The sequence below is a fragment of the Saccopteryx bilineata genome, chromosome 1 (assembly GCF_036850765.1).
Source record: "Saccopteryx bilineata isolate mSacBil1 chromosome 1, mSacBil1_pri_phased_curated, whole genome shotgun sequence".
Lineage (NCBI taxonomy): Eukaryota > Metazoa > Chordata > Mammalia > Chiroptera > Emballonuridae > Saccopteryx > Saccopteryx bilineata.
In genome coordinates, this window is record NC_089490.1 from 379,984,283 (window position 1) to 380,128,461 (window position 144,179).

The following is a 144,179-nucleotide window of genomic DNA, read 5'->3' on the forward strand; positions in this document are numbered from 1 at the left end:
AAAAGAGAAAATAAATAAATAGAAGTTAAAAAATAAAATACCTCTCTGTTCACTTACCCCCTTCACCTCCCTTCCCAGAATCTGAGTCCAGACATCTTCTGCCATCCATGCCTTCCTCAGCCTCTCTCTCTCTCTCTCTCTCTCTCTCTCTCCTGTTGGTCTCATTAGATTAATCAGGTCTATAACTTATTCCCTTAAGACTCCCATAACCCCTCTAATTTTTCATTTTCTTTTTTAAATTTTAGTTATTAAATTAACACAAAAACCTGTATTAAATTTATTTAATCTGGTGCATCGACTTTAAAATAATAATTTGTGGATGAAAAGCTGCCTTTTTTAAAAAAAAATTTTTAGCAGAGACAGAGAGTTAGAAAGAGGAACAGATAGACAGGAAGGGAGAGAGATAAGAAGCATCAATTCTTCCTTGCAGCACCTTAGTTGTTCACTAATTGCTTTCTCATATAGGCCTTGGGGGTGGGAGGGCGGCTACAGCAGTGCTGGTGACCCCTTGCTCAAGCCACAGACCTTGGGCTTCAAGCCCGTGACCACGGCTCACGTGTATGAGCCCGTGCTCAAGCCGGTGACCTCGGGGTTTCGAACCTTGGTCCTCTGCGTCTGGGTCCGACGCTCTATCCACTGCGCCACCACCTGGTCAGATGAAAAACTACCTTCTTGCCCCTCGGTGTTAAGCTTGACACTGCCTTGTCTTTAATCCTACCAATGGGGGATGTATTATTTTGTATCTGAATTTGTCAGTTGCAAAATCTTTAAGTCTCACTCTCTATATACAGTTAGGGATTTGACCTCCCTCTCTGCTGAAGCGGCAGCTGGGGAACAAAGCCATGGGAATCTCTCTCAGGCAAAGATATTAATGATCCCAGCAGCCCCGCGGCAACCCCCTTGAAGGTGAGCATGAATGAACTCCCCATCATAACTCTTCAGTATCGATACCCAGATGTGCAGGCTGAGCAGCACCAATCAGTAGCGTTCTCTGCCAAGAGGGAGGCACCTGATGGCACAGAAACACGGGGTAAGAACAAGGAAAGAGAAAGGGGTTGGAGTTGTTTTGAAACCATCCAATTACAAAAAACTCTCAGGGCATTGTGCTAAGTGAGATCGGTCAGACAATGCATGATATAATTTAGATACAGAATCGAAATAACTGAACCTGTAAAAACAGAGTAGTATGATGGTTACCAGGGCAGGGGGTGGGGGAACTGGGAAGATGGCATTGAGGGGTATAAACTTGCAATCAGTAGATAAATAAGTCTTGGAGGTCTATGCACAGCCTAATGATTATAGACAACAACACTGTATTATAAACGTCGAAGCTGCTAAGAGACTAGGTATTAATTGCTCCCAACACAAAAAAGTAACGATAATTATGTGACATGATAAAGGGGTTAGCTAGAGCTATGATGGTAATCTTTTACGATATATAAGTGTATCAAATTAACACACTGTACAGCTCAAACTTACATAGTGTTATATGTCAATAAAATTATATCTCAATAAAAATTTTTTAAAAACCACTCAATTATGTTTCCAGTGTTCAGAACCTGAGAGAGTTCAAGTGGCTCATCAAGCATGGCCAGATCAGATGGGAGCTAGTGATGTAACTTTGTCCCTTTATCTGTAAGTGACCATGTTTGGGAACCTTTTCATCCCATGCTATTCTTGAGAGACATTTGCATTATTGGAAACAAGGCCTTGGAGACAAATCCTGTTAAATTTTGTGGAGTATGCTACAGATAATTCTGGATAATATTCATTAGTGGAAGGAACTGATTTTCTTCGCTCGCACCCGAGGGCCCCTGCCAAGATTGCCACCAATTCTTCATTTTTAAAGCACAGTTGAGCAGTGCTTTTCGACACTGGCTGCTCATTAGAATATACTGTGAGAGCTTTCTACAGAACAACAGTGCTCAGGCCACCTTCCAAAGGTGCTCGTTCTATCAACCTGGGGTGTGGCCCTGACTTCAGTAGTTTTAAAAAACGCCCCCAGGTGATTGATCCTGGTATGCAGGCAGCATCAGAAACCACTAGACTAGAAATAGTTCAACAGACAGAGACCCAGAAACAGGGCCCCAATAAGTAGCTAGAGAAAATCGGTTTGTTTAGCTTTTGGAAAGATAAGACTAAAGTGAACACGATACAAGGCTGACCCTCTTCTTTTCGAATACAAGTAATTAAAAGTTATATGATATATATACACTACGCTGCTCTATCTCAGTGCCAGGTCAGAACCCAGCTCTGGGTCAGGCAGACTGGCATTAAATCCTGCCCTGCCACGTGGTAGACTCTGTGTTACCTCAGGTTGGCTACTGTAGGTTCTCAGCTTCCTCGTCTGAAAACTAGAGAACATAATAATGGCCACCTCGGGGTTGCACGAGATCAATGGGATAATATGTAGGAAATGCTTAGCTCTGAGCCTGGCACATCATGTGAGCTTCATAAAGGGCCAGCCATCCCAGACACATGGAAGCAGCTACATGCACTCAACTTACTTTACCACGGGGTTAACTTGGAAACCTAGCCTCCCCTAAAACCACCTGACGTTTAACTCTATTAACTCCTTTTTCCTCACAACACACTAAGTCTCCTAGCCAGCATTAAGTTGGCTTACTGGCTAGTGGGAACAATTTGGGACTGTCTGGCATCCCTTAGTATCCCGTAGGGAGCCCATGGTTATGGCAGAAGCAGAAAGGGAAGGATACCCTGACAATTGCATATAGCTGTACCTTTCTTAAGTCTAGCTTATTGATTCTCAAACTTTGTGTGAGTAAAAACTACTGTGTAAGGCTGAATATAATAATAATAATAATAATAATAATAATAACTGTATTCCAATAGGTGACTTAGGGAACTTTTAAACTTAATTTTTACCACAGCAATTTCTCTTTTCTTTTTATCTGGTGACTTTTTCATTGTTGAATTAAAGCCTCTCACAGTTATGAGAAGTTGAATTAAAGTACTGTTTAGGCTGGGAGTTCATGGTAGTTGTAATATTACCCTAACATTTACTGAGTCCTTTCTTTGTGTTCAAAGTATCTTAATATGTAGAACCTTTTCTTTATTCTTTTTTTTTTTTTTTGTATTTTTCTGAAGCTGGAAATGGGGAGAGATAGACAGACTCCTGCATACGCCCGACCTGGATCCACCCGGCACGCCCACCAGGGGGCGATGCTCTGCCCCTCCGGGGCATCGCTCTGCTGCAACCAGAGCCATTCTAGCGCCTGGGGCAGAGGCCAAGGAGCCATCCCCAGCGCCCGGGCCATCTTTGCTCCAATGGAGCCTCGGCTGCAGGAGGGGAAGAGAGAGACAGAGAGGAAGCAGAGGGGGAGGGGTGGAGAAGCAGATGGGTGCTTCTCTTGTGTGCCCTGGCCGGGAATCGAACCCAGGACTTCTGCACGCCAGGCCGATGCTCTACCACTGAGCCAACCGGCCAGGGCCCCTTTTCTTTATTCTTAAGATGACTTTTTACAGGAAATATTAGTATTATTACCTTCATTTCACAGAAGAGAAAACTGAGACCGAGAGGTTATGGCATTGCCCAATGTTGCATAGATAATGAGTCAAGGTCCTAGCTAGAAAAAGATGGCATGTCAAATTAAGTACATTGTCCAAAGTTTAATAAAGGGACTATTTAGAAGGGTATGGGAAGGGTGTAGGGAAACTCTTGGGATAGTGCAGACACCCTGAGCTGGCAACCGTGGGGCACCATTGCCCACCCTAAGCTTAAAGGGAGGCAGGTTACTGGAATCTAGAGAGGAGTGTTGTATGGAAAAGACCACCTGACAGGAATGGAGACCTTTCCAACCTGCTGGAAGGAGGTCTGGGAATAAATAGTCCAACCTGTTCTTTTCCTTCTGGGCCTCCCTATTGGTCAAAGCTGGAAGTGGGAGGGCAGGGGAGCCCATGGATACAATTCATATGCAGTCCTTACTTACAGTTCAGTCTTTGGGCAGGAACACAGCAGGATGGAGAGGGGTGGGAAAGGGAGCTATGGAGCTCTACGTGGATGAACTGGGGTTTGAATTCAGGCAGTCTTCCTGCAGAAGCTTGCTTTTAACCTATTATTATGCAACTTATAGCATATAATGTCATCTTATAATTATATGGTTTCATCATATAATTTCATCTGCTCCCGTGACCTGTAGGACCCTCTCCACCTGAATCTTCTAGCAGAGAAGACTCAGCCAGAGCCTTTGCTGGAGATTAGGAGATGGTATATTTATACCATGGAAGAAGTCACCAGATGGTCTCAAATGTTCTATTCTGAATTTCTGTAATTCTCAGTGTTCTTCTCCAATCATTATAGGAGCAGAGTTGGACCAAAGAAAGGATAAAGACTTTCCTTTATTTCACTGTGCTCTTCCAAGAAATGTATTCCCTGTCTTGGTTCTCCTTTAGATGGCTTGAGATTGGTTATCGCATCTTCATGTAGGGGAGGTGGGGCGGGGTAGACTCCTAATACAGAAAAGGAAAAAAAGTCCTACACTTTTTTCCCATAAAAGGCTGTTATATAAGCCCGTTCCCCCTCATGATGACAACAGAGGAGAAACGTCTCGATGTTCAAAGTTTATCAGAAGAAAGTGACCTAGAGAGAGAAATAGCAGCCAAGTGACCCCACGGTTACCCCCTCCAAAAGGGACTGTCATTTAGTAATGTCTGAAAAATATGCATTCAACTCCCCTCCCTCCCCGATGCAATAACAATTTCATCTGCTTTGCTCTTAAAGATTAGTGATGCTCTCCAGAACTTTGGAATAAGACAGCCACCCACTATCAGCTTGTTAGGTGGGACATTCACACTTGTGTCTTTGCGAAGTTAGAACCACCCAGTGAACAGATTTATTCTTTCAGTTTCCATGTGGCTGTTCTTGTAAAGCACATTTGGGCTTTGGAGTCTACCAGGTCTATGTTCAAATCCCAGCTCCTCCACACATGGCATGGAGTGGGCTATTCAATCCCTTTGAGACTAAACTCTCTCATCTGTAACATAGAAACCATTCCGGTAGCTGCAAAATTATATCTGTAAAGCAGATATCACAAGGCCTGCCACATAGTGTGAACATATTAAATGTCTGTCCTATGCCCTCCTAAGTAACCAAGGAGTCATCAGCTACATGTATGTATCTGTCTTTTAAAAAGTTGGCCCAATAATTAAGACTACAACACTAGACATTTTAAAGATTTTTAAAGATAAATAAAACAGAAGGGATGTTCGGGCCCTTTCATCCAATTAATACGAGTATGCTAACTTTTCAAAAATGTGAGCTATTTTTAGGATGAATGAAAATTATTGCATAATGTTTCTATTATAGAAAGACACTATTCTCAGCAGCATTGTCCCTGAAGCCAGAAGCGTCTGACAGAGAGACTGAAACTAAATTGAAATGAAAAGGCTTTAGAAAGAAAAGAGGGCTTAGGGTGGTAACTGGTGGGAGAAGAATTTTCCTAGTGGAAGCCCCAGATCTTTGTATTAAAAATGCTAAGTGATCACAATCGATGGTTCAATGCTGTCTTCAGCATTAGACTGATCTGGACCACTCGTCTCAACCATATTTGGACCAGTGAGTTTCAAATTGAGTTCATTATTCCCTCTTTCCATTTTTAATGACCTTGGGTAAGTCACTTAACCTTCTGAGCATCGATGAGTACAGTAATGACTCCGTCCACTGGGCTCAGATGAAAATTGAATGAACAGTTAGGACACAGTTCCTGGCACATAGTAATAGCTGTTATCATCTTTATCACATCCACCTTTTGATGCTGCTGCTACTCTCATCATTCAAAAATGATCATAACGCTCGTGCTGTGTACCGAACAACACAGTACAGCTACAGAACAGCCCGTGGCTGTGGCTGTGTTTGTCGATTGTGGTCACCAAATCACAGTCAAGGGAATCATCCACTCTCGGGTGTTTGGAGCAGGAAGATCACAGATGGGATCCAGCCAGTTCAGCAGAACCGATACTTAATATTTTGTTGAGTTTGGCGAACCAGTTGTTATAATGGCACTTGTAATCAGCATTCTCTCTAAGATGGGCACCTGGGCAGCCACCCAATGTGGAAATCACAAATTTACATTCCTTACTCTTTTCTAACGTTCATCTGCGCAACAGTGCATTCATTCTAAGCACCTGTAGTAATGTTCATTCTGTCCATAGGTGAAAAAAATTGTAAGTGAGGATGCCAATCAAGAAACAATATGAAAATATCTTAAATAACAGTTTTATTGTTTTTGTCAGGTATTACTTAATATTTTTCATTAATATTTTAAAACTAATCTAGTTTTGTGTACTTCATTTATTGTTCTTATTTAAGTATTAAGTGTGTGAAATAATGAATTACCTTTCAGTATATTGTTTTTTTTGATACTTCAAACTGTCATTAGGGCAGAGAACCAGTTGTTAAATTATTTGAATCCCACCACTGAGGAAGATACACATTGAGTTCATTCATTCTTTTCTTGTTAACACACATGAGCAACAGAGAAGCAAGGGAAGTCTATTTTTACCTCCCTTGCTACATTGACGAGAAAAAGAGATGTCACTTCATCGAAATCTCAATTCAGACCGAGAAGTTGGTCTAAATATAACCCATTCTTCAGGCAGAAACCATCTTATTAAGCAGAGAACTTGGGAAGACTAGAACATTTGTTAGCTACACTCACTGCCTGATGAATTCTAATGGAAAGAGTGTGAATTTGTTCCATTTACTTAGTGCAGATAAAAGAGGAAAGGACACAATGGAAAAAAATGAACTGTGAGTCCTGGGTATATCATTCCTATATGTCAGCATCTTTCTATTATGAGATGACTTGAGGCAAAATGTCAGGGTTGGCGCAAATTCTTTATGCCCACCACAAAACCATACAATTTTAGAATTAGAGTGACTGTCTCTTTTTTAGTAGTTTGATCCTGTAGAAAGTGGAAATACTTTTTGAGAGCAATTGCTGGTATTTTAATCCCCACTTTCTTCTAACCAGGACAAAGAATGTCAGTCATGTATCTTTCCCTTGTTCAGCTGGGGCATTGTTCAGCAGTGACATCTTTACAATGGCCAGGAGGATAGAGAGGAAATAGATATTTTTTTATTTTCAGAGGGGATTTCTTTGTTTGACACCAGCTCCCTGTGGTTAAATACTAAATGATTTGGCTAAAGGACCAAATCCAGGACCAAGCTAGGCTGTCAAGACGTCAGAGAAAATACAGGGTTGTGATTCTTGTTCTATAATATTTTCTCTATTCACTTCTTTATCTAATTCTTTGGTAACTTTTGAGAGATGCTTTATATCAAATCCCAAAAATATTTTTGTTATAAAGTTATTTTATTTATTAAGAGGAAGAGAGAGATCTACCAGGGAAGTTAGATCTAAATTGAGATTCTAGATTCAGAGATTTTTGTTAATCAAAGGCTGAATTATGCCTTTGCATAATGACAGTGAATTAGAAGGATCTCAATTCACTTGGAGGTTTCATTGATCAGTTCCTGGATACTATTTTATATGTAACACCCTGTTCCCTTTTCCAAATAAGGATTAATAATATTCTTCCTTTCCCTTGTGTTTGGGATTACCTTTTTCTAGAAACCATAAGTTCAGGAATATAACACTGTTTTTTTATGTTGTTGTTTGTTTGGTTTTTGTTGGTTGTTTCTTTTGCCTCTGAAAATTTAATTTCTGCTATTATTCTTCACCTGAAGAAACTATCCCTTATTTTTATCTACTGACTTTTTCTCCTTGTTGTTGACAAAGCTCTCCATCAAACCTAGTCCACAAGCCACTCAGCGAATTGGAATACAAACATGAAGGGAGTCCTAACAAACTCAGCCATTGAAACGGTCTTCTTAAAATGCTGAGCCTCCACAGCACATCCGGGCAGAGCCTTGCCAGGGAAAGCAGGTCCTGTTGCCAAGAAAAGCAAAGGGAGCCCACAAGTTGCTACCAAACCACGCCGAAATGTTCTCATCTTTTCAACAGCTCTGAAACGCTAAACTTCCCCAAACCCTAGGGATCCAAAGTATTTCACTCAAAATTTTCACAGGATACCAAAGGAGAAAAAAAAGACAGGCGTGAAGATACAAGTGTCTCACTTCTTTGCCTCTTACCTTGGCTGTCAGTTTTCTTCTTCTAAGTCACCTTCACTTAAGATCATTCTCGGTTGGGAATACAGGCCGTTGTGTGAGCGCAGTGAGACTCAGGGTCTTCGGTTTTGTCTAGGTGAGAAACAACGAAGGCCCAAAGTCCAAGCCAAAGGCTATCCCTGCAGAGTGGGTGACCTCACCACTGATTCCTCATGCAAATGTCGGAATTCCTGGGGTTTGAGGTATACAGTGGGGTCCTGGCCGAGCCTTCTCACCTTGTTCTCCCAGCGTCTCCAGTGGCCGGGCCCCGGCGAGTCCACCTCCAGCCTCACACCACACCACTCTCTCACTCGTACTTTCCCTACAGTCTTCCTGGTTTCTAGAAGATTCTCAAACATGCCATGAGCCCTCCTTCTTAACATGCTCTTCTCTCTGTCTGGAATGACTACTCTCCACCTAGGAGTCATCTCCTCAACTCGGCCATCCCTTTCCCAGGGATGCGAACCTCTTACCTCACCCCTTCCAGATTAAATCGGTTACCTCGCCCCTTCCAGATTAAATCGGTTACCTCGCCCCTTCCAGATTAAATCGGTTACCTCGCCCCTTCCAGATTAAATCGGTTACCTCGCCCCTTCCAGATTAAATCGGTTATCCCTGTTGTACAGACTCATGGCACACTCTAAGTTCCTTCCCAGTGCTTACCTCGATTTCTAATTATTCATGTATTCCTGGGATTATACGACTGAAGGCATGCACCCAGGCTATTCTGTCCAACCTTTTATATTTCAGCCCTAGGCACACAGGACTCTGTACATTTTGTTGATGAGTAAATGACAGAGAAGCAGAAAATCAATAAAATCGCAATTTTTGATTGAATTCAAAATGGAAGAGTTTTGGCACTAATACTCTGAGATAGAAGGTAAATGTAGAATGTGCGTTAAGTTTTGAGTAGGTGATGCATTTGACAGCATGAGAATTTTTAAATTTGGATGAACTGGAAAGATTCATAGTCAAATCCCATACTGACAACTCTGGAGGACAATGCGTATTATGCCAGAAAAAAAAAAAAAAAGAAGAAGAGGTAAGATGACTGTAGCTCTCATATTTGTCCAGCTGAGCTTGGTTCCTTTATGTGAGTCCAGCCGGCATACAACCCCCAGTATACGTGCATACACACACGCATGCACACACACAGATGGGAAATGTATTTAAAAATCATGCTGGCACTTTTTCTCAGGAATTCATCAAAGATAACTTCCGCTTACACAATTTCATTGCTTCCTGCTCTCAGCTTTCTTGGTTCTTCTAAACCATGGACCCGTTTCTGTCTGCCCATATTGTCAACCCACTCCATGGAATGCCAGACTTACTCCCACATGCTTGGAATACAACTGCATTCTAAAACTTCCCTTCCTTTCTCCACGCCTCATCAGGTTTCACATAACTGGCTTCTCAATCTCCAATCTCATCCCGAAGAACGATAACAAAACAACCACCGCATAATAGAGACCAATATTTATAGAGTGCTGTGGGGCAGACACTGTTCTACATACTTAATTCATGTATGCATTATCTCCCTGAATCCTCAGATCATCTCACTCCCATTTACAGATGAGGCAACTGCGGGGGAAAGATTGTCATGCCCAAGGTCACAGCATGTAACAGAACTGGTATCTGAGCTCAGGTGTTGGCTCTTCTAACCACTGCCTCTGTCTAGCACATCCAACCTGATAGACCTTTCTAAAATTACACTTCTGTCCTTTCCCTCTCCTGGAGACTTCTAAATAACCTTGATTTTTGCAATAAGAAGCCAAATTATTAATCCTAACTTTTGAGATCCACCACCAATTTATCTCACCCTTGACTATCTTTGCTTTGAGTGGCCAACTTGACCTGTCATTATAATAAAGGGTTCATCTTGGGAAATAATGGGCCCTTCTCCAAACCATCTCCCTCTGTGCTTAATCTAATGTACTTTCCAAGGTCTCTCTGTACTTAGCAATATCCTACTTCCTTCCCATCCACCACTCCAAAGACTCAATTGAAGTTTTAACCACCCTGTGAATGACAAGTTGACTGAAAACGCTGGCCTACTTGGATTGTCCCTTCTTCCTGATTCCTGTGGGAGTTTATGTAAGAGAATACAGTGTGAGCTGACTACTCAGTTATTCTTGAAAGACTACTTAATGTGTAAACCTGGGCCATGGGGATGAGTAAACGGAGTACAATGTGACTTACAGAAAGCCCCAAGAAAGCCTGATGGAAAGAGAAAGTACCAGGAATTCCCTTCTGGCTCAGGGAATTATAGAGACACAGAGATGGAGAGGCAGATGGGGAGCTATGTGTCCTGACCTCCGGTCTTGGGGCTAACGTTTTTTAGGTCAAAGTTCTCTAATAGGTTGAGGAACAATAAAGTTACTATTTGGGGCTGTGGGAGGCGAATGTTCCCCTGGGTTCCCTGTACTGACCCAGGGCTCTAAGCCCTCGGGAGGTACAGAAAAAACCAAGAAGTTCCCATAGATTCTTGAGGGGGGAAGCGGAGGTCACTGAGTCTGGGTAGCTGCCAGGGAAGGTCACTGTGGCGATGAGGCTGAGTAACCCAAACGAGGGTCAAAGAGATGTCACCCCCATATCTTGCGAGTGCCATTGCCAGCCAGAGCTGAGGAGAAGCAGGGAGGAATGCTGGGCCCCAGGGAAGCAGAGAAAACACAGCACAAGTTAACAGTAGTTACAGACCCCAGCACCCAATGTCAATGTCAGCAAAACACAGGAATGGGAAAGGCTCCTCACACACAGCCAAGAACCAGCAGGAACCCAGGAGCCCTATGTCGCCCAGTGCTTAAGGCACAGAAGCCTCCATGGCACGATCTTGGAGAGGAAGAAACCAGTGAGGAAATCAGAGGAAAAAGGATAGAGTCTCCTCTGAAAGAACACCACTGAGAAAGTCCCTTCGGAGACTGGACTGGGTTGAGTTCCACTTTTTTTCTCCCCACTGTCCAGTGGGAGCCAGGGGTGGGGCTTGAAAGGAGAATCACATCAGTTGTAGAAAACAGGGAAGCTGCAGTATCTTCGCATATCTCCACCTAGTGCAAGTCACTGGGTGATTCCAGTTCAGGGGCTATGAGAGTTATGGAGCTTCAAAAGCAGGGCTTTGTGACCGACCTAGCCCACGAGAACCAGAGCAAACACGAGAAATCATCCAGTCCCTGGTATTTCCTCTGTTTGTGCCTCACCTGATGGCTCCCCCTCCCCCAGCCCACAACCCAGCGCACTCCCAGGGCTGGCGTGGAGAAGCTGGCACCCGCTTTTCCATAGGCATTTTGGGGAATTCTACCTTTAGGATCGATTTTAAAGGGCTGTCACCCAGCCACTGGCCCCGACATACGTCGCTCAGAGAGCGACATGCAGGAATCAGAGTCACAGCATGTTTGTTCTGTAGGTCAGAAGCCAACCCTTCTTTTATTAAAATGTGTGCAGGGGATGGGGAAGGAACAGGACCACACTGGCCTAGGCAGCGTGCACAAAAGCCAACATCAACATCACGCCACGCTCCACTGTCTTGGGTTGTCCCCTAGGCAGCTCTTTGTAACTTGGTCCGGCTGTAGCCTCGGAAGGGACCTCATGAAGCCCAGGCCACCTGGTCAACCCTCTCTTGACCAGAGCTGATCATGACATTAAAGGGCAGGTGAAGGAGACCACTGGGTCAGTTGAATGGCAATGTTTTCTTTGCTATTCATACGGTCTTTTTTTTTTCTTTCTTTCTTTTTTTTTCTTTTTAAGAAACTCAGTCCTTGCGAACAGGAGTCTTCCAAATGTTCCGAGCAGTCAGGGAGAAAGTGAGCTCTCTCACACTCCGCTAGTTACGTCCTTGAAATCGGAAGCCCTGGCTCAGCCAAGTCCAAGGGCGGAGTCACACCTCAGACCCACCCTGCCTCATGCAATAGACGCTGGGACGGGCACACAGACAAGTTTCTCAGCGGGCCTGAGGCTCATTTCATGTTTCTCTCGACCCAGTCCTTGAAAGGCAGCACGTTGGTGAAGGCCGTGTAGAGGCTGTGGCTGCACGTCTTGTCATAGCTCCAGCTGACCAGCCCCACCAGATGCCAGCGCAGCTCAGGGGACGCCCGTCCCGGGAAGGACACCGCGGCGATGCCGCCCGTCTCTGCCGTGCAGATGTCAGACGGGGCGGCGGGGTCCCGGCCGGCACAGAACATGTTGTCCGTGACGCTCACTGGGATGCCGTGGTCTTCGTGCTGCTCCTCGCAGGCCAGCGAGTCCGCCACCCTGACCACGCCCGAGCGCAGCGCGTCGTTCTTGAAGCCGGGGCTCCTCGCGTCTGCCAGGACGTTCCAGCCGGCCACGGTGATGTGGAACTCCTGGAAGGCGGTGCTGAGGTCCCGCACGGCGGCCAGGCAGATGGGCTGCACGCGGGTGCTGATGCGAGCCTTGTCCAGGAGCTTCAGGACGGCGATGTCCGCATCCAGCAGGATGGGGTCGTAGTTGGGGTGCAGAATGACTGCAGAAATCTATACATGCGAGGAACAGACAGCAATGGTGAGCAGCCGACTCGTGGTGGACCGAGTGGGCAAGCCCTGGGGCTGAATTATCAAGAGATGTCTCAGAGGCAGCTGCAATTATTTGGAGCTACTTTGCTCAAGGGAATCATAGAAAGCAATCGCTCTATTTCCAGGGTTGCAAACTGACATCCTGGCAGAGGATGTTAAATAAGTAGAGTGGACAGGGGAGGCCGCGGAGCACTGGAGCCTACACTGCGTTTAAAGTGGACAGTTCCCACTTCACTCCTGCTGACCACTGTCACGCAGTAATGGGGCCAACATTCTCACTTTGTCAGAGAATAGACTGTAGATCTTTCTCTGCAACGTGACTTTTAAATGTTGGCAAATAACTGATTTAAAAACTATATGTTAGCACGATCTACAGGCAAACCCCTGCAGGCTACCAGTTTGTAACCATCAATCCATTGGAAACATTTCATTTCTCTTCAACCCAGTAAGATAAAAAGTTCCACAGCACTTTTCCACAAAGTTTCCCCTGATTGTTCCAATCCTGGCTGACTACTCTCTTAGATGGGGGCCTCTCTAGGAGCTTATGTCTGGGGTACCTTGTTAACAGTTATATGTATGTTCTATCATTTCACCTCCATTTGGATGCATTTCCTCAGGATTTCTCTTAAATTGAACTAACCATTCTGACTCTCCCACTACTACCTATGGTTTGCTGCCCTGTGGTCTTATTCAGTTCTGAATCTGTTCCAGTGAATGGCATACTGCGGGAGCTCAGTGGATGGATGAATGAATGGACATATTGATGGGAAGAGAGATGGATTAGTGAATAAAGTAATGGGTGAACAAACGGACAGATAGGTGAGTGGGTGGATGGATGAATGAATGAACAAATGAATAAGTAGATAGGTAGATAGAAGAGAAGGAGGAAAAGAGAGAAGAATATTATAAACTGATTAAGAATATCTTAGATATTAACTTTTGATGACCACAATGATAGATATTATCAGATGCCCCTTTCTAGTCATTGTCAGTATGAAATATGGAGTACCTGCTAAAAGCCAGGCTCTGTGCTGGGTGCTAAAGTGCTATGGTGACAGAACTGACCCAGTCACTGCTCTCCTGACACTAGGAGTTTGCTGAGCCAGAGACCCAGTGGCTGCGTTGCAACCCTCTCTCACCCGCAAGCTCTGGATGGTCTTCTCATCCCGGTCGTCATCCCGGTAGAATTTCCCCAGGACGACTTTGAGGTCTGCTGTCTTGACCATGGTGACCTTCCCCAGGTCAGTTACGCAGTGGGCAGCCACCACCACGGTCCGCTCATTCACCAGGGCACCACTGCAGACCAGGAACCACTCGTCCTTGTGCAGGCTGCCGCTATGCACCCCGCTGGCCCGCCGGTAGATGGCCGCCTGCCACGGCCAGCGCAGCCCCTGGGTCTTCGGGGTGGTGGCGTTCTCGGCTTTCCCACAGACTGTGGAGGAAGCACAGGCTCAGTGAGATTCTGGGGTGGTGGCGTTCTCGGCTTTCCCACAGACTGTGGAGGAAGCACAGGCTCAGTGAGATCAACTCAGACCCTCCCCTCCAAAGAGGAATGTGTTGCCCCACCAAGAGAGCACAAACCCATGTCATGACCATTTAGGATCTAAATTGTTTTTCCTTTTCACTTTATTAAATATTAACCAATGCATCTAACCTGTTTTTCTTTCCCTTTATTAAATATTAATCAATCACCTTGCCATGGTTGAATATAAAATCTAAGGTTAAGATTGAAGACTTCTAATCCCAGGTATCTGTCAGACAAGTTGCCTAATCTCTTACAGCCTCAGTCTTCTTGCTTACAAAATAGATACAGTAATAGCATCTCATGGGTTGAGATAATGTATAAAAAGTTAGATTTCAAATATCTATCATTATAAGGATACCACCATGAACTAAGACACATTGTTTTCCTTCGACACAGAGGATGACGATAGCTTAGTATGTGATAGACCCTCTTCCAAATACTTCCAAGTATTATCTTGGTAATCATCATTATAACCTTTTGAGTAATTAATATCTATTATCTAATTAATAACAATAACCTAATTAATACCATTGGATAATGAGGATGAAAACTGGAGTTTGGACAGGGTAACCAAGAAGACATAACTAGAGGCTACCTGGTACCTTTAGCCCCGTCTCCGTTTGGTGTTTAATAACTGTTTTCTCCCTTTTCTCCAAGTATATATAATAGAATTATTCACAAGAAAGTATGCCTTCCTTCTTGCCTTAAATGATCTAAGATTTAATGAGTTAATTTCTCCTGGATAATAAGTTTAAGCCAAAGGAAGAAAGCTCTAACTGTTGAATTTCAGACATCACCAAACTAGGGAAAGTATTGAAGTACCATTCCTTTGGGCAAGGAACTTTTCCCCCCAAAAAGAGTTAACAGCTTCTCATAGACAGCTGTGTTAAATGTAAGCTGCTCCAGCCCAAGGAAGAGGCTTGACTCACTAGGGATGCAGGATGGGGCACGCCCACTCCACTTCCCCGTCCTCAGACATGTCCTCCGGCTGCTGCCCAGACGGCGGTAGAAAGGGGAGATGCACTCATACTGGAGCTGGGTGTGCAGATGTTGGTACCCAGTGGGTAGGTCTCCAAAGGGAAGGGCTGGCTTCTTGGTCGGGGCACCCTGCAGTTTCTGCTTGCTGAAGGCTGATGAGTACAGCTGGTGTAAAGGCGTCTCCCTGCATTGGGGCACATGGGCCCAGAGAGAGAGCAAAGCAAGACAGTCATTGTGGGCTTCTCAGTTCCATGCCAATGCCCATGTAGATATGTGGCCACAGAAGAAAAAGGCAATGAATATCTCATTCTCTGTTTCTCCTCCCTTCCCCTCCACCCTCATCTCCCTCTCTTCCTCTCTCTCTTTCTCACTTTCTTTCTCTCTCTGTCCCTATCGTGCGCACGCGTGCGCACACACACATACACACTTCCCCTCTACCATTGAGTAAATTATCTTGCACACTTCAACCTTCATTTCATTCTCCATTTCCATTTTTGGTATGTCTCTAGCTGCCTAGGATTTTAACCAAAAAAGATAATACCTGACATAATAGCTGCTATCAAAGGAGGTTAGGTGCCAGGGTACCACATGTCACAGGTAGATGAAAAAACAAGTCTAAAACTTGGCTTTAAGGGTCTTTCTGGAAGACCCGCTGCTGGAGCGGGGGCATGTCTGTCTCCGGCAGCCAGGCTTACCTGGGAACCCCCAAAGGCAGTGCAGTATAGACCTGCAGCAGATAGGCTGAAGGGTGAGCTTGTTTGCAAGTCCAGACGCTCCCCAAACTCAGACCTGGTTCTGCACATGAATGGACGATTTGTTCAATGGAATCAGTGTGGGTGGGATATCTGCTCTGAGCAAAGCCCCATGCACTAACACACATGCACAGAAAAAGTTATCATGAAACTAAACAGGAAAGGAAGTTAATTTGAATGAGAGAAACCCGGGCGTAATTTTTTTTTCTCTAACCATTATCATAATGGGGCAATATCAGAAATTGACTTGAACTAAACTGTGTTGATACAGTGGCTTGATTTAGCAATTAGCCGATGTAATTAGTACACCTCAGAGAATAGAACTTTCTCTCAAGGCACATTGATTGGGAAAAAATATGGAGTGTTGTGTGTAAATGTCAAAAGGTTTTTTAAATGAGCCCTGAAGTTGAAGCCCACTGGAGACCACTTGGGGGTTCTTGGGGGAGAATTACGCACATCATACAGCTTGTGTTCATTTTATGTCGGTGGATAACGACTGCTCACTGAACAGTTAGAATTCCTTTAGGAGTCAGTGTTCTCCTCCCTGTTTAATGAATGACGGAAGCCCAGAAAGGTAAGTGGGCGCGCCCGAGGGCACACAGGAAGCTACACCGGTACCCAAGGCAGCACTCAGCAGTCCCGACTCCCACCTTGGGGTCTCCCCGCCCCCATCTGATATCATCTTAAGCAATCCGTTTCATATGTCTCTCTATGGGGCTTTGCTCAGAGCAGATATCCCACCCACACTGATTCCATTGAACAAATCGTCCATTCATGTGCAGAACCAGGTCTGAGTTCGGGGAGTGTCTGGACTTGCAAACAAGCGCATCCTTCAGCCTATCTGCTGCAGGTCTATACTGCACTGCCTTTGGGGGTTCCCAGGTAAGCCTGGCTGCCGGAGACAGACATGCCCCCGCTCCAGCAGCGGGTCTTCCAGAAAGACCCTTAAAGCCAAGTTTTAGACTTGTTTTTTCATCTACCTGTGACATGTGGTACCCTGGCACCTAACCTCCCATTGCAATTATTTTAAAAATAAGAAACCAGAGGTCTTTTTTTCTTTTAACAGTTTCGGGCCTCCTCCTCTAAGATGTCTCCTTAGGAAGAACAAGTGTATCAGGCTTATCCCACTTAGTGAGAGTCCAGCCCAGGTGAATCACAAGGTCAGAAAAAAGGGGCTGAATTGGGATTCTACCACCCCAACCCCCCAAGGGAAGGCCTTTCTGGGAACGCGGCAGAAATGGAATGAGCTCGCTGGAGGGAGGGTGAGTCACTGATGAATATCCTGATGTCGGAACATTGCAGGTCACTGGGTTGGAGTCAATTCTAGTCACTAGGATTCATTGTTACTGTTTCCAGAAACAATAGCTATGGCTGACAGGTGTTCAGAAGGTGTTCTGCTAAGGCCTTCACAGAGTGGGGAAGGGAGTCCTGAAGACTTCAGACCTTGAAAACACCGGATCTGCCTCCTGGCTTGGCCATTGCTTCTAGCTGTGTGACCTTGGGCAAGTTATTTAATTTCTCTGAACCTCAATTTACCCATCTGTAAGAAACATGGTAATAAAATCTATAATAAAGTGATAATTATAATAAGACCTACCTCAGAGGTTGCAGGGAGGATTAAATGAGCTAATACAGATAAAGCACTAAGAAGAGCACTGGGCACACAGCAGACATTTGATCCAAGTTAGTGTTGCATTTAATCCTCACAACCAGCCCCAAACACAGATGTTATTATGATTACCTTTACTTTTCAGGGGGAGGGGGCAATGAAAGGCTCAGCAAGTTTAGGAATTTGCCCAAGAATACCCAGGACTAAAGAGAGACGGACCAGGTCCTGAACCCTTGTTTGTCTATCCAATTCAGTCAGCTAGTAAATATTGATCGGGTACCTACTATGTGGCAGGCGCCATTCCAGGCACTGAAACTTTAGTATGAACAAACAGATCATGTTCCTACACATGTGACTTTTACTTTTTTTGGTGGGGTGGAGGGGGATGCAAATGGAACAAATAAACCAAAAAAACAAACAAACCCCAAAACCAGTGTGTAAGCCAACAGGCAGAGGTAGATGCTAAGATGGAAAGTGAACTGCAGTCAAGGCCAGAGCACCAGGTAAAGAAGTCAGCTCGGAGGTCAGCGTGGAGGAGGTGGGGCTGTTATTTCTTAAAGAGCAGTCAGAGAAGATCTGTCTGCCAGGTCAAAACTGAGCAGAGAACTGAAGGCAGCGAGGTGTTAAGCCTCACTGAATTTCAGTGGAAGCAGGTTCCAGACAGAAGTGCAAAGGTTCTGAAGCAGAACTGTGCATGGTGAAAGTCCTGGGTTTGATTCCCTGTCAGGGCACACACCAGAAGCACCCATCTGCTCCTCCACCCCTCCCGCCATCTCTCTTACCCTCCTGCAGCCATGTTGACCCTGGGTGCTGAGTATAGCTCCATGGCCTCACCTCAGGTGCTAAAAGAGCTCGGTTGCTGAGCAACGGAGCATCGGCCCAGACGAGAAGAGCATCCCCTGGTAGGAGACTTGCCAGGTGGATCCCCATCACGGACATGTGGGGGTCTGTCTCTGCCTCCCCACCTCTCACTTAATTGAAGAAAGGAAAGAACTGTGCATGGAGGATCCAGGGAAACAAGGTGGCCCGTGTGGCTGGACTGGACAGAGAGAGGAGAGAAGGCCGGGAGATGAGAGGACAAGATCATTTCCTACAAAATGAGGGGAGGCGTAGAAGTAGGGCTGTTCCCTCCCCACCAGGTGGTCCCCCTCTGTCCTTCCAGGAATAAGGCTGGGCAGGTGAACCTGAGGGCTCACAGCCCTCCTCGGGCTGGGCACTTATCCCTGGTTCCTGGGCTCCACCAGCCTGCCTCCCCTGGTTGGTTACTACCAAGATCATCTTCCTGAACCACAGCCGGATGCATCTCCCCAGAAGCTGCCATAATAAATACACAGAAATTTCAAGAACAGTAAAGGATTGAAATCCAGTTCATCAAAGATCATCGAGTCCTGCTTCCCACCTGCTACTTACTCTGTCACGGTCCCGTGAAGTCTGAACATCTTCCAACAGTTGCTGCCTCCTGGCTACGGGCAGCTGGCTAACAGGCTGCCATCGAGCAAGCCCTATTCTCTCATGGGCAGTCAGCACACAGTGTCCCTAAGAAACCCCAGGCTGCCTGGCTGCACGCGAGTGGGAAAGGCGGGGCGAAGGGAACATGCACTCGCCTTCACCTTGAAGGCCGAGTTCAGGGGTTTCAGCCTCACCTTGACTGAACCTGCATTGGAAGAACTCGCCGTCGTACCAGGTCTGAGATCTTTGGTTCTCGGCAGGCTAGGAAGAAAGAGGCAACGCTGGGTAATCCTTTTCCAACGTAACTGTTCACATCACTCAGTACAGATTCGTACCTGACCATCTTCTCTGAAGAGCAGGTGCGCATTGCCCAGGCTCTCAGAGCGGGCACGTGTCAGCTGTGCTTGGACAGCTCCCTCAGCAGAAGGGCATGCTGCCTTCGCATGACACCCCTCTGAAGAACCCAGGTGTACACCCAGGTATGTACCTTCTGAAGAGCAGGTGCGCATTGCCCAGGCTCTCAGAGCGGGCACATGTCAGCTATGCTTGGACAGCTCCCTTAGCAGAAGGGCATGCTGCCTTTGCGTGACACCCCCTCTGAAGAACCCAGGTGTACACCCAGGCATATACCTTCTAAAGAGCAGGTGCGCATTGCCCAGGCTCTCAGAGCGGACACGTGTCAGCTATGCTTGGGCAGCTCCCTCAGCAGAAGGGCATGCTGCCTTCGCATGACACCCCTCTGAAGAACCCAGGTGTACACCCAGGTATGTACCTTCTGAAGAGCTGCCCCACCTGCGTGGTCCGGAACAATGGGGGCTAATAGACTAGGATTATCTGTTCACACAAATAGTATTAGCAAACTTGCTCAAAATGGAAAAAAATAAATAAAAGTGTGGGTTCTGAGAGCTAGCCCAACCACGGGAATGACATGGTTCTCACTTAAAAGCAGACAGCGGTGTCAACCAGTGAGTCTTGTTTCTCCACGTTCACTCTCTGCAACTAAGGCTCCTAAACAGTCATTTGAGGGCAGCTCAAATCCCAGTTTAATTTTGAAGTTTTTTTTTATTCTTCCCAAGTAAGAAGGAAATCCTACCCATCTCCCTTTCTCCACCAAGCAGCCAGGATTCATCTAATTAGCAACCTAGGGAACTGGGGTCGCATTAACTTGTTAGAGAAGAGTTGACAGAAACCTCCAAGGACACATGCAACACCGTTTCCATACTTAATGAAACCACGGCTCAGAGGCCGCGCCGGTGGGGATGAAAGTCGCTTCTGGCTGAAGTCTAAAGCGATTTATTCCTTTCACAAACCGCTCTCTTTCATTCCTTTTCCCATGATTAGGGTTGTTGACAAATACCCAGAAGGGAAAGTGGAGGATTGAGGCAATTATCTGGATAATCTAGGCCAAGGACATGCTTTTCTTCTCTGGAAACAGCCGGAGAATTGTGACCTGTCCCCCTAAGAGAGGGGCCATTGACCTGGAGCGAACAGTGAGGAATGACACATCCCTACTGACAAGGGGTAAGAGCCAAACTTCTCTATACAACATTCCGTTTTGTTCTGGTCCCAGATTGCCTCGCTTTGAGTTGACATGATCTGTCACTTCTGCCTACATCTCATTTCTTCCCCCTTTGTTTTCCGGCTGGAATATCGTCGTCCCAACTGCTCTTGACCTCTACAGATCCTCCCCAGCCTCCCAGTCTGGCTCCAACCTTACCGGCTTCATGCAATTGTCCCTGTTCTAGGCAACAGATCAGTCCTTTCTCTGAACGTATCTACTCACCTGTTCCTAGACTCTGCCTTGAATGTTCAAGGGTTTCCTGTCCTTTAAAGATGTTTTTAAACATGTCACCATCTCAAACCTCCCTGCACCTAAGCTGGCAGGAATGATGTACCCATTTTGTTTTTATTTCCTGCCCTAACTTAGTATGACAGAGGGAATAGACACACGTAGCTATAGAAATGCTCACTGATTGCTCCAATTCTGTCCCTGGGTTTGTCTATTACCACTCAGCCCTGTCACCTTTCCTGAACTGCTCTCATAACCACACCGCTTTTCTTGATCACATCAAGATGTTGTGATTAAGAAGAGTAGGTCCTTTGACAGTCCAAAAGCAAAGCAAGTGTTTTTAGGGATGGTTTAGTAAATACGTGGTTCCAGTGAGAACTTACGGGAGAAAGGCGTTTCCCAGGGGCTCCAAAAACATGGAGGGGAACCACTAAAAAGTCCAGTAACTCCACCTCTGTTTCCACGGCCTTCAGGAAGATTTACCAGTTACCTTTGATGCAGATGGGCCGCTTCCCTGACCACTCTCCATTCTGCTGGCACGTTCTGTTCTCATTGCCACTGAGAACATAGGAGCTGTTGCAAAAGAAGGAGACCACGGTGCCAACTTTTGCATGGCGCCCATTGATGAGTCCAGGGCCTCCTGTTACTTTCTTGTACCCGTTGACTGGGTCCCCAGGGTCTGAGCAGTTTTTCTCTTCAACAACTAAAGAGAGAACGGAAGAAAAAGAGAGCTATTCGAAGTCTGAAGCGTTCCAGTTTAGAATTTAATCTTTTCATGTTTCATCGAATGAAACAGGCAGTGACACAGAGCCTGCTAACCAATGGCATTTGGCGGAATTACCATGAGAGAACGCGCAATAGAAAATGCCCGTGTTAGTCACAGCTTCCCCTTTTTAAAATGATTTATTCTTAAATTAAAAAGTATTTCGGGGCCCTGGCCAGTTGGCTCAGTGGTAGAGCGTCGCCCTGGCGTGCAGAAGTCCCGGGTTCGATTCCCGGCCAGGGCACACAGGAGAAGCGCCCATCTGCTTCTCCACCCCTCCCCCCCTTCTTCCTCTCTGTCTCTCTCTTCCCCTCCCGCAGCTGAGGCTCCATTGGACCAAAGATGGCCCGAGCGCTGAAGATGGCTCTATGGCCTCTGCCTCAGGTGCTAGAATGGCTCTGGTTGCAACAGAGTGACATCCCAGATGGGCAGAGCATCACCCCCTGGTGGGCAGAGCGTCGCCCCCTGCTGGGCGTACCGGGTGGATCCCAGTCAGGCGCATGCGGGAGTCTGTCTGTCTCCCCGTTTCCAGCTTCAGAAAAATACAAAAAAAAAACAAAAAACAAACTTGAGTCCAAAAAGTATTTCATGCTTGAAGCAGAGAAAGTTGACACTACAACTGGCTCTCATGTGATCATGTTCATTTTTTTCCCAGAGTGTGGGAGCCAGGCAGGCCTGGGCAAAACAAAAATTTCACCTGGATTTTACGATCCGTGTACAAGGGTTATTATTTTTCAGTGTTCTTGTCTTATCTCCTTTGTTCCCTAAAGCTTAGGCAATTAGACTAGACTATTTCTTATTTGTGTTGTACCCAGAAAATAGAACCAATTAGAAACAAGAGTGCATATAGGAAGTGAAGTTAGATTTTTATATTTCATTTTCAGGAACATAAGTGTGTTGACAGTTATAGCTAAAAATACTAGAGCACAATACAAATTTAGAGGCACAACAAATTTCCCTTGATGTCCAGCTATAACTTTTCAGCTAGGCACTTACCGATATTCATTACAAAGGCATTTCTACTCTCTATTTCATGTTGGACAGCTACTTAAAGTGAAAATAGCATCACCATCTATTCTGAGCACCGAACAGGATATTAGATATAGCCTGGAAATATTCTATCAGATAGATAACATATTTTTCTCAAATGGATTGTGACAAAATACTGAATATTACTTGCCTAAGGACACAGAGCAAGTCCCATGAAGAATCCAACCTTTAATTACTGAGTTGGGTACCAATCACTCTCTTAACCTTCCTAGGCTCTTTTTAATCATTTCTTCCAAGACACAGGTTCATCCCTATAAAACAGCCTCTATGCAATGCAATTATGCATTTAACATGTTTGTCTTCCTGTAACTGTCCCCACGACCTTTCAAGTCACTTGCCTTTGGGCAAGAAAGGAATTTCCGTTCAGATAACACTTAAAAATATTTGAGAACTGCCTGACCAGACAGTGGTGCAGAGGATAGAGCGTCTGCCTGGTATGCTGAGGACCCAGGTTTGAAACCCCAAGGTTGCCAGCTTGAGCGTGGGCTCACTGGCTTTACCGTGGATCATAGACATGACCCCATGTCTATGGGGCTGGCTTGAGCACAAAGGTCACTGACTTGAAGCCCAAGGTTGCTGGTTTGAGCCCAAGGTTTCTGGCTTGAGCGAGAGGTCACTGGCTCAGCTGAAACCCCCTGGTCAAGGCATATATCAGAAAGCAATCAATGAACAACTAAGATGCCACAACTGTGAGTTGATACTTCTCATCTCTCTCCCTTCCTATCTGTCTGTCCCTCTCTCTGTCTCTCTGTCTCTCTCTCACACACACAAAAAAAATATTGAGAACAAAAAATTAATCATTTTTCTATATAAAATTTGGCAAGGTTGCTAATATTAGCTATATTACAAGTTGTTTATTCTAAGATTGCCAATAGACCAAGTGATAGATAATCTCAATAATACTCTGTGCTTCTAGGTTACATAATATGAGCAATTTCCCTGGTGGGTGAAGATCCTAGAATGGAGAACTATTATTTGGTTTTAAATTATTGTTCATGGCATGTCATCAGGACAGAGCTGAGTGATGCTCCCACATTAGTGTCCACTGGAAGGCAAGACTCCGGCTGAAATTTGAGAGAAATATAGACAATCCAAACAGACTTGTGAAGGATCCAGATAGCATAGTTGTTCAACACCACTTAAAAATAATTACAATGGTTATGTTCAGGGAAATAGGAAAACAATATTAGGAACTTCAGTAAAAAAACTGAAAATCTTGAAAAATAACCAACAATGGTATCTAGAACTGAAAAGTTACAATGACAGAAATTAAAAACTCAGTGGAGAAGTTGATTGGAAAACTGGATAGAACTTAAGAGTATCAATAAACTGGTCCTGGCCAGTTGGCTCAGTGGTAGAGTGTCCACTCAGTGTATGGACATTCTGGGTTCGATCCCCAGTCAGGGCACACAGGAGAAGTGACCATCTGCTTCTCTTCCCCTCCCTCTCCCACTTCTTTCTGTCTTTCTTCCCCTCTCACAGCCAGTGGCTCGGGTGGTCCAAGCATCAACCCCAGGTGTTGATTCAAGAATTGGTCCTAGATGGGGTTTCCCAGGTAGATCCTGGTCAGGGTACACGCAGAAGTTTGTCTCACTATCTCCCCTCCTCTTACTTAAAAAGAAAAAAAATAAAAATGTGACCATAAAAGTTTGCTGTTCGTAAGTTTCGTTGTTTCTGTTATTATTTTTCTAAGTATCAGGCAAGAAGGTTTCCTCCCTACTAAGTCAGTATTAAGGGTTCCGTACCTTTTTTGTTTGTTTTCATGCTCTCTCCACCCCTTGCAAATCTCTTCACCAGCTTGCATTATCAGAGAGTAATCCAGATATGCATGAACTCAAGTCTAAATGAGTTTCGTCACTAGACTCTGGTAGAAAAAGAATGGCCTCCAGGGTCAGCTAGATACAGGTTGAAATGATCATTTGGTTCCCCAGTGTCCAGAACAGGCCCACAGTCAGTGTTCAGGAAATACCTGTTGCTGGATAGAAGGTCTAAAGAGTGAAATGTGTTCATTCTTCCACTTTATGGACTAGGGTCTGGGAAAAACGACTCAATCTCTCTAAGCCTGCTGTCCTTCGTCTGTAAAACAGGATAATATCATAAAACTGTCTGGGTTGGTTTGTGGAGTAATTTAAATAACATGTAGTTTCTTCTTCCCTTGTCTGCCTTTATTTACAAAGCTCTCAACTGCCTTTCCCCAAATTCATACACCTTAAAGAAAAACCCTCAAAGAAATCTAAAGTCCCCTTATTGGCCCTATTTGAGTAATAGGCAATATTCCACTCTATTTTCTGACCTCTTGGTAATGGCTACCCGTGATGGGTTTCCAGACCTGGGTCCAGTGTGTTGGTTAGGGCTTCTGGGTGCCAACCATGGTTTCGGTACACTCATCTCTTTTAATCTTGCACAAGGATGCTTTACAATTATGTTCCTCTATCAAACATCCAACAGGCATTATTCTCTCTTCTCTCTCCTGTATTTCCAAAGCTGTACATTCTCCTGTAATGCTTTGAAAAGAATTCTAAGACTTCCTCCATCCATCCATCATTTTTCTCCCCTGGTTCAAACATCCACTTGTTGGGTACATAGACCATCAGCATCTCATCAGAGCATCTCCCAGGGTTAGATTTCAAAACAAACTCTCCACCCCTCCCTCATAAGTTCTCTTTGTAGAAACTTTTGTATCTCCCTATTGAACAGATTCATAATTCTTTTCTATTTGATGTTTCAAGGCTTTGTGTTTCATTTCTCCTCAGTAGGATGGATGTTTTCACACAAAGTCAAATGGGAATTTAAAACATCTGCATCTCTGGTCTGATGGAGCATCAGCCTCCTGCTTTGCTAAGTAAAGTAGTCCATGATTAATACATAGCCCATCGCCCCCATTACTTTTGTGATTCACCTTAGGGACCCAAACACATTACGTTTAGTGAGCCCTATGCTACTTTGCGAACATGAACTGGACTTGGGAGTGAATTTTTCTAGGATATTATTTCACATACACATTTAAAGAAAGACCTCCACCCGTGTCTTCAGTTTTTCTCAAGGCAACAGGACGCGGTGGTTCACCGCGATACCACTTTAAGGGTTATGCGATGGCCTTGTTCACTCCTTTTGTAGTGAGCGCTGTGGGGGCCCCATGCAGGTCCCTTTGCATCCTTTGACGAGCTCACTTCTACATGTGAGCTTCATTGCTGAGAGCTGGCACCTGCCACCTTCAGAGGCCTGCCCTCAGGCATGGGCACCATCTTGCTCATATGAAGAGCTGAAAAATGCCTCAATTTTCATCCCCCCCCCCATGCACACTTCAGGGTTGCCTGTAGCCAATGACTGATGGATGTGAAAGTTCAGAAGTTCAACTCCTGTTCCTCCAGGTGTCATTTAACCCTCCAGCCCCCCAGGGGACAGAGCTGAAGCTGGCAGTTCAGTCGAAATCACCCTCGCTCGGTTTCTTCTTTCCTTTCTCGCTTCCCCAATTTCCTTACTTGTTGATCCTGGGAGTCCTTCCTTTAATAAATTATTTGAACCCAAATTATTGGCTCAGAATCTGTTTGGGGAGAAACTAGCCTCAACTCAGGGCATCAGGCAGCTCCTGCCTTCCCATGGCAGCACTCCTGGGAGATGACAAGACTGCAGATAGCTGTCTCGGCGCTGGGCACAGAGTCCTGAGTGCCTTCCAGCACTCTGGGAGACCTTGGGGAGGGTGACTGCAGGGCAACTAGAGAGGCTGACCTCCTCAGAGGGTCCCCAGCCTCCACAGACACTCTCAGGCTCCAGGCCAGCCCCACACAAACAGAGCTGGTTTACCTGAAGGGATCAGGTGCTCCTAAACAACAGGCTTCCCCAAGCTATACAGTGAGGACCCAGAAGACCTGAGATCCACCATCAGAGGGTTCTCCCTAATTATGCGGTGCTGTCGAGTAAAGCCAGGGGCCTCTGTGCAACCCTGGGGCACAGAAGAGCCCCTGACAATGATTGAACCTGAATTTCTTACGATTCCGAATTATGGGCCTTAGAATTGGATTAAAGTTGATTTAAAGCAAATACAGTTATATCTTTTGCTCTCCTATATGATTGATACACTAAGATTTATACTTGATACAAAGTAGCTGAGATGATCCCTAACCTAGAAGGTAGATTCCCTCTCCCTCTAATGATCACACAACTCAGGGGGCAGATCCCAGCGGTAGCAAGAAAACAGACCTCTTTATTCTAACACTGCCCCCCAATATACCCTTGTCTACAAGATACCTTTTTTCTGAATAAACCTGGAATGTTAACATGACACACCAGACTCCCGTGAATATATGTCTTCTCCCTTTGCTTCAGTCTCAAGGCTGTAAGTTTAAATTTGGACACAAAGATTCATAAAATGCCCTCAGGAACAAAAAATCCAGTCACTGCTTTGCCTGTTGGAAGTCCAGCATGTGCTTCTATAAAGAAAGGCTATGAAGTGTTGAGAGCTATTGATTTCACTGATTTTCTGGCACCATATAGGTAATGAGTGAGTCCTCTGGGCCCAGCAGGATAAGGCACTGGCGGATGTTTTTCTGTAACTTTAACTCAGAAATTTTTAGTTTAAAACCAGAAATAGAAATGATGTCAGTTAAAGCTTGAGACATCTCAAGGTTCTCCCCAGCCACACTTAAGGACCTAGAAAATATGACTTGGAGCCTTCCTGTCTATTACTTAGTCCCCAGGTCTTCAGCTCAGGTCTTCTGGGTAACAGATTGTGTGTGTGTGTGTGTGTGTGTGTGTGTGCGCGCGCTTGTATTTTTTTCATTGACACTAATTTATCCAAAGTGATTAGTGCCTTTGGTTTTTTTTTCTTTTTCTTTCCCCCCCTTTTTTTGACAGAGACAGAGAGAGAGACACACAGAGAGAGAGAGAGAGATAGGGACAGACAGACAGACAGAAAGGGAGAGAGATGAGAATTATCAATTTTTTGTTGCAACATCTTAGTTGTGCATTGATTACTTTCTCATATGTGCCTTAACCGTGGGGCTACAGCTGACCGAGTAACCCCTTGCTCAAGCCAGCGACCTTGGGTCCAAGCTGGTGAGCTTTGCTCAAACCATATGAATCCGCGCTCAAGCTGGCAACCTCGGAGTCTCGAACCTGGGTCTTCCGCGTCCCAGTCCAATGCTCTATCCACTGCACCAACGCCTGGTCAGGCGATTAGTGCCTTTCTTAAATCTGCTTCTAAAATTACACCAGACCATAGGACCCTAAACAAGAAACAAAGCAAAGGTAACTGTGGAGGCTTTAAATGAATGTGAGTGGGTAAGAGAGTCTCAGGAAATATTAGCCAACTCCAGCAGTTAACTATAGTCTGAGTTGCAACCAAGATTCCCTCAGGTACAATCGATAGAGACAGGCTTTGATACCACTTAGCCTGCTTTGTTGTCTGAAAGAAAACCTCTTACTCTGCAGGCAGGCGCCTGGGTGAAATGGAACCAGGTCTAATATATGTAGATGTTCCCGCTAAGAAGAACCATTATCTGTCAGAATCCCAGCTCCCAGTTTTATCACGTTCGTGTTCTCCTTGCGGTACTAGCCAGGACTGTGGATGCAGAGATGACCATTTAACCAGGGCACATGTTGAAGTTAATGCAGTATGACCAGTCGATCAAGGGCACAGTTATGAAAGATGTGACAATGAGCAAAGGCCCAGTGATGCTTCCCTGTGACAGGAGCAGCCACATTCTAACCCCTGTCTGAAAAAATGGCAGCTTCCAGAGTTTGACCAAGTCTTTCAGAACACTCCAAGTCCTTCAGGAGACATCACAGGCTCTCTGCACAAACAGCCTGCCGCCTCTACACTTCCACCGCCTGACCCTACAAAGAGCTGGGCGGGCTGCTACGCACAGAGAAGAGAGCGTGCACGTGCACCTGAGTGTGCCTCTGTGTGTGTGTGTGTGTGTGTGTGTGTGTGAGAGAGAGAGAGAGATATCAATTCTTGGATCTAACACTGGACCTTTTTTTTAACCAATGATACAGACGATCATATTTTGACCATCCTTTAAATACTGCAACCCTAAAAATATATTCAGCACTGATCAAGGGCTTACCTAAATATTTTAAAGAAGCAACCAAATGGTGATCTAGCTGTTGTTTTCTTTTAATTACTATTTATACCTGCTTGCTTTCAAAATAGTTTGATGTCACTTGAAAAATTGCACATAAAAAAACCCCATACATTTCTTTTCTCAAATCTTATGTTAACAAAATAGTTACTGTAGCCAGATAGCCACCAGAGGCGGTAAAAATGAAATCCGAGTACTATTATGTCTCTTTAATAGGAGCTGCGTGTCAGAGCTGTAAGATTAGCTGAGAATTTCAGCAAAGAAAACACATCCAAAGTCAACAGAATTCACTTCCCATCATCTAGCCGGTTGGAAGCAGGGAGCCAGAGGCATGTGAATCTCAATTCTTCGCACGCTCTTGGTGCCCACCCCCTCTCACTCGTCACCCAAATCAAGGAAACAATTTGTCACAGAATCTCGGTGCTGCTAGGAAAAGGCATTAACTTTCTCACTGGGGCTTTGTTCATCGCGAGAGCACCGCCCTGGGTGGGCTCCCTCTCTTCCTCCTTTGCTCCTGCTCTGCTTATATTTGAATGTGGTGCCTCTGGATCCAATCCAGTATCTTTTACTCCCACAAGGGTCTTCCCCAACCAAGGATAATGGCACCAACCAGTGACGTCGTCCCCACTGGAAACCCTTTTCATCCGTTTCCAGCCGATGGCACTCTGCCCCCTGCCATTTCCCAGCCCTTGGTGGGTGTGAAGGAGACAGAATCCATGTGAAACTATACTTGGATTGCACACACTGCTAGTTATTCATCTCACAGCAATTGGGAGGCTGAGGCTTACAATTAGCTACTTGATCTTAATCAGCATTGCCCGTGGCCCCTGGTACACTGTGTCTTTCGGATCCCACTTTTCCGGTGTTTGGATGGCCTCGTTAATTAAACAGCTGGAACTGCTTGTGCCTCAGAGACAGGTCAACTTTGAAAAATCTCCAGAAATCCCTGGTCATTTTACTTTGGTTCAAAAACCCCTCCAACACATCCTCATCCAGGAGAGATGGTAACCTATGTAACTGGAAGAAATGTCACTGTTCTCTACCTAGTGGATCTGCCTGGTTACAGTGTTCTTGGGGTGCCTCACATTTCAGAAGGTTTCTGAGTCAGCTCTGGGAGAATGTGGTGGGGTAGGTAATAACATTAGAATACTGGGGAATATATCTCCCAATGGTATTCATAATCAACCTTTCAAATGATAAGAAATGCTCACAATGAAAATGGCCAAAACTAGGTGATTTTGCTGTTTAGCCTTGGGAATAAAGAGAATGGCCTTACAGAAGAGTCCTGAACTGCTGAGAACATTTAAGTCCTAGGAGACTGGTAATTCTCACTGCCCACGTGGGAATTCTCATCACCACCATCACCACAGGCCTGACTAGGAAGGCATTGCTGGGAATTATACATCATCTCCTCTGCACTTGAGGAAGGCAAAAATTGGTGCTGTTTTCTGGTTCCGCCAAATAGAAGGAAATAAATATACTGTATAGCCCTGCCTTATTTCCTCCAGTACCAATAGGTACTCAGAAGCTTGGGCTGATGAATCCGTAAAGTGGGCAGGCTGATAATCTCTAACCCATGGGGATGTTGGAACAATTAAATGAGACAGTGTCACATAAAGCAGTGGTTTTCAACCACCAGTCCACTGGGTCTATAATCTTCATACAACGTAAGGATGGTTAACTCTTTCACAGACTAGCACGACATTTCTGCTGGACCAGCACCAGTCCACAGAGCAGCAGTGGAAAATCACTGGCATAGAGCACCGAGCCTGGCCGATAGTGAGAATAGAGAGAATAAGAACTATGACTTGTTTATAATACTTGGATACCAACAAGAATGCCTTGTGTTTTACACAAGAAGATGCTTCCATCTCCTGACTGTGAGTGAGGGACAGGAAACAAATGCCCCACAGGGCAGAGGCCTTAAGGAAAAGTGGGGGCCCTATAGCCTTCGTCAAGGCCCTAGAGGCAGTTTTGGGGTCCCTGGTGGCAGGGGTGTTTGTTTCCATTAGAAGTTAATTTTGCTTTGCTCTCATGGTCTGTTCTTTGCACCCTCTTCCCTTGGTGTTTATACAGCCCATTCCTGAAATAATGGATTATCCTTAACCCAGGACCAAAGTGAAATCTGCCTCCTGCACGAAGTCCTGCTTCAGTGACTTCATCTACTGAAGCACAGCCAAGAGAGGCTTGACCAGGAGCAGACAAGTGGAAGCGCACTGCTAGTGAAGGAACGGTGGGTCTGGCCCCTTCCACACTGACTGGTGCTCCATCCTGCACTCTGGGAGACAGTCAGGATGGAGAGTGGATTATGTGGTCTCACCTGTCCTCTTATGATTTGGCTGGAATGCTGCCATAACTAAAATAATTGCTGACTAACAAAATGTACCCCTGTATGCTAACCCCCAAGCATCTCACTCTGAATGACAAGTAGCAATGCTTTGGTTAAGAGACCACAGGCCCCTATAACCCAGCAGAGTTAAAGCTACAATGTTGCTTGTCTATGTGGACTCAGTTTCAGCCAATAAGGAATGACCCAAAGGATAAAGAAATTGTTCCATGAATTATAAGAACAAACAAACAAACATCTTGAGAATCATACAAGGGCAGCTTCTACTGTGCTCAGGAACAACTTTTGCTATTCATATCTAAATCCAAATGGGATGGCATCCCTTTAAATATGCCAAGAAGGATGTCATGATTCATTCCCATGTGAGGGAGGGAGAGTCGATGGGAGGTCCAGGTGGAAGGCAGCGTGTAAGAAGGTAGCTGTCCGCTAGTTGATCTTCCTGGGCTCTTCCAGTCCCTGAGGGCCCTGACTTACCAATGCTCATGGGTAACAATTACAGATTCCCCAGGAAGTATCCCTGCCCCCATCATACCCTCTTAAGCTAGACTGCTCATTCTCTTTCTGCCCTGTCCCTCTAATGAAATACGTAAGTGATACTCTGGAGCCCCAGTCTCCTCTATGACCACCAGAGGATGACATACAGCCCATGACAGGCTAAATGAGTGACTACTGAAAAACCTCATGAGAAGGAAGGCAGGCTGACCAGATAACATGACGCTTGGGCAACGTGCTCTGGAGTTTCCAGTTCCTCCCGCCATTATTCCATTCCTCATTTCTAATGGCCTCCTTGCTGGGCTTTCCTGGCTAGAAAGGCTCCCATCCACCATGCCCAATGTGTGTGTCCTCTGCTGGGGTCCAGGATTCCTTTCTGACAATGACAATGAGATTGGTAATATCTACTTGCCCCTTTAAAACCAGATCTTTCCACCCTACAGGCAATGATTTGGGAAGAGTAGTTCACAGAGGAAACAGAAAGTTGTGGAAGAATTTCCTGAAACCCTGGGAGGAACATGAGGAATGTTTGTCATAATCGTCTAGTTTGTAGAAACTAGTGCTGTTGCCTTAACCCTTCACCTGAAACTCCTGCTTCCTGCCAAACTTGTAAATGGCTGGGACGGGGGGTCAGCGTGGTAAGAAGAAGAATGGCTTTTATCGCTCGATGCAGTGCCTCGTGTGGATCGCGTCATTCCATCCCGGCAGACATTCTCAGAAGAACTTGCCAATATTTTTATGAACATTATAAATAAATGGGGAAACTGAGGTTCTTGGGGTCACATGACTTGTTCAAGGGCAGCTGGCTGGTAAATTGTAGGCTCAGGGTCAAACCACAGTCTTTCTGACCACAGGTCCAACCTCTCTCCCCTGGAGTGTGCCATCTCACTCCAGGCAAAAGTGCACCTGTCTTCCATATATTAACGACAAGATAGGACTCTGGGACAAAAAAGCCAGCAAACAATTCTATTTTTGCAATGCTTCCACTGAGAGATCTTAGAATAATTTGCATGAAACCCACCAAGACCCCCAGCGTCTTGTTCCTGGGTGGGGAGAGATGACCGCGACCCCGCGGGGGTCTCAGCACATTCTCACCACACCAGAGTTAAGGTTTCCATGAAAACCCCAGGTTGCTAGCTGCTGATTCTGATGAGAAGCACGGGCTGCCTGCCCCTTTGAAGCCGGAGCATAAAGTGTGCCTCTCAACCCTGGCGCTTTTCTTCCCAGCCTTTGGGACAGACTAGTGGGAAACTTTCTGATGCTCCAAGACCCAAAGGAGCCCGGATTCACCATTTTCCTTTAATTGGTGGAAGCCGATTTGTTGTGTTCAAAGGGGCGTCCCAGCCCGGGGTGTGAGCATTGTGCCCCGGGCTTTAGCCCTGTTTCATCACACTTCATTAGGATGCAGGGGAACACCCGGCATCGTCAACTGGGCCAGGGGAACAAAAGCGACATGGAAATTGGAGCAGGGCAATGAATCCCCGCTCTCCACTTTTTCAAAACAAGATTCCAACCAGTTACTCAAGAACTTATTTTTGTCCTTGTGTTCCATACAAAGAAACAGGAAACTTCAGAGGGGAAAGGGGGCCCCAGTTTCTTACATGGTGGCCCAAGGAGGCTGGGGTCACCAAGGGTGCTGGAAGGAGGCTGAAGGGAAAGCTGCCCCCCCCCATGTTTTATTTTTCTTTGAGGAGGTCACCTGGGAGCAGGGGAAAGTTGTTCTTTCTTGGGAAACAACTTCAGGAGAAGCCTGTGCAAAGCAGCACTTGACATTGTATTTGACACTCTCACCAGCTGTCTGAACATCGATTGTTTCTCATTCTTTATCTACTCTGGGAGGTCCCAGAGAGAGACTTCCCCTCAGACCCACAGAATTCCTCTGAAAACCAATCCACCTCCGGCTTTACCCTAGCTTCTGAAATGCAAGGTCTAATTCTTATTTTGAGGACTGCTGTTTATAACGGCTCATTTTGAAAACTGGTAAAAACTTTTCGCTCATTTTGAAAATTGGTAAAAGCTTTTAGTGATCATTTTGGGAACAGTTCTCAAATGATGAAATATCAATACCCTTTGAACTAAGAGATCCACATCTATAAATCCATCTTACAAAAATACCTTTCCTTGTGAACCAAAAAAGATACGTTAAAAGCCCTGGCCGGTTGGCTCAGTGGTAGAGCGTCGGCCTGGCGTGCAGAAGTCCCGGGTTTGATTCCCGGCCAGGGCACACAGGAGAAGCGCCCATCTGCTTCTCCACCCCTCCCCCTTTCCTTCCTCTCTGTCTCTCTCTTCCCCTCCCGCAGCCGAGGCTCCATTGGAGCAAAGATGGCCCGGGCGCTGGGGATGGCTCCTTGGCCTCTGCCCCAGGCGCTAGAGTGGCTCTGGTCGCAACAGACCGACACCCCGGAGGGGAAAAGCATCGCCCCCTGGTGGGCAGAGCGTTGCCCCCTGGTGGGCGTGCCGGGTGGATTCCGGTTGGGCGCATGCGGGAGTCTGTCTGACTGTCTCTCCCCATTTCCAGCTTCAGAAAAATACAAAAAAAAAAAAAAAAAAAAAAGATACGTTAAGTCATTGCAGCTCTCTTCACAATAGTGAAAAATTAAACAGGAGAAGTCCATCTTAAGAAACTGAATGGATATATGATTGTATCTACATCCATACAATGAAATCTGCAGCTATGTTTTCAAACGAGGAGGACCAACATGGACTGACCTGGAAAAAAAATCTCCATGATATAGGAACTGAAAACAAGTTGAAAAATTGTATGTATGCTTGAATCCACTTATGTTCAAAACAGGAGTTCTACACTTAGCACGACTAACATTTGGGCTAGGTGACCGATGTGGGGGCTGCCCTGTGGGATGTAGGGTGTTTTGCAGCCCTCCTTGGCCTCTCTCCACAAAACGCCAGCAGCACCGTCCCCTTGCAGTTCCAACAACCAACAGTGTTTCTGCACATGGCCAAGAACCGCAGCGGATGCGGGTGTGGGGCAAAGTTTCCCCCAGTGGAGAACTGATAGTTTAAAATAGTGAACTATAGCCAAGTTAGGTTTGCACACCATAGAAAAAAAGTCTGCATTGATACTCAGAGTCGTTAACTTCTGAGAACCAGAACTGGTCAGGAAAAGTAAAGTTCTCTTTTTATTTGATAACTCTCTCGACTGTTTCATCATTGTTACAAGTATATACTTCTTCTATAATTAAGTAGAAAATCTATTCCTATTCCGCTCCCACTAACAGACATACACATACAGTATGGGTTCTCTTTGGGAGAAGAGCAACAGGTGGGCTTTACCTGGGAAGGAAAGTCCTTAAAGAACACTCGATAATGAGACACAAAGGTATAACCAGGCACATCAGTTAAGTCTCACCAGGCCCCATGTTGAGGATCGTGTCTGAGAGATTGTGAACAATGTGAGAAGTGGGAAGTTCTAGCCTCTAGTTTTGAGCTGTATGGGGACCAGTGCCTTGAACCTCTGCTCCAAGTCCTTCATCTGCTCACGGGAGCATCTACCTTTGCATAGAGTTGTGGAGGGCAGAGCATCAAAGTAGTAGCGATGAAGTAGACTCCCCTTACCAGATTTGGGACAACCTAAATAGAAGATGGCATTCTCACTAATATATACTTTTTTTTAAAAAAAAAAAAAAAGCTATTTTCAAAAAACATTTCAGAGTTTGGAGAATGCCAGGATGCTTGGGTTTCTCGTTAATCTTAAAAGCATTTCCTGCAGGGAGATATTTTCACTTCATTGATATACTCATGAGAAAAACAATAAAGATTTTCTTTCCCCCTTTTTCTGTTTTTCTAGATGATAGAAGTGCTCTGGTTAATGCCTGTTCAGAAATTACAGGGTAAGCTACTACAGACAATTTTTGTGATGCTCCCTTATTGAGTTAGTTGAATTTCCTAGAAGGAAAAAAAAATCTAAATATTATGAAAAATGATCAAACATTTGTTCCCCACACTGATGCCAGCAAATGACGTATCAGTTTTCCACCACCATTATCTTCACTCACAACTACAGGGGACCAAGGGAATTACGTGTTTTAAACAACATTTTGAAAAGTGGCTAGGAAATATTCTCTTGTCCATCTACGCTGGTGTTTTGAGATCAAAGTGATTTGAGACAACTTGTGAATCAAGTTATGAATCAGTTCATAATAACACACTTTGTATTCTTTTTCATTAAGTTTGTTTTTTCTGGAAAGAATAAGAATGCTGAGAAGTCAATTTTTGGGTCATAAACTATCCATATTTTTCTCACAACTTTTGGACCAATTTCTTTTTTCTCCCTGATTAGAGACCCAGCTCTATAAGACGTATTAGCTTATTTGGTGATGCTTTACTCTTTCATCCAATTTTACCTTTTCTTTATCAGTATCGTGTACTTACTTCATCAAAAATTGAGCCTTCTCCTTTTTTGTCCCCCCACCTTCAAATCTGAGGATTTGCCATTGTCAAGACTCCAGAATCATTCTACAAACAGACTCTTGCCACAAAGAGAGACAGCCTTTCCCTTCTCTGTCTGTACAGAGCACAGCGGGCTCGCAGGAGGTGGGGTGTGCCAAGGGGAACATCAGTGTCTAAGCATCTGGCACAATCCCACTCAGGTCAGCTGTGCCAAGCCAAAGCAAGGGCTGTTTTTAGCAGAGCAATACGGCACACTCAAGGCTGCACTATTGAAACCCATGGCTTCCATCTGCATTGTTTTCTATTGAAAAATATATGAACATTATAGAATGCTGTCAGATCAGGCCCCTTATAGGATGACCCCCAAATACCTGTGCATGCTAGTTAGGTGTGTCTGTAGCAGACACTGTCGGTGCTCGGCCCTCAGGCGTCTTACCACTCTTCCTCTGGGTCCCTTCCCACCTCCCCCAAGGCTATATTGTTTTACCTCCAGTGGACTGCACCTACCACCTCTTTGCTCGAAGGCTACTGGAGTAACCCACATGCGTAGAAAGTGAGGTGTGTTCTCCTACTTGCCCGGCCAGCCCTTAGCCAGTCACTGATTGCAGTAGGGACAGGAAAGCACAGCTCCCTCACTAAAGCCGGGACACACTCTGAGATGTGACTAGCATTCCAGTTCTCACTGCTGGTTAACACTGGGGCTGGCGTTTTGCCTGAATCAAGTCTTTGCTTGGCTTCCTTCTCTTCCCAGCCCACTTCCTCATCCCCTCACCAGCCTGGCCTGAAAGCACATCCTTACTGCGTCACCTGGCCACACACTCGCATCTCAGGGAGGCTTCAGGGAGCCCTGCCTAGGCCAGTCTCTGTCTTCCTTTGCTTTCCCCCACATTTTGATTCCTGTTCTTCTGCACATCTCATTCCATGCTGAGAGCTGTCATCCATGACACCTGCTTTAGGTCTTATACTTCTGTTAGGACACGTGTCATATACAGGGTCTTGGTTACCAGATTTGGTTAGCAGGTTTGGTAAATGAATTCTGATCATAGCTTTTACATTCCTCTCTGCCAACGGGCACCACAAACATGGGATGCACAGTCCTGGTGCTGTCATATGCAATGGTCAGCAGATACTCTTCTTCTTCGGAGAAAAGCAAGGTATGCTTTTTTCTTCATTTCCAAAACAACTCAATATACGATAGTCCCTCAATAAATGTTGGTTGGCTTGTCTGTGCCTCACTTAATCTTTGTCCCATATTTATAGGATGATTGTGTAATTTGGCATCCAATTCGAGACACTTTTGAATATTAAAGGCCATGCTATTAATAATTATGCCTAGACAAAATGCATAAACTGGAAGTGTCCCTGGAAACTGGGGTTCACGGTCACCCTACATAAGTCCCATCTTCAATGCTGGGCTTCAGACTGCACCACACTCCACTGGAGTCTGCCAGTAGTGTCCTGGGACATAACTGCAAATCAGACCCTGGGATGGACAAGGAGTTCAAGCTCTGAGCCCAGGAAGACTTTACGACACCTGCTTCTACTCTTGACCCTTGCACAACATTTCTGAGCTCTGAATTACTTGGGCCAATGAAGGCATATCTTTTTTAAAGATATGTGCAGCAAGTGAGGGCTGGAAATGTCCATAGGCAAAGCCGGGTGGTTCCATCCATCCTGATTCAGAGGTAGCCTAACCTTCTTGAGATCCATTCAATGGGAGCACCCACACTATGAGCCACCTCGCACAGACCATCCCAGACCCCAGGAAACAACACACCCGGCAAGCTCCCAAAGCCCTTTCCACACCAGCCCCATGTAACACTGTCATTCCCACTCCCGGGGCATACTCACGATTTTCACAGTGCTGCCCGGTGTAACCTGCCAGGCAGGCACACTTGTAAGACCCGGTTTGGTCAAGGAGGCAAGTGCCATCATGGAAACAAGGGGACGAGGAACATGCTGCAAGAGAAAAGGCAATCTCTCTCAGTGCCACTGTGTGAGATGTCCACATCTTCAAGCCTGGCCTCCTGACCAGAGCCTCTCACTTGTCTATTAAAGTCTTCTTGCAGTTTTTTCACTCCTTGTTATTGAATGCCTACTACCATGGTTTGAGAATGCCAAAAACAGGCACTCATTAATTGTCAAAAGACACTGATGCTACCTGGTGTTCTCCAAGGCCCCGGAAGTGTGCTCCAGATGTCGAGAGTCAGAAGAGCCCAAGCCCAACAGGGACAGGCACAGCCTGTGACTAGAGCAAAGCACCTTTCCCCTCGCAGAGGGACTCCAGGGAAGAAGCAGCCTTGGGTAGCTTTAGATCAGTGGTAGTCAACCTGGTCCCTACCGGCCACTAGGGGGCATTCCAGCTTTCATGGTGGGCGGTAGCGGAGCAACTAAAGTAGAAATAAAAAGATAGATTTAACTATAGGAAGTTGTTTTAGAAAGATTTATTCTGCCAAACTTAGCGAAAATCTGACATAAAGTACTTGGTAAGTAATTATTATTATATGCTTTAACTTGCTGTAACTCTGCTTTATAAATTTTAAAAAGTCAAGTTACTTCCCTACTTTATAAATCACCATTACTGTGGAACCGGTGGGTGGTTAGAAAATGTTACTACTAACAGAGATACAAAAGTGGGTGGTAGGTATAAAAGGGTTGACTACCCCTGCTGTAGATCATCTTTTCCCAGGAATCCCAGCATCCTGGGCACTGGGGGGGAGGACACTGTTGAACACACAGCCGAGAACTCCCAGACACACCCTGTAAACAGCAGTCCCTTGAGAAGGTGAGAGTTTGTCTGGGCTCATATATGATGGGGACACATTACTTGTGTTAAATGATATTAACCAGGTTTCCCTGCTGCAGAACTTCTCAGGAGGTCCCATGCCCTAACATGCATTGCAAATTTCAAAGAATGCACATCATGTGCCACCTTTTGTGAGCTGTGGACCTGAGAACCTGCACTTTACAGAGTGTCTTGGGGATCATTTTTCTATAAAGAACTTGTATGCTTGTTTATCTGGGACACACTCATCGGCCTGTTACCCTCTAGCCCTGTTTTCACTCCCGTGTGGAAATCTGTCACCTCGTGCGGTTCCACGAGCCTGCGTGAAGGCAGCTCTGTGTAAGGCACTGGAGAGGTGCGAAGACAGACAGAGAACCTATTCGCCAGACCACAGCTTTGTGAAGAAAAGTACACATCGACCGTGACCTGAGGCGTCATTCAGTTAGTGTCAGGAAAGAGAAGAAAGTATTATAAAATACTCAGAAAAGGGCAAAGCCACAGCCCATTGGAACAAGAGAAAAGTTTTAGCAGAGGAGGACAAATCTGACACAGCCCTGCTCAGAGGGACTAAGGTGAGGGCGGCGGGCAGATGGGGTGTTTGAGGAACAGAAGTGCTGCCGTCTGCTTGACAGTGCAGACCAGTGTGTCCCAATGCTCCCCAGCGGAGGCTGCCATCTACTTGACAGTGCAGACCAGTGTGTCCCAATGCTCCCCAGCGGAGGCTGCCGTCTACTTGACAGTGCAGACCAGTGTGTCCCAATGCTCCCCAGCGGAGGCTGCCGTCTACTTGACAGTGCAGACCAGTGTGTCCCAATGCTCCCCAGCGGAGGCTGCCGTCTACTTGACAGTGCAGACCAGTGTGTCCCAAGGCTCCCCAGCGGAGGCTGCCGTCTACTTGACAGTGCAGACCAGTGTGTCCCAATGCTCCCCAGCGGAGGCTGCCATCTACTTGACAGTGCAGACCAGTGTGTCCCAATGCTCCCCAGCGGAGGCTGCCGTCTACTTGACAGTGCAGACCAGGGTGTCCCAATGCTCCCCAGCGGAGGCTGCCATCTACTTGACAGTGCAGACCAGTGTGTCCCAAGGCTCCCCAGCGGAGGCTGCCGTCTACTTGACAGTGCAGACCAGTGTGTCCCAAGGCTCCCCAGCGGAGGCTGAGGTGACCACGGGAGAGGAATGAGAGACCCTCCTGACCCTCCTGTCAGTCACAGGGTCACCGGCTGCTGGGCCCCCACTGCTCCCAACTGGCTTCCCTGACAACAGCCCTTGCTCACTGATATAAGCCCCCTCAGATGCATCTGAGTGTGACCTGCTCAGCCTCAGCCCACAGGATACCACCATGGGGCAAGGACGCAGCCTCAGGCTGACTCCTCATAGCAGCCAAGCATCTGGAACTGGCCGTCATGCCCATGTCCCTCCTCAGGGGACATCCTTGGAAGGGGGCAGGTACGTGGATTATAAGAAACAGCTGCCGGGAGCTCACAGCTCATGTGGGAGCATTCTAAGGCAGGGGTGGGGGTCTGCTGGTCTTGCTGAAAGCTCATGGCTGAAGGCAGACAGACACCACGACACCCACCTCTTTTCCTGAGACTTTGGTATCACACCTTCCAGAAGGAACCTTTAACGATCAAGGTGCCATTTCAGTTCTTTAAAATTCAGTATTTAAAAATAGAGAACTTGAAGCCTGAGCTTATTTTGTGAAATCTGATGCAATCCAACCCCAGAACAATGAGAGGTGGGGTGATTCCTGAGGATCGAGCATTTGGTTCGCGTTGGTCAAATCCTACTTTTTTTTTTTTTTTTGTATTTTTCTGAAGCTGGAAACAGGGAGGCAGTCAGACAGACTCCCGCATGCGCCCAACTGGGATCCATCCGGCACGCCCACCAGGGGGCGATGCTCTGCCCATCTGGGGTGTCGCTCTGTCGCTACCAGAGCCACTCCAGTGCCTGGGGCAGAGGCCAAGGAGCCATCTCCAGCGCCGAGGCCATCTTTTGCTCCAATGGAGCCTTGGCTGAGGGAGGGGAAGAGAGAGACAGAGAGGAAGGAGAGGGGGAGGGGTGGAGAAGCAGATGGGCGTCTCTCCTGTGTGCCCTGGCCGGGAATCGAACCCAGGACTACCGCACGCCAGGCCGACGCTCTACCACTGAGCCAACCGGCCAGGGCCAAATCCTACTTTCTAACATGAACAGGCAAAGTCAGGCTTGGAGTTATTCACAAAGTAAGTAGCACTTATCACTGGGGCTTAAAACGTTTACAACCTATTTTGAAATGACAAAGGGAGGCTCAGAGCTGGCCTGGGGTAGGGCAGCTATTGAGTGCTGCCTCTGCAACAGACTTCATCTTCCTGTCTCCCAGGGCCTCCTTAAAGGGCAGGGTCTGTGGTTACTCCCTGAGTCACTGATTCGGAAACTGAGGCTCAGAGAAGTAGATGAACTTGCCCAAGGTCACCCAGCTCAATCTGCCAGAGATCCAAAGCTAATGCTCTTAACCATGTCGGGCTACCTAGTATGAGCTTGAGAGCCAGGCTGCCTGGGTATACATCTCTGGTTCCACCCTCATTGCTGTGTGACCTTGGACAAATGGCCCTGCCTCTCTGTGTTCCTGCATCTGCACAAGGAGATCGTAATTCCCAGTTCTGGTTCTCATGAACATGTCTGAAAGATGCCTTGCCATTTCTCCCCCTTCTCAACATGCAGGTTCGTCTGAGAACCCAGCACACTAGGTTTGAGTGAGGCAGAGCGAGGAGGTGGGGGGCGCACTGCACAGGAAGGAGATGTCCATATGGAGTGCAGTCGGAAAATGCTACATTTGTCTCTGCGGCCTTTACCTGTGATCTCCTCAAAAATGGCATGGAAGCCGTCAAAATTCTTGGAGCCATCGGAATGGAAGAGGACGTGGAGTGAGGAGCCCGTGCTTCTGATGGGAGCTGGCCGCTCGTTGCCACAGAAACGCTTGATGATCTGGCCGTTGCTGCTGTCCCCGTCACGGACCTCCACATAGTCATACTGGCACATGTAGTCAAACTCCAGGCTCAACATGACAAACCTACGGACAGAGAGGGTGACGACAACAGGACACAGGTGGGCCCCGGAGAGTCCGGAGAGCCCTGGGCAAGTTCCAGGTGAAACGATGAACAGGCCTCTGGAAACCTGGCACCACTGGCCGGACCTGATAGGAAACTGGTCCTGGAGGGCCTGACGTTGGATGAATTATTTTAAATGAAGGGGTGTGTGTACGTGCGCTGTGCGCATGTGCGCAAACACAGAGCATGCCAGGGTGAGGGGGCGCCAGATGCCATTCAGGGAATCTTTGTTCATGCTGGCTCTTCCTTCAGAAGCACTTTCCTCCCAGTCTGCGTGGCTGGGTTCTTCTTATCCTCAGACCTCAGCTTACATACTCCCTCCTCAAAGAGGCTTCCCTGACAGTTCTTTCTAAAGGGGACCCCTCGTTTTCCTCTTAACATATATACAAATTTTCACTTCTCATTTTTATCTCTTTGACTGTGTGAGTATGAATGTAAGTGTGTGTGCATATGCCTGTCTCCTCCACTAGACTGCAAGTTCCTTGAGGGCAGAGTGGGACAGCTGTCTTATTCTGCTGTGCCCAACACAGTGTCTGGCATACAGAGATGCCAAGCAGGTATTGTTGAGTAGATGACTGAATGGATACTACACTGTGATTTTACAGTTGGAGAATGAAAACAAAGCATATGCTGTCTTGCAAGACTAAGTAAAGTCTTGGGTTAGATGAAAATGTCAGAAGGTAATCGTGCTATTGGTGATGCTAATTCGTCCTCCAAAGAGTAGAAAGTAGCACCATGTCAGAATTTCAGAACTGAAGGAAATCTAATGAATCTGTGATTACCTAACAGGGGTCGTGAATTCGGAAATACTGGGGATAAATCAGATCAAAAGAGTAGAAATGACCCTAAACTCCCACTTCTAAGAAACAAGAAAGGAGGCAGCCACATGCAGGGACAAGAGAGGAAGAGATATTTTTCAAAAGATTCCCAAGAGAATGCCTACAACTTGAGTTTACAAAATGTACAGCTCTATCTTCTCCTCCACATTCGGCAGAAGAACAGACAGAGGAGCTCATGTCCGAAAAGCCGGGACGAGGGCTTTGCCTACCCCCTTGGATGACAACCTCAAGTTGTCAGGAAATTAGAGAGCACTGGGCCAGAGTGATAGTCAGTACACGGTAAACGCTCTTAACGAGCTTACTAAACAGAAACTCATTAACTGCATGTCATCAGTGTTTATTTTACAAAACATTTTCATCACAAAACTATGTGTAAGGGAGAGTGAGTCCTATTGATGATAGTTTGATTGACATCTCAGCACCTGGCTTCTCCCCTAGGTGTCACCACTAACTCACTGTGGGCCTTGAGCTACCAGTTTCTTTGTCTGCCAAGGGAAGGAAGGAGAATGAGGCCTCCACCCCACAGAGAAACAAACCTTTTTTTCTGAAACAAAAACATGAGACATTACAACTTGTATTTACACTCATACATTCATTTCTTCGTTCACTTACTCAACACATTCATGACAGGACTGCTCGGGGTCAGACGCTGTCCTAGGTGCTGAAAGCAACCCCATTAGACACAGCACCTGCCCTCATGGAGATGAGCTTTGATTTGGGGGACAGATAATAGCAAGGAGACCGGAAAACACGGTAACAGCCAAGAACATAAAGAGCTGAAAAGAAAATAAACCAAGTAAGAGCGTAAAGGGTGATGGGGAGGGTACGCTTTTCACACAACAGGGTCCAGGAGGACTTCTCTGTGGATGTGCTACCTGGGCAGACACTTAGATGATGAAACTGAGTCAGTCAAATGAAGGTCATGGGAAAGAGCCATCCAGGCAGGGGGACCTGTAAGTGCAAAGTTCCTGAGGCAGCAAGGAGCTCAGAGTGTTTGAGGAACTGAAAGAAGGTCAGGGATGCCGCCAGGTGGTGGGTCAAGGAGAGTGGTGTGAATTGAGGTCAGCGAGCAAACAGGAGCCAGATCCTACATAGTTTGGAGTTTGAATTTTACTCCAAGCTTGAAAGGAGGGCATAGGAAGTTTACAACAACAGAATCATGACTTGATACAGAATTTTAAAGGGTCACTCTTGTCACTCTGAGGAGAGGAGATTATAGAGCTGGAAAGAGTGGACACAGGGAAATTAAATAGGACCCATGAGAAAATCCAGGTGAGAAACGATGGTGGTTTGAAGTAAAATGGTAGCTGAAGAGACATAGGTGAATGGACTTGAGATGATTTTACAGCGAAGAAGAAAAACTTTTGGGGTGGTCTGGCTGTGGTAGGCGACAGGAAGGTGGCATCAAGGATGACTGCTCAGCATTTGGGCTGATTATTGTACATACACTCAGAGTGTTTCTGTCATGACTATTCTCCCTGGCCGGCAGCTCCAGATCTGACTGGAGGGAAAGAAATCTAGCTATTGCCACACCTCCCTAGGGCCTGTTACTAGGCAGGTGATGTGCTTCTCAATCACTCCGCTGCTTTAGACTTTTTTGGGATGGGGGTGTATTTTGCATCCTGGATCTTGGAGAAGCTTTTGAGAAGCCCCTGAGGGGACCAGTTGGCCTGGTCCTGGAGTTGCTGAAACATTAACACGTGGAATTTGTCCCCTACCCTTTTCATCCTTGGCTGACCCATCCTGGGGTCCATTAAGCAGAACAGTGTGGCCCCTCATTTGTGCCTTAAGCTGACCTTCCCTCAGAAAAGTCCACTTAATGAGTCCCCACTCCCCACCTCAGGTCTTCAGCTATCAAGGATGAGTTTTGAGGAGGAGAATTAAGAATCAGACCAGTTTTGTTATATCCTTCCAATGGGGGGGGAAGTGGAGTGTTGACCCCTCTCCCAGAGGACAGAGAGCCATCTGAGGAGCCAGCTGGCAAGAGGCAACCTCTGGGTGCCTTGATCCATCTAGAAAGTACTTATTGAAAGCCTGTGCCTTTGAAGATTAGAGGCTTCCATCACCACCAACCTCCTCGCTGGCTAGAAAAGGGAAGAGCTAGGTGGACAATGTCTCTAGAAATCCCAGGGTAAGCAGGCCACTCTGCTTGCCAAGAGAGAAAAGGGGGGAGTGTCAGAAAAGAAGAGAGAGGGCCCTGGCCGGTTGGCTCAGCGGTAGAGCGTCGGCCTAGCGTGCGGAGGACCCAGGTTCGATTCCCGGCCAGGGCACACAGGAGAAGCGCCCATTTGCTTCTCCACCCCTCCGCCGCGCTTTCCTTTCTGTCTCTCTCTTCCCCTCCCGCAGCCGAGGCTCCATTGGAGCAAAGATGGCCCGGGCGCTGGGGATGGCTCTGTGGCCTCTGCCTCAGGCGCTAGAGTGGCTCTGGTCGCAACATAGCGACGCCCAGGATGGGCAGAGCATCGCCCCCTGGTGGGCAGAGTGTCGCCCCTGGTGGGCGTGCCGGGTGGATCCCGGTCGGGCGCATGCGGGAGTCTGTCTGACTGTCTCTCCCTGTTTCCAGCTTCAGAAAAATGAAAAAAAAAAAAGAAAAGAAAAGAAGAGAGACATGGGAGACAAAGAGCAGTTCTTTCAACGTTTATCCATGCTCCGACGATCTACCAAGCACCTACGGTGTGTCCCATGAACTGTGCTAGGCTCTAAGATGCGGCTGTAGACAGTTCCCACCACACAGGACTCTCCTGTGGGACTTATCTATAGTCACAATCAAACCAGGTTGATACTTTGGACTCTGACACACATTGAACATTTGTGTGGACCTCAAAACTCCAGAGAAGAAACAACTTATCTTCCACACAAGTGAGACAGAACTGTTTAATTAGTGGTTGTTTTCAGAGGATATCAGTGAAAGGGTCTGCGACTATCAGGAACCCCATTCTGGAGTAGAAATCCTCTGAAGGGAGAACCATGCCTTTTAGTTCTTCACTTCCCTTCCGTGAAACCCGGACAGCACTGGGTGAACAGGAACACTTGCTGAAGACTGGGCATGAGTAGATTGCTCTAAGTTATCTTGCTTTGTTGTGTTATCCTTGGGTCAAAAATCAGTGCAGCCCCACTGTTACAGGGTGTTGAGTACCAAGCATTTCACTGGCCGTATCCCACTGAATCAGTGAGAAACAGAGAAAAGGGCTTTGATATGTATTTTCTGCTTTTCAGGATAAAGTGTTGATGGTTAGATCCCCAAGGCACGAGCATCCAGGGCCCTTAGTCCCATTACTGTGTTTCCTTACAACCCCAGACTTCCCTTACCTTAGCTGGATGATAAATCCAGGCTTGGCGTGAATGGTCCATTCGCAGTGAGCATTGAGGGGGTAGCTCTCCAAAAAAATCTGACCCTTCGAGGCTCGCAGAACCTGGCCACATCCTGAGAAGAGAAGATCGGGCCATGGAAATTTGAGTCAATAGGAAAGAGATGGTAGATGGTCTCAGAGAACCTCATCCCCACACCCTGAGAACAGAACGGAGAAGAAAATTCCTATTTCTGATGCACATCGCCACATTCTAGTCAAGTGTGTAGGTGAACTCATTTCATCCACCCAACAGCTCTCGGAGGGAAGTGGTACTGTTCCAGCTTTCCAGCTGGGAAAATGGATAACCAGAGAGTTAAATAAATAACTAGCCTCACTGCCAAGTGGCCGAGTAGAGCTTCAAGCCCAGCTGTGTCCGACGGTAAACAAACCTCCTTCTCCAGGACTGCCCAGTGGCAGCCTGCTGTCTCTACCTTCAAAGGCTCCGAAAACAGACCTTCCCTCGGCTCCACACAGGACATTGTGCTTTTGTCCAGGGTGTGCCCCGACAGAAGACCCTGTGGTCTGTGCTCCCTGCACACGTTTTCTGTCCCACAAATATAACTCCAAAGCCACTCTTTGCTGAGCCTCTTCCACCCAGTTAGAAATATATTTGTTCTATGAGCAAGTATGTAATAAATGTCTCTCTAAAGCACAATACTGGACGGCGGACACGATATCCAACCAGTTGGACTGGATTAGTGGGGTTCATTTCTTTCTAGTTTCCTACCCCCTTTTCCTCAAACTCTTATGAAGACCACCAATGAACACAAGGAACCTAGAGAGGCTCTTGCTTAAAGCAGAAGCAGAGACCCAAAGCCCTCCACCCTCACTGTCACCGTGGTCCCCTGGGTAACGTATAAGGAATCCCTACGATTTGAAAACCACTGGACTGAGTCATCATTAAATTATATTATCTTAAACATGACATAATTTATATTAAAGCACAGGTTTGTAAGATGCACCCTAGTTTTACAAAAGAATTTGGAGGAAATGTGTTGAATCGGTTTCCTAGAAAAAAAATTGTATCTGGGTCATGTAAATAACTGATATTTTCTACAAGAGTTGGCAATCTACGATCCATGGGCGAAGCTGGCCCACCTCCTGTTTTTATAAATAAAGTTTCAGTGGAATAGGGCCATGCCCATTCTTCTGTGCATTATCCACGGTTGCTTTCAAGCTAATAACAGCAGAGTTGAGTGGCTGCAAGATGAGACAATATGGCCTAAAAAATGAAAGTATTTACAATCTGCCCCTTTGCAGAAAAACTTAGCTACCCCTGTTCTATCCAGAAATCTAGTTTAACATCATAAACTGTAGATATGCAATTATATTCAACAAACTCCCCAAAGTATAGATTCCCATTGCTAAAAAAAATAGATTAACATCAGTGAACACTGCTCCATGGCATCATGAGGGCAGTAACGTTCACACAGCGTCAGGAAAAGAGCCCCCACTCTGCTTTTGACAAGCTGTGAGGCTTGTTACCTCCGTGAAAACTACTGTTAATTTGCTCATGTCATTACTTTATTAGGATTTTTATTGCTGCTGCCCTACTCCACCAATAGGAAGTACCATCTACTACTTCCCATTTGGGGCTGTGTCTAGGACTGGCCCCCACTCTCCCCATGTTTAATCCCAGCCTCCCCTCTGGTCCCCTTGCAATCATCACTGTCCCCCCACATTTGATTCTGCACACAGCAGCCAACTTTTAAATAAATAACCTGGATCCCATTACTGTCTTGATTCAACTTCCTGAAGGCTATCCACTATGCAAACACCTTCCTTCCTGCCACGGTCACGCCCTGCCTCACTGACTGCCCACACTCACCCCCTGACCTGCCACGCTCACCCACGCCCTGGCTCACGGTCTGCCTGCCACTCACCCGCCGGCTCACGCTGCTCCAGCCACACGGCCTCTGTTCTGTCCCCAACTCTGCGCCTGGCGCCTGCTGTCCCCTTGACCCCGAAGGTGCATCTCCCTCCATATCTCCTTTTCTTTAGGAATTAGCTCCAACTGCCACTTCTTCAAAGAGGCCTTCCTTGACCACCCAGCTAAAACGGGCCTGCATGTCACTGCGGTCACTGCTATTACTATATTTTGTTTTCTTTGTAACATGTATCATTGTTTGAAATTGTCTAGCTTATTTGTTTACTCCATTTAGCAGAGTGGGGACCTGTTCTAGCTTGTACACCTAGAATAATACCTGGTATATAACAGGTGTCTCATAAATAAGTGTCAGATGAATGAATGATGGTCGCATGCTAAGCCAGGCACTAGCTAAAAGAGTAATAAACATTCTCTCATTTAATCCCCATGAAAAACTGAGGAGAACAACATTCATCCTCCCATTTCCCAGATGCAAAACACAACAGAAGGGGGAAGTCAGGTGACTTCCCCAGGGCCAGATGGCCAGGATGTCAGAAGACCGTCAATCACCACAGTTTCAGCTGTACAGCTTTGGTGAAGAATAGAGGCTTCAGCATCCTACTGCCCCTGGCTTGAGACTCAGCTTTAACTTCTCTGGCTGTGTGGCCTTGGGCAAATTACTTCACCTCTCTGAACCTCAGTAAACCTGAGTCAAACGGGAATAAAACTGGCACCTGGCCCTGGCTGGTTGGCTCAATGGTAGAGCGTCGGCCTGGCGTGTGGAAGTCCCGGGTTTGATTTCCGGCCAGGGCACACAGGAGAAGCACCCACCTGCTTCTCCACCCCTCCCCCTCTCCTTCCTCTCTGTCTTTCTCTTCCCCTCCCGCAGCCAAGGCTCCATTGGAGCAAAATGGCCCGGACGCTGGGGATGGCTCCATGGCCTCTGCCTCAGGCGCTAGAGTGGCTCTGGTCGCAACAGAGCGATGCCCCAGATGGGCAGAGCATCGCACCCTGGTGGGCATGCCGGGTGGATCCCAGTCGGGCACATGCGGGAGTCTGACTGCCTCCCCATTTTCAGCTTTAGAAAAATACAAAAAAAAAAAAAGGCACCTACTTCAAAAGGTTTTGTGAGGCTTGCATCAGAATATGCACAGAAAGCCCTCAGCAGAAAGATCTGTAAACGTTAGCTGGTGGCAGAGCAGAGACCTGAACCTGAATCTGTCAAGTACCAACACTGGGTCTCTGCTGGTGTCTTAAATTGTGTTTGAGGCTCCTAACCCAAGCCCTCTCCTACTCCATTTTGAAGCAGCAGAATTTTTCCGCCCCCCCCCCCCAAAGATAACACTGCATCTGTGCCGCTCCCTTACTTTCTGGAGTGCACGTTCCTTCTTCCTGCACACCTCACACTCCCTGTCGCCCCCATCTGCCCATCTGCTGCCCGGCTACGGAAATGGTACAGTGGGTGTGAGGGACAAAAAAAGAAATCTTCCTGCACAGCCTCCACCCCTTGGGACTGGAAGATTCCCAGCCTGCAAGGTGTTAAATCTCAGCTCCCACAGCGAACTTCCTGCAGGGACCCAAGTTAGAACCAGCAGCAAACACCGCTTCTCTGAATACGGAAGCTGGAAGCAGACAGTGGTGTCCCTGGGTCCCCTCCTCACGTCCAGGGGAGCTGTGCCCAGCCCCAGTCAGGTCTCCATGACATTGGCCCGCCCCAGGATCTCATGCAGCCTCCGGAGGGCTCGGAGCCCCCAGCCCCACCCAGACGCCGGCAGTGGCCACGTGAGATGCTAGCCTGCGGCCCGGGGGCTGTCCTTCAAGCAGTAGCCAAGATTCCAAAACACATGCGACATCTCAGTTATGCTTCATGATGTTTTCTTTCTCACCCTGGAGGGAAGGGCTGAGTCGCACCAAGATGGGGACAAGTTCCAACCAACCAGAGACAAAGAGGCCACTTCTCAGAAATGTGCTGGTGAGGAGGGTGTTGGGCACCGGGAGAGGAGGAGGAGCCCTGCTCCCACCCCACGTCGAGAGCCTCCTCCAGCTCCCTTCCCACTTCTGTCCCTCCCAGGCGACTTGGCGGGCGGGCGGGGGTGCAGAGTGCTCACTGCCCCTTTCTGTCTAGGGCAGAACAGTGAACACAGCGGAGTGTCCCCGCCAAGGAAGTGCTGCGGGCCAACCAAGCAGGTGGTCCTTAGTCTGAAAGACCAGGGCCGGCAGTGGGCCCGAAGACGTGCTCAGATTCCCTAACGATGTCCCGCTGCAGGGGAGGAAGGGTGGGTAGGGAGTGCATGTGTGTGAATGTGTGTGTGTGTGTGTGTGTGTGTGTGTGAGTGAGAGAGAGAGAGAGAGAGAGAGAGAGAGAGAGAGAGAGTGTGTGTGTGAGAGAGAGAGAGAGAGTGTGTGAGTGTGAGAGAGAGAGAGAGAGAGAGAATTTGTCAGCAAAACGAGACTGTCCCTGGGCTCCCTGATCCTGGACTCATCTCCAGCCCATCCTCACACCCTTCCCCACTGCGACAAGCCCAAACTGGACACACAGCTGGATGTCCCGCTTCCCTGGAGCTGAAAGGAAATCTTACTAGTTTCTAAACTATAGTAAGAGAGCTGGAGGGTTCCCGAGAAGAACGAACACCCCAGCATTCAGACAGCAGTCTCGTCTCCAGCACAGTGTGGGGGCGGGAGAGAGACACAACATCTTTCTGAGACTCGTTGGGTTTTCTTTTTGTTTCTAACTTTTTCCCTTAAGAAAAAAAAAAAAGAGTACGAAAGAAGCATTCTGACATAGCTAGGTGTTTGCATTTTCTTCCCTCCCTCAAGGTCGGCTCAGGAGACAGGACTCCCGTGGGGCAGGGACAGCCTGTGAAGGCAGACTGGGTCCAAGTTGCAGGTCAGCCTTTACCAGAGGTACGAGCCCAGATTTTATAAGCCCAAGGGCTTCCTCATTCGGAAACGAGAATAACAGTAGCACCTACTATTATTGGTAATGTTGTTGTTTTCTGATTTGTTTGTTCTAAGGATTAAATAAAATAACCTTGGGTCTAAAGCACCAAGCACAGTTTCTGGTACATAAAAATCCAGGAGGAAACCAGTGTTATTTCTATTGAGTCTTGTCTGGATCTGAAATACTGTTTTGGCACAAGAATGACAGGGACAGCCCCGGTTCTGACCATGGCTCCAGAGTTTCTAAGAGCCTCGTTACATTATTGGCTAGATCCCTGAACCCATGTGACCCAGGGGCCCAGACAGTGATGACCAAACAAAGGGCCTGGATGGTGACCTGGGAATCACCCATGCAGCAGGCCAGGGACTGGAAGAAAACTCGCCCCTTCCACGTGGTTTGATACATTCTACCACGACCTGCTGGGCCTTCAGATAGGCCCTCAGGGCGAGGACCTCAAGTGCCTCTCACATCAAAAGGTGATGTAGTATGGAGTATGAGAGATTAGGCATGACAGCAGGAAAGTTACTTAACCCCTCTGGGACACCGTGTCCTCCCTGTAAAATGGTGAGGATCAATGAGTCAGCACATGAAGGTACCCAAAACAATGCCTGGTTCATAATGAGTGCTGTGTGATGGTTTTGATCAGGGGCTCGGGTCTTCGTCAGGAACAAGGAGACACCCAGGAGGGACTCCACAGCTCCCTCTGGGATGTGGCTTATAATCCCAATCAATTTGATACTCTATAATGCTTGTTTTAGGTCACTGGTTGCTGCCCCCACAACACAACTCTCTGAGATCAGGGACCTAGTCTGTCATGTTTGTGTCTTTATATGCATTGAGTAAGTGCTCAATTAATTAATGGAATAAATGGCTATGCAAGATAAAATTAAACATCTGCCCAATCACACCATTTTAAAATCCCTGCCGTCTACATCAAATGGCTTGTCCGTCCAGTGGAAACAGCTGTTCAACAAGAATGGCATCCACCATTTTGTTACAGGAAGTGTTTCCTCCCCCAAATCACCTGGCTCTTCATAACAAACACACTCTGAAGAAACCCTGCCAATTCAAATCAAAAGACAGGGTCTGGACTAGGGTAGCACGAAGAATCCAGAATCTTGAATACTTTCAGTCTTATTCCTCTGGGCTTCAGTTTGGTTGATTTCTATTAAGTCTGTGTTTAAGTTCCCCGATCCTTTCTTCTGTTGTAACCAAATGGATTGTAATTCCTTCTAATAATTTTTTTAAAAATTTCAGATAGTCTCATTTTCAGTTCTTGGATTTCCATTTGGTTTTTTCAAGTATTTTTAAAATCTATTTTGAAATTTCTTTTCTATCCTTCAATTATATTCACATTGTCCTACAGATCCTTTAATATATTGGAAGTTATTCAAAAAACCTTATCTGAAAACCCTAATATTTGCTCGTGAATGGTCTATTTCCTTTGACTGTTTTTTCTCTTTTGACAGAGTTTTCTTGACCGTAGGTCATATTCTCTTGCTTCTTCAAACAGGACATATATTCTTTCTGTTGATTAATGACAACCTTTCCTCTATTAGGCTGGTGGGAGGAGGGACTGATGAGGTTGATCCAATCAGAAATTAAGCTGGTCTGAGGCAAGACTGAGGCTGTAATATTTCCAGACGGGTCTTGAAATGCAAGCACTGGAAACCTAACAAAATCTGTCTTTGATTTTCAGCACTCCCTTTCTGCCCGACTTCCTGCTGTTTCATTGCTGCAATGAAAAAAACCTGAGCCTAAGAGATTGCCAGACTCTGAAAGTACAAGTTTTTGAAGCTGCAAAATACACTCTCCCAAGATCTTCTGCTTCAAGTCTCACCCCAGCCTCTGCTTGCTCAGCAAAAATTTCGCTTAAGAAAATGCTTTGTGGAGAGGATGGCCTTGGCTTTCGGGTCTCCTTTAGATTTAAATTCAACAGGCCAGCCCACAGGTCGCTCAGGTTTGGCCGGGTCCTCCTCCTCCTCCTCCTCTTCCTCTTCTTCTTCTTCTTCCTCCTCCTCCTCCTTTTTCTCTTCCTCTTCCTCCCCTCCTCTTCCTTTTCTTCTTTCTCCTCCCCCACCTCCTCCTCCCCCTCCTCCTCTTCTTCCTCCTCCTCTTCTTCTTCCTTCTCCTCCTCCTTCTCCGCCCCCTCCTCTTCCTCCTCCCCCTCCTCCTCTTCCTTTTCTTCCTTCTCCTCCTCCCCCTCCTCCTCCTCTTCTTCCTCCTCTTCTTCTTCCTTCTCCTCCTCCTTCTCCTCCTTTTCCTCTTCCTCCTCCCCCCTCCTCCTCTTCCTTTTCTTCCTTCCCCTCCTCCACCTCCTCCTCCTCTAGCTGGTTGTCCTTCCGCCTGCCCTGCCACCAACCTCAGGAAGCAGGCTCCAGGTAGGAAGCATCCTGGATCACTGGCTGTCCCAGAAAGAACTCCTTTCTCTGGCGCTTAGATTCTCATAGCGCTTACATTCACAGATACTGGATAGTTTGAAAGAAATCTGAATTTTCATTGATCCATCAAGTGATTTCTTGCTCTCTGAGCAGGAAGGATGTATTTTCCATGGCCTGGGCCCTAACCAGAAGCTGAGCAGTGATTGATGAGTTCTTTGACAACCTAAAACTTTTTGCCAAGGTTCAAACATTAATTCCTTAGAGTCAAAGAGCTTCAGCACATAAAATGTAAAATGCAATTTACTATCCAATACTTGTCCTGGGAAGATTACATCCTCATGTCATATATATTTTCTTGTCACTTAGGGAGTTCTGCTGTATTATTTTTCTTCTCTGGCCTTACACTGATTTCTTTCCCAAAAAGGAAAAAAGAAAAAGGAGAGCTCACTTTATGGGTCTGGTTTAGTAATAATAAGAATAGCAGTCATCATTTACTGAGTACTTACTTTGTACCAGACCCCAATATGAAGGGATTTATAGATAGTACTTCATTTAACCCTCACAAAGTCCTCTAAGAGGCCACTACTATTATCTCCATTTGGCAAAGGAGGAAGCTGAGACTTACAGTGATTGAGTAACTTTGTGCAAAGTCACAGAACAAGTAGAGATTCAAATCCAGGTCCCACTGGTTCCAAGCCTCTTGCTAACCACCACATAATACCATCCCTGATGTGGACTCACCTGGGCGCTGTTCCTTTCCTGGGACTGTCAGGATGCCAAAGGCCAGAGCGAGATAAACCAGGTTTCAGTGACCCCCCACACACACACTCAGGTGATTCTCTGGCTCCCCAGAGCAGTGGTCCCCAACCCCCGGGCCGCAGACTGGTACCGGTCCATGGGCCATTTGGTACCGGTCCACAGAGAAAGAATAAATAACTTACATTATTTCCGTTTTATTTATATTTAAGTCTGAACGATGTTTTATTTATTTATTTATTTATTTATTTATTTATTTTTACAGAGGCAGAGATAGACAGGGACAGACAGACAGGAACGGAGAGAGATGAGAAGCATCAATCATCAGTTTCTTGTTGCGCATTGCGACTTCTTAGTTGTTCATTGATTGCTTTCTCACATGTGCCTTGACCGCGGGCCTTCAGCTGACCGAGTAATCCCCTGCTGGAGCCAGCGACCTTGGGTCTAAGCTGGTGAGCTCTTTGCTCAAGCCAGATGAGCCTGCGCTCAAGCTGGCGACCTCGGGGTCTCGAACCTGGGTCCTTCCGCATCCCAGTCCGATGCTCTATCCACTGCGCCACCAACTGGTCAAGTGATGTTTTATTTTTAAAAAAATGACCAGATTCCCTCTGTTACATTCATCTAAGACTCACTCTTGACGCTTGTCTTGGTCACGTGATACATTTATCCGTCCCACCCTAAAGCCGGTCCGTGAAAATATTTTCTGACATTAAACCGGTCTGTGGCCCAAAAAAGGTTGGGGACCACTGCCCCAGAGGACAGCTCCATTAATCTGTAACACACAGGTTTATGAGAATGCTCTTTCTTTCTTTCTCTCTCTCTCACACACATATACAGACTCACTCACACACATTTGCTCTTGATCATTATTGCTTATGGCTCAAGAGCCAGCCTCATGAATCATCCTCCTCTCTGATAGTAGGCCACAAACATCTCTGGGCATAGCTTACGGCCAGTTCTTCTGTTCCTCAGCCTCTATCCAAAATATGACTAAGAAGATAAAATGTATTAAGGGCCTATAATCTCTCCTCATAAATCCTCTCTTATCTGGGTTGACTTCCTAACCTTCTTATTCCCTCTTGACCTCCCCCGCCTGAAAGGCTGGGATCCCTGGAATGCTAGCTAGCAGTGTGGCATGCTGCATGGCCCTTGGCCTTTCTCGTACTCCTCTCGGTTGGAGGCTAAGGAGCTCAGTCTGTTTATTAAGCCAAGCTAAATAAACTCCACTCTGGAGGTCAGCAGAGTGGTCCCACTTAAGAAGTCAACGTTCCCGTTTAAGAGGCGTTGAAAGGAAGGCTTAATTTTGACTTTAGATATCAGCCCTTCTTGAAGCCGCACACAGACTGCAGTTCCCAAATGCCTTTCCCCACAAAAGGAGCCAGGTTTGTGGATGAATGGCTGGTTCCTGGGCCAGAAAGCAAGGAACTGCTCACTGTAGAGCCGGCTTCCAGGGGCTCCCCTGGCCAGCTCCGGGACAGCGCTAGCATCGAAAAGAAAAGTGGTGATCAAGTTATGAAACATGGAAGAGAGGAAACTCGGGAGTCTATCATGCAGTATAAGAGAGCATAGTCAGATGTGGGGAAATGTCAATTGACGAGCCCAGGTGCAAGGTATATGAAAGTATTATTCTTTCAACTCTCTTTAGATTTGAAATTTTTCAAAATAAAAAGTTGAGGAAAGGCAAACAAAAATCAGTTCCTTTCCCTAGCTGGGATATTCTGAACTTCCTAAACCACACTTTCCAGGGCAGGAAGATGCGACAAAATCTTCTCCTGGGCTCGGTGACTTCAGTCCCTTCTCCTATTATCTTGCTTAATATAACCTGTCCACAGTTATGAATGAATCAGTCACATAATGGATTTCAAGACTGTCATAGTTGGGTTATACTAATTAACATAAACATTGACAAGGACACCAGCAAATAAAGGTGCAATCACGCTTGCTTAGTGTTCTATGAATGCTCTATAACTCAAACATAAAATAGTCTTTCTGGGATTTACCTGTCACTTCTCCTTCCTCCTAAGGTTCTATATGGCACTTAGGAAATAAATGCCAGAGCCTATATAGATGGTATTCAGCAGGAAGCCTTTCTTCAGGAAGAAACTGTCTGAAAGGATCACTTGGGCGCCATCTACTGGGTAATCGCTGGTACTGCCATGGGGCTCCAGCATCGTTCCTTGGCCATGAACAGGCCACTCAAGTGCGGCTTCCCCTTATTAGAGGCAGGCAGCACTCAGCACCAAAAAGGCAATCAACAAACAAGTGAAATGAATTACTTTCTTTGAATTCTCCTCACATTAATTTAATGCCAATATGAGGTAGAGTTGACAAAAACAACATCATAACATCACGTTGATGTCTTCTTATGGTCAAGCCCTGTTTCCATAGACAGATTTAAACTTATCGAGGGCTCCTTGTTTCTCCTGATGGTGGTCAGATAACATACACTGTGTGGAATGAGGCTTTCAGAGAAAAAATACACAGTGGAATTGAACAAGCATAACTGAACTAACACAGAATGAGGCAGGAATCTGACCACTACTCTGATTGTCTCATAGCATTGGTAATCACACTGCAATTTTTTTAAATTTATTTATTCATTTCAGAGAAGAGAGAGAGAAACAGAGAGAAGGGGGGAGGAGCAGGAAGCATCAACTCCCATATGTGCCTTGACCAGGCAAGCCCAGGGTTTCGAACCGGCGATCTCAGCGTTCCAGGTTGACACCTGACCCACTGAGCCACCACAGGCCAGGCCCACACTGCAATTTTTTAACTTTCTCTTAGTCTCTTCTTTCTACATTGCAAGCTTCAAGATGTCAGAGACCCTATCTGTCTTGCTCATCATAGTATGGTCAGCACCTAAAGGCATACATTCAAGAAAACAGTTTTTGAATGAATAAGGTCATTAATGAATAAGGGCCTGGCTCCCTGGTCTGCCTGCAAAGTAGCAATGACATGTTGTAGCAATACTCAGTTATGCTTTCCTTGAGAAAGCCTTGAACCGACACAGGGATACCATCACTAGTTCAAGCACTCAGACGACATATATAGCCAACTCTTACACGGAGGTTAAACCTAACACTCAACGAATAGGTGCTACGTGGAAAGACACACACACTGGATTTCTTAAAGCAACTGTGGCCCTCCTGCCTTGTTAACTGTGGTCCTTCTGCCTCTTACTAATTGTCATTGACCTCTTGAATACAAACACTCTTTCCCTTTTCTACCCCCTAAACAAACCCACTGACCCACACAGATTGACTGGAATACTGCTCAGAGAATATTTGTACCTCTGTTCCTTGGGATGGAGTATTCTTCCCTAGGTGGCTGATTAGAGGCTTAGCCAATAGAACTATTGAGTGAATGCGATGTGAGCAGGGGCCTTAAACATGCCTGTGTGTTTGGCTTGGCCTCTTGTGCTTCTGCAGCACTCTCCCCCCCCCACCCTCCTTAGAAGAGGACATCTGAAGTAGCTGCTTCTCCTTTGGCCTGGGCCCTGAGGCACAGAGTTCAATCCAGTTTGGCCCAGCTGAAATCAGCTGAACCCCAGCCAACACAGAGACCCAAGATTTAAAAAACAAAACAACTGTTCCTTGAGATTGTTTTGTTACACAGCAAAAACTGACTATTATATATGAACATATTATCACCACACCCCTGAAAGCTTCAATTTATAAATTCTATTCTCTGACTACACTACCTTTTCTATTGCTGTATTCTACCACTTAATTACCTCTAAACCTAGTTTTCTACCACATTGAGACACCCATCCCTATCCCCTCTCTTCCAGGCTGTTTCCTGGTTCATGTCCTACAACCTGGACAATCATGTCTTGGCCAATTCTGGGATCAACCAAATGCATGGTTCACTTCACCTCTGCTACCGTGCTGCCAGAGAGCATTGCCCACACCCTGACTGCGTTGCCTACATAGGACTCCCACTTTGAACTGGGTCCTAGGTCTTGCATGGACATGCTTTAACTTATCACTAGCTGGTGCCCTCCCTTATTTCTTGCGTAGCTGTCTCAAACCTCTGGTACTCTCAAGCCCCGGCCTCACTTCCGTGGCCCTCAGCGGAGATTTCACTTCCCACGTTTCAGAGAACACAGAGCTTTTGAAGTAGAGATCAGACAGTACTGTGGTTAAGAACAAGGAGTCTAGAATTGCACCAACTTAGATATCTTCCTGGTGCGCCCACACCTGAGCAAAGGCATAGCTCAAGCACCAACACCTGTCTAAAACCCCCACGCCCCTGACACCCTGTGAGTAAATGTTCGTCTACCTGTGTTCTACCTGTGTCATACCCTAGTTCACAACTTTTCCTTGGCTTCCCACTGCACTCAGAATAACATCTAAACTTTTTACCCAATTTACCTACCCACAAGGCCATGTGTGATCAGACTCCTGCCTCTGGCTCCATCCCCATCACACAACTCTTCTCCACTCACACAGAGAAAGAGCGACCTTCCAAACCCGGGAGTTATCTCATGTACTGCAATGGTAAGTGTGAAATCTAAAGCTTTGCTGTATAGTTTTGATTATGTCTGTTACAAGTAGTTTTATTTCTAGACTACTTACTAGTGAGGCAATTAGGCAGCATATACAAGAATAATTGACTTGGGGTGATGAACACACAATACAGTGTAATGCTGATGTATTGTGGAATTGTGCACCTGAAACCTGTATAATTTGTTAACCAGTGTCACCCCAATAAATCCAATAAACAGGAAAAAATATTGCCGGTAAGATAATAATGATATATACTGCTGCATTAGTTTTAATTATATGCCAGGCAAAGTGCTTAAGTGCTCCACACACCTATTTCCTTTCATTCTAGAAACCCTCCTGTGACACAGATAGCATTCTTCCCATTTTAAAGAAAAAGAGACTGAGATTAGCAGAGTTAAATGATTTGGCCATGGTCACAATGCAAGTGACTGGCGAAGCCATTAGTTAACCCAGGCCTGTGTCATGCCAGAGCCTGTGGTCTTGATCATTATGTTGCAATCTCTCCAGAGAACAGCAGTTAAAGGAAGAACAGGGTTAAATCCTGCAGCTAATCTACCTGGAAAATGATCTACCAAAGTGCTAAACTCGATTTCCCAGAAACCACATAACACAACAACAAAGTTTTAAATCTGCACCTGAGGCCCTGGCCGGTTGGCTCAGTGGTAGAGCGTCGGCCTGGCGTGCAGAGTCCCGGGTTCGATTCCCGGCCAGGGCACACAGGAGAAGCACCCATCTGCTTCTCCACCCCTCCCCCTCTCCTTCTTCTCTGTCTCTCTCTTCCCCTCCCACAGCTGAGGCTCTATTGGAGCAAAAGATGGCCCGGGCGCTGGGGATGGCTCCTTGGCCTCTGCCCCAGGCGCTAGAGTGGCTCTGGTCGCAACAGAGTGACGCCCAGAGGGGCAGAGCATTGCCCCCTGGTGGGCAGAGCGTCGCCCCTGGTGGGCATGCCGGGTGGATCCCGGTCGGGCGCATGCGGGAGTCTGTCTGACTGTCTCTTCCCATTTCTAGCTTCAGAAAAATACAAAAAAATTATTTAAAAATAAAAATAATAAATAAATAAATAAATAAATCTGCACCTGAGACCAACACTTTAAAAATTACCTGTATTCTCAGCTCTGGCCGGTTTGCTCAGCAGTAGAGCATCGTCTGGCATGTGGAAGTCTAGGGTTTGATTCCTGGCCAGGGCACACAGGAGAAGTGCCCATCTGCTTCTCCACCCTTCCCCTTCTCCTTTCTCTCTGTCTCTCTCTTTCCCTCCCACAGCCAACGCTCCATTGGAGCAAAGCTGGCCCAGGCACTGAGGATGGCTCCATGGCCTCTGCCTCAGGTGCTAGAATGGCTCCAGTTGCAACAGAGCAACAGCCCAGATGGGCAGAGCATCACCACCTAGTGGGCTTGCTGGGTGGATCCTGGTTGCGCATACGGAAGTCTGTCTCTCTGCCTCCTTGCTTTTCACTTCAGAAAAATACAAAATAATAATAATAATAAATTACCTGTATTCTTGATAATATAACTCTCAGGCTTACTTTGAAGCCCCAACACACCCCTTCCCCTCCAGGTATAACTGAGTTTCTCAGCTGCAGACCACATACCTCACCCTTTTCCCTAGACTTGAAATTTCTGGCATTTTGTTAAGGTTGGATCAGACAAAGAATATAATAGCTCTCCAGCTGCCATCTCTGATAATTGGGAATATCGTTCATTATAAAAGTAAAATGGCTCAGACTGTAAGACCATCCAGACTGATTCTGACTCAAATAGGAAGCATGTAAAATAGGCTTACAAAATAACAAGAGCTTGTACACTGCTCCGGATCCAGGCTCTCTGCGGGATGGTCACCGTCGGGGCACTGCAGAGGGGAATCTCCAACCACCGGGGGAGAGGTTTGATTTCCACTCCATTTCAAAGGATTGTGGAAACAGGGGAACCCCAATAAAGACTAAGTAAATCATGGAGATCAAGCAGAACGCAGGAAAAAAGATCTTGTTCCTAGGACAAGTGGCATGCTAACAATTTGAGGTGGGTCTCATGAATTTAACTCAGTATTCAAAAACTTTACCAATAGAAATTCATATTTCAAAGGCATCACCGACGGAGCCTTTTCGACGCCTTACTCACTGTTTGCTGACCAAGGCTAACGTGGGGCTGCTTCTGGAATGGACACGGACGGGTGCGTGCAGAACGCCTTGGCTTCGTTATGGAAGGGGAAGATCTAAGCGCAGATATGATCCTCCCGGGGCCAATTCCGAACAGATGTCCACAATCCATACTCAGATGGAAACCCGCATGTTCTTTTTCTTTCTTTCTTTCTTTTTTTTTAAATAGCCTTACCTAAAAAGCCCTCTGGCCACAAGCTTTCCAGAACCCAGATTCCAGCAAAGGAGAGAAACCTTTGTCCAGGGAGAGAAACCCCGGTCCGGGGCAAGCTGGGCCACTGGAACGGCGTGTGTTAGAGACGGAGCCGCCCCCGCGTACTCACGCATGCAGTCTCCTCCGTACCAGCCCGCCCGGCACTCTGCGCAGTAGATCCCTTTCACGTAGAAGTCGTCCAGGGTGCCCCCCCACGAGCCGTTCCGGCAGGTCTTGCAGTTTTCAAAGATGGTACAACCTGAAACATTTCCAAGAGGAGTGTTCGAGTCAGCACTTGCATGAGAGAGAAACTGCGCCTTCTCCGGGCCTTGTCTCAGCGAAGGGCCCTTGCACCCAGACAGGTGCCCATGCCTAGGGAATGCGCGAGTCACCTGAATTCAGACTGAGGAGGGTGGTGAGAGCCATCTTTGTTAGTGGCTGATGTTTTAAAGTAACACGAAATAACCTGCGGTAACAGTTGTTTTGAATCTGTCAGTAGAGTGTATGTTTTCTCTTTATAACTGTATTCCATGTTGATTGTGGAATGTTTAGAAAATCCAGACAAGCAAAAAGAATTAAATTAAAACAATCTAAAATATCACCCAGAGAAAACCGATCACATTCTTTATCTATCTGTATCTATTTATATCTTACCTATCTATACAAAAACACATTTTTTTAAAATTAGGCTTATACCATATACTGTATATTCCAGTTTTGTAACGAAACTTTTTCATTTAACAAAAGCAAATATCTCCCATTTCATTGCATATTCTTCTATGTTGTATACTTCTATAAGCCAAGTATGCCTTTGTTTTTTTTGGGGGGGGCAGGGTGTTTTCTATAAGGTTTTTTTTTTATTATTTTATTTAGAAAATTAACTTTAACAGGGTGACATTGATCAATTAGAGTACGTAGGTTTCAGGTGAACATTTCTATAGCATTTGAACTGTTGATTATGTTGTATACCCATCACCCAATGTCAAATCACTAAGTATGCCTTTGGAAACAATCTTAACGTCTAACAACAGCTCCTCTTGCACGTTGCCAGGCTGCCCCTCCCCCACCAGCAGGCCACACCGGAGAGGGCTCAGCGGTTCCCAGGCAAGGGTCATTTTGGAAACATGTCTCTTGAGGTGTGGAGAATGGTGAGAAATGGTAGAGATTGTTCAATCCCACTTAGGACAGACAGCAAAGTTCAAGATCTGCCACAGCCCAGCTGTGTGTCCTAGAGCAGGCTGCTCAAGTGCTCTGTGCCTCAATGTCCTCATCCGTAACACGGTGGTTAAAAATAGTACCTACCTTACAGGGGTGTCTCAAAAATTAAATGAACACATGTAAAGGGTGTGGCACATAGTAAGTACCCCCATAATATGAACTATTACTATTATTCTGCTTTCCCATCCCTCCCCTTGGCTCAACCCTACCAATGCATAGACATGCTCAATCTTAACTGCCTGGTACCCATTTTCCTGTAATGGAATGAAGTCTCAGACTATGTGCTGTTCAATATAATATCCACAGTACCTAGTACAGTATCTTCCACCTAGTATATATTCAAGAAATATTATTAAAGTAAATGAATAGATGGAGGGAGGGAGGGACGGAGGGAGGGAGGGACGGAGGGAGGGAGGGAGGGAGGGAGGGAGGGAAGGAGAGAGGGGAGGGAGGGAGGGAGGGAGGGAGGGAGGAAGGGAGGGAGGGAGGAAGGGAGGGAGGGAGGGAGGGAGGAAGGAAGGGAGGAAGGAAGGAAGGAAAAAATTGCTAATGTAGGTTTCTGAACGGTTTGAGATAACCAGTGTTTCCCTGAGCTGATAGCATACTCCTTTGCTTTTGGCCAAAATTAGGTTTTGTTTTGTTGGCCTATGGTACATACATATGTATACAGTGTATACATGTGGTTCCTGAAGGAGAGAGACTGGCAGCCCCCTCTCTGCACACCAGCTTGATATGGCTTTCTTCTTCCCATCCCTTCTTCCACCAGAGAAAAGTTGCTTATATAAAGCCTCAAATTCATGTGGCCCATAGCTGGGTGCCAGTTAGGTCCCTGTGCTTTCTACACGCCATCTTCACAAATGTGCTACCTTCTCCTCTTTGCTTCCCTCATCCACTGTGCCACGAAGGAGGCAAATGGACTCAGAGTATAACCTCAATGGCCCTGCCAGCTCTCTTTCTTGGCACAGTAACATCCAAACCATTATGTACAAGCCACAAAAACCAGCCTGGTGATTAAAGTGAATGAAGCTGTATTAAAAAAAAAGACACTCAGTAACTCACAGAATTGCCAGAAGGGTCAGACGACTGAGGTCAGGGCTACACAACCTACAATGGCACAACAGTACCTAGCAAACCCCGTCCAGGGAGGCTCCTGGTGCTGCTAGACATTCTGGAAGCCACCATCCACCCCCCTGCCACCATGCTCCTGGACCTTGGTCCTCTTGCCACCACTGCCACCAGCACAGAGAAGAGTGTTGTTATTCATGATGACAGAAGTGATAGACATTTCTAAAACCACAGAGATTTCATTTCTCATGTACAAAATTGGCAAAAATCCCAAATGACATATTCTGTGGCAAGGCTTTGGAAAAGCATCACCCTCCCACACGGCTGCTGTGAATGCCAAAAGCATGGAGAAGAAGTTGGCAAAGGCTGAAAAAACGGCATATGCACTTCCCTTTGACCCAGCAATCCCTCTCCTAGAATTATTCCCCAAAGATACACGGCAAAACCGCTAACTGAGGTATGCTCCAGGCTACTCACGGCAGCATTGCTTGCGTTAGCAAAAAGCTGGAAACAACCCAACTGTTCATAAACTATGGTCATCCATACAATACAGCTATGAGTAACCGTAAAAAGAAACGAAGATGACAGCTTTATACTGTCAGTGAGTGATCGCCAGTATATATCATTAAGTGCAAAAAAGCAAGGGTAAGGTGAGCACTATTTATGGTATGCTGTCTTTCGTGCAGGAAGGAAAAAGATATATCAATATGTATGTATGTATATTTGCTTGTATTGTAAAATATAGAAAACAGATGGAAATAATAAACCTACCTGTGTATCAAATAGGTGGTGTGCATTACAGAGAGAAGAACTACAGGCGCACCTCAGAGCTATTGCAGGCTTCGGTGTACAACCCTATCATTTATCATCGGTATAGTGTACTGTGTGTTCACCATCCAAAGGCAGGTCTCCTTCCATCACCAGTTACCCCCCTTTACCCTCTGCTACCTCCTCACCCCTTTCCCTGTTGTAATCACCCCAATATTGTCTGTGTCTATGCATTTTTTGATGGTTGTTTTTACTTAATCCTTTCACCTTTTTCACTCAGCCCCTCAAACTCCCTCCCCTCTGACAGCTGTCAGTCTGTTTTCTGTATCTCTGAGTCTGTTTCTATTCCATTTGCTTGTTTATATTTTTCATTATATTCCACATATAAGTGAAACCACATGGTGTTTGTCTATCTCTGACTGGCTTGTTTCACTTAACATAATACTCTCCAGGTCCATCCATGCTGTCACAAGGGTAAGATTTTCTTCTTTTTTTTTCTTTTAATGGCCGAGTAGTATTTCATTGTATAAATGTACCATAGCTTTTTTATCCACTTATCTGCTGAGGGGCACTTGGACTGCTTCCAAATCTTGCCTATTGTAAATAGTGCTGCACTGAACATGGGGTGCATGTATTCTTTCCAGTTAGTGTTTCAGATCTTTACAGATATATTTCCAGAAATGGAATCACTAGGTCATAAGCATTTCCATTTTTAATTTTTTTAGTAAACTCCATACTGTTTTCCACAGTGGCTGCACCAATCAGCATTCCCACCAACAGTGCACGAGGGCTCCCTTTTCTCCACATTCTCGTCAACACTTGTTTATTGATTTATTGATGATAGCCATCCTGACAGGTTGAAATATCTCACTGTGGTTCTAATTTGTATTTCTCTGATGATTAGTGACATTGAGCATCTTTTCATATGTGTACTGACCATTTGTATGTTCTCTTTAGAGAAGTGTCTATTCAGGTCCTTTGCCCATTTTTTAATTGGATTGTTTGGTGGTTTCTTTGGTGTTGAGTTCTTTATAAATTTTGGATATTAACCCCTTATCAGATATATGATTGGCAGATATGTCCTCCCATTCAGTGGGTTGTCTCTTCATTTTGCTGATGGTTTCCTTTACTGTGCAAAAACTTTTTAGTTTGATATAATCCTATTTGTTTATTGTAATATTTCAGAAAAAATATTGCTATGAGAAACATCTAAGATTTTACTGCCTATGTTTTCTCCTAGGATTTTTGTGGTTTTGAGTCTTACATTTAAATCTGTAATTCATTTTGAGTTTATTCTTGTACATGGTGTAAGAAAGTGGTCTAAGCCCTGGCCGGTTGGCTCAGCGGTAGAGCGTCGGCCTGGCGTGCGGGGGATCCGGGTTCGATTCCCGGCCAGGGCACATAGGAGAAGCGCCAATTTGCTTCTCCACCCCCGCCCCCCCCCTCTTTCCTCTCTGTCTCTCTCTTCCCCTCCCGCAGCCAAGGCTCCATTGGAGCAAAGATGGCCCGGGCGCTGGGGATGGCTCCTTGGCCTCTGCCCCAGGTGCTAGAGTGGCTCTGGTCACGGCAGAGCGACCCCCCCCCCCCGGAGGGGCAGAGCATCGCCCCCTGGTGGGCAGAGCGTCACCCCTGGTGGGTGTGCTGGGTGGATCCCGGTCGGGCGCATATGGGAGTCTGTCTGACTGTCTCTCCCCGTTTCCAGCTTCATAAAAATACAAAAAAAAAAAAAAAAAAAAAAAGAAAGTGGTCTAGTTTCATTTTTTTGCATATATCTGTCCAATTTTTCAACACCTTTATTGACTAGACTGTCTATATCTCATTGTAAATTCTTGACTCCTTTGTTAAATATTAACTAACAATACAGGTATGGGTTTATTCCTGAGCTCTCGATTCTGTTCCATTGATCTATGTGTTTGTTTTTATGCCAGTGCCGTGCTGTTTTAATTACTAAGGCCTTGTAGAGTATAGTTTGAGATCAGTCTGTTTGTTAACTAATGAATGAGTACATTAATTCACAGCTTTACAAGTTCAACACTGAAAAGGGTACTAACTCCTCCAATTCCTCCAGTTAGAATGAATTGAATTATGTCACTCTTAATAATCAAGGCATCATGGCCTCCTGATGGTTGCCTCCCAGAATTCAAGTGTTCAGCCTGTTCCCAATCGTGACCCCAGGAAACACAAGGCAACCTGATCCCGTCCCCTCCCCCCATGCCACACTCACCTGGGTGAATCAGGCAGGAGTCACACTCATTGTCCTCATTCCTGCAGCAAGGAATGGTATAACCCACCACTTCCTTCTTTCCAGGGCAGACGCATTCAATCTGATCATATTCACAGCACTCCCGACACATGATATTCCACTCAGCTCCGGGGCAGGCTTCATTAATGACTGTGTACTCTGAAATGGAAACCCGCAGGTAAGGACAGAGGTCCTGGCAGGAAGGGGTAAGACCCATAAGTACTCTACTGCTGAAAGGCAACCGTGCCCCACAAATGCATTGCCCTGCATAAATGATAGAGAAGACCAGATGCATCCTTCCAGGCCAGTGTTTCCAAAGTGGGGAGGCTCACCTCAAAGCGGGTTCAAAACCACCCACTGCAACCCAGATGACATTTGTTAGAACTGTTATTCATTTTTAAATTCTAAAAAGTCGTATATAATCTAAGTGGACTGACACACATATACATATAAAATTTATATGCAAGTATACATCTCTTGGGTGTCTATGCTCATTTCTATTTCTGCCGGGGTGCATCGGCCGCCTCACAGCTACCCAGGGTGTGCACTGCACAGCGCCAGGGGAAGCCATTCAACTGCACGGTGCTACAGCCCAGCCCAGGTATCTGGGCCGTCAGAATAATTTGGAGAACAGTCTCTAGGTCGGGCCATTCAAGTGAAAGGCTGATTTCCAAGTAGAGACCATGTTATTTACTCCAAACTTGGCTCCTCCAGTTCACAGCATGCCATTTTTATGGTATCTTCAAAGCTAAAACCAACAGAAAAGACAAAGGGTATCTTAATTAGTATGTTTGGGAGAATTTCAATGTTTCACAAGGGTGAACTCACTGGCAGGACTTTATTCAGTCCCCAAATTCAATTGAGTGTTCTTTCCCATGAGAAAAGAAAATTATTGCTTTCTGGGTAGAATTTCTAAATTTCTTAATTTTTTTAATATATAAAATTCACCTTAAGTAAATGAAAAAGAAAAATCATATGGTGAAAACTATAAGAAGAAGCTGTTGGAGGCTGTCCAGAGGAACCCAGGTTAAGAAACAGATTTAACTTTGATTCTTCTTCCTTCCCCACTTTCCATTACTAAAAATTCTGTACAAAGATGACGAATGAAGCAGAAATAGGTAAAATGTTTGAGGAAGAAGGTGAATCTGGCTTCCCTTTGAAGTCTGTTCTGAAAACCTGAGGCAGAGATCCCCAACATGCTCTGTAGCCCACTTACACCAATGTTAGCACCTGTGGTGTCATCTAACCTCTTCTATTTCAGAGTTCAGGTTTCTATTTTCCACCACTAAATCTGGAAGTCTAACACAGAGTTGATCATTCTTCATTTGCCGAGTGGAGCCATTTAAACAAAGCACCACTATCTACTCACAGCCTCAGGTCAGAAGGACAATCCGGCATCACAGAAAGGAACCTCTTCCACAATAAGGTTATTTTTTCCCACCACAAACATTGGTGGGCTAGCAAAGACCCTCACACTGGCATTCATGAATACTCGACATAGATCACCGTAACCCTGTCACTGTTGAGGTTTCGTGTTTGTTCTCCCTACTACTCTGAACCCCACCAGCAGACAACAGGACTTATTGAGACGAGCATCCCATGTTTCTGATGTTACTGGGTGAAGTGAATGACTTCCACATTCTAGATGAGAGCCTGATGGTTAAAAGTGACGGAAGCAGAAGAAAACAGGGGTGAGTCTCCATGATCTTAGATTTGGCAATGGGTTCTTACACATGACACCAAAGGCATGAGCAACAAAAGGAAGATATACTGAAAAGTTAACGCACAGAGTCACTTAACCACTCTCTCCTGCAGTTTCCCCACTAAGCATAGTGCTGAGTGTGTGGATGAATTGATGAATTTATTCTTTCAACCCACAAATACTTATTGACTGTCCATGACGTCCCAGGTAGGATGCTGGATGCTCAGATACAATGGAAAGAAAATCAGACACCATCCCTGGCTTCATGGAGCTCAGAATTTTGCAGAGAAGTGCATGCTGGATAAATGACACCCCCCCCCCAAACACATGATCACTAAATGTGATGAGGAAAACTTAAGACACTATGAAAGCAAATGAAGGGTCATGAAAGTCATGAATAGCAGCAAATCTACAAGACACATGATTTGGGGTGGCGGTAGTATATAAATTTACTTATAGAAATCCATCTATTTGCCAAGATAAGGCTACTTCTTAGGAATACAGAAGTGATAGAGGAGATGATGGTTTTAATTGTTTTGTGATTTGGCTCTTTCTCGCCTGATCTGACCAATCCAGCTGCTTCTTGCTCTCCACTGACAAGAAGATGCCCCCAAACATGAATGTGAAATAAATACGTAAGTGAAATATTTGATGAGAAATAAGTGAAATATTCGTTGACCAGCTGGAGACTTAACAGCAGACAAGAGCCATTTCCTGGACTTTTTCTCCACCTGTTGGAACATTCGCAGGAAAGGCACACTGGTCACTTGGCATTAGCTGTACAAATCTCATGAATTTTCATACAGTGCGAAAGGGCAGGTCCATCCAGAAACTGGGATTTAGAGAAACCCCCATAGCGGTAGAATTTGCTGAAGGTTTTCACATATGTACGCTAATGCACTTGAGCATTTGTTTAGCTAAAGTGCTCTTATATGGCTTGTGCAATTTAATCTTCAAAATGGCCCAGTGAGAGAGGCAATGCATTTTCTTTCATCTTAATAATAATAATAAATTAGTATTCCTCTTCCCTTTACTAATGAAGAAAAGAGCTAAGTGGGGAAGAAGTAAAAAGAAATGCCAAAGGAGCGTTTTTAGAGAATTAATTCTGGGGCAGGGGAGGCCCACCGAATCCCAGGCCGAGGGAGAAAACCTGCTGTGTGGGGGAAACAGGACAGGACAGCCTCCACTTCCCAGCTACTGGGGTTGCACAAACTTCATTTGCCTTCCCCATTCAAAAACAAAGTCTTACAAGAGCTGCAGATGAATGTTATCCTGTCATTGTTCCCCAGGGAGTAAAGCAACCCCCACCTTTATCCATAGGGAATAGGTTCTGGGGCCCCAGTGTATACCTAGAACCACAGACAATGCCGAACCCTATGTGTACTACGCTTTTTTCTGTACACGATCCGTGTACTGGAAGGTCCATGTAACGGAAGCACTCTATGGCTTCTCTTTGGTACATGTGAGTTGCCATCATCAGTACTCTTGAACTTTGTGGCCATTATCAAGTCACCAAATATGGTGACTTGAACACAAGCACTGTGATACCACAATAGTCGATCTGAAGCAAGATGGCTCCTAAATGACCAACGGGCAGGTAGTGCACATAGTGTGGGGACACTGACCAAAGCAATGATTCACATCTGGGGTGGACACAGCTGAATAGCACAAGATCTCATCATGCCATTCAGAATGGTGCATGTTTAAAACTTATGAAATATTTATTTCCAGAATTTTCCATTTTATCTTTTTGAACCACACTCAACCATAGGTAATTGAAACTGTGGAAAGTGTAACCGTGGGCAAGGGGTGTTACTGTTAAGCAGACAGAACAAAAAGAACTCATGGAGTGCTGCCCTGGGGTAAACTGAGGCTCAAAGGTCAAGCACATGCCCGTAATCATATAGCAAGATCAAGCTTAGAATGCTGGGCACCATACACATGGGTTCATCCCTACACCTTCCATTGGATAAAATATTGATTTTTTTCTTTATAAAACACATTTTAATATAAAAAAATTCCTTGCAAATGCTTCAAAAAATAAAATCATAAGTAAAGGAGTAAAAAGTATTCAGAAGTATCCTTACTATTTTGTTGCCTATCCTTCCGATTGCCTTCTTTCAATAAACATACCTATCCACATGGAGGTATTGATAACTGTGTACACACAGTCTTCTCCTCTCTCAAAACTGGTAATAGTATTTTTGTTTTAAAAACTGCTTTTTCTCTTCATGGGTACTTCCTCTTGACATTGAGTAGTCTTCAAAAGCGATTTTAAATTGCTACATCATTACCCTATGTGCACATATGTGCCCCTCCCTTCTGTTTTCAATCAGGGTGAGCAGATATCAAGAGAGCTGCCAAGTCCTTTGGCATCGTAAGCTCTGCTCAGACCCTTCTTTCAGCAGCCATGCTCGGGGCAGCCCTCCTCTTATCTCCTATCCAGTTGTATCAGTCCAGCTCTGGATCTTCTAGAATTCACTGTGGAAAATGCAAGACCCTTCACCTCTCAGTCTTGTTGTAGAAAGGGGAATGCCAAGGCAATGACAGCAACACTGACCGCCGGGACAAGTTCGGCGGGTGGCGAACAAAGGGATGAAGAGGTTGGCTGTCATCGCCATCATCATTACTCAGCCCAGCCCCCCGCCAGCCTGGTGGTGCGCAGTAGGCTAGCCAGGGCTGTCTGTTGCTGACAACATGGAGAACACTTCATCCCCCAAAGAGCAGGGGCTTAATGCCACAGAATGGCAGGAGGCAATGTGTCCCCTCGGCTTAGTCTCCAAGCACCATGTTTTCAACACTAGATTTTATAGCAATATGTTGGCATGATAGCTGTTAAGGTCAATCTGAAAAACTCAGAGGACTCTTAAGAAAATCAAGGTCAGTCTGCTTCACACATGACTGCTATCCATTGTCAGATTAAAGGCCCAGGTCAAAACCACCCCAGAAGGTGGCACAAAAAGGTACTTTTTCACGTGTCTACTCAACCTGGATGTTGGAATCTGGCTTTGCATCCACCAAAACACCACAGTCCTCCCATCTAACTATAATTAAAATTTCTACTGAGTGTTGTTTTTTTTTACTGTCCTTCATTTTATAAATGAGATAGAGGGAGAAAAAAAAGAGTATGAATCAGAGATAGACATCTGGGCAGCTTGGGCTTCTCACTCATCCCCACTCACTCCCCCACCTTCCCTGTGCAATCTGCACTTCCCAACTGATGTCTAACCAGCACACATTCCTGACAACTAGAGGGCCAACCGCCCACTCCATGGGGCGAGTGACAGACAGGCTGATCCCAAGCTTGAATGACTGGTGGACAGGGGCGATAGAATAAGCACTGGGGCCCTTAGTGATTCTTTATGGCCCCAGAGCCTTTGAGAACAACTCCATTACCCAGTGGCCCACAGTCACAGCCCGGCTGGATTCGCAATCTCAGTAACCTCAGTCTTCCCCTTCTCACAGCGCCCCCTGTTAATGAGATAACGATAGGCCTTCACCGCTCCTCCTTTGGAATGAGAAGACTGCCAATGGATTTTCTAGAAACCTGGTTTGTACATTGGGGAGGGGAAAGGAAGCAAAAATTAGTTCGTCACTCCCTTTCCCTTTTTGTCCCTCATTAAGCACCCTGCTCCACACCTAGCCCTTCGTCCATCCTCCTCTCCTCCCCGGGCCCCAGCACCCACAGGGAGTGTATCTGAGCCCCCAGGGAGCCTATACCGGTTCACAGTCACCCTGCAAAGCATTATTTTCTTCACAAAAAAGATGAAGAAACTGAGCAGCAGAGAAAGTGAATAAATTGCCCCAGGTGGCACAGCTTGCAGGTGAAAGAAGAAAGAATTTAACTCTTTTGGGGGCCAAAGTCTTGTTCCCTTTTAGTACACTACCTTGATTCTAGAGTGTTCACTCCCCTGACTGTACAAATGAAGAATGCAGTACTGGTAAAGTGGACACACTTGGGAACCAAAGCACCCCGGTTTTAATCCCGAATCTGTCCCTCTTGTATCCTGTTGGACAATCGTAGACAAGACACCTTGGGGCAGCACTTTCCCTGCGCCTCAAGAGGATGGACACACACCATGGAGTTGTTGATGTTCGTGCAGCTGAAGGAGGCAATTACCATAAAGGGCTTTGGAAGAAAAACTGCAGATTATTTTACGGAATAAAAAAGTCATCACATGTTTGGCTAAGACACAAATGGCTAAGGAAGTAAAGAGGATGAGTAATAAGTCCCCTCTGGAGGCTCACACATACATGACATTTCTAAGCAATCGGCTCATGTTTTGATCATAGCTTTCTGGGCTCTGCCCCCTTGCATCCAGATTTCCTAGTCTCGTTTTACTAATATACCCTCTCTAAATACCTATTTAAATAGAACATACCTCACCTCCTACTGCTTCTCTTCTAGAAATAGAAATTACACATCCGTAGCCAAAGGGAGCAAAACCCCAACTCTAGCATCTTGGAAGGGCCCCCATTTGCCATTATCTTCCAACAACTGTGTTACTGGAAATCCTTGAAGGACAGCTGCTTTGGGGTTATTTCAAATGTTGTAATATGAGCTCGATAGATCTGATTTTTTAAAATTAGCATTGGCTACTAAGAAGAGAATCTAATAATGCAACTAAAGATACTTGGCCAAGAACTCAGCAAATAGTATATCAACCAAAGCATTAGAATGATTAAGTTCAAAACAAGAAAACTGAAGCTCTACCCAAAACATCTGTCCTGAATTTCCTCCAAATCAAGAACTCTACGAACTGTCACGCCTTCTCCCCAAGCTTCCACACTTTTAACACCTTCTTTCTGAGTCAGCGTGTCAGGACTACATGGGGGTCTCAGACAACCCATTTACCTCTTTGACAAGAGCTTCCAGACTTAGTGTTAGTATCTTCACACCCAGGTTCACTGGTGCCAGGCAGAAGCCAGATTTCCCTTTCCCGAAGGCAGCTGGCCCGTAGCAGATGTAAAGTGGGGCAGGATGCTGAGTGAGGGTGATACAGTTATAACAGTATGTGTGATGGCTCGCTAAGCCCTATGGCAGCAGCTTCACACAGGCTAGCCCTCATTATAGTTACCTCCTCCAGCCCTGCAGGCCAGGACAAGAAGAAGGAGAAGTTCTTTTTGCCTGAGGATTCTTGGCTGGCCTCACCCTTGAATCACAACAGGTGGTCATGAGCAGCATCTCATGTTTGAGAAGCAACATCATGGACCCAGAATCATCTACTCTGCAAGACATTGTCCCCCTGGCCTCTGCAAGAATCAACCAGTGGCCCTATTTCAAACACAGAGGAACTAAGGCATAGCACATGGAAAGAATTGCCCCTAAAGTTGGAAAGTAGATGCATGATAAAACCTAGGGGACAAAGCAAGTCTCAAAGAGAAAAATACATGGTGAATCTTTAGGGACTGTTTTTTTCTGACAGAGTCAGAGACGAATGGGCGAGGATGATGGACAAAGCTGAAGTGGGCCTCCAGAGGACCATATAACTTCCATCCTATTATATATAGAACACCTAGTATTTTCCCTTTTCAATTCCTCATGCAGCTTGTGCTAGTTCCATGTGCTAAGAGAGTAGATGACTTTAACTTCTGAGTACTCCCTTTCAGAAGGGCATTATACTAAGTATTTAAATAGATGTCTCATTTAACACCTGCAATAAACCTATATTAAAGCACTGTTGCCTGACCAATGGATAGAGTGTCAACTAGAACATTGAGGTCTCCAGTTCTAAACCCAGAGGTTGCTGGCTTGAGCATGGGATCATCAACATGATCCCACTGGCTTGAAGCCCAAGGTCGCTGGCTTGAGCACAAGGTCACTGGCTCAACTGGAGCCCTCCCAGTGAAGATACATATGAGAATCAATCAATAAACAAGTAAAGTGAAACAACTATGAGTTGATGCTTCTCATCTCTCTCCTCCTTCTCTCTCTCCTTTGTTGGTTCCCTTCCTCTCTCTCTCAATCTCTCTTTCTAAAAAAAGAAAAAAAAGACACTAATATCCTCAGTCTACAGCAGTGGTTCTCAACCTGTGGGTCGCGACCCACAGGTTGAGAACCGCTGGTCTACAGGTTGGAAGATGGTAAGGCCATATTTAAGAGGCTCAATAACTTGCCCAAGAAAACCAGCCATAAATGATGGAGCTAGGATTTAAAAACCTGGCCCATATTTTAAAACATAACACTCTATACCTCATGTATTTACATATTCATGCATAAACACATAAATACATATACATATCCACATCTACTCTTTTATTCTTTTATGTACATGTGTATTCAAACTTGAACACATCCATACCAAGGTATCTGTATTGAAGATGAATTCCATATATATGGCAAATGAGGGCTGGATCTTTGCTGAGACTCTCAGGGGTTATTCAAGTCTACTGAGGCAGAATACCCTGTAAACAATGAGCCGGTTTTATTCCTCACTCATTGCCACTGTAGTCATCCAATCTGAAACAAGTCTGGGCAGAGAGGGGAAGCAAGCAACACTAGGGCCAAGGAGAAGCCGCGTTGCATGACAACAAGAACAATATTTAACAAATGCAGGAATAAAGTAGTTCCCAGAAACAGGACACTAGGGGTTGACGAACAGCTCAACTCACACGCTGTCTCCATGGTATACAGCCCCAATGTAAACAGCACTGACCACTGCTCGGTTGTGCAAATCGAGGTCATGGTGACCGGGCTATACCGGAACCGGCAAAATAAAGTTAATAACAAGGGATTGGAGACAGGCGTGTCTGTGTGTGTGTGTGTGTATGCACATGCTTTAGAGGGGGAAGGGGAAGAGAAGGTAATTGGTGATGAATTGGACTTTGAACTCCATGACTCCTGGGATTAGAAGAATGTCCAAATATTCTCCTTATTTTTGAAGAGGAGACAGTGTGACTCTTACCAAAGACACAATCTAATCGAGAAGTCATCATAGTTCTTATCACTTCCCAGAACTGCCACATCATCACGAGTGCTCATTACTCAGATTCATGCCTCAGTTTGTCCAATGATCTCAGACCAACCACATTACTTTAAGCAACTCAAATACAAGAAATGAGTTTTCTCAGTAAATCATGGAGGCCAATGCTGGAGAGGACTTTTCTCGCAGAAACATGGAGAGAATCGTCTCCAGGGTTCTTCCAACATCGCAGCAAGTGTTTAATGACAAGGACGCCAGACTTCCTGCCCATCCCTCCGCAGACGTCTGACGAGAAGCCCATGTTTCGCAGATTTTCAAATTCTCTTCTTATCCAATCCTCTGTAATTCTGAGATATTCTTCAATGTTTTATTCATTATGGGCAAGAGAACAGAGTTTTCCAAACTATATTCCATGGATGGTATGAGGTATTATGTGAAAAAAAGAGTTTTATGGCCAAATAGCTTTATAACATGTTAATAAGAGCTTTCTTTATTACAAGGCTTTACAGAGTCCATAATATCTTTGTACCTAAGCTCCACATCCCCCAGACTTATTTCATCATTACATCCTGGGTTTGTGTGCTTGTCTTTGCTGAATATCTCCCAAGACTGCATTCTATGAAACCTACTTTGAAAAATGCCTGGCTGGACCATAAGCTCTCTCAACAGATGACAAGTGCCTTAAGAAAAAAGACTTTGTGGCACTCATCATGGCACCTCCAGCACCTAGGGTCATGCCTGGCACCTGGTAGGTGCCTGATAACATTTGCTGAATGAATTTACATGAATGTGGACAGGTGAGGCATGTGTGATTCCCAGGGCAAGGTTATTTGTGACAAAGGCTGCTGTTAGAAATGTCTCATGCTGTGATTTTGGAGTCTCTATTTCATAGTACGGGTACTTTGTTGAGTCTATTATTTCCGAATATTTTTGTTTATTGAGGTTTGCATCTCACACCCATCAAGCCTCGGGATGCTCACTTGCTCTGCTCGATCAGTGAGCTGACTCCTGCAGTGAGGTGCCATGCTATGGAGGGGTTCACTGACCATCTTCAAAGGAATCCCATGAAGTAAATGATCATGGACCTGGGTTTGAAAAACATGATACTTTAATTCCTCAGAGTCTCCAAACAATTCATTTGATATGAAGTGAGCAACCCCCACCCCACCCCACACACACGTCCAGCGGTGTTCCATTAGACTGGTTGAGAATCTTCTCTTAACCGTTGATCATGATTCAGCTTATGAGAATACATGCTGCATCTCCCCATAAACTCAAGTTACCTGAACTTGGTCCTCACTCTGCTATGGTAGCAGCAGCCCTGGTTTTCCAATCACCCAACCAACTGACCAGACTCCCACTTTCACAGATACCGGCTGCCAAACCACTAACTCAGCCCTCTGAGACAGCCAGAAGCTCAGATGGGCCAGGCCGGTGATAAAGACATCCACACTGCTGGAATAAAGCCGTTTCCCCAACCTCAGAGACAGAAGGGTGACAGAAACAGGCGTCTTCATCTGCTGCTCAGCTAAGGAGGCACTTCCCTTAACCACCTGACATAAGACATCAGTGTCTGGAAGAGGTTGGAATGACCTGCTGAAAACCCAGTATTAATGGAAAGGGATCACATCTCTGTCCCCTGCAATATCCATCAACTCTGTTATGCAAAAAAAGAAGAAGAAGAAAGTGTTTCCCCTTACTGATTCCAGGCCTGCTCCTCCAGTTCCATGGCCTGAGAGTGTGCACACTAATGATCTGGACAGAACAAATCCATTAAGGAGCTGGGGTACGTAGCATCAGGACCAAATTTGAGACATGTCTCATCCTTACTTCTGACCTTCAGCAAACAGACACATGATTTTGATTTTAAAAGCTGACCATAGGTAATGAAATCCTCACCTCCTACGTCTAATTAGAGTGGGATGCATGACTCTGTGGACAGCTATCCCAGAAACTGGTTGGAGTTTTGGTCTGCTTACCACTCTTGTCTCCTTTAGGGAATGGCTTCTGTTGAGTTCCAGGAATGGATACCTCTCTCTCTGTGACCTTGGGGTGTTGATGCCTCTTTCCTTTCTCCCATATCCACTTGGCCTCCAGTGAGCATGTGACCTTACTTAGGCCATTCTGAGCACTTGGAATGTCCAAGGGATAATTGAATTTCTTTGTTAACATCATGGTCTCATGATTTAGCTAAAAAAACAGCCAGTAAATCTACTCTAGCTGGGCCCCTGCTTACTGTGGCAGTGTTGTTTAGTGTTTCAGGGCAAAAATCATGGAGTCGGACCGTCTGGATTCAAGACATGATGATGTTCAGCTCTGTAAGAGAACAAGTACCAAACTTTTCCCTGCCGAAGTTCTTCGTGTGTGAACTGGGGATAAGAGCCAACCACTGCCACTTACTTCCTAGGTGTGTTGTGAGGATTAAATAAGTACATATAAAGCATATAGGAAAAAGCCTGGGGTTTACCACATACTCAATACATTATTTCAGATCAGCTCCCTTGGGTACGGATAGGATGGGAGGGCCCTCCACGGAGGCTTCCCTCCTGGATGTTTCCATCACCAAGGGCGGAGGATTCGATGTGCGACCCCTACCTACCCTGCTCTCACCCTATAGGGACTGTGCAGCGGTCTGATTTATGACTGCGACCAGGAGAAGTGAAAGGAGTAGGGTTGAGTGGGGAGTAGCGGTAAGTCCCATTGATCGACAGAGCGGAGTAGTTCCAGCCAACCTTCCGCCTTCCTTGAGTGGTTTTGTTTACAGGTGTGAGGCTTGGTTTTTCTTACACTTTTACTTCTTCCTCTCCATTATAAACCTAATGCTTTGTCCTAGAGCCTGTGATGACTGACAAACAGAGTTCCTTCAACATAAACCAGGCTTGGACGCTGACGGACTTGCTGCTGCCGCCGCTGCGCTGGTAGCTTTCTAAGCTCTGGTTGGGCCCTGAGCCCTCTGCCCTGGAATTCAGGAACTAGAAACTGTAAACACGGCATTTCCCTCCCCTTTAAAATAAGAAAAGAGGAATCTGGCTTCTTGTGACTTTCAAGTATCGGCAGAGTGAGGGTGACTGGCTCTCCCACGTGTTGAGGGAATGAGCACAACCTTTCCTCATTTATCACCGAAATGGAACTTTTCCCAATTTGCACACACCCCAAATCAGATGCAGCTCGAGAGCTGGTCTCGGGGGAACCAGGCAGACAGGTTTTCTCAGGCACCAGGATTGGCTGCCCCACTGGGGCGGACGGAAATGATTTTCTAACTTCAGGCCTGTTACTAGGTCCCCCAGACATCATTATCTCGGCCATTTCAGTCTAGCTCGATGGAAATAAGTTTAAGTCAAACCCGCAGTCCATGCCAGCGGCATTCCAATGCCTTCCCTAGGACTTCTGGATATTTCCAAGGGATTTAGATTCTAGCTCTAGGTCACCTCTGCTTCCAGACACCCTGTCCAAGGGTGCTTTGTTTGTAGCTTATAGACATAACACCCAGCCCTGTTCTCAGTTTCCACCAAAGGGTCACTCCCAAGGGCATTTGTTAGAGTAAAACATTTAACCAAAGAGTCGGGGGTCATAGAAAGAGGTGATATCGTGTTCTGTAACACATACATGCAAAATCTATTCACCTTTCTACTTATACAAGTCCTATCAGCTACTCAGTCCTTAAGAGCTTTACTCATTTGCGTTTTCTCCCATTCAGCACCTCGCTTTCCACCTTCTCTCTTGTACTCTTCCCTTCTGCCCTGTTCCTCTCAGGAAGGGCGGTCGAAACCCCAGATGTCAGTAGGGACCAGACGGTAACATATGCGTGGGCTGGGAAGCATGGGTGTCAAGCCATAGAGAGGACCTAGCCTGCCTCAAAGCATTCAGGTTCAAAATATCTGTAAGCACTGTGTCCTACTATTTCTTCAGGCCTTTTGGCCCTAACGCTGCCCATTAGCTGACCTTCAACCCCGCAGGGTCTCATTGCCACAGCCAACCAAGACAGAGCAAGGGTGCCACCCAAACTGGAGCTACCCTGAACGGTCTCCTCCCGCCCCCCTGCGTAGCTTGCTAGGATTAGCTGGGCATCAGCATCATTAACTGATCCTTCAGATGAGTGAGCTCAAGTCAGCCAGGTATCAGGTGAGCTGGAGCCCAGGACAGTCTGGGCTCACTCCAGGCTCCGCTAACCTGCTGTGTGGCCTTTTTACATTATTATTGTGGGAAGATATAAAATAATATAAAGTTTGCTATTTTAGTCACTTTTAAGTATGCAGTGCCACGGCTTGTGCCACCGTCACCACCATCCATCTCCAGAACTTTTTCATGATCCCATACTCTACGTCCAATAAACAGTAGCCCCTCCTTCCCTCCTTCCCCAGTGCCTGGTAACCACTATTCTACTGACTATCAATGAATCTGACTATACGAGATACCTCATAAGAGTGGAATCATACAGTATCATCCTTTTGTGTCTGGCTTATTCCACTTCAAGGATCATCCACATTAGAGCATGTATCAGAATATCATTCTTTTTAAAGACTGAATAATATTCCATTGCATGAATATACCATGTTTTGTTTGTCTTGGATAGATACTTTGGGTTGTCAACTTTGGCTATCCGGAATGATGCTGTATGAACACTGGCGCACAAATACCTGACCAAGTCCCTGCTTGGGTAGCTACCCTGAAGTGGAGTTGTTGGCTCCAATGTCTCCTTTTTTTTTTTTTTTTTTTTTTTGAGGAACTGTGCCTGCATATTATTGAGCAGGTCACCCAAACCTCTCTAAACTCCGCCTGCAAACCAGGGAGAATACCAGCCCTACGTTATTAGGGTCCACTGAGAGTTACTGCGTGCAGAGCACCTGGCTCAAAGGCATGGAGCATCCTAAATCCTCCTAGGTGTGCAATCTCATTGTCCTCTGACTTTGAAAATAAGCTCATAAACATTCTCTTAAAAAAAAAAGAAGAAGAAAAAACAAAGCACTCAAACTAAATGATCTCCAAAGTCGCTCCCAGCTCCAAAACTCCATGATTCCACCATTAAATTATTTTCCTGTTGGAGAAGCCAGGAGTTTTCAGAATATATATCAGGGAAACACCCTCTTCATGGTCCCCACAAAAATCCACCCCTGCCCAGAAGGCCCAATTTTCATAGCTCTTTCCTCGGAATTTGCTAACACATCCCATTAGAAACCAACATCTCATTTGTCTTGCCACTTTTCCTCTCCCCCACCCTCTGCCCCCACACCTTCTTTCCACACCCCCTTTCTAGGCTCTTTCTCCTGCCCACTGAATATCTGTGCTTCAAATTAGCCCCCCCCCCCCCACACAGCCTTTATGTTCGTTCCCCACAAGCTAATGTCTGTTGGAATCAACACTTGTGAAGTTATCCATATTAAGGTTTCATTCCCAAGAGTCCCATATTTTAAATGAGTTTTTCCTCTTGGGCAGAATCCTGCTGGCGAAGCTCCTGCTATTTGGTGAAGTCAGTGGAGTTGGGTTTCTCCCTCACATGCTGTTTGTGTCAGGTTATCACTTGGCCTAACGGTTGGCTCCTCACCCTCCAACATGTGTCCCATGCCGATGAGCAACTGAGCAACAACAGAGTCCCGTGCCATCCCCGTGGATGCTCACATTTTACCGAGTACTCGTTTTAGAAAAGTAATTAGAGAAGAGAGACGCTTCCAAGCGCCTCCTGACGGGGCCAGATTTAGATTCCAGCAGGGAGTGGACTCATTCACGACTTAAAGAAATAGTTTCCTTCTCCACACCATTCCTCTGTCTTCCCTCTACAGGGGAGCGCTCAACAGCGGAGCTGTCCTCGCTGGACACGTGACGTTGCCTGCGGTTCAGCCGGCAGCTCGGCTGCCAAGAAACCACTCACCTCCTCGAAGCTTTTCCACCGCGGAAGGTTAAAAAAAAAAAAAAAAAGACGTTCTCAGGTCAGGGAACAAGCGGGTTTTTCAGATCTTGGGCAAGAAAAAAGGGGCAGCCTTTTTTTCTTTTTTTAACTTTTATGTGTTTGAGACGCCTCACCTGCTACGTTAAAAAAAGAAGTAGCAGAAGATGCAGAAGAAGCAGGGAGTGTTGATGTAGCTGTGGGGAAACTGGTCCTCTGCACCAGGCTCTTCTGGAGCTGGCCTGGGGCCACCACGCCCGGAGTCAAGAGATGGAGCAGGGAGCAGTCTCCAGGCGAAGTCGTCATCCCGCCCCACCCCCTCCGGGCAAGTGTCTGGGTTTATGGGTGATCACACCCCTTAGGGCTCCTTCTTTCTTAACTATTGTCTTTGGGCTGCTCCAGGTGAGACGAAATTCAAAGGAAGCCCTCTCTCCAGCCCGAGAATCAATCACCAGGGAAGATTTCACCTGTGAATGGCGGGCTCCAGGTAGGAGGAAAGTACGGACCAAAACAGGGTTTTTGTCACAAACTGACTTTTTCTTCACCCTCTGGGAAACTCACCAGCTAGTTGCAGCAATGGAGCACCCACCTGTCAGAGAACACCCAGGTGACAGGTGACAGGTAACCAGCACAGGAGGGAAGGAGCAGAAGCTCGCTCCTATGCAGAGCTGCCCTGTTCTGTCACAGCTGCACATTTCAACCTGCCTTACCCCAGGAAGTCTCACCTTAACTCCTGGACACCTCTCCTGACCTTAACTCCTGGACACCTCACCTGACCTTAACTCCTGGACACCTTGCTCGTGGAGCCAATAAGGCAGATGCTCCTACGAAGCCCCTTCCGCTGTCTGCCAGCGGGCAACCACAAAACAAGCCTGCCAGCCTCTTGCTTCAGCCTTCAGCTGGGACAAGGCTCCCAGAAGCTCCACGTCTGGTTTCAGCCTCACTTGTTCCGGGAGCCCATCTGACATGGGTTTGTGGCTCAGAAAATGACATGTGAAAAACACAGGAGCCAGAGCTTTCTAAACAAACACTGTGCATCCCCAGAAACTTGCACTTTTAACCTCAGCTTTTTCTTCTCCTTTCTTGGATCAGAAGGAAGCCTGTATACACACACACACACACACACACACACACACACGCTGAGGGAGGTACTCTCCTGGGATCAGCTCTGGAGGAATGTGACAAGAGCAGCGTCTCTCTGTCTGTCTCTCTGAGCTAGACCCCAGCGGGGACACCCTTGCTGCACGCCCTGCTCTGAATTCATTTCTCTCCCACCCACCCCCCTCCCCACCCACCTCTGCGGGGGCTCTTTCTAGGGAGAACTCAGCTGTTGCAAGTCAGGGTGGGTAACTGACTGGATAGATTCCTGGAGGCAATTTTATGCCTCAAAAGCTAATACATAAAATAAAATAAATAAATAACACTGGAGCTGGGACCCAATCCTGAGGCAGTTTTAGTCCCACAAGTTGGGATGACAAAAATCCAGGCAGGGAGGCAGGCACTCCGGCACCACCAACCAAGCCCTAGAGTATATGACTAGAGGAAGCCCCCACACCCCACCCCCAGCACCAACTCTGGGGCGTCCCCATCCCACTCCCCACCAGAGCCCAGAGGGGAAATGCTCCCCCGTGCACAGTACCTCTTGGCAAGGAAGAGATGAGTAGGAGCTGCAGGAAAGTGAGCCCCAACTGCGTCCACCAGCCCAACTCCATCGCTCCTGTGGCCGGTGCCCCGAGTGACTGCTGGGGAGGGACCACGGGGCGGCTGGCGGGCAGGCGGCTCTTACAGGGACCTCCCCAAGCCCCAGCTGAGCGGGAGCTCGGGTTTCAGCTCGACAAGCTCTCCCATCCTCATCTGAGGGAACCACCTTCAGGGAAGAGAGCAGCGACGTCAGCCCAAAAACCTCTCCTCTCAGCTGCCTTAACCCTTGCGGGGCCTGGGGAGGTGTGGCCACGTGGGGAAGCTCCGGGCTGTGGCAGAAAGGGACTGCCTTGGGCACCGAGGCCAGCCCAGGTCAGGGTGGGCTCCCTGACCAGGTTGGGGGAGGGGACAACTGGCAGGATCCCGAAGGCTGGATAGGGCTGTGGGGGGGGGGGCTCAGGTGAGGTCTGAAGCCTCACAAACACTTACCCTTCCCACCCTCCACCCCCACCCACCCCGCAGTAGCCTGGGATGGGAGTTCCCGGGCATCCTTGAGTGGTCTTGGGGGAGGAGGGGCTGGTGATGGGAGGAGAAAGGGAGCCACTCTTCTGTCCCGCCCACCTCTATCCCTTGGCTCTTTCCTCTAAGCTCTCCTCCCCTTCGCATGGGCATCTGCTCCCAGTAGTCCCAATTTGGAAGCCTTATCGTTTGCATCTATAAGCTGCTGGAAGAATTCTTCTTCCCATGACACCCACCAGGGCAAGTCCAGTGGCATTAACAGCTCCTGGCACATGCCAGGCAGGGTACTGGGCTCCAGGATAAAAGCACAGACAGGACACTGTCCTCGCTGTGGGGCGTTCAGTCTGGGGAAGGAGACAGCAAGTGACATTTGAAGTGGGGAGGATGGATGCTTTCCAAGACAGCTGCTGACAGTTTTGATCAATTTCTCTGTCCCAAGCATTTAGGTACCTTCCTAGGCGAAGAAGGAGCCACATACTAAACCTGACAAGCCCATGGGAGGCCAGCATGGTGGCCTTACTAACTCAGGGACCAAAACTGTAACCACACAGGGTGGTCTGAACATAAAAATTCCTAACTAAATGTGGGTCATGGCAGGTAGGCACATCCTAGGCCTATAGTTGCCTTGACAAAGCTCATTCTTTACCATAAGTGAGCCTGTTGTTTTTTGCATCTGAGATAATATACCTTTAAAATATCATAGTTTTATTAGCTAATATTACCCCCAATGAGTTCAATAAAAAATTTTTTAAAAATTGAAAAGTATTTTTTAAAAATATCAAGAGTCATCTTTTCCAGTCATCTTTCCCAGTCCCAGAGTCATCTTTTCCAGTCCCCTGAGGGCACGCCCGCTGCACCAGAGCAGGGGCCACAGAACCCCTCACGGTGATCTTGTTCCCCGGACACCGTCTCTGTGTGCTGTCCGAGTTCACTGTTACCAGTCCTGTGCCCACCAGTGGGAAAGAAGCACGTGTCCCTCGTTTTACTTTTTTACCCAGCCCCAGAGACTTCCCCGGCTTCGCTTCCTCCCGTCCCCTGACTCTATCACAAAGGCTTTCATGGAACCTCCTCTGTTCACCTCCTTCGATTGCAATATACAAAATAAGCTGCAAAACTGCCGTTCTCTGGAGCGTTTTCTCAGTACACTGAGATTCTGCTTCCCAGCATTGTTGTCCGTTTGGCTCAGATAAACTCACAACCAGGTTTAGACCTTTCTTACGTCAACACCTTACCCATGTTCACTCGTGTATTCATCACAACAAGCCTGTCAACTCCATCTTACACAGAGGGAAACTGAGTCACTGAGAGGGCAGTAGCTCCTCCCAGCGAACCCAGTCAGAGTCAGGGTTTGAACCCGGGCAGCGTGGGTCCAGAGGCAGAGCTCCCAGCCCGCAGGCTCTGCTGCTTCGTAGGACACTGTGCATACAGCACTTCGTTTAACCCTTCCAGTCACCATGGAGCGTGGATGGTACTGTCCACGTAGTACGGGTGCAGAAACCAAGACTCAGAGATTAAGTGACTTGCTCAAGGTCACTTGGCTGGAGTGGCAGAGCAGGACTCACACCCAGGTCTCACTCGGGGCAGAGCTGGGGCTGTGGTCCCACGCGTGGTCCCAGGTTGTACAATCAGAAGAACCACCCAAGTTAAGTGGTCACTTCTATCATTCAGGCCTGGGACAATAGGGAGGTTTCCCTGAGCTGGGGAAGCTTTACCTGGGGACTGAGGGAGAGATAGAATCTCAATTCATGGAGGGGATAGAGAGAACTTTCTAGAAGGAAAGACTAAATGCCACTAGGAAGTTATGAGTATTTATATGTTTATGTTACAATTTATATTTACTCTTTTCCCTAAAGGATCCATGGCAAATATACTATTAAAATACATGTTAACAGTTTATATATATATGAACAGAAGCCAGGCTGAAAGGGTAGGGAGTATGAAGAGAGTGCATGTGGCAGAGAGCAGGGAAAGAGGGAGGGTATAGTCCAGGATTTTACTCTTTAGTTAAAGGAGGTTCAGGTGTCTGGCAACTTAGGAGCAGGAGGTGCTGAGCCCAAAGCAAAGTCCTAGGAAGAATGGTCACCCCGGTATTCAGACAGAGGGTAGAAGGAGGCCAAGACTGACACACAGAGAGAGAGCAACTGGGGCTGTGGGCGAAGGCCTGGAGGAGGGCGTAAGCCCTGGGAACCGGTGACCTTGGGAAGGCAGAATCCCCAGGGCCCGGGACAGACCTCACGGCCAGGAGCTCTGACACAGGTGCTGCTCTGGGGGAGAAATTCCTACTTCCCAGCCCTGCCCCTGGGCCCACTGCAGGAAAGTAAGTGGGAGCCAGAACTCAGCAGTCAGGGACCTGGGTTCAAATCCTTGATTCACCACTTTCTGACTATCTGACCTTCAGCAAGCTAATTCCCTCTCCCAATCTCTGTTTTCTCATCTGTAAAATGGAAATAATAAACAAGCCTACTTTGTCAGCTGTTGATGAGATCATGTCCATAAGACTGTTAGCATAGGGCCTAGCTTATAATACGTGCTTGATAAACATTAGTCATTATCTGCGTTATCTACCTGAGACTGACCCTAAGGCGATCCCATGTCATGAGCCTTCTTCCTCACCTTCAGCTTCCCTCTCCAGGTAAAATTTTTGTTTAAAACAAGCCCCACGAGTAGCCTTAAAAGTGGGCGGAAATACCAAAGGACAGCATGTGTAAGCAGTGGAGGGCAGAAGCTAGAAGAGGACAGGTTTATGTTGAGGCTGGTCAACCAGCCTTAGTCCTTTGGTGATGGGAATGGGGAGAAGATGACTTAGTTTCCAAATAACAGTGAGCCTGACCTGCGGTGGCGCAGTGGATAAAGCATCGACCCGGAATGCTGAGGTTGCCAGTTCGAGCCCTGGGCTTGCCTGGTCAAGGCACATATAGGAGTTAATGCTTCCTGCTCCTTCCCCCTTTCTCTCTCTCTCTCTCTTTCTCCTCTAAAAAACGAATAAATAAAAACAAATAACAGCGAGTATTAGAGCCTCTCAAGGGTCTGTTTCTACCATCAACTGAGAGTACCACTTCGTTTCCCCTTGTGTTACACACACACACACACACACACACACACACACACACTCCCTGAGTTGATCCCCGGCAGCCTTGTCCCTACAGCAATGACACCTCCGACAGGAGGGGCCCAGGCTACGAGCCTCACTGGCCGCTCTGGAGGGAAGCCTGGTGCCAGCGGTTTGCTTCTCCTGGCTTATGGGCCTGGATACAGACCCTCACTGCTATTCCTGGCATGCCCTGCCCACAGGAGTCATTTGTCCCTACTATCATACTTTGTTGTCACCAATTTAGGTTTGTAAATTTTCTAGGGCTTTGGAACCTGGAAGGGAATTCTCCAAAAGGAATGAGACAGTTTCTCGGAGACCTCAAAGAGGTGATCAGATATCGCCTTGTTAAACCTGGGCTGACGGGGGAAGAGGGAAGCTGCTGTGAGGGTGACACAGAGAAGGTCAGGGCTTTGCCAGAGGCCACACAGCTGCGCACAAGCTTCTCTTCCTCCATTCCCACCCGGTCAACTCAAGTTTTTCTGCTGACAGAGTTTAGTATTGTTCTAAATCAGGGGGTTCTTAACCTGCGTTTCATGAAGTCTATCAGGAAGGAGTTCTTAGAGGGCATTTGAACCTCTAGAAATTATATGCAAAAAACAATTTTTTTTTGAAGTAAGAGGGAGCCATAGCCTTCTTCAGGAGAATCTGTAAACTCCTGACTTAAAAAAGAAATCACAGATCTTTGTAACTTAACACTGAAAAATTGACCAAATAGTACTTGAATTTGGGAAAAGTCATTTACTATATACGACTAGTGAGTCTAGGCTATAATCTGCACATTTGCTACTTGGAGAAACACCCCCCTACATACACACACACAAACACACATTTCTATTTCTACCTTCATTCAGAGCACTTGGTCTGGATCACACTGCCAGAGTTGAACCCAGCTGGACCTCTTGCTGCCTGTGCCCACGCGGGCGGGTTATGTCACCTATGATGGCCTTCGTTTTCTCATCTGTAAAGTGGGAGGAATAATGGTACCTACCCCTATAGGGTTGCGGTAAAGAGCTCCAACAGCACCTAAAGTGTATTATACACTCAGTAAACATTGGCTATTTTTATTATGGTTCCCTCTCCCTCCTGCCCTTACCTTCTACACCCACTTCGGGGAGGAATACATCACTAGAAAGTCTGTGGGCATAAAAGGCGAAATGCCATCCTGGGAAGCAGGGAATGATAGCTGGAATTAAGAATTATCCACTTAAAATCTGTGCTGAGGAATCCACGATTGGCTGTCGTACCTGGAGTCAGGCCGCCCATTTAATTACAAGTCACAATACCCACTAGTTTTCTCATGGAAGGAGGAAACACTCGTAACAAACCTGCACCTTGTTCAGCGCCACCGGGAAGGCTGGTTGTGTGTGAACACACAGAGAGAGACAGCACGGGCACCAACAGCTCCCCGTGCTCCACGCAGTCACTTTCGCAGGGCAGCAGCCGAGCAGCAACCACACAGGGAGGGAGAAGCCAGAGGAAGGAGGTGGAACCGGCCTGCACAGCTGAGAGAGGCGTCCCAGACTGCTGGCGATGAAGTCTGGTTTCCACCAGCTGCACAGCACACACAGTTCAAGTCAACCAGGGCCGAGATGGAGGAGAGCAGGTCTGTGGAAAAGACAAAGGGCCTCTCCACCAGAGCCTGCTGTGACTGGCCCCACCATGGATGTCTCCAGCTCTAATGAATACCGGCTGTTCACCTGCAAACCAAGCAATAATGTTCAGCCTCCAGGTCTGGCCCGGCTCCACTCTTTCCACTGGGAGCCAGGCAACGGGGTAGGTGCGTCTGTGGTTCTTTCTCTGGCCACATTCTTCTTGCTCTATGTCATTCTGCATTCAAATTGCTGAAAGCCACTGAACCTCCCCCCTTCATCGTCAGTGTGCTCCTGCATCACGTGGGAAAACCTGCTCTTGACGTCCATAGGTATATTTATAAACTTCAATTTAATAAAAAAAAAAAATGTTGTCGGTTATGCAACTGAAATGCAAAACATCACAACGAACACTGGCAAAAAAAAATATGACCACAATCCAAGTGGCTAGCTTAAGAGTTACATGCAGTTGAGCCATTTTGGGTAAGGAAGGAAACAACAAGTAGAGTAAGTATAAGAGAAGGCCCAGACAAGGGCACGGTGGCCCAGACAAGGACACTGTGGTCAACAGACCCCAGCATGGATCAATGCTCTCCGACCTACCAGATGTGTGAACTTGGGCACCTTCATTAGACCCTCTGAGCCTCAGTTTCCCTAGCCGCAAACAGGAGGTAATAGCTGCCCTGTAGTTTTGGCCAGGAGGATAACGTGAGCTAGCATACATAATGTCAGCTCGGTCACTGTGGATGTTAGGATAACTAACAAGGACTATACAACCTTAGAGTTTCCCCAAAGTCCTCCTCTCAGGTATTTAACTGAAATGAACCTTCATGGGTACCATTTTCCTCAGGTCTGGTGATGCAAGTTAGGTTATGTTCCTTTAGTGAAGCAAATGCACGTATAAGAAATCTATCTCCTTGGACGCCTCTAGTTGGAGGTGTAGAGGCAAAGAGAGCGCATTTGTTTGAAGATCCATCAAGAAGCCTGTGCTGTGCGAACCCTGCCCTGGTGTTAAAATAACATCATCCTGATACTTGTTAAGGACAGTAAGGAAGACATTATGCAAGGGGGGTGCTGCAATGGGGTGCTGCAGTAGGGGAGTGAGATTGGGCTCAGTTCTGAATACAGTAAGGGAAAATAGACATTTATAGCTGAAGAGTAGGGTGGGAGTCAGTGGGTGGAAAATTACTAAGAGAAAACAGTAAAGGTAGGGGGCATTCTGGCTACACTGGTTTCATAGGATTCTTGCTGACAGCAGGTTAGAATGATCAGGTATCACCCCAGGGGATGGTGGGTATGAGGAATGGGATTACATATCAAGGGTAATCAGACATCAGTGATGGACTTAGCAGGATTTTCACACTTGAGGACAAGGCCCAAGGACAAGGCCTACTTGAAAAAAGGCTCAGAGAATATTGATGAAAGTTTGGTGAAGAAAAGAGAGTGTTTGTCACAGGACCCAGAAAATCCCCGGCATTGCCCTGACCATCTGTTCGCTGGGATACATAAGATTTGTACATAAAGCAACCGGTCTCCTTCTATGGCACCCCCTTTCCTGTGCTAAAGGAGAAAGCACAAATACTTTCCAAGTAAAAACCATGCATTCACTTATTCAACACAACTTATTGCCCGTCTACTGTGTGCCAGGCATCCCTGCAGGTCCCCAGAGGATGGCTGTGAACAACACCTGTGTGTCCTGCACCTCGTGGACTTACAGACCAGACAGCAATAAGACACCGAGCAAAAATGATGAGCGTCACACGTGACGGCAGCGTGTTCTGGAAGCACGTAACTGGGGAAGGAGCCATCGTGGCTGAGGGTCAAAACTACCCCTGAGGAAGCGACATTGAACTTCAGACCTAAAGAGAACCAGGGAAGGGAGAGTGGCGGGACAGGGACGAGGGGGACCATGGGATACGGAGGCAGGGGATGCAGGCAGGGCTTGAACCATCACCTGTGTTCTATGTATGGTCAACGGGAAACAACTGGAGAGCCAGCTTCTGGCTCCGACGTGGGCCTCAGACTCAGCTCTCTGACTGCGCCCTGCATCCTGCATCCTGCATCCTGCGTCCTGCATCCAACAGACTGGAGAGGAGGGGCTGGATGTGAGAGGCCCTGAGGATGGATGGATCAGTGATGATGGTGTGCCTGGGGGACAGTGGGGAGAGCAGTCAGATATGAGTCCCAACCTACGACCATGTGGGCCTTGGGGGCTGCATGGTGATGTGCCGCAGGGGCCCTCTCGTTCTCTCTCTGCCTCGAATCGCTCGCTCTGGGAGAAGCCAGCTGCCCCGTGCTGTGGGCAGACCGAGGGAGAGTCTCCGACAGTCCCATGAATGAGCTTGGGAACAGACTCTCCAGCCCGGCCCATGGCTGAGGCCCCAGCCTGCAACTTGACGACAACATCATGTGAGTCCCCTAGCCGGAGCCACACAGCCCAGCGGCTTCCAGATTCCTAACCCACAGGAAGTGGGTGGGATGATAAACTGTTATTTTAAGCTGTTAAACTGGTTACACAGAAATAAATTACTAATACAAAAGATTTCTGAACTGGGCAATCTGAGTTAGAGGAGACAATAAGACTGTACCTTGGTAAGCAGGCAGCCGACGGAGAACTGCAAGCCAGCCACAGCTGACAGACTCAGCAGCGAGAAATGCTCCTCTCACAGTGAGGAGGCTTTCCGCTGCGCAGAACAAACCCAGTGCGCGCGGCTTAAACAATGAGGACCACATCACCTTGTACTGCAGGAAGTCCCCAGGCAAGGGGCTCTATAGTTAATTCTGGGGCTCAACATTAGTGGTAAATACCAGATTCAAATTACCAAGAGATATCTACAGAATGCATACATTTCTATAAAATCCCAGGACATAAAAAAACAAAAAAACAACAGCATATATTGTTTATGAATAAAAACATACATCATTAAACTATTAAAACATATGTAGAAATGCCATACGTTACCTTCAAGGTGGTAGTTCCCGCTGACAAGGAAAGATGTCACAAAATACGGGATATGAAATTCAAGCTAAAATATAAAATAAGCAAAGGAGAAATGTGAAGCAGTTGAAGCAAAATGTTAGCATCTGTTTATCTTTGAGGCCAGTTTATAAGTATCTGTCATGGTCCGGAACTTTTTGTATGCTTGGATTGTTCATAATTATGTCTATATTTTATAATGCTATAAAGGAGTAGCTACAAGGAGATGTAAGAGGGGGAGATGTTTTCTAATAGAGAAGACAAGCATTTGTTCTTTCATGTGAGAAAACATTTGGAGTGCTTCCTACACGTCAGTCACACTGTCGGATAAGGTAGCGCCACGGACAAGACAGGATGCTTCCTGTTGTCATGGAGCTTACAGACTACTGGGCGGAGATCTGTGATAAACAAGCAGAGAAGGAAGGACCAGATGGTGAGAGCGCTGTGCTAGAAAGGAGACAGCAGTCTGCGAGAGAGAGTCTGAGGCGGGCACATTAGCTTGTGGAATCAGGGCGGGCCTCTCTGGGGAGGTGACCTTTACGCTAAGACATGAATACCCTGGGAGCCTCCGAGGAAAGGGCGTTCCAGGCAGAGGGAACGGCAAATGCAAAGGCCCTGTGTTGGGAATGAGCTGAGAGTGTGTAAGGGACATAAAGAAGGCCAGCGTGGCCAGCACGCGAGGAGATAAACAACTCCTGAGACAGAGGGCAGATGAAAGGGGCCGGGAGAAGATGTCGGGATGAGCGAGTTGGGGATTCCCATCAGTATCACATTGCTTTTGGGCATCCGGGAATCCTTTGAGAATCTAGTCAAAAGCTATGGGCCATAGAAAAATGAACACATACTGATTTTTGCTTACAATTTCAGGATACATGTGGACCCTGTAAAGCCTACCCAGAAATGACCTAATTCTAGGATGTGAACTGAAGCCACATTGTTCCCTGTCAGAGAGGGGGCGGCGGGGAAGCGAGTCATTGTCAGCAAGTGCAGGACTCCTCCGTAGGTAGTATTCGCAGGGGAGCTCCCACTGCACCGGCCCAGGAGGCCCAGGAGCCGTGCCAGTCTGAGCTGTGCCAGTCTGAGGCTCCCCTGGCCAGTCCTCCTGGGCTCCCCCCCCACCCCCCTGCTTCTCAGGGCGCCAGACCTGCCGAGCAGTCTGAAGGCCCCGCCTGCCTAGTCCTGCCCTCGCTCCCCTTTATCTGTCACAGGCTTTACCACCTGTAATTGTGTCTTCCACTCCTAACTCTGCTCACTGTCTGCTTCTTAGAGGAAGCAACCAACACACTGGTACCAAGAATGATCAAAAAGAAGCGTTGATGAGATGGGGTTTGGGTTCTGGGTCACTCACACACGGATGGCGAGGAAGGCCCCACCCAAATCCTATTTGGGGTACAGGGCATTCCTGGAGCAGGGTGGCAACCCACTGGATAAAGGTTGCACAGTTGGGCCCTGGCCAGTTGGCTCAGCGGTAGAGCGTCGGCCTGGCGTGCGAGGGACCCAGGTTCGATTCCCGGCCAGGGCACACAGGAGAGGCGCCCATTTGCTTCTCCACCCCCCCCCCCTCCTTCCTCTCTGTCTCTCTCTTCCCCTCCCGCAGCCAAGGCTCCATTGGAGCAAAGATGGCCCGGGCGCTGGGGATGGCTCCTTGGCCTCTGCCCCAGGCGCTAGAGTGGCTCTGGTCGCGGCAGAGCGACGCTCCGGAAGGGCAGAGCATCGCCCCCTGGTGGGCAGAGCGTCGCCCCTGGTGGGCGTGCCGGGTGGATCCCGGTCGGGCGCATGTGGGAGTCTGTCTGACTGTCTCTCCCCGTTTCCAGCTTCGGAAAAAATACAAAAAAAAAAAAAAAAGTTGCACAGGTGGCTGCTTAAAAGAACAGCCCGCTGGAGGGAAACGCCTTGGGTGGTAGGTTGAGTCACGCCTATTGAATATTATGGAGAAACAACACATTTAAGGACAAAGAACACGGCTGGTTACTAAGTTGAAGTGAGCCGTACAGAGGGAGGATGAGAAACTCAGGCCAATTCACAGACTTAAAAACTAAGTGTGGAAGTCAGTGGTCCTCTTTGGTGGCTCCTGCAGGAGCATGGGCACAAACCCTGCTCAACTGCTAGACCCGAGCCCGTTCTCACAGCCGGAACGTGTTGGCTGCAGAGCGGGCAGGGGCCTCTAAGCAGAGCCGCACCATGACAAGCTTATAGGATAACGATTCCCTTGGTATTTTCCTAGAAAGACCTACAACCACTTAGATGACTGCGGACTGCGGAGAGGGAAATACCTGTACATTTTGAGGACGACTGGCCCCAGAGGCTGAGATGACATTGATACCTACAGGCCTGAAATGACATCATGGCCACCTGTTAGGAGCAAAGGAAAGCAAGTCAGTAAACTGAGTCCTGGCCAAATGCCAGCTTACAGTGTGTTCGGTGAGCCCACGGACCCACCTAGTGATCATTTTTCTGGTCTCTACTATAGGATTGGGATTGACATACTCAGCTATTGAATTCCTCCACGAGAGCCTTGGCTCATCATAATAGAAAGGCTGAATAAAAGTCTCTGAACATGCCCTGGCCGGTTGGCTCAGCGGTAGAGCGTCGGCCTAGCGTGCGGAGGACCCGGGTTGATTCCTGGCCAGGGCACACAGGAGAAGCGCCCATTTGCTTCTCCACCCCTCCGCTGCGCCTTCCTCTCTGTCTCTCTCTTCCCCTCCCGCAGCCGAGGCTCCATTGGAGCAAAGATGGCCCGGGCGCTGGGGATGGCTCTGTGGCCTCTGCCTCAGGCGCTAGAGTGGCTCTGGTCGCAACATGGCGATGCCCAGGATGGGCAGAGCATCGCCCCCTGGTGGGCAGAGCGTCACCCCTGGTGGGCGTGCCGGGTGGATCCCGGTCGGGCGCATGCGGGAGTCTGTCTGACTGTCTCTCCCTGTTTCCAGCTTCAGAAAAAAAAAAAAAGTGAAAAAATAAATAAATAAATAAATAAAAGTCTCTGAACCTGCCTTCCCTTCCCAAGGTAGTGAGTCTGAAGCAGGATCACATTCCTGGGGGAGGTGGAGAGTAGGGCCTCCCCTGCGAGTCTGAAGGACGCAGTGGTGCTGGTCTTTCCTATCTTCATATTTTAATTTAACTCACCAGTCAGGTCCCTGAAGAAACCAGACGCATACTGTAGAACAGGGGTCCCCAAAATTTTTACACAGGGGGCCAGTTCACTGTCCCTCAGACCGTTGGAGGGCCGGACTATAAAAAAAACTATGAACAAATCCCTATGCACACTGCACATATCTTATTTTAAAATAAAAAAACAAAACAGGAACAAATACAATATTTAAAATAAAGAACAAGTAAATTTAAATCAACAAACTGACCAGTATTTCAATGAGAACTATGCTCCTCTCACTGACCACCAGTGAAAGAGGTGCCCCTTCCGGAAGTGCGGCGGGGGCCGGATAAATGGCCTCAGGGGGCCGCATGCGGCCCGCGGGCTATAGTTTGGGGACCCCTGCTGTAGAATGACTGTAGACAATCACATACTCAACCAAGATTGCCATTCTCAGTATCTTTGCTAGAGCCGCCTGGGCAACGCAACCATTTCATGGTTGATGGTGGAAGACAAACACTATGAAGGCACAGAGGCATAATATTTATACATTGCCAAAGTATTCAGGGGTCCATAGATCAGGGGCATGCTGAGAAATACTGTCCAAAGGAAAAGACAAATTGCTGCATTTTTCACCCCTATCAGCAAGTATGAAGTATGGTGTCTGTTGGGCCTTCTTAAGTTGGGTTCTGGAGACAGCACATCCCACACCTAGCAATCCTATTCCAGTCCACATACATGCCAGGAAATCTGAAAGGTAGCCAGCTTCACGTGGGGCCTGGAGCAAGAAAGGGATTTGGGGTCAGTCCAGGCCATGGTACAAAGAGCTCTGCCACTTGGAACATATGACCCGCTAGTGTTGGGGATGTCAGTAGGGATCTTACAGCCAATCTCAGAGAATCATAGCACAGACCCTTGGGGATCTAGACCAAGGCCACGTTATCAGTAGCATTTGCTTTTTGAGGAACATATCCTAGAGTGTTACTGGGCCCTCATGGACTTGAAATAATATCCTAGAGTGTTAGTGGGCCCTCATGGACTTGAAATATTTGACTCTGGGGTATCAAATGACCATGAATATATAACAGACCCTCCAAGTCATAAAGTTACACAGGATCTCAAGCAGGATCAGAAGGCACAATCAAGCTTCATGAGTAGGAGCCCCAGACTCCCATGCCAACCCCCATGGTGGCCCAGTGCCCCTCTCTCAGCTTATACCTATGGCCAGATGGTTAAGGGGCATTACCAGTACAACTAGCTAAAGGGGAACAATCCCAGATGCAACAGCTTGGAACGTGAATACAAGCTGAATAATGGATAGTGGGTATATTAGAGGGCAGACCTGAATGACAGAGCTAAGGGATAGTCTTTCCAGTGGGTGGGGCTTTGAGTGGTACACCAAGCCATTCGCTTTGTGTGGAAAGAAAATGGTCTGCAGTGAGAACATGCGGAACTCACGGGCAGTGGCAGATGGCCTCACTGGCTGATGAGGAGCCTGCAATGGAAAGGACCAGACGAGCAGAAACAAGGTCCAACTAAAGGCATGTGGCCGAGCATATGGAAGTGGGCGCCAAGCATGACCAAAAATGTGATCACGGTAGACGAGTAAGCGTCCACCACGGAAATGTCATTCAATATTTAAGCAGACAAAAATGACTCAGCCAGGTGACATTAGCCAGTATTTGTCATCAGCCACCTGACATGATGGGCACATGAGTAGAATGGCCATGCCAGCAGAAATAAAGGTCACACGATCCAACAGCCTGCACTGCTGCTTACTGAGCCAATCAGCGACTGCTTCCTTCAATGACCTGCAGGCAACAAGGCCCAGGGATGAGCCCCCGATATACCATTATTCTAACCCAGTAGGACTGGGACAGGGACCTGAAATTTTCTATTGCAAACAAGATCCCAGACGATGCTAATGGCCCCAATGATGCCCGTGATGCTGGTCTATGTATTATACTTTGAGGAGTAAGAGCTTAAACGAGTAAAAGGTCAGGTTGGACTACTGATAGAGGGCAAAGTTCTTTCAATAGACTCTAAAGAAGAGTCATCAAGAGTTTTAGCAAGGACCACTTTCCCCTTATGCAGCAGCGCGGCAGGGCAGCGCTGGCCCTTGAGAGCTGGCGGCACAGACTGAGCCCGACTTGATCTTGATGGAGAGGGTTTGCAAACCACGCTCCTTGGGAGTGAAGGGGTTACTTTTGCTCAGCAGCTTGGAGGTGAGCAGCACGAACCGGGCTGCATCTTGAGGGATTTAGGTTTTGTAACAAAGTCTTCCCTTCTCTCTACATCACTTGACCAGGGGCCTCAAAGTTTCCATCTTGTGTTTCCATGAGCTGCAACCGAATCATAACCAGGAGAAGGGTGCTATTCTCCAAAGGAGTTAGAGGTTGGGGGGGATCTGGCGATGCCCCCTCCATAAATCCAAGCCCACGCATGCTTCCCTTGGGCTCTGCAAACCTCTGTTACTCCTTCTCCTTTCCAGTGGGACTCCCAGGGCCTCAGGACAACCATAAGTCAGGCTGGACCAGGGCCCCACTGACACCGGGCTGCTCATGAATGTCTCTCCTGTGCACTGGGCCCATTTACCTGTGATTTGGCTCTGGACCCTTTTTTTTCTTATCATATTTCATTGGAAAATCTGATCTCATTTAAGGTTGGTGTTTCCAATTGTGTTTCTGGGCAGGTGACCAGGGGAATGCAGGCCGGGAAATGTAAACAGTTAATGAAGTCTAACAGGGTCCACACTTTCAGTGATATGTCATGCCTCCAACAAGTCTGTCTCTCATATTTCCTCCTGCACGGCCTCTTTCTCCTGGGTATGGCCTGGATCTGTTCTCCATCACCATGGTGAGTGCCTCAGGGAAACACAGGTGTCTGCAGTCATTAGAAATTCAAATCCACCTGCTGGACCATGTGCGAGAAGAAGGGCAACTGGGGGTCAGCTGGAATGTGGTGGGTGAGGGGTGGCCGTCTGGCCACAAGCCCAGAGGGACCCATAAATCATGCCGGTTTCCAGAGGCAAGGAGCTCTAATGGGAGTCAGGTGAGCAGCCCACCTGCAGCCAGCAGGCTGGATGCTATTAAACGGTGGCCCCAAGAGGTCTTGAAGGTGGGTGTCTGTGGTTCCCTACCCCCTGGAAGCAATTATGGCCCAAGCCTGCGCTTTCTCTCAGTGTGTCTCCGTACACCTCCCCCCTCCTGTGCGCTCCCTTCTCCGGCCCCACTTTCTCTCCCCCTCTCTTTTCTTTTGTTTTCCCCTTCCCTCTCCTCTGCCCCGCTCCTCGTGTACAGCGAAGTATGGCTTAAGAACCTGAGCACGAGGTCAGACTGGCACATCACTTAACCAGGGAAAGGAGAGTTTTCAGCACATGGCTGATGTACATCAGGCCATTTGAAACACAGGAATCCTGCCTGGAGGGGGCATGGGAAACGGGCTAGAGGCCTCCGGTTAAAATATAAAGTAGCCCATTTTGTTACTGTGTTCTGCTCCCACCCCTCCCCCATTTGAGCATCTGCTCATCTTTCTCGGCGTTACCACGGACTTCCCGTCCTTAGCCTCACCTTGACCTGCCATCTCTGCCGGGGTTGCAGACCTTCCACCCCTTCTCCAACCCGCCTCCTCTGCTTACTCATAGGGCCCAATTCCTCTAATAAGAACATCTTTGCTGAGCACAAGCCTTCAGACCAAAGGAGTGACCTTGAGCAGGCATCCTGAGTCTAGGCCTTGTCCTTAGGGGAGACTTTTGGGGCATGCTGGCTTCCTTTTGTCCCTCCACTCACAGGACAAGTAGCAACCCATCCAACCTAGGGGCCAGCTTGCCTCTTAGCATCGGCCTGCTCCTCCAAGTTTCAGTGGTCTTAAGGCAGTATCAGCTATTTGTAAGTGCCCCACACTCCCTGAGCTACCCAGAGACAGCGAGTCTAGAACTCAGCTTCCCGCCTTAGCTGTCTGCCCCCAGAAAACTTGCATTTTCCCTGAGTTCTGCTCCCTCCTCAGTAAGTGAAGGGTTGGATTGTGGGATCTTTAAGGTTTCTCTCTGCCTCTAACTTTAGTGGTTTATTCTAAATAATTCTGAATTTCTCAAGTCTCCCTGGTTTCTGGACAAAAATAGGTTACCTCTGATGGCCATTTCTACACATCACTGGCTTTTGTTCATAAGATCCTAGAAGGACACCAGTATCCCATGAGATCTCAGCCTCTTGTATCCTGCTGTCCCCTGGAGGTATCCCTCAGCTGCTCACAAAATGGTCAGTTACCATAGACACAATGGATCTAGTTGTAGCCACTGGGCTTTTCTCTTTCCCCACCCCATCCACCCAGGAACCTGCACCTAAAGTCCCTGAGAAAACCTCCAACCTGCTGCTGATACTAGTTCAACAGCAAAGCCATGCAACGGCGCTCCCTGCCACTGCTCCTCCAGCTGCTGGGCCTCCAAGTGCCAACAGGCTCTGGTCCACCCTAAAGTGAGGTGATTGTCCCCTCCCCCACTCACAATCATACAAGATCTCCAATAGGGCCTGTTTGTGCCCTTGAGAGTCACAGAGTCTATTGTACAGTTCCTCTTCCTTTTTCTTAGAAGCCTCCTTATCACAGGACTCAGATGCAATCCATGTCTGACTTCACGGGGTCCTTCCGGCCTTTTCCTCCCATGGAGGGTGAGAAAGTCTCCCACAAATCACCTCCTGGTGGTCCCTCCACCTTTTCCACAGACATGTTTGAATTGCATTGTTGGCTCAGCTGAAATATGCCTCCTGCCCTCAACATACACATATACATGCATGTATATATGATTCTGTAATTTCCATCATCCTAGAAAATAAATCAAAGGACTGTGTGTGTCTGTCTGTGTGTGTCTTCTGAGTGAAAGAGGAGAGAGCTAACGTCTCTGCTCCAAGTGGCTCGTCCAGGACGCCAAACCACAATTCTGGGTAAAAATAGGGAATTCTTTTTCCCAACTCTTCCCCCTAACACATTCTAAAAGCAGGACTTGATCTCCAAAGAAAAACTGTGATGAAGAGGGCTGATGGTGACTTTTAAAATTCTATACTTGATGACAAATAAGAATCAAAGTGGTTAGGGGAAAAAAATATATACTGTAAAGAAAATAGTTTCTTGTGGTTAATGGAGGGGCCTGGAAGCAAAAATACAGGCTAGATGCTCTGTCTGGAAAATCAGCATGAGCCTATTTTTAGAACTAATGAAAAGAGCCTTGTAAAAGGACCAGGTACAATAATAGCTGTCTTTCTCCCCTTAAGAATGGGGATTAAAAATTGGCTATGAGAACACAGACCCAGGATTCTGAGTAAAGAAACCTAGAATCTAGGCCAGACTTTATCATCTGTGCTCCCTGCTGGTAACACAGAGAGCTTAAGTCAGACCATATACTCCTGTATGTGCATAGTAATAATTAATTAATTGATTGATGACTTGATTATTATCAATAGAGACTTAGGTTAAGTAATCAGGGAGAGCTTTCTGGAGGGCAGGCTGGCAGAGTTGAGCATTAAAGGATAAAGAGGAATTGATAAGATATTAGAGTGTTACATCAGTGCTCCAGGTGCTGAGACACTGGAGTGTTACATTAGTATTCCAGGTGCTGAGACACTGGAGTGTTACATTAGTATTCCAGGTGCTGAGACACTGGAGTGTTACATTAGTATTCCAGGTGCTGAGACACTGGAGTGTTACATTAGTATTCCAGGTGCTGGGACACTGGAGTGTTACATTAGTATTCCAGGTGCTGGGACACTGGAGTGTTACATTAGTATTCCAGGTGCTGAGACACTGGAGTGTTACATTAGTATTCCAGGTGCTGAGACACTGGAGTGTTACATTAGTATTCCAGGTGCTGAGACACTGGAGTGTTACATTAGTATTCTAGGTGCTGAGACCCTGGAGTGTTACATTAGTATTCTAGGTGCTGAGACACTGGAGTGTTACATTAGTATTCTAGGTGCTGAGACCCTGGAGTGTTACATTAGTATTCCAGGTGCTGAGACACTGGAGTGTTACATTAGTATTCCAGGTGCTGAGACACTGGAGTATTACATTAGTATTCCAGTTGCTGAGACACTGGAATGTTACATTAGTATTCCAGGTGCTGGGACACTGGAGTGTTACATTAGTATTCCAGGTGCTGAGACACTGGAGTGTTACATTAGTATTCCAGGTGCTGAGACACTGGAGTGTTACATTAGTATTCCAGGTGCTGAGACACTGGAGTGTTACATTAGTATTCCAGGTGCTGAGACACTGGAGTGTTACATTAGTATTCCAGGTGCTGAGACACTGGAGTGTTACATTAGTATTCCAGGTGCTGAGACACTGGAGTGTTACGTCAGTGTTCCAGGTGACAAGACATTGTAGTGTTACATCGGTGCTCCAGGTGATGAAACATTAGTGTTACATCAGTGCTCCAGATGACAAGACATTGTAGCGTTACATCAGTGCTCCAGAGTGTTACATTAGTGTTCCAGGGGATGAGACATTGCAGTGTTACATTGGCATTTCAGGTGATGAAACATTAGTCCAGTGGTTCTCAAACTTTTTGAAGTCAGGGTGCATTTAAAATCCTACAAATAATTGTAGGCACACTATATACAAATTTCTGAAAAATATGTTATAATAATTAAGTCAAATACTAAAGAAAAAAATATAAAGGGTCCAAATGTGCTTTTATGGTAATTAAATGAAATAAATATGACAAAATTAAATTTATTCTGACATTAAAGAACATTTTTATGTTATATTTTTTGAGTTATGCTTTTTAGAATTTGTAAAAGAGGGGTTAAAAAATAAAAAATGACAAAAAAGTTATCTTTTTTATGTATAGATACATTCTTAGTAAGACTTAGTAAATTCGACAGGTCCCCATGCAAATGTGTTAGGTATTTTCATTCTTGTGTTTATGAGAAACATGAGCCTGATGTGTCCTAGCGATTTCTTCAATGTTTGGGCATGTATTTGAAAGGCAAACTCTCATTTCCTTGTCAATACATTGAAGAATTCCTCTTTTTACTCTTAATTGTATTGAGGATAGAAAATCCTAATTCACATAAATAGAATGTTGAAAATTGAAATAAAATGTTCAAAGCTATTTTAGATATTGCCACATATTCTTCTTTTATAGAAATCCAAAAGGCTTCAAGAGACAATTCCTTATGTTTAATAATCAATCCACGATCAGTGGATATAGCTGCTAGTTCTTCTTCTTCTGTTAATGTTAAACCAAAATCACTTGAAGCTTCCATGAATAGGTTTCTAATCATACTGTTCAGTGTTAAGTGATGGAAAATGCTATAAATTAAATTCTGCCCATCAGCCTTCAGGTCCTATTTTATTTACACTTAACTTTTGCTCACTTCCAGAATTGGATTCTTCAATATCACGCTTCTTTTTGAGAAATCTATGCATTTTATTTGGGTGTACTTATCTAAAAATAATATAATGATGTGTTAATAATAAATATAATAATGATGTGTTAACAGAAAGAATGGTATTTCCATAATGCAATGGTATAATAGAGTAACTATTAAATATATTTATTTTTATATTGGGCACATGCCGTGAACCAGTGCAGCTAGTAATTCCAGGTCCTAGGTGGGAATGGTGAGGAATTAAGAAAATATGCAGAATTAAGAAAATATGGAGTTGAGAGGGCCCTGTAATTGCTGCTGGCAAGAACAAAGTATGCCCCAAAACCTCATCTTGCTTTATTTATAGGGCAAAGTGGGCCATTAGCAAATAAATGAGATCTTTGTTTATGTTTTCAAGGCAACCCAAGAATTTTACCAAGTGCAGAAAACCCCCGCCATACATATCATCTTAATTTTACACCAAACAAAGGATAGAAAAAACTTGCCTGCAATCTTTCCGGGGAACATGGGGGGTAGTGTAAACAATCCAGCACCACAGCTTAACAGCCTTTTGCAACCTTATCAGGCAAGTGAGGTGGGGGGTTGGGCAGACTGTCAGCTTACAGCCAATTCCCCACACCTCTGTCCCCCAAAAATCTAAACTCCAAAGACTCTGTTGGTTTTTTCTGGGTTTTTTGTTTTTGTTTTTGTTTTTGTTTTGTATTTTTCTGAAGCTGGAAACGGGGAGAGACAGTCAGACAGACTCCTGCATGCGCCCGACCGGGATCCACCCGGCACGCCCACCAGGGGGCGACGCTCTGCCCACTAGGGGGAGATGCTCTGCCCCTCCAGGGCGTCACTCTGTTGCGACTAGAGCCACTCTAGCGCCTGGGGCAGAGGCCAAGGAGCCATCCCCAGCACCCAGGCCATCTTTGCTCCAATGGACTCTAGATGCAGGAGGGGAGGAGAGAGACAGAGAGGAAGGAGAGGGGGAGGGGTGGAGAGGCAAATGGGTGCCTCTCCTATGTGCCCTGGCCGGGAATCGAACCTGGGACTTCTGCACACCAGGCCGATGCTCTACCACTGAGCCAACTGGCCAGGGCCCCTGTTGGTTTTTTGGTCTTCAACAGGCACATATTTCTCTGGAATACCATAGGGCGCACCTGAAAATCTAGGGCTCACACTTTGAAAACCACAGCATTAGTGTTACATTAGTGTTCCAGGTGATGAGGCATTAGTGTTACATCGGTGTTCCAGGTGATGAGACATTAGTGTTACATTAGTGTTCCAGGTGATGAGACACTAGTGTTACATTAGTGTTCCAGGTGATGAGGCATTAGTGTTGCATCAGTGTTCCAGGTGATGAAACAGTAGTGTTATATTGGTGTTCCAGGTGATGAGACATTAGTGTTACACCAGTGTTCCAGATGACGAGACATTGCAGTGTTACATCGTTGCTCTAGGTGCTGAGACACTGGAGTGTTGCAATAGTGTTCCAGGTGAAGGGCGTAGCACTTGCAAAGACAAGCTGGGAAGGAACACAGTTTATGTGAGGAACTGAAAAAAACTCAGAGAGCAACAATAAGTGGTGGCTGGAGAGGAAAGAAGGTCCCGTGGACCATGTTAAGCCTTGTGTAGTAGCCAGTCTTAAGTGGTAGACAGTTTCCAAGGCAGTGTCCAGTGATGTCCACCTCCTGACAGTTGTGCCCATGTGTAATCCCCACCTCCCACAGTATATCTGAGTTGTCTGTGCAACCAATAGCATATGGGAGAAGTGGTGGTCCATCACTCTGCCGTTAGGTTATAAAAGATACTACTGCTTCCACCTGCACTCTGTTGGGTCACTCGCTCTGGGGGAAGGCATGTCATGAGCGGCCCTGAGAAGAGCCTGATGTGGCAAGGATCTGGGGCTTTCGCCCACAGCCATGTTCGTGAGCTTGCAAGCAGATTCTCCAGCTCAGCCAAGCCTTTGGTTGACTTAAACTCTGGTCAACTCCTGAGGGTCAGGGGAAACCCTGAGCCAGACCTTAGACCTAAGCCACTCCCAGATCCCTGACCTTCAGAAAATATGAGGCAATGTATTTGTTACTTTAAGATGCTACATTGTGGCCCTACCTAGGAAGTTCAATTGGTTAGAACATCGCCCCAATATACTAAGGTTGCAAGTTCAATCCCCAGTCAGGGCACATACAAGAATCAACCAATGAATGCATAAAGTGGAACAAAAAATTGATGTTTCTCTCTCTACCTATCTATCTCTCTCTCCCCTCCTTTCTCTCCAAAAATGAATAAATAAAAATGTAAAAAAACAATGTTTTTAAAAGATGCTACACTTTGGAGTAATTTGTTATGTGGCAATGTATAACTACAATAATACATAAGAATAGCAATAGAGTTAGATTTGCTAACTGTGTGACTTTGAACAAGTCACTTAACCTCTCTGGGCATCAGTCTTTTTCTCCACCTATAAATGAGGGGAATGGACATGGGTACTAGAATGTCAGCACAGGAAGAGATTTAGAGAGAACTTAAATAGGCCATGAGCCCTTAAGGCAGACCATTGGCCATAGATGAGAACCCTGAATGACACAACTCAGTAGCAGAGGGGAGTGGGAGTAATGTATGTAATAAGAGCCTACCATTTATCGACTTCTTACCCTAGGCCAGACACTGTGCATGCATTATCTCACATTTAATCCTCCCATCTAGCTTGAGTTAGGCACTAGATTACCCCCATTTTACAGAAAACAAAACATTAAATCAATGGCAATCACATCCTTCCATGCTTCCAAAAGTTGTCAAGAATTTTTTTGGGTCTAGAAATAATTGCTTAAAAAGGCAAAGCAGAAACCACTTGTTCTTTTGCCGTCACCTTGATCGCTCTCCACATTACCCCTCATCAGCTTCCTCTAGAAAACCATCCCAGCAAGATACTCCTGTCAAAATGACCCTATCTACCTCCTGGGCACAGATTTTACATTCCCAGCCCCACCTGACTTGGTAGTTTGGGGGCAGAGGCCATAAATGCTGATGGGTTTTGATGTGGGTGGTGCAGGCCAAACAGCAGCCACACAAATCTCTTCCCCATCATTCATTTCCCTGCACAGCCCTGAAAATACAGCACTGAATACATCCCCAGATTCAGTGGAATTTGGGGGTCTTTGTTCCCACATGTGGAAATACATAAACCTGCCAATTCTGGTAACAGGGTCTATGACAACGCGCCTGGCTTTCACCATTGTTTTTCTGGCTTAAGCACTACTAACAACTTTTTAGTTTTTAAATCTCATTCTTCAGAGAGGATAGATTAACCCTAAAAGTATATCATGAAAACCAACTTGGCAAGCAAGGTCTCCTGGAGAGAGAGGCACAGGGATTGCTTTCTTTTCCATGATCTCAGTGTAAAATAAATAAATGTATCCTTTTAAGATGTTCTTCTAAGGTCATCAGGATCACAGCGGTTTAAGCCGTGGCCCTTGGCTGAGTCAAGGACAGAGCATGATCTAATCAGGCCTGGAATTCTCAGAGAAGGCAGGCAGGAAAGAAACAGCTGGCCTAGAAACCAGGGTTTCAGAGTTATCTCAGTACAAGGAAGTTTTCCCTTTCTACTGAAGCCTCCTGGAAATCCTCCCAAGGCGCCTGATTCTCAACATTTTTCAAAGTTTCTTTGTTCTGTTAACAGAGAATAAAGTTGAGCGTGGGCAGACCTGGCCCTTTTCCTCATCCCTCTCCCAACAGGCTCAGGCCTTGCTTGGCTGGATGGCTTTGCTTGGGAAAGGTAGTAGCTGAGCAACCTTGCACCAAGCACTGACTCCACGTGAGTCCCTCTTTCCTCATCTGTATGACCACCGTCAGAACCCACGGTGAAACTGGATTGCTTTTGCGAAAATGAAATGAGCCGACTGGTGTGAAGTGATTAGCACACTGCCAGGCACATCCCATCCCAGGCATTTAACAGAGGAAGAGTATAGTGACCAAGGGGGTGAGTGCCAGAGTTGAAGATGCTGCCATTGAAACATGGCTACATCTCTTGCTAGCTCAGGGCACGTTACTCCATCTTTCCATGCCACAGTTTTCTCATCTGCACAAGAGGGTAGTAAGGACACATACCTGCTGCCTTACAGGGTTGTTATAAGGATGCAATGAGATAAAGCTTAGAATAGTGCCCAGTGTATAGCAAATAGTTAAGTAAACATTATTTAGGACTACCATGACTTTGAAAAATAATAATCATAGCTGTGATTACTAATATTACCTCCCAAATATTATTCAGGGTTTTTGGATTACTAAGCAAAACAAATCACCATCACCTCTGGGTAACATATAAAGAAAGAAAAGAAAACGTATCGGATGGCTCTGAGACAGCTGCTGGAATCCAAGAAGAAGCTGAATGGCCAAGCTTTGGGACGAACCAGGAAGCAGAAGTCAGGGGAGGCCCCAGGTGAGTCACAGGAACTGACGATAGTACCTTCAAGGGGCTGCTCTCAGAGTCAATCAGCTCCATTATCTTTGAGTCACCTTCCAAACAAGAGTGTACATGTTGCCATCCCAACTGAGACCAAATCCAATGGCAGGGGGTAATTATTCAAAGGAAAAGCTAGATCACGGGTCCCCAAACTACGGCCCGCGGGCCACATGCGGACCCCTGAGGCCATTTATCCGGCCCCCGCCGCACTTCCGGAAGGGGCACCTCTTTCATTGGTGGTCAGTGAGAGGAGCATAGTTTCCATTGAAATACTGGTCAGTTTGTTGATTTAAATTTATTTGGTCTTTATTTTAAATATTGTATTTGTTCCCGTTTTGTTTTTTTACTTTAAAATAAGATATGTGCAGTGTGCATAGGGATTTGTTCATAGTTTTTTTTTATAGTCTGGCCCTCTAACGGTCTGAAGGACAGTGAACTGGCCCCCTGTGTAAAAAGTTTGGGGACCCCTGAGCTAGATGTTACCAAAATGAGGGGGCTGGGATACTAGGCAAGCAAAACAACTGATGCCACCTACAATTATGACCACATTACTACTGACATTAATATTTATAATAATGATTACAGTAGTTATTGCTAATATTATTAGTCATTCAAGAAAGGGAAAAATCAATCAAAACAACAACAGTCCCTGAGTAACTTGACCCCAACTTGATATAGACCATGATTCCTAGATAATCAGCCTGGCCATTAGGTTAGCATCATTTTTATTCTCTTTTGAAAAAAAAAATTAAGCTTTTTCAAAAATACTTTTATCTTTTGGAAATATTAGAATTGCCCCATTATAAAATGAAGACAATCATTCCTGGTCTGCATTTTAAATGTCTAACACTGCTCTGAGCACTAGGTATATTTTATCTCACTTACTGTATGGCCAGGCTGGCTCGGGGAAAATGATTAATCATCATTAAAGTTTAATGGAAACAATAAAAATTAATGTTGAAGTCGTAATTTTTTATAATTGTTCATAATTAATACTGAGCTGCGATAGTTTTTAGTTTTACAATAAAGCATCTTTAAAGAGTGACTTGGTCACTCAGTTCCCCAGGACACACAATTAAAAGCCCGCAGCTGCTCGCCGGAGGTCGCGCCACAAGGAGTCCCCTGTGTGAGAAGCAGGTCCATCGCCGACCGATGCCTGCAGTTTGTAAGCTCTGCCCTGTGATGTACCTGCGCTGACACAGAAGAAACAGAGGCTCACTGGGGCGACCAATGTGTGTTGAATTATGAAGTGATTCGACACATAGGACATCCAGGTGCTGTGACCGCATTTTAAAACTCTTTGGGATAATGTACTGCTTCTTAAAATAGCATAACTTCCAGAAACTGCATTGCTGTTGGACTTTTCAGCCTAATCCGCTTGGGGCTCGTAACTGAAAGCAGTGTTTGTTTTCCTGTCTTCATGGAAAGCGCGTCTCTGTGGAGAGGCAACGCAATAGCCTTGGGGTTCGAATTCTATCGCAACTGTTGCGAAGGCGTGGGCTTCCACCGTCAGCTGTCACAGGTCCTTTGAGCTTCTCTCTCTAAAACTGCATTTCAGCTGTTGTGGAGCACCGCTGCCCCCCTCTCGGAGTCTCAAATCTCTCGAGAGAGACTCATTATGAAGCGCGTATTGCGAGCTATTTTTCCTGGGCTGGTGATGTGTGTGCACTAACCTTTCTCTCCTCCGTTGACATTTCTGCTGTGCCCAGTAAAACGTTATCTGTGATACCGTGAGTGAGCGGGCTGAGTTCTCTGCAGAACTAAGAGTGCCCAGGAGGGCTCACACTTCCCCCTTTCTCAGCCCCCTTAATCACACCCAAAGGAAGACAGCAGAGGGAGGGGACTGAGAATCTACCGTAAGAACAGACCACACAGGCGGGCGGGAGGGATGCAGAGAGACCAACGGAGCATGCTTTGGCAGGAAAGCGACGGAAAGTCTTATTTTATAATGCCATTGAAACCACTTACTAAAGAAAAATCAGCCAGAAGAGTTCTTCTCCATTCTCCTTGGAGATGCATGCTTGCTACTAAAGGACTTGCACTGGCCCCAAATCCTGTCTGAAAGGCTTAGGGCAGAGAGGAAAAGAGGGTGGGGCCCGTACAGACAGGCTTACTCTATGTAATCATTCCGCAAGAATTTTAACCCTGCACCTTTCTCCCTCACGTAGAACAAACACCTCCTCTCACAGATGTGTTAGAAGTCTGATCGTCACTCATACAGAAGTGGCTGGGCACGGAAAAGAGCCGGAAGGGTGGGCAATGCCTAGCTGCAGGAAGAATAGTAGGAAAACAACCAGTCAGCGCTCACGGTTGGGTACTATGTGAAAACGCTTGACTTGGCAGGGTCATAACCGTCTTAAGGGGTAGGTACTATTAACTTCTCCATATAGAAAAGGAGGCTTCAAAATAGAGAGGCTATGATTTGTCCAAGGTAAGCCCAGCAAAAAAAAAAAAAAAAGGTAAGAGCTGAAGGTCCATTTGGTGTCAGCTTATCTCTGACACGTGATACTGAGAGAGCTGTGCTTCTGCACTCCATCTAAGCCTTAGAGTTAGCTGGGCAGCTTTTAACACTACAGATGCCTGGGTTCTTCCCATGACAATTAAATCAATATCTCAGAGGTAGGAAGGTGTTTTTTGTTTTGTTTTTCTTGTTTTTTTTAAAGGCCCCTGAAAGTGATTCTACTGGGCAGCCTGGGCTGAGAACCATTGAGACGGGGCATCACACTACCGATGGAAGAGACAGAATCACTTTTTCTTTCCTTCTTCCAGTCTAAGCAAGACCTTTCAGCAACCCAAACTCTCTCACTGCCCCTCTGCCCAGTCCCAGGCCAGAGTGAAGCTGCTGCCTCTGCCCCACCGAGCCAAGGGGGAATCTCAGGCCAGAGCTAGAAACCAGACCAGGCTCCCCGGCCAAGAAAGTGACAGATTGATCTCTGTCTGCCCCTGGGGGTAAAGAGAGGATCAGAGGAGAGTCAAGAGGGAAACTAAAGGGCATAGGAAGGATATCTGTGATTGGTCTAGAGGCCGTGGGGATGTTGGAAGGAGAGATTAGCTGCAGGGTGGGAACGGAGGAGGGCTGCTTCTTGGAAGAGAAAGAGATGAAGGGAGGCTTTGGAGCGGAGCATTGGTCTGGAAGCCAGGAAAACCATGGCTCTCACAGTCTCAGGGGCCTTAGAGATTCCAGATATTCCAGAAGTAGCTACTCAGGGTGGAAGGAGAGGGGATTTTCTCCTAATGGGCACAATTAGACTTGGCTTTTACCTAAAGTCCCACATCTAGACGGGTTGTTCTAACAGAACGCCCTGCTTGCAGCTCTGCCCCACCCTCTCCAGTGGGCCAGAGTGGTCTTTCTCAACTTCAAAACAAGTTAATCCTTGTTCAACTTCATTCCAGGCCTCCTACTGCCCCCAGAATAAGGCCAAATGCATGAATATAGCTATTTAAAAAAAAACAACCCTTTGTGAGATCTTTTGTTTCCCACCCTTTCTGTTTTTCAAACAAGCTGGCTTTGACTTGCTCTGGGCTTTTGCACAAACCGGGCCTTATGCCTGAAACTCTCTTCCCATGCTATTTTTTACTCATCCTTCAGGGCTCAAGTGAGATATCATTTCTTCTAGGAAGCCTTCCTGGATTCCCCCAGAGCACTGTAGTGCTATTTTAGCTTTTACTAGACTGGACTATAAATGCTTGTTTATTAGGCTGCTTCCCTGTACATATAACTCTTTCTCAAAGCAGGACATATTACTACAATGTTTCCAGCACCTAGTAGTTTTTTGAAGGGAAAAGCTCCCAGCTTTGGAGGGTAGGAATACCTAGTACAAAGGGTAACCTCAAAATAACCCATTCAAATATACCCTCTTTCACTGGCAGGAAAAAAAAAACCCACTCTTGAGAACACATTCCCCCCCCCCACCCCCGCCAGCTTTACTGAGGTGTAATTGACAAAAGTGTCAGATATTTGAAGTATACAGCCCCATGATTTGATATACAGATACACTGTGAAAGAATTCACCCCCAACAGTTAATTGACTCGTTGCCTCACATACTTACCTTTCTTTCTTTTGTCTTTTCTTTTTTCTTTTCTTTTATTTCTTTCTATCTTTCTTTCTTGGGGTGGGAGGGGGGAGTTGAGAACATTTAAGTTCTACTCTACTTAGCAAATTTCAATGATATAACAGTTATCGACTACAGTCACCATATTACACGTTAGACCCTCAGATCTTACTCCTGTTACAACTGAAACTTTCTACCTTCTGCCAGCCTCTCCCTAGTGCCCCCAATCCCAGCCCCTTTCTACTTGATGTTTCTAAGAGTTTGACAATCTTTATTTTTTTAAAGATTCCACATATAAGTGATACCATGAGTTATTTGTCTTTCTCTTTCTGGTTATTTCACTTAGCGTAATGCCCTCCAAATTTATCACTGTTATAACAAATGATAGAATTTCCGTCTTTTTAAAGGCTGAATAATAAATACCTCATAAATATATGTCACATTTTTCTCTATCCATGCATCTGTCCATGGACACTTAGGTTGTTTCCATGCCTTGGCTATGGCGAATAACATTCCTTTGAACATGGGGGTGCAGATACCTCTTTGAGGTAATGATTTCATAGAACATTTTAAAATTAGAGGTCCCGATTTGACTTTAGGACATTGAAGAATCTACAGGGAGGTCATAAACCCAGTTTCCAAAGAACTAAAAATGTCATAGAAGAATAAGGGAGGAGATGAGGAAACCCAAGCTCTCAGAGGTTGGCTCAGACATGCCAAGCCAGATGGCAACCCCAGTGTGGCTTTCTCCAGAGTCCAGCCTCTCAACCACACTGCCCTCAGCCTTTCCAGCTCCACTCAGATCCTGGCAGTATCTCTCGGCCCTTGGTTGAGCATAGGCCGCTCTGCAAATGCAGATATACTTACTAATCCCTTGTGCAGAAGAAGTGTGTGCACTGAAACCTGCCACCTATTCTAGGAGTTTAGAATGTCCTCCAGCCCTGTTCCACAGCGCTGAGCTCACTGGTGACTTTGTCTCCTCTGCACTTCGGACGGGGACCCCCTCCATCACTCACCCGAGGGGCAGCGACATCAAAGCATGAGAGTCATCTGTGCAGTAGCTGTCACACTTGGCTGGTGATTCCCAAATTTCTTTTCCTTACCTTCAGTGTCACCCTTCTAGATCAGCTTCTGCATTTAAAGTCCAAAGACTCCCATTTGAACATTGGATCTGCACCTAGAGACCAGGTAGCCTTGGAATGGTCACAACTCTGAACCTCAGTCTCTTCTTCTGTCAAGTGGAATTGTATGTGCTCCATAGGACTGCTGTGATGAGGAAGAGCCTCTGGCCAGCACTGACGAGACACATAGCAATTTCCCAGGGGCACAGAGGACACCTGGGCAGTTTGTGGAATGCACACAGGTACCCAGGATAGGGGATGAGCATAGGCCAGAATGCAGCCTGGCTTCTAACTGACCAAGCATGTGTCCGCAGCTGTATTCACAAAAAGGGACCATCTTTCAGTAATTTATACAAACGCACCCAAAAAAGATCCCGACAGGGTCTAGCATGAGGCTTCAGTAAACATTGGTTGGATCTTAAATCCTTTGTTATCCACACACAGAGAAACAAGAGCTATTGTTGTTGAAATAGTAATAGTCTAAACACATTTCCCCAGAGGAGAGGGCGTGGCAATATAACATAGTGGTTAAAAATAGAAGCTCCGGAGTCAGGGATGGAGCCCCAGTTCTATTACTACCTGCGCTGAATGATCATCGGCAAGATGCATAACCTCTCGGAGTTTGTTTTATCATCTGTAAAAGGGGAATACTTTGAGAGGATTAATGGTGACTATCATAATTACTATCTCCTGACTATCTCATGTTTCAAGTGTTCTGGGATCTAGTTTTATGGGGAAGGAGACCACAGATCACCAGAGGTGCTTAGATATTCATTATTGTAATTGGTATTTATTAAAATCCTAATGTGTTCTAGGCTCTGGAGGGCTTATACCATCTACAGAGAATTTTCTACTTGCCAGATAATGTGCTAAGCTCTTCATACACATGAGCTCATCTATCCCCACACCACCCCAAAAGGTAGATACTATGATTATCTGCTTGAAAGGAGTTACAAGCTAGTTAAGACAGCAGCAAATTCATGCCTGAAATCATTAAACACTAAACAAAGAGAGACAGGTTGCATTTCAGAACAAGACCAGTGTAAGGATATACTTTGCACAAGGTGGTGGTAGGAATTGGAGTTGTAGGCAACCTACATACCCATCCCAAGAGAGTTTGGTATAAATATATAATGGAATATTATGCGGTAGTAAAAAAAATGATCATGATTTACATCTAGAAATAGGGATAGATCTCAAAAACCATGTTAAATGAAAAAAAAATAGTGAAGAAACAGTGAAATTAGCACACAAAAGAATAAGATAGTCTTGCTCGTGATGGGGCAGTTGCTGTGAAACCTCACTCATCAAAGAGGGTTCCTCAGCCCTGCGAGCATCCAAACATTCATCATGGATATGGAGCGGAGGACAGCCCTGGGTTCACCTGTTCACCCAGATGCTGTGAAACCTCACTCATCAAAGAGGGTTCCTCAGCCCTGCGAGCATCCAAGCATTCATCATGGATATGAAGCGGAGGACAGCCCTGGGCTCACCTGTTCACCCAGATGCTGCCGCCAACGTGCACTGGAAACTTCAGTAACTAAACCATGGACCCTGCCCTCAGAAAGCCATGGTCCAGGGTGAGTGTTCTGAATGAGAAAGCTCCGCTAGAAAAGAATGCCTGCCGCCTGGGAGCTTCTCTCACACAGCTGTTGCTCTTGGTAGGTAGGTTCATTTTGCTCTTGGTTGGTAGATTCCTTTTTCTCTCCCAGAGGTGCCCTTATCAAATAGAGGATATTAAGTCCTGATCAAAGTGGACAGTGAGAACCATGTCAGCCATTCTGAGGAAGCTAATTAACCAATATAACACTTCCCTCGATAACTGCTGTCCTTTCCTAACTGTTGAGTTAGGAGGAGTGGTGTGGCATAAGGAACAATAGGCTCAGCACTCGGTTCAGTCATCTTGACTTTTCCCAGCCACATACATGCCCCCCCAGTGCAGTCTGATGTTTGAGTAATGATTGAAATATCTGGATCTACCAATTCTCAAAGAACTTTAATGAATTTGCTCAAGACTGGGTCAGAACATCAGCCAGGACCTCTTCCAACCTTTGTCCAATTTCAAGGCTGTGTTGACTGCTGCAAATATATATTTTATTGTCAAACTCCTCACATCTTAGAAAACTGTGGCAAATGAATTTTCCAAAATGGCCCCAGGATCTACCTTGTGCATGTTCTGCCACTACCGGCTCCCTAGCCAGTGGAAAGGCCACTATCACATCATCTTCTTCCAGAGCTGATTCTTGGCCCCGGGGAGCTAAAGTCCATTTGACCAGTCCCTGCCACTCTGGAACGTTTGGTCAAACAGAGAAACAAGGACAAGGGCTGCAGGGCACAATAACTTTTCATGGCACATTTGGGACTTGGAGCCTTTGCTAGACTGGTGAGGACTTAACCATGAACTTTGGTGTGTGGTTTTAGAAAGAATGGGGAACTCTGTCACACAGAGAAGAACCAAATTGCAAAGCCTGGTGACCATCTACATGGGTTTATTTGAAAGGAGGAAACAAAAAGGAGAGGCCACAAAAGAGAAATCAGAGCATGCTAGGATTGGGGTAGAGAGGGAACCAGGCAGTGAAGCCCACAGAATAGAGCGGTAACCACTCCCCTTGGACATCCTTGTCTTCCAGTGTGAGCGATGAGGAAGACTTCAAGGTCTCCGAGCAGTCCTGGGCTGCACAAAGACCACTGGCTTATACACAAACTCAGAGAGAGGTATACCCTGATCTCACTGTGTCAGAATCTGCCTTGTCCTGCGAACTCAGGTTTCCACACGTTGTATTTAGATTTCTAAAACATCAAGACTAGAAGAGCAAACCACCACACAGACACCGCTCCATTTTCCAGAAGGGAGTTAAGTGTCACAGGGGCAGAAACTAACCAATCCAAGGTCAGCGACACCTCCGGAGCCTGGGAAGTTTGGAGAGAAGTTCCTGTCCTCCTTTGCTGGGTGCTGGACTAATATTACTAATGAGTTGAATAGGAATGCCCATGTTGGAGTGCTGCAAAAATGAAAAATAAACTTTTCCTGAATTAAATCACAGGAATTTGGGGATAACTTGTTATAGCAGCTAGAGTAGTTCATTACTATACTTTCCAGAGACAATAACCTGAGGTCAATTCAAGATAAAATAATCCTTGGGCTTCAAGAATCTGTCTATTGATGAGAAAAGTATCTTGAGAACTAAATACGGGGAAAAATATTTGCAAAATATTTCATAGTCAAGCAGTTATGACTGAGACATAGATTCTAAATATAAGAAAAGAAAAATGATCAAAAGATATACACATAATTCACAGATTTACAAATGACTAACACATGTATGAAAAGATGTTCAGCCTCACTAGTGATCTAGGAAATACAAATTAAAGTAGCAATGAGATATAATTTTTACCAATTAGATTAATTTGAGAATATTCAGTGGAGGCAAGGGTCTGGGGAAAAAGACATTCCCAGATACTTTGAGTAGGGGCATAAATTGTTACAATTTTTTGAAGGGTAATTTGGTCTCATTTATGAAAACACAAAATGTGCTTCCTATCAAAATGCGTGGACCCTTTGGTCAACAATCACACTTCCAGGAATATTTACATAAAGGCACAAGAATATATGTTAATGGATTCTTCGTTGCAGCATTACAATATCAAAAACCAACATAAAGAACTGTCAAAATAAGAATGGCTCAATAAATTATGTTACAGCCACACAAACCATATAAAATGTTATACAGCTGTTGAGGATCTGTATAAACTGTCAACCAAATGCAAAAGCCAAATTTAGCACTATCCATGAATAGATCATGTATGTGTAACAGATTACTAGATGAGACTTTTCCCATCACCTTTAAATTCTGCTACAGGCCAAAGCTGAGATCAACTAGGTGGCGGGTATACATACATTCTAAAGCAGCGGTTCTCAACCTGTGGGTCGCGACCCCAGCGGGGTCGCCTAAAGCCATCGGAAAATACATAATGCATATCAGGTATTTACATTCCGAATCATAACTGTAGCAAAATTACAGTTATGAAGTAGCCACCAAAATTATTTTTTGGTTTGGGGTCACCGCAACATGAGGAACTGTACTGCGGGGTCATGGCATCAGAAAAGTTGAGAACCACTGTTCTAAAGAGAAGTTCCCAACACATTCCCACAGGTCAAAGGGGCCCTTCCCTGTCACTCCCCTATGCCCACGTCCAGGCCATCCAAGAAAAGGTTGAGATCTATTAGAGGGGCTCTTTGGAATGGAATTCACAGGAACAGAGAGCACAGTCATGTTCCTCCCTTCTCCCTTTCAAACTGAGGGAGAGGCTCCCCAAGAGAACCACTCAGGGAATCTGGATTTATCTGCCTGGAGAAGCAGCCGCATCTCACCCTTTGATCTATTCTAATGCATTCTGGGAACAAGTCACAAGCCCACCACTTGGCGTTGCTAGCTGAGAACAGCACAAGAGTGTTCTGGGAGAATCTAAAAGGTATCCCTCTAAGTCCAAGAGGTATGGACAGGGAGACAGAAACCCAGAATACTCTAGCCTGAAAAAGAGGAGAAGGGAAAGGCTGGCTGAAGCTACCTGTGATAAAGAGACAAGAGAGGACAGCAGCAGAACCCACCAGTACTTCCATGATTGGACATGTTACGGAAGTGTGAGTCTTCCTATTGGCTGAGTCAGGCCACCCCTGATATTCCAGGGCCCAGACCAAGAGTGCAGGTGGAGGCCCACATACCTTATGTCCAAATACTTTAAAGTATAAATCAAGCTAAACAGAACATGCTTTATCATCTTATCTTGACAAATACTCTTCCATCGTGACCTGGGAAGCTGGATTTAAAGAGAGGATTATCATCTTGGCATTCACTTCTGAATGCAAAGCACAGTGAGAGCTGGCCTTGCCAAGCCTCCCTTCACTTCCCACCACTGGGTTCCTCCCCCAACACACACACACACACATGCGCACATGTATGCACACGCACGCACACACACACGCACACACACAGATGCACGCACACATACACACACGCACGTGCACACATACACATGCACACGCACGCACACGTGCACGCACACGCACACAAAGAAGTTCCATCCACATTCCCAGCAAGCAGCACACTTTGGCCACTCCTTGGGTCTCACCATGTGAACACCTGCAGTGCGGCCCAGGTGAACCTGGAGAAGAAGGTTCTGCATAAGTTTTGGGGGTGCATTTGAGGTCATTTAGGAAAGGAATTCTATGATCCCAGTACCCAAATTGAGGTCTAGAATTGCTGCTTGAGCTCCAGGTAGAGATATCTTTATGGATCAGGTGATTTCTCACTCTTCTGAAGAGCTTTGGGTAGAAGAGGGTGAGAGTGGGGTCCTAAAGGGTGAGGTCCAGAGATGACACCCTCCTTGCCCAACTCTGAGGAGAGTCAATACTGAACCAAACAAGTGAGGATTGGGGCTGGGAGACAAGTACAGCTCAGGGCGTACCCCTGCGGCAGGACCCAGGTTTGAGTCGCATAAACTCATCAAATGGTAGGCAGGAGATTGATGTCCCTGTGCAGTGACGGTCACAGGTTCTCTAAAGCGCCAGCCTTTGAACATCTGCCACATGGATCGCAACAGTGCCAGTCAAATATGTCTGTATCTTTTTCTTCTAATTCCCTCTTCCCCATGCTGGAGGAGCCAAAAGCCACAAAGGACATCGGGGTGCAAAAAGTTTGAAAAATCAGATCAAATCATCACCACCTCTCCTTCCCAGCAGGTCAGCATTGAGCTGGGGTCAGGGGTGGTGGGCAAAGAAACTTTGAATTAGATGAGAGACTAAACTTTTCATTTATATTGGACTTGACTTTTTAATACCCGCCAGTGATCAGAAAGCTATGAGATCATCTGAGATGCCTTCAAGGGACTGAAAAAGGGTATCATTAGAGCACATTTGAAGTCAGCAATGCAGAAAAACTGGTCCAACTCTTACCTGCTCAATAACAAACAGACCAAGACACCACGCCAAACAGCGAGGCATTTTTGTATGTATGCACACAGGACTTTTGTGACAGTTCTTAGAGTAGCTGTTAATCCAGAGGAGTAAGAAAGAGAAAGGGGGGAGTGATTTGATGCTTCAAATCCTACATCACAGTCCCTTTGGTTTAAATTTTTTTCTGGAAAGGCATATGAGGTTTTGAAAGATTATGTGTAATTGTCTCTATTTGCTCAACAAGGCACTTAGCAAATCTCTTCAACCCAGGAGGAAAAAAAATCAAGCCAAACACGAAGTCTGACTTGGGCATAACTTATTTCCCTTCTTAACGTGGCCACAAGGCCAAATTCTATGATTTTCCTAGGGGGGGAAAGTTGTTTATTATTCCAACTGTTGCCATAGCAGTCAGCGTTTCCATGTTATCGTCCTTTTCTCCCTGGACATTACTCCGCTAATACATGTTCCAGGCCTGCAATCCCCAGCGTTTCAGACAGAAGGAAACAGACTTGAGCAGCGGAAAAATGAACGGAGAAGGCCAGACTGCGTTGCAGGTCCGAGTCCTCGTGTTCTCAACCACTGCAGAGGGAGGCGGGGAGACAGGGAGCCTGTCTCTGTACCCACGGGACAAGACCCTGAAGAATTTCAACCAGCCCCACCATCTCCCATCCTGCTCCACCCACATCTTTGGCCACAGAACTGAGATCGTCTTTAAAAAAAAAAAAAAAAGGAATTAAAAAAAAAAAAAGAAAGAAAGAAAATAGGCAGTAAAAACCAGTTATTTGAGAGCCTGCCCTGGTTATGTTTACATCAGTATCATGGCATGCAGAATGAGAGCAAGTCTTCAGTTCTCATCGAGAGACATCTGCTGTCTCGGTATCTCCAACGTTTCCCAACTTTGGTGGGTCCTGGCTCCTGCACTTACCATTCGAGCAGAACACGGAGTGAACAGGCAACCAGAATATATACTGTTATTCAAACGATGCCCAGGATCTGAATGGTTCCTCTGGTCACCTCTGGCCCTGATTTCGTTTTTCTATTGAATTATATTCCTCTCTCCTTTGATTCTTGTCACCTCTCTGTCCCCCTTGCCAGGCTCTGAACACTTTATTTCTTCAGTTCCCCCAAGTACCACTAAAGTTGTGTGGTTTAACTGAAGGCTATAAGCAACAGAATTATAGCATAGCAAAATATAAGAGCTGCCTTAAATGTTTTTTCTTTTTAAAAAAAATAAAATAAAATGTTTTGGGGTGACATTTGTTAACAGTACTTATTACTATTTAATTTTAACCTCATATTTGTAGATGACTAGAACATCTTTGGAAGCATAAACTTGACAGAAAAGGCCCCAGAGTCAGACGTGACAGAGAGACTGTCATCCATCCAACACCTTCTGCTTACGCACCTCCTGTGTGCCAAGCATTCTTCCAGGTATAGGGACACATCAGTGAACAAAACCTCACTGCCCCTCACGTATCTATTTTGTCAGGGGAGACAAAATAAACACCAAATTAACAAGTAAGTGAATGATACAGGATATTTAAGAAACGATGCGCTATGAGAAACAGCAGGGAAGGGAGCTCAGGACTGCAGGGGTGGGTGAGATGCAGCTTTAACTCCGTGAACAAGAAGAGCCCCTTGGGAAGGTAGCATCTGAGCAAAGGCTTACAGGAGGTGAGGGAGAAAGTCGTGAGGACACACAGAGGAAGAGCACTCCAGGGACAAGGAGCAGCTAGTGCAAAGGCCCTGGGGCATAAGCATGCCTGATGTGTCAGAGGAAGAGCAAGGAGGCCAGTGGGGCTGCAGCAGAGGGAACAAGAGGAAGATGAGGGCAGACGAGAGGGCCATGATCAGGACCTTGGGTTCCCTGAGCAGGATAGGAGCCATTGGAGAGTGTCAAGCAAAGAAATACCATGATCTGACTTGTGTTCCAGCAGGGACCCTCAGGCCATTAGGACAGGTAGAGATTATAATGAGGTAAAGCCAGGAGCCGGTCAGAAGGCAACAGTGGTTATTCAGGAGAAAGAGCGATGGTGGCTCCCACCAAGCTGGTAGCAGATTCTGGATTTTTAAAAATATATCTATATAGACTTTAGTTTTAGAGCAATTTTAGATTCACAGCAAAATTGGAAAGTGCACTCAGTCCCATATACTCCCCAACACACAGAGCTTCCCCCTCTGTCAACATCCCAGGGGGACATGCTTTACAACTTAGGAACCTACATGGACACATCGTCATCACCCAGAGCCCATAGTTGACATCAGCGTTCACTCTTGGTGTTGTACTTCCTGTCGGTTTGGACAGATACATAATAGCATGTGTCCACCATTGTTGTTTCTTACATAATAGTGTCACTGCCCTAAAATCCTCTGTGCTTGCTGCATTCGTTCCCCCCTCCCTGCTCACACAGGGCAACCTCTGATCATTTTACTGTCTCCATAGTTTTGCCCTTTGCAGAAGGTCACGTAGTTGGAATCCACAGTATGTAGCCTTTTCAGATTGGCTTTTCTCGCTTAGTAATATGCTTTCAAGTTTCCTCCATGTGCTGTCATGGTTTGATAGCTCGTTTATTTTTAGTGCTGAGTGATGTGCCATTGTCTGGCTATGCCACAGTTAATCCACTGGTTTTTGTGTGGATGCAACTTTGTTTTGTTTTCAATTCATTTGGGTAAGTACCGTATTTCCCCATGTATAAGACACACTCTTTTTCGAAAAATTTGGGGTCTAAAAACTGGGTGCATCTTATACAGTGGTTGTAAATATTTTTTACTTGTATTTCCCACTTTTTTGCGTGGATGAGGAGTTGTATGAATTTTATGATGAGTAAAACTTGAGTTCAATAACTTTATGTAATACATTTTCTTTTCAAATTTCGGGCCCCAACATGAAGGTGCGTCTTATACGTGGGAGCATCTTATACATGGGGAAATATAGTAAATACCAGGGAGCATTTTGAATTTATCTCGATATCAGATTTTCCTAAAGCACTGGTGAGATGTGAAAAAAAAACAGGGCAGGTAAAGACGTTGGATAGAGCAGTTTGGGGAAAGAATCTCAAAAGTTGAATCTTGGCCCTGGCCAGTTGGCTCAGTGGTAGAGTGTTGGCCTGGCGTGCAGGAGTCCCGGGTTCGATTCCCGGCCAGGGTACACAGGAGAGGCACCCATCAGCTTCTCCACCTCTCCCCCTCTCCTTCCTCTCTGTCTCATTCTTCCCCTCCCACAGCTGAGGCTCCATTGGAGCAGGGTTGGCCCGGGCACTGGGGATGGCTTTGTGGCCTCTGCCTCAGGCGTTAGAATGGCTCTGGTTGTGGCAGAGCGACGCCACGGATGGGCAGAGCATAGCCCCCTGGTGGGCATGCCAGGTGGATCCCGGTCGGGTGCATGCGGAGTCTGTCTGACTGCCTCCCCGTTTCCAATTTCAGAAAATACAAAAAAAAAAAAAAAGTTGAATCTTGGAGATGTTAATGGAGGGAGTTCCACTAGACACCAAAATGGAGGAATTGAGTGAGCAGCTCTGATTCAAGCCTGGAGTCCAGGAGAGACTTCGGTGAGGACATAAAGCAGGAAATCCTCGGTGCAGGCCTTAACTTAGAGCCAGGGTATCTGATGAGACCACCAAGGGAGTGAGTGTAGATAGGAAAGAGGATCGAGGCCTGAGCCCTGGGATCCTCCAACTTTAAGAGGAAGGCAAAACGAGAGAAACCAGCAAGGACCCGAGAGGGAGCAAGCAGTGAACAAGAGAAAAACGAGAAGCGCGGAGTGTGTCTCCTCTGCATCAAGGAGGAGGGAGCGAGAGGTCCAGTGAGATGGGAACAGGAAATTGACCATGGATTTAGCAACATGGAGGTCAGTGACCTGACCCTGAACTCAAGAATTATTTTGTAGTGAAGGCAAAAGGAGAGCTGGAGGGGATTTAAGATGTGCATTCTCAGTGGGGGTGCTAACACTCCCCAAGGAGAGAAAATCTAGTCTGGGGGAATGAAAAAAAATCTTGCTCTTTTAATGTATAATGCATAGATAAATATATAGCACATCAACAACTACACAGTATGTCTGTGGCATTATAATTTCATGGGTGAGAGATGGCCATTTCACAAAAGGCCAAAAAAAAGAGTTCTCAGGGGAACAGTATAGAAAAAGAAAGCTTGAGAAACACCAGTTCCAGAGACAATGGGAGGAAAGAACTGGAGAAGGAGAGGATAACAGGGCTCTATGCATTTTGCTGCAAAAGAGACCAAAGAAATGGAGCAGCAGCTGGTGGGGAAAGTGGGGCTAAGAGAAGCATCACTGAAATATTTAATAATAATAATAATAATAATAATATGTGATTCTTATGAAGTGCTTGCTAGAGGCTAAAGACTTCTCCTTACCATTTTTCAGATGTTAATTCAATTGAGCTTCCTTCAACCCCTCTTTGACAAAGGGACCAACCATTATTATCCTGCTTCTGTAGCTGAGGATGCACAGAGAACAGAGCTTAAGGAATTCTCCTGCCCAAGATCACACAGCCAGGAAGTTTAATTAAACAAAGGCAGTCTGGCTCCCGAATCACCATTTCAGATTGATCCCAGATCCTTTATATTGTTGAGCTTTGTTCTCCATTACTTCTTATACAAAAACATACACAGTTGCATTGTCAAAAATTAAAAATTAATATTTGGCATTTCTCGCCTGATAGCTGTCAGTCATCCTCTGCTGTGGGGAATTCCTCCAGGGGAATACTTGTTTCCTTCCTCTCTGGGTCTTTCTCCCTAGAGATATTCACTCTGCTCCAGCTGTCAGCTTTCCAAACCCTGATTCTTATGATTTTAACTCCAGAGCGATTGACTCAGACTTGCCCATCCGAATTCCAAGGGAGAGAGAGTGTCAAACCTTCTTAAATCCAAAGGTCCATTAAGGCCAATCAGGTTGATTTTATCACAATAGTTCCTTCCCGCTGGAATGCAGAAAGGCAACCAACCATTTTATTTGTTAAATTATATATATTTTTCCCCACTGCACAAGACTCTCAACCACCCCTCCCTCCCCAGTAGCATCTCCTTCCACAGACAATGGCTTAAAAACATAACCCAAATGCAGTTTGGGAAAAACTCGAGCAAAAAATAATCCTCTGCCTTTAATTAGATGAATTTTTCAGGGAAATCTATGAAGACTAAATCATTTGTATAACGTCTTAATTCTTCACTTAATTTAACAAGTTTATATAAGTCAGAATGGTTTAATTCTGGGAGATGAGCCCTAACCAACAGTTAAGATGTAGCTGTCCATGACAAATTATTTTAATTAGGGCTCAATTTGAGAGCCAGGACATTTTTTTTTTTTTTCCTGATGTACAAGGGCCAAATGATTCATAAAAAAGAAACGAAAAAAAGAAAAAGAAAAAAAACTATTCTCTGGAGTGGCACGTCTCTAAGTCCTCTGGGGACTGACTGCCCTGTGAGCAAACACACCACCGTCCCTCCTCGTCTTACTTTCTGGTCATCTGGTCCTGAACTTCGTGACAACCTTTGGTGCCACCTCACCCTAGTCCAAAGAAATTGGGTCATGTTCCAGGATCCACTGTCCCTCTGCCAGAGTCATTTAGTTCACTGAGTCTGCATGGGGGCGGGGCGGGGGTGCTGGGGAGAGCAAGATTCAACCTGGTCCTCAGGCACACAGGACCCGGTCCTCAGGTCCGAGGCCCTCAAAATATGCCAAAATGTCTTTGTTCATGCTATTCAAATTTGCCGACAGATGTAAATTAGAGACATATCTCATCATTCTTTTTATTGTCCAGCTCTTAACTGTTGAAATCAAACACACCCACTCAAAGGCAAACCTCAGCTTCAGAATCAGTACAGTCATCCCATAAAAAGGCAAAATATTTTATTTTTTCCTCTAATTCTTTATTTATGAGACTATCCCTCACACAAAGAAGGTAGTCCTTTCTGTTACCATGAAGAAGTGGCACTTCACCCCACCACCATCACCCCCTAAAACTCCTAACCCTCACCCTTTCAAATCCTGTCCTTCAGGTAGCAATATGCCTCTAGATTACTCCCTCCTTGGTTCCAGGTTAAGCTTAGAGTGCCCACATATAAAAAAAGATGTTCAATTCTTGGCCAAGGACCACTCTCATCCTGAAGGATGCTAACGGTGCTACTTTCACCCAGGTTATAGAACTTCTGTTCTTTAATTGTACCTTCTCCTCCTTGTCCCTACCCAAGAATCAAGTATGAATAGAAATGTGTGGGAGTGATAGTACTTTACAGATGGTCCCAAATCTACTCTGACCTCTCAACGTACATCATACTTAGCCCCTATCAGCACTTGTTATTGATGGTACATTACTTGTATCAGGCACCACCTGCTAGCAATTCCATGGAAATTCTTTGGTTGGGATCTACTGAAAAGAGACTAGAGAGAGGGCAATATACAGACACGACAGAGTGGTTCAGTGAGGGGAAGTTGTGAATAGTGGGTACGAGGCAGGAAGTACCATGGTTATGGGCTTGAGATGTCTACCCAAACAGCCGAGGCGTGAAACCTGTTATGTCCTTGAGTAACTTAAAATCCGTATGCAAGTCACTTAAAGCCTTTTTTGACCCTGGGTGTTCTTTTTTAAAGGGATAATAACATGCGCCTCACAGCATTGTGAAAATAATAAGCAATGCTACAAGTGAAAGCAGCAGCACAGGGGAAATGCACAAAGGCTGGCTCTGTCCAGCGATGCACACTCCACACAGTCAGAGCCCAAAGGGAGGGTGGCAGGGGACTGGGCTGAAGGTTTGGCAAAAAGAGTTTCCATATTATTGATAAAGAAAACATTTCAACCCATTTGCACATTGCACAGATGTTTTAATTAAAAAGATATGTAGCTGATTTCGCAATAATGTGAAGTTATTGCTTAAGCTCATATTAATATGATAGGAAACCAATGTTTTGAGACAATAAAATGGTCCATATATCACTGCATATTATCTAGACAAGCCATTTTGAAAGTATACAGCTTCGAAATCTGTCTCGGATCCAAGCTATTTCAACTAAACATTTTGAAGTTAAATAGAGTGAAACTAATCCAGAAAGCTTGGTACTCAGATAAATTGGTTTCTAAAGAGGTTTTAAATTGTTTGGATTAAAAATTCTTTAATTTTTAAATAGTATAAAAAAATCTTAGAAAACTATTTTGCCTAAGTGGTTTGGTTGAAAAAAAAAGTTTGAAAGCAAACAGGCTTGAACTGTCTTAAAAAAACCACTTATAGGTTACAAAAACCACATAAAATAGATCCCAAATCAAATAACTTTAAGGAAATCATTCCAAAATCAGTATTTTGAAATTTTTTCCAAATTTAACCGTTAATGGCAATGACTTGCAAAATTCCAAAGAAACCAGATGTCAATTTTATGCTTTCAAACTTCACAAATTATATTATTCTTTTCCACTCCTAGTTTATTTCAGCTGTTGGCCTAGAAGACTCAAACAGTGAATGCACATATATATATTGTAGCAACTAAAAACATGCGGAGAAGAAGGATTTCACAGCAGGAGGGAGAAAGGACTTGTTTTTTTTGTTGTTGTTTGTTTTTTGGGTTCTTTTTTGTATTTTTCTGAAGCCGGAAACGGGGAGAGACAGACAGACTCCCGCATGCGCCCAACCGGGATCCACCCGGCACGCCCACCAGGGGGCGATGCTCTGCCCCTCCGGGGCGTCGCTCTGCCCCGACCAGAACCACTCTAGCGCCTTGGGGCAGAGGCCAAGGAGCCATCCCCAGCGCCCGGGCCATCTTTACTCCAATGGAGCCTTGGCTGTGGGAGGGGAAGAGAGGGACAGAGAGGAAAGAGGAGGGGGGAGTGGAGAAGCAAATGGGTGCTTCTCCTATGTGCCCTGGCCGGGAATTGAACCCAGGCCGACGCTCTACCACTGAGCCAACCGGCCAGGGAGGACTTGTTTTTGAGTGCAGCTCACCTTTGAATTCCTCTTTACCATATATTATCTCTGGCATCGTGGCACCATCACATCCCCCTCTTTTTTAAAGAAATTAAACTTAATGGAGTGACATGGGTCCATAGGGTCACACAGGGTCCAGTCATACATCTCCATGGCACGATGTAACGTATAAATCACCTCGCTTTTTTGAGCTGCAGTATCTGTGTCTCAGACTGGGTTCCCCACAAAGCAAAGCCTGGCTAAAGGCTTTCGTGCAGGTATTTTCGGAAACGACCTAGGGAAAAGGATTAGGAGCTGAAAGAACTACAACGGGAAAAGAGAGAACGCCGTTACAAGGGGTCTTCTAGAGTTAGCCACCACTATGAGCAGCTGGGCTTTAATAACACAGAGACCTTCTGGGGGCCGTGCTGAATGCCCAGGGACAAATGAGGGGACAGTTCGAGATGGCCCCGTTGTTCACTCATGCCTCGTGCACTCCCAGATCACGCATGCAGGAGTGCCGGGTGGTTCCCACAGACATCCCATGCAGCTGTGCTAGCAAAGTCCCAAGGCAGTGAAGGCATCCAAACTTGCCACCTTAAAATAGGCTACTTTGGCATAAGGATTATTTTGAGCTGAAAGCAACTGAGAATCAACAGGTGCATAAAGAAGCCTTCTCCGAATTTCCCCTGTCTGATGAAAAGCAGCAGCTTCTGGGAACAGAGGCTGCATAAATCCCCTCTGGGGGAGCGTCGTGGCCATGCAGAAGACAGGAAGACCACTCACACCTGCCCAAACAAACATTATCACAAATGCTCTGATCGCCCGTTTGTTCTCCTAGAAACCCACGTCTTTCCTTGAGACATCTATTTGTTCTTCCCATAGAAGCCTTTCTCTCCTGTCCCTTTCCCCTACTAAGTGAGGTAGATCAGCTATTTAGTTCATTTATTAGCCTCCACATGCAAATAAACTTTTTTTTCTGTTTATCTGTCATTGTCAGTTTAATTCACAGGTCCCTGGGACGGAACCTAAGAGGGTAGAGAAAAAGTTTCTTCTCCCCAACAGCAGAAGTGAGAGAGGTGAGGTGCGACTGAGACGAGGTGTGGTCAGGCTGACCAAGGCCAAGCTGGCTGCTGCAGCAACGGCTAGAAGAAACAGTGGGCCCAAGAGGCCGTGAGTACAAGAGACAGCATGCTCTTCCTCATCTACATAATGGGAGTGAAAGTACCAACATCACAGCAGCTTTGTTTGCAAAGTCTATTCCTCAGCATGTGCTATTTCTTGAACTAAAACCCCCTCTTTCCTCATCTTCCTGGTGAACAATTCTGCACATCAAATTCCTTATCTCTGCACTTTTTCCAGATCTAAGAAGAAGGCTCCCTTCACCTCTCCTTGCTTTCCGTCAGGCCCTTAACGCAGGAACTGCTGTCCTTCTCTCCGTCCCCACCCTCATCACCACCACCACCACCACCAACTCCTACACTCTTCTCCTTGTGCACAGGAAGTCCATCTGAATGTCAAGATCAGGGAAGAGCTCTCTTTCAGGCTAACCTCACCGTCCCTCCATCCCTCCTTCCTTCCCTGCAGTAAGCTGGTCTGGGTCAGGCAGGGCCCAGGGCTTCCCGTCTGAAGGTCAGTCCTGAGGCTGGGCAGGATGAGGCAGGGTTCATCTCCACTGAAGATGGTGACAGCAAAGGGGACTTGGAGGCAAAGAGGAGCATCTGACTCCAGCCACACGTCCAAACCGTGATCTCTCACACCATCTTACCAGCTAATAAATCAGACAGGTGGGTCCCTATCTGAGTCTCAGTCGATTTAGGCCCCTCGTTACTCTATGCGCTCTACTAGGGCATGAATTTTTGTTTTGTTTGCTGAGGTAGATACCAAATGCCTGGATCCCAGCTGGACACATAAGAGCGGTTCAGTATTTATTTGTTTAATAGATTAATAAAGTCACAGGGTGAGGGACATAGCGAGCACCCCAGAAAACCCTCCATCTTAACTCCAGACAGAAATGGCTTCTTCTTTGCATTCCCCGGCACCTCTCAGCTGAGTGACACATTGTATTAACTGATAGAAATCCGACTCTAGGGTTTGACTTGAAACTTCCCAAGGGCTGACATTTTATCTTCGATTTATCTTTGTCTCCCAAACACCCAGCAGCATGGAGACTGACCCTGAGAAGGCGTCCAAAAATAATAGGGAAATAAATGACAAAGATAAGGAATGCAATAATGTTACATTTTAATTGTCTTCCTTTATTTCTAGTGCCAGAAATTCTTTTGTTTGAAAGTTAGAACACATGACTAATGAATCAATCCCAAACGTGTTCCAGAACTCTGAAGACAAGAAATGGAAAAAACTAGATAAGCCAAAAGGAAAAGCCCAAAGGGCAAATATAGATAGTGAGTCTTGGCAATGCGGGTCTGTTTTTGAAATCCAAGAAGCATGAATGAGTCAAGGGGAAGGCAGCAAAGCTCTCTGAGGATTTGCTTAAATTATTATGAAAACTAGGATGCCAGGAAGGAAAAGAAGAGAACTCAAGGAAATAAGAACAGAAGCTTATGAGAAAGCAATCAATGAACAACTAAGGTGTTGCAACGCGCAATGAAAAACTAATGATTGATGCTTCTCATCTCTCTCCATTCCTATCTGTCTGTCCCTGTCTATCCCTCTCTCTGAGTCACTCTCTGTCTCTGTAAAAAATAAAATAAATAAATAAATAAAAATTAAAAAAAAAAAGAACAGAAGCTGTTAGATCAGCGGTCGGGAACCTATGGCTCGCGAGCCAGATGTGGCTCTTTTGATGGCTGCATCTGGCTCGCAGACAAATCTTTAATAAAAAAAAATAACGTTAAAAATATAAAACATTCTCGTGTATTACAATCCATTCATTTCTTGCCGTTCATGTTCATGGTTGCGGGTGGCTGGAGCCAATCACAGCTGCCCTCCGGGACAATTGGATAATGCATAACGTACACGGGTCGTTTTATGGCTCTCATGGAATTACATTTTACAATATGTGGCGTTCATGGCTCTCTGTGGGTGGAGCGCAGAGCGCATTTCTAGCAGCTGCGGCTGATGCAATACTGTGAGAATACTCCAGCTCCCAGAACCCTCCTGGGCATACCCAGGAAGGGAGCTCGCCCGCTATAAGGAAGTGACTCAGCGCCAACCACGCAGTTCCCTGATCTTTTCAGCCATTGGCTTTGAGAAACACACTGTAACACCCTATAGGCTGAACTTGTGTATATAAGCTAGCTTACTTCCTGAATAAATCGGATCTGCGTCACTGCACCTGGTCCCTGGAGTCGGGTCTTTGCGTCTCCGCCATCCTCACCCCTGGCAGGACTTGTCCACAGTTCTCTCAGCCAAAAAGGTTCCTGACCCTTGTGTTAGATCTTTAAGGCATTAGAGGGACAACAAATATAAGGAAGATCCTTTCCCCCAGCCTGCTCACCCCACACCCTCACCCTGCCATCCTTGGTAAACATTACTAACCAATTGGACAGAGTATTTGTTTCCATGGAGGGCTCAAAGTACTTCCCAACCAGCATGGCAGAACTCTATTAGTTATTCCTGGCCGAGATCAAGAGTGCCCAAACCTGGATGAACTGCTTCAGACTCACCTGGTGTCTTCATTCAGCTCAGCCTTTCACACAACATACCATATACTGGGGCTTAAACAATAGGAATTTATTTCCTCACAGATCTGGAGGCTGGGCAGTCTAAGATCAAGGTGCCAGTAAGGTAGATTTCATTCTGAGGACTCTTCCTGGTTCATAGGTGACAATTATCTCATAAGCTCTCGGGTGTTTCTTCTTATAAAGGTACTAATCCCATCATGAGGGCCTTCCCCTCATGTCCTCCTCTAAACCTAATTATCACCCAAATAAATGCTTTATTTGGCCTATGGTCCAAATAAAATCATATTGGGGGTTAAGACTTCAACATAAGAATTTGGGGAGACGCAATTCAATCTGCAGCATCTGAGTAGATGTTAAAACATTCAGAAGCCTGAGTAACCCGCTGGGTACCCTGACATGGTGGGCTAGAGGAAGGCACGGGAATCTGAGTGTTTCAGAGTCCTCCTATGAGGAATATTCTATCACTGACACGGTTTAGCATTGCAGGAGCATAGAGATGATAAAAAGCAGACCTACTTTACACCATCATTATTATTGTTTTTAAATTCTCTACAGACAACACACTCCCTCATTGCCTGCACACACCCCACCCTTAGCACAGCACTGCAGAGCAGCAGCTCCTTGGGAAACTGGCTTTCCAGTTGTGTGTGCTGGAAGCTCCAGGAAGTCAGAGGACCCGTGAATTTTTCACTGTCACCACTGTCACCCCAGCACCTAGCAAAGCCTAGCACAAGGCAGACTCTCAGTGATGTCTACCCAATGAGGGAAGGAAGACATGAACTCAGGTGTGGGCATGCTGTTCCAGACACCGTCATGCAATTCCGTGTCCTCCACTGTGTCTGACTGAGAAGCACCTGTCCGGGGACTGGCATGGCCCTCTGAGACATTTATGACAAAGAGAAAGAACAATAAGGACAAGGTAATTCTTTTATTTATCTAAATTTAGTTATTAAAGTATTCGGAACTCATGATCGTGTGTGTGTGTGTATGTGTGTGTGTGTCTGTGTGTCTGTGTGTGTGTGTGTGTGTGTGTGTGTGTCTGCGTGTCATAGTTCTCTTTGTTTTACTAAATGATGACGCAGAACTGAGTATGGGGCTGCCGAACACCTGACCTGTGGCCGGTACAAAATGGAGAGGCTGTAAGCGCCCAATACCCTGGATTTCAAAGACAGTATAAGTAAGAAATGTCAAGAGTTGCCTTAATATTTTTCTATCAACTACATGTTAAAATTATACTTTGGAATGTTACTAAATTTTGCAATATGTAATATTTTGGATGACGAGAAAATAATAATTTTTAAAATTTATTAGATAATGAAGAAAAAATAGTTTAGAAAATACCAACAACCACTAAGAAGGAAACAGAACCAGGCTTCCGACACTGTTAACATTTGGGTGTATATCATTCTAGATTTCTCAAAAAATATTTTTAAAAATTTTGTCTTCCTGTGTTGCTAATGATCAACTACGTATGGCTACAACTGGCATTAAATAGCTAGATATTGAGTTTAGGAAAATTTTCAGGCACTACTTGATTATTATTGACTCAAAATGGATCAAAGTTCTAAATATATGACCAGTCTACGGCCATACCACCCTGAACGCGCCCGATCTCGTCTAAATATATGACCAAAAACTTTTAAACTCTTAGAAAAGAACATAAGGCAAAAGCTTCACAACATTGAATTTGACAACAATTTCTTGAATATAATACCAAAGCCACAGACAACAAAACAAAAATAGACAAATTGAACTTTATGAAAATTTAAAAATTTTGTTCATCAAAGGGCACTATTAACAGAGTAAAATGGCAACCCACAGAAGGGGAGAAATTATTTGCAAATAATATATCTGAGAAGGGATTAATTTCCAGAATATATAGTGAATTCTTAAAAGTAAACAACAAGAAACCAAACAAACCAATCCAAAAATGGGTAAAAGATGTGAACACCTATTTCTCCAAAGAAGATGTACAGATGGCCAATAAGCATATGAAAAGATGCTCAACATCACTAATTATTAGGGAAGAAAACTATCACAATGAGATACCACCTCATAGCCATTAGGACTGCTACTATTAAAAACAAATTTAAAAAAAGGAAATTATGCATGTTGGCAAGGATGCGGAGTGATTGGAACTCTTGTGCACCATTGGTGGGAATGTAAAATGGTACAATCGCTGTGGAAAGCAATATGGCGCTTCCTCAAAATTGTAAAAATAGATATGTTATCTGATCCGGCAATTCTACTTCTGGTATGTATCCAAAAGAACTGAAAACAGAGTCTCAAAGAGTTTTTTGTACACACATGTTCATAGCATTATTATTCATTAGAGTTAGTATTTGGAAGCATCCTTAAATGTCCACCAATGGATGAATGGATAGCAAAATGTGGTCTGTACATACAATTCAGCCTTAAAAAGGAAAGAAATCTTGACATGTGCTACGAGATAAATGAATTTGGAGGAGGCCACTATACTAAGTGAGAAAAGACAGACAAAAAAGGACAAATACTGTATGACTTCAGTTATATGAGGTACTTAGAGTGGTCAAAATCATAGAGACAGAAAGTGGGACATTGACTGTCAGGGGCCAGGGGTGGAGGAAATAGGGATTTACTGTTTAATGGATATAATTTCAGTTTCACAAGACAGGAAGTGCCTAGAGGTAGAGGTGATAGTTGCACACCATTATGAATGTATGTTATACCACTCAATGGTACACTTAAAATGGTTAAGATGATACATTTTATGTGTATCATCTTACCAGTAAAAAATTGTTTGAGCCTGAGCAGTGGCACAGTGGATAGAGTGTCAGACTGGGATGCGGAGGACCCAGGTTCGAAACCCCGAGGTTGCCGGCTTAAGTGCGGGCTCACAAGCTTGAGCATGGTGTTGATGGCTTGAGCGTGGGTTCATAGACATGAGCCCATGATCTCTGGCTTGACGCCCAAAGGTCACTGGCTTGAAGCCCAAGATATCGCTGACTTGAGCCCAAAGTCACTGGTTTGAGCAGGGGGTCACTCGCCATCCCCCCGTCAACGCACCTATGAGAAAGCAATCAATGAACAATTAAGGAGACTATGAAGCCATACTGAAGAATTGATGCTTCTCATCTCTCTTCCTTCCTGTCTGTCTGTCCCTATCTGTCCTTCACTCTGTCTCTCTCTGTCTGTCACAAAAAAAAAATTTGATAGTTTCTTTTTAATAAAAGAAAGCATATTCAAGGATACCTCCTTGTTACCAATGTTATTTTCTCATGTACATACCAATATCTTTTCTTTTCTCTCTTTTTACATATTTTCTTTTTAACTTTAGGATAGTTTCAAATTTATAGAGAATTGCAAAGCTAGTTTAGAGAGTTCCCCCATCCAGGCTCCCCTGATTAACATCTTACATTAATGTGTTACATTCATTACCGTTAATGAACAAATATTGATACATTTTTATTAACTAAAGTCCATGCTTTGCTCAGATTGCTTTAGCTTTTCCCTAATGTTATTTCTTTGTGGTTGTTCTAGAATCCCATCCAGGACAACACTATATTACTTTTAGTCATTATGTCTCCTCAGGCTCTTCTTGGCTGTGACATTTCCCCAGAATTTCCTTATTTTTGAGGTTCTCCATAGTTTTGAAGAAAACTGCTCAGGTATTTTGTAGATCAAAATGCATATTTTTCTGGTACTTTTCTCATGGTTAGACCAGGGTTATGAGTTTGGGGAAGGAAGACCACAGAATCCAAAGGCTATTCTCAACACAACATAGCAAAGGCTCCTTTATGACTTATCATTGACGATGCTGACCTTGGCTCCCTGGCTGAGGTTGTGGTTGTTGGGTTCCTCCGCTGTGTGAGTCCTCTTTCTCCCCTTTCCATATTGTAGTCTTTGGAAGAAAGTCACTATTCCCAGCACACAGTGAAGCAGCGGGCAGACAAATATTATGTGGTTCATTGTATAAGGGAAAAAGTAGATAACAGGTTAAATCACTTTCCCAAGGTTTAAATGTTGGTCATTTACAAAGCCAGGACTTAAAAAATCCCAGGCTTGATCAACAGACCTCCTAGAGAGGTATGTGCACACCAGAGTGGCTAAGCTCCATTTCATAGGTGCAGTCTAAGAGAGATTTCCAGATGAGAGAGAGAGAGAGAGAGAGAGATAGAGCCTTTGTGTGATGGTTTCTCTGGTGGCCTTGACATTTTTCAGGCTGCAGAATGGCTTGGGAACACGAGAATGGCTCCAGGCATCCAACTGCATCAAAAATAGTTGTAGAGAGCAACCAAGACAGGAAGGAAGGTTACATCCCGGGGATCTGTGTCTATCAACCTGGACTGATAAAAACGGGTCAAGAGATTGACAATTTTGTAGTTATTGGTAGGGACAGATGAGGTGTGAGATGAGTTCCCCACAACTTGGCAGTTTATAACCCCCTCAGAACTTGATCACAATTACAAGGGAAAAGGGCGGAGAATATTGCATTGATCGAGGCAAATGTCTGCCATTCAGATACAGATGGTGCGCAAGATAGAAAGTAAGCTGAATTATAGAAAGTAAAATTGCATTTCTTTCTGACATGAGTTTCTGGATTGAGTTTTGTCCTTGCCACAGCTGTGGTACAGATGAGCAAACTGAACCTTTGAGATAGCTAAGTGACTTGGCTGGGACTGAAACACCAGAGTGCTGGTTGGTTGGTTCATAAGCTCTGTTGTTTTGTCTCCCAGGGAAGTAAACTCAAGGCTGGAGATCTATTCAATGTCCAAGGTCACATGGTCATTTGAGATGGACTTAGATATGGAACAACCTCTTTTGACTTTCTCAATCTGTGCTCTTTTTTATGACAATGGGATTCTGTATTTTGAAGAAATTTGGTGAATTCCTATTGTGAATTCTATAATATGTAAATTTTTATTGACTTCCCAAAGAGCATGGAAAAATCCCTGTTGATCAAGCCTGGGATCTTTTTTTAGTCCTGGCTTTGTAAATGACCAACATTTAGACCTTGGAAAAGTGATTTAACCTGTTATCTACTTTTTCCCTTATACATTGAACCACATAATATTTGTCTGCCCGCTGCTTCACTGTGTGCTGGGAATAGTGACCTTCTTCCAAAGACTACAATATGGAAAGGGGGAGAAAGAGGACTCACACAGTGGAGGAACCCAACGACCACGACCTCAGCCAGGGAGTCAAGATCAGCATCGTCAATGATAACTCGTCAAGGAGCCCTTGCTATGTTGTGTTGAGAATAGCCTTTGGATTGAGGAGACATAATGACTAAAAGTAATATGGTGTTGTCTTGGATGGGATTCTAGAACAGCCACAAAGAAATAACATTAGGGAAAAGCTAAAGCAATCTGAGCAAAGCATGGACTTTAGTTAATAAAAATGTATCAATATTTGTTCATTAACGATAATGAATATAACACATTAATGTAAGATGGTTCTTTCCCATCCCTGGGCTTAGCGCCTATCTAGGCTTCCACCACCATCAATGATCTCTTCAATTCCTCCAAACCTGCCCCCTAAACCCAAGGAGTTCTAAGAAGTTCTGGAGAAGTGATGCGCTGCACTCACTTCTGAAGTTTTCTCCCCAGTCTATTACCTCTGCCTTGAAACCTTCAGATTCCTCCAAAGGCCCAAGCTTTGAAAATACAAAAGCCACAAGAGGATTTTTTTCTGTTCATATGACCTTCAGTTCCATTCCCTTCCATAGAATGGCCAAGCTACTTAGATGACGGAAGTGGACAGAGAGGAGAAAAAGGACAGAGAACTTTAATAAAATGGGGTCTGGAGGGTGGGTGGGTGGGAATAATCTGTTAATATTTCAAGAAGTGTCATTTTTCCCCAGTAATAATACTACCTACTACAGAGGATTGTTAGAAGGATTAAGTGTGATAACCGATGTAAAACACTTAACATTCTTGCTGGTACCTAATAAGTGGTTATTCTTCTCTGTAAGTGAGAGGATTTAACCTCAGGTTACTGAACAGCAAGATTTCTAAGATTCCTTCCAGTCCTAAGTTCTAAGAATACTCGATCAAAGAGAGCATGGTGAGTGTCCAGAGATCTTCCATTTGAACTTTCTCATGGATCCTCCTCTTTATCCACCGTCTCCATCCTGGGAGGCTGACTGATATGATCATATCACAGGACATTTGAAGCTTCCAGCTGCTTTGGACCATGGGGGCCTCAGAAAGTCTGAAGAGGAAAGAGTGATGTGTTCCCCTTACTTCCTCCCTGAGCAATCTTCTAGAGCTGGTTGGTCTCACCACCAGAAGTCCATTCCTCTCTAAGGCACAGTATTGGCTTTTAAGGGCTGCCATCACAAAATACCACACACTGGGTGGTTTAATAATAGAATTCATTTTCTCATAGATCTAGAAGCTAGGAAATCTAAGATCAAGGTATCAGCAGGGTTGATTGTTCCGGAAGCCCTTCTTGGCTTGCAAATGGCCACCTTCTTGCTGTGTCCTCACATGGTCTTCTCTTTGTGTGGGTGCCCCTGCTGTCTCTCTGTGATCAAGTTGCCTCTTCTTCTAAGGTTACCAGTTACAATGGGTGAGGGCCCACTATTATGGCCTCAGTTTGCTTAATCACCTCTCGAGAGGCCCCATTTCCAAATACAGTCACATTCTGAGGGACTGTGGGGTTAAGGCTACAATATATAAATGGGGACACAAGTCAGCCTCTAATGATTAACAAATAAACTTTAGTTATTTAAGCTTGAGAATCTGTCAGACAATTTATAGGAAATAAAGGAAAAGAGCTATGTTGCTTGAAGGAAGGCCCCTGACAGAGGATGTCACCAACAACAAAATTCACGTGTTCATTTGAAAATTAGCATTTTCGGACCAAGTGTATCCATCACTATGACCTTGGGAGTTTCCCAGGGCTTAAGGACTTTTTTGATGAGGCAGTGGGGATTCTGACAAATGTGACTTTCTGATGCTGTACAATGAAATGTATAAATATTTGGAAGACATGCACAACTTCCGTGAACCAGTATTTTCCATGATGCTAAAAAATCATGTGTGGGTAAAAGATCCTTTCAAAATTCAAGAAATACCAATGGATTTCAGTGTAATAGGGTACAGAAAGTTAATTGATATGGTTTTAGGTTCCACACTGCAAATAATATTAAAGAAATTAAACCTATAGCAAATTTTGGTATCATACCAAAGAAGAATATCCACAATTGCCTAAAAAGGTTACTAAAATACTCTTCCCTTTTGTAGCTACAGATCCGTGTAAGGCCAGACTTTCTTTCTATACTTCAACCAAACAACACATCCCAACAGACTAAACACAGAAGCAGATTCGAGCATCGAGCTGATTTCTATTAAGCTGGACATTAAAGAGATTTGCAAAACTACAAAGCAATACCATTCTACTGACTAAACTGGTCTTTCGTTTTGGAAAATATTTTTTCATTTAGAAATATTATTTTAGCCTGACCAGGTGGTGGCGCAGTGGATAGAGCATCGGACTGGGATGTGGAGGACCAAGGTTTGAGACCCCGAGGTCGCCAGCTTGAATGCGGGCTCATCTGATTTGAGCAAAGCTCACCAGCTTGGACCCAAGGTCGCTGGCTCAAGCAAAGGATTACTTGGTCTGCTGTATCCCCACGGTCAAGGCACATATGAGAAAGCAATCAATGAACAACTAAGGTATCACAACGAAAAACTGATGATTGATGCTTCTCATCTCTCTCTGTTCCTGTCTGTCTATCCCTGTCTATCCCTCTCTCTGACTCTCTCTCTGTCTCTGTAAAAAAAAAAAAAAAAAAAAAAAAAGTATTTTAGTTAACATGTAATGAGTTTGTTATTCTTTTAAATGAGTTAATAAAGATTTTCATAGGTATGTTTTATTATTCAGTTTTAATTTCTTACATAGTATAGATCAAGACATATAATGCACATAAGCAAGAGCTCTTTAGAATGCTCAATAAATTTTAAGAGTATAAGGAGTCTCTAAGACCAAAAAGCTTGAGAACCACTGATTTAGTCAACAGTCATTTTTCAAACACCTACTAAACGCCCAACAGTGGGCACTTTATGCCCAAGGATGGGGTTTAAAGGAAAAAGGTCAAGAGTGTTTGTCCTTAAGTAGCCCACACAGAGGGGAGGACATGCTGAATATTAGATGGTCACGGTAAATTTATTTTTCTGAACACTTAAATGAGGGTTGGCAGGGCAGGGGCAGCCCTTAACTCAGCTGAAGTGTCACTGTTTCTCTGAGACCATACCTGACTTCCCAAGAGTAACAGGAACGGGTAAGAGGAATCACGGAGGGAAATCAGGCAGGAAAAGACCACCCAGGCTGAGAGCTACACATACATTCACAGAACCCGAAGCGAAGCGGAGACGCCCCTGCTCAGGGAAGAGCAAGTGTTTAACGTGGCTGGTGTGTGTGTGGATCACACAAGGGTTAGGGAACAGGGAGGCAAAACAGAAAATAAATAGGTGTTGCAAAATCACTTTTTCCCTGCTAGCAGATGGTAGCGGTCCACTTCTCCACGTCACAGAGGAAGTGGGTGCCAATGAGTCAGCAGAGATGACCCATCGAAAGAGAACTACTGTTGCTAGGGAATCTTGGGCTCTTCAAACTGATCCCACGTGTCGCCTTGCCTTGCAAATCAATTTCGCTCCATGAGAAGTAGTTTCTGTACTTTTATATTCAAGCAAACACATATTTTATGGCCTAGAATACAACTATTATGAGAACTTTTGTGATAAAGCATAAAACTTCCGTTTGCCACCAACACTTCAGAACTTATCTATATGTTTAAGGTTTAGTTGTGATTTGTACTCCAGTGGAGAAGTTTGCCTAGCAGTATTTGAATGCTAACCAATCATCTGACCTCAGCAAGAGTCAATAACGCCTTACAAAAAAGTTCAGGCCCTTACAAGTGTAGTTGCATCTTCTCCTTCTTCCATGTCATTCTTCCAGTGTGCCCTCAAGTTCATTTTAATTGAGGCTTCAGTTGTGTTTTGTGTGGGAGGCAGCTTATGAATGGCTCCCAATGATCCCTTCCTTTTGGTATGCACACCCTATGTAATCCCCTATCCTGGAGTGTGGGCTGCACTTAGCAACTCACCTCTAACTAATATAATATGGCAAACGGGGATGGCCCGTCACTTCCAAGGTGAGGTTACAAAAGACCCTGACTTCTATCTCATTCGCTTCCTCCCTCTGGCCTTCCCTCTTGCTCACTCTGATGAATTCCACTGCCATCCACCGTGAGCTTCCCTATGAAGACTCTCACCTGGCAAGGTGGAAACAGCCTCTCACCAATGGTCACTGGGAAACTGAGACCCTCAGTGCAGCGGCTCACCAGGAACTGGATCTTGCCAATGACCACAGAGAAGTAGATCTTTTCCAGGTGAGACCTTGATTACAGTCTATGACAGATCTTGAGCCAGGGCACCAGCCAACTTGTGCCAGAGTCCTGACCCACAGAAACCGAGAGATTAAACGGGTCGTTGTTTCTCAGTCTCTACAGTTTGGGATTATTTGTTAGGCAGCAAGAGATAATAAATACATTTTCTTTGATTATGTTACAAATTGGTAGAACTGTCTTCACCTCTAATTAAAAAAAAAAAAAAAAAAAAGAGGGGGGAAAAAGCTGTGTGCTGCTGGTGCTCTGGAAGTGTTCACATCCACTGTCTTTCTCCAGGGCACATGGTGAAGTTTGCTCTTTGACATCCTCTGTAATTACACGAAGCCAAGCAAGCTGGATGTTTCAGTGCCTCCATTCCAAGAACTGCTACTAATCACTTGCATTCTCTCATCTCTCGACTTTTGCCTTTACAAATGCAATAAATACACTACTGCTTGTCAAACCTTACATCCTCCCTCGTGGTGAAGAAGGCTCTGAACTCCATAGCCATTTTTATATTTTTATTTTTCTTATTTGACTTCCTATCCTTATTCTGATAGTTACTGTTCCTGTCAGTGCCTGTATTTAGAGTGTGGACTAATAAATAGCACTTGCATTGTACTTCTGCTTTTCCGAAAGGGTTTCCAAAGTGAGTTTGGACCTGGGTGGGGCAGGCAGGTTGGACGGGAGCTCAGTGAGAGTAAACATTGGGTTCAAAATTGGATGGTACTTGGAGTTAGCCAGCCTCCCAACCAACACAGGGCCCAGAACTCTTTAGCGCCTGTGGGAGTCCCGAGTGCTTCAAGAATCAGACTCTAATATAAGACTAAAAGTGTGGGGATTTGGCAGGAAAACCACCAGTGAGAGAAATCAGGGAGGGAGTCAGAAAAGGCGGGGAGGGGCAGGCATCAGATTGATATGAGTCCGGCCTGAAGTGAAGGAGGGAGGAGAGGAAGGTAGGTGGGAGCCTCTGAGACCACCAGGCAGTCCAAGGAGGATTCTCCAAAGCTCTCGGGGAGTCTCCAAGCTCAAGTCGGCTGTCAGAGGGGTCCCAGGTCTCCCAGGAACAGGCCTTCCTTAGTGTCCCTGACATCCTTGCTAGTCACTGCCCAGGAGTAAGATGTACGGCATCAGCACACTCACAGGAATGGATTTCAAAGCGCAGCAGCTGGATCCCAGGGTCAAACTCACTCCCTGTAGAAGAGGTCTGCAAGGAGCATTCTCCTGGCCACCACAGAAGCATCTGACAATGAAAATTCCAGGAGCAGTGGAGCAAAGAGGCTTATTCTGAAATGATAGACACCTCTCTAAGTGGTAACAGTGATAGTCTGTCTTTATTGAAAACATGATTTTTACACTGTCACCAAAGAAACAGAGCTGTGACATGTTTCATGATTTATGTAGCTCATTTTCTGTATTGTCACATTTCCTGCTCATTCATTCATTTCTTCTATTATTCCCTCAGCAACACTTTCGAAAGCCTAACTGTTCTGGCTATTAGAGAATCAATGGTAAACACGTCAGCTGTGGAAACATCTTGTTTTAAGAAAGACGGACAACAACAAAAATGAAGCTAAAATTTTTTATCATGATAATATCTGAAAGAAAACAGAACAGGACGATGCAATAAAGGATGACTGGGGGTGGCGTTGGGGGGAAAGAACCTATCGTGTTCAGTCACGTTTCTGCCTCTTTCCTTCCCTGTCTGTCAGACTCTATATTGGAGCCTTGCGGTGGGGCATCTAACCCGACTCCAGTCTGCTTTCTATCCCGCCACGAACATTGGCTTAGCCCATTCGCTCCGACTTCTGCCTTCTCCTAACAACGTTACTGCGGGCAAGTCATAGCCCTGAGATACAACGAACTTCCCCGTACATCTCTCACTATACACAGGGGCCGGGGCTGGTCCTGCAGCGATGGATATGCATTTCTCCTGCCTTACTAACTCCCCTAATTTGTTTTGGGCTGTCTTTACTTTCCCCTTTAAAAAAATAAAACAGGCCCTGGCCGGTTGGCTCAGCGGTAGAGCGTTGGCCTGGCGTGCGGGGGACCCGGGTTCGATTCCCGGCCAGGGCACATAGGAGAAGCGCCCATTTGCTTCTCCACCCCCCCCCTCCTTCCTCTCTGTCTCTCTCTTCCCCTCCCGCAGCCAAGGCTCCATTGGAGCAAAGATGGCCCGGGCGCTGGGGATGGCTCCTTGGCCTCTGCCCCAGGCGCTAGAGTGGCTCTGGTCGCGGCAGAGCCACGCCCCGGAGGGGCAGAGCATCGCCCCCTGGTGGGCAGAGCGTCGCCCCCTGGTGGGCGTGCCAGGTGGATCCCGGTCGGGCGCATGCGGGAGTCTGTCTGTCTCTCCCCGTTTCCAGCTTCAGAAAAATACAAAAAAAAAAAAATCTAAAAAAAAATAATAATAAATAAAATAAAACACTGAACAGACAAGGCTCAAATAAGCCACGTAAGAGTACAGTCGACCAGACCACACTCGGTTCTGGGAACACCAGGCCTTCCCCTCCTGAATCGCAATGGTTAGAGCGCTAGTCAGCAGCGGGAGGAGTAGGAGGCACGAAGTGGCGAGAGCGCAGGGCGGGAGGGCAGAGGACCTGTGCTGTGCCCCAGCTCCCCTGAACTAAACGTGCAACCTCAAATAAACCCCCTCCTCTCTGGCTCCTGGCAATACTAACGGTTATATAATGTATGTCGTTCAATGAACGGAACAGGATCTTAGGCTATTACTTTATCAGCTGAAGGATGGATTAAGGGAGTATAACCAAAAGACTCTAAAACATGGTGGCTTAAACAACAACAGGGTTATGTCTCTCTGACATAACAGAACAACGGTAAGCAGGGGCGACCGACAGATCTTCTCTGTGACGCCGTCCTGGACCCAGCCTGCTTCTCCTTTCCTCCTCTGTGTCTGTGATTTTCAACCGGTGTGTATACAAGAATTTTGAAAACATGCAATACCTGCCTATTTGGTCAGGGGGCACTGACCTCTTTCCCCTTAGATTGTCAAGTAAAATAAATGATAACAGCCAACACAATAGCTGTCCAGTGTGAATGAATCAAAATGATATCTTTTTTTTTTGTCAGATCGGCAAAAAATATATTTCCTTGTGTGCTGCAGAATTTAGTAATTAGTTTACGTGTGCCATGGGATGGAAAAGGCTGAAAATCGCTGCTCTAGCTCCTCTCAGCGTGATGAGGCCTGTCTGACGTTGGTTCATCAGCATCCCAGCCAAGCACCAGCCAAAGGAGAGGGGGAAAAGAGAGCAGAAGGCAAGCAATCTCCTAGCAGGGGACTGATGTGGAATTTGCACACTTCTGCTCCCATTCCATTAGCAAGAATCTGATCACATGGCCACGTGAGCTTCAAGGGCAGCTGGGTAGTGTGGGCTCTAGCTGAGGAGCCCAGTTCCCCGAGGGCCACCTGCGCCGTGGGGGCAGAGGAGATGGAAAAGGAGAGGCCAGACACAGGGGACACTTAGCAGTCTCTGCCGCACCTGTGACAGGATTCCACGCTTGAGTCCGTGGCTCTCACAAGGAATGAATGTTACTGTCATGGTATCTTCTCATTTTATTTTTGGTTTCTCCCCTCAGAATTTTTTTTATTGATTCCAGCTTCCAACCTAGGATTGGCCTAAACCTAATGACACTGGACATATGTGTTTTTTTATATGGGGTCTGTGGCTCTCCAGACCCGCAGGAGAGCCTTAAAATTTATGAGGATTTTTGTAACCGGGGGTTTTTCTTTTGATCATAGTTTTAATATTGAATTTTACCATCTGCTGCATCGTCCTAATGACTGCACTGACCGAATCCCACCATGGGACCCCAGTGGCCTTGTTGGTTCCTGTGGCACACATGCAGACTTAGCACAGGGGTGTTAGGTTTACCCCCCAAATTAAGGCCAAATAAATGAATAGTGTACCACACAAAGGAGGTTCCCATAGCAGGAAACCTTGAGTCACCACGTGGCACCCGGGAGGTAAGCATGCCAAACTTAAAAGAACTAATGAGGCAGTTAATGTGTTCTCATTGGAGAGGTAATTTGGTTTCAACAAAACAACATTGTCCTTCCCTCTGAATGAATGTTATTAAGTTGAATCACACTGGCTTTGCAGTTTTATTTGTATTTAACTTCTATGGAATCGAACTGAATTGGAGTGAACTGAATTTAACTTGCTTGAATTTAACTTGGTTTTGGTTTAATACATGTATCAGAGCTAGAAGGATACATTGGAAGGTGGCATTGTAATCAAATAATTGTAAACATAGGGGGGAAAGTAGAGATTGTGGTGGTGGTGGTTTTTTTCCGTTTAAAGGTGCCCATATATTACTGAAGTGTAAAGAGCAGAGTCGTGACTAGTTCTAAAGGCTTGTAAGTGATCCTGCCTTGGAGTGCTTCTCTCCTAGACTATGGTTCTAGCAGATCCGAAAACATTTCTGCCTGGCTAACACTTACTTCATCTCCTAGCTCGCCACTCACCCTCCATGCCTGCTCTTTTGTTGCCAGCATTAGAAGAATAAACATGGAAATCTCTACCATTGGCAGCATTTCAGGAACCAAGGAAAATTTTTCCCCGGAGAGGTCGGTGGGTTACTCCACGGAGTTCCTGCTAGGGGGTTCATTTCTGCAGCCGAAAAGGACAAGAGAGTGAAAAGTTCTTTTCTTTACCTGCGCTCCAACCCAGGACAGCAGTTTCGAGGGGAACTGGATGACAAGGGCAATAAACATTCCACCCCCTGAGGCCACGGGATAGAAAATGACGTATATAGGGCTGGGCGGCGGCGCATGCATCCGTCTATCTGGTGCTTAGAGAGCCTCTGGGATGAGAGGTGCTACAGAACCGTAAGTTATGGAAACACTTAATCAACTATTCTCCCGACCGACCTGTGTTCTGCCCGTGATTTACTGGCACCTCTGTTTACCTACAGGATAATGGTCCTGGTGGACGAGAGCGCGAGGAAATAAATGACTCGGCAGGTGATGAATTGTCCTGGCGCAGCGCAGGGTCCTGCACTAAGATCATTATTTTTATTGCACGACAAGAAAGACAGAAGGGACTGCGGGGCAGCGTGCATAAATAACAGCAGAAAGGTTTCCTCACTGCTCAGGAAACTCCGGGCGTCCCCTGCTTTTCAGACGATCGACCGGGGAGGGGCCTACTTTAGTCTAAAGTTTCTGGTCCCTTTCCTGAGCCTTCAGAACAGATACTCCCTTGGCCCTTTGGTAAGGAGCTAGGGAAGCTTTGGGGAGGCCTCCCGTCCCACTCACTGCCAAGGACAAAGGGCATGGCTACTTTGAGAAAGGACAGTGCAATGTAGAGAAAAGCTCAGGGCACACAAGGGCATCAGCTTTGGGCACGTTCATTAAGAAAACTGAGCATTTGACCCAGTTGTTCTAAATCTCTCTGTGTATTAGAAACTCTTCAATTGGGAGCCTTAAACAAATTACCAGTGCCCAGGATTTCTCCTAGAACAAGTAAATTGGCAGCTCTGGAAGAGAGGTGTGGGCAGTGGTACCCTTGCAAACCTTTGACCTACTGGGAACAGGAGTCCTCAGCCTTCCCGGGAACCCTGTGGGACTTGGGGCATTGATTTCATTAGCAGGTTCCTCATCAGCCTAAAGAGAACATCAGGCGAGAGGAAAACATAAGCCGCTGGAGGACTGTTCCGGCTCCAACATGACCGCTTCCAACAGGGGGCAATAAATCACCGAAGAAGGACAGTGCCTTGTTCTAACTAGTCTGGGTTTTAATGGCCCATCAGCTCTGGTTTAAATGCTTTTTGATAGCACTGAGCTTTTGACCTTAAGCAAAGCGCTTGGATTCAACCTTGACATTTACCATAATTAAACAAAGAAGATATTGCTCATTAAATATTATTTTTGTTTCATAGGCCATGAACTGAATGGTGAATGAGACTCCGGGTCAGGCAATGCAATGGCATGACCCCTCAGTTCCTGGCAGCCGGTGGCGGCTGCAAGCCCTGGGGTGCCCTCAACTCCAGGCAGGAGGGATGCTTGCTGGTGTTTCCCACAGGCTCTCTGTGCTACTGTCAGCTGCTGAGAAATGTCACAGAGGCTGGCATGCTCCACAGGGAGGCTGGGGAGAGTGCCAGGGAGAGGTAGGCAGCCCCATCCCCATTCTCACAGATATGATCTTTAATTCCCTGGACGCCTCCCCCGCTGAGATGGGCGGAGTGGGTCATTTTTGGCACTATCTGCCAAGTTCACATTGAAACCTCACCTGCCTTCCCATCCACAGCAGTGAGCCTCTGGCAGCCGTTGGGCATGAGATGGGCAACTCGCCTGAATCAAGTTGATCAAAGATCTCCCAGAAATTGGAAATGGAACCGAGAAAAAGAGGGTACAGTTTCATGTGGATGACTGGACCTATCCAACAGACAGCTGCCCGTCACCCATCAATCAAGAAGCAGAGGCAGGAGGTCTCTAGGGAATAAGAAGAATGGGACAGAGGCGATTGGGGACAAGACACCCAGAATTAGTCCGGCCTGCGTTCTGGTCCTTACTCCTAGACCTTTGCCACCACCCCATTTTGTTCCTGTCATTTGACTGCACAAGATACTCCTGTGTCTTTATAAGAAACTCCCCCTGTAGGCAAAGTAAGTTTGAACTGGCTTTTGCTCCTTACAAACCTGACCCAAGCAAGGCAGGTAGGGAAACCTCTCTTTCCCATTCCCTTCATCAAGATTTTTCACCCACCCTCCCCTCTTAACGTGATGTCCCTTGGCCCACTCAACCATTTAAAATCGAAATCCAGTCACAACTTGGCTGGACTATAATGTCCAGATATTTGGTCAAACATTATTCTGGAT

General features: G+C 45.9%; 1 protein-coding gene across 1 annotated transcript; it reads right to left on the bottom strand.

Moving 5' to 3' along the window:
* Positions 1–11,525: 11,525 nt before the first annotated feature.
* Positions 11,526–83,022, bottom strand: PAMR1 (peptidase domain containing associated with muscle regeneration 1). Its single transcript, XM_066251275.1, has 12 exons — positions 82,953–83,022; positions 82,196–82,423; positions 66,033–66,209; positions 60,888–61,016; positions 45,915–46,029; positions 41,512–41,729; positions 37,750–37,857; positions 21,247–21,459; positions 19,162–19,228; positions 15,109–15,341; positions 13,794–14,086; positions 11,526–12,615 (listed from the first exon to the last, which is right to left on the bottom strand). The coding sequence occupies exons 2-12, from the start codon at positions 82,266–82,268 to the stop codon at positions 12,079–12,081; spliced, it is 2,163 nt and encodes a 720-aa protein (XP_066107372.1). The 5' UTR covers positions 82,269–82,423; positions 82,953–83,022; the 3' UTR covers positions 11,526–12,078.
* Between the last annotated feature and the right edge of the window lie 61,157 nt (positions 83,023–144,179).

Coding starts and splice junctions, on each gene's coding strand:
- PAMR1 (XM_066251275.1), bottom strand. CDS start 82,268: ATGGAGTTGGGCTGGTGGACGCAGTTGGGGCTCACTTTCCTGCAGCTC. Junction 66,210..82,195: donor CATCTCTTCCTTGCCAAGAG/GTACTGTGCACG, acceptor TTTCCATTTCAG/AGTACACAGTCATTAATGAA. Junction 19,229..21,246: donor GCGGCCCATCTGCATCAAAG/GTAACTGGTAAA, acceptor CTTTCTTCCTAG/CCTGCCGAGAACCAAAGATC.